General features: G+C 40.7%; 5 protein-coding genes across 7 annotated transcripts in view; 3 read left to right on the top strand and 2 right to left on the bottom strand.

Annotated features, from left to right (window-relative positions):
• Positions 1 to 6,279: 6,279 nt before the first annotated feature.
• On the bottom strand, positions 6,280 to 13,179 carry lrrc28 (leucine rich repeat containing 28). The gene is made up of 10 exons (XM_050051852.1): positions 13,037 to 13,179; positions 12,153 to 12,392; positions 11,933 to 11,973; positions 11,563 to 11,600; positions 11,030 to 11,167; positions 9,519 to 9,725; positions 9,331 to 9,433; positions 8,938 to 9,122; positions 7,552 to 7,711; positions 6,280 to 7,382 (listed from the first exon to the last, which is right to left on the bottom strand). The coding sequence occupies exons 2-10, from the start codon at positions 12,318 to 12,320 to the stop codon at positions 7,316 to 7,318; spliced, it is 1,107 nt and encodes a 368-aa protein (XP_049907809.1). The 5' UTR covers positions 12,321 to 12,392; positions 13,037 to 13,179; the 3' UTR covers positions 6,280 to 7,315.
• An 889-nt stretch (positions 13,180 to 14,068) lies between these two features.
• LOC126390202 (insulin-like growth factor 1 receptor) lies at positions 14,069 to 68,634 on the bottom strand. 2 transcript variants are annotated; one of them, XM_050044389.1, is made up of 21 exons: positions 67,669 to 68,634; positions 59,237 to 59,803; positions 35,790 to 36,093; positions 35,224 to 35,360; positions 34,392 to 34,536; positions 32,996 to 33,204; positions 32,651 to 32,777; positions 31,637 to 31,872; positions 30,753 to 30,920; positions 30,461 to 30,668; positions 28,456 to 28,772; positions 28,113 to 28,246; positions 26,377 to 26,536; positions 26,157 to 26,256; positions 25,258 to 25,328; positions 24,905 to 25,134; positions 24,650 to 24,757; positions 23,552 to 23,714; positions 22,858 to 22,987; positions 22,583 to 22,717; positions 14,069 to 19,615 (listed from the first exon to the last, which is right to left on the bottom strand). In XM_050044389.1, the coding sequence occupies exons 1-21, from the start codon at positions 67,757 to 67,759 to the stop codon at positions 19,111 to 19,113; spliced, it is 4,245 nt and encodes a 1,414-aa protein (XP_049900346.1). In that variant the 5' UTR covers positions 67,760 to 68,634; the 3' UTR covers positions 14,069 to 19,110. The 2 variants fall into 2 exon arrangements, with proteins under 2 accessions (XP_049900346.1, XP_049900355.1); XM_050044398.1 differs by having other exon boundaries at positions 25,258 to 25,322.
• Positions 68,635 to 73,440: 4,806 nt separating this feature from the next.
• On the top strand, positions 73,441 to 81,582 carry ap3s2 (adaptor related protein complex 3 subunit sigma 2). The gene is made up of 6 exons (XM_050049605.1): positions 73,441 to 73,649; positions 74,583 to 74,674; positions 75,325 to 75,436; positions 76,936 to 77,007; positions 78,921 to 79,028; positions 80,475 to 81,582. The coding sequence occupies exons 1-6, from the start codon at positions 73,581 to 73,583 to the stop codon at positions 80,598 to 80,600; spliced, it is 579 nt and encodes a 192-aa protein (XP_049905562.1). The 5' UTR covers positions 73,441 to 73,580; the 3' UTR covers positions 80,601 to 81,582.
• A 298-nt stretch (positions 81,583 to 81,880) lies between these two features.
• LOC126406178 (aminopeptidase N-like) lies at positions 81,881 to 101,726 on the top strand. Its single transcript, XM_050070369.1, has 21 exons — positions 81,881 to 82,035; positions 89,859 to 90,583; positions 90,737 to 90,879; positions 91,183 to 91,322; positions 91,546 to 91,672; positions 92,793 to 92,947; positions 93,443 to 93,556; positions 93,663 to 93,806; positions 94,729 to 94,794; positions 95,151 to 95,216; positions 95,337 to 95,512; positions 95,724 to 95,800; positions 95,954 to 96,087; positions 96,951 to 97,006; positions 97,094 to 97,241; positions 97,342 to 97,433; positions 97,602 to 97,712; positions 97,932 to 98,099; positions 99,962 to 100,102; positions 100,624 to 100,705; positions 100,808 to 101,726. Exons 2-21 carry the CDS (start codon positions 89,979 to 89,981, stop codon positions 100,958 to 100,960), a joined length of 2,898 nt encoding a protein of 965 aa, XP_049926326.1. The 5' UTR covers positions 81,881 to 82,035; positions 89,859 to 89,978; the 3' UTR covers positions 100,961 to 101,726.
• Positions 101,727 to 103,850: 2,124 nt separating this feature from the next.
• Positions 103,851 to 123,095, top strand: part of LOC126406278 (aminopeptidase Ey-like) — a 73,190-nt gene continuing 53,945 nt past the window's right edge. Inside the window, exons 1-21 of one of the 2 annotated variants that reach the window (XM_050070483.1) lie at positions 103,851 to 103,998; positions 106,408 to 107,011; positions 109,392 to 109,534; positions 109,774 to 109,907; positions 110,497 to 110,623; positions 110,732 to 110,886; positions 110,998 to 111,111; positions 111,248 to 111,391; positions 111,617 to 111,682; positions 111,821 to 111,886; positions 114,050 to 114,222; positions 114,368 to 114,444; positions 114,534 to 114,667; positions 114,747 to 114,802; positions 114,904 to 115,051; positions 115,904 to 115,995; positions 116,891 to 117,001; positions 117,693 to 117,860; positions 118,179 to 118,319; positions 118,929 to 119,010; positions 119,238 to 119,551. In XM_050070483.1, coding sequence (XP_049926440.1) covers positions 106,410 to 107,011; positions 109,392 to 109,534; positions 109,774 to 109,907; positions 110,497 to 110,623; positions 110,732 to 110,886; positions 110,998 to 111,111; positions 111,248 to 111,391; positions 111,617 to 111,682; positions 111,821 to 111,886; positions 114,050 to 114,222; positions 114,368 to 114,444; positions 114,534 to 114,667; positions 114,747 to 114,802; positions 114,904 to 115,051; positions 115,904 to 115,995; positions 116,891 to 117,001; positions 117,693 to 117,860; positions 118,179 to 118,319; positions 118,929 to 119,010; positions 119,238 to 119,396 — 2,892 coding nt within the window. In that variant the 5' untranslated portion in view covers positions 103,851 to 103,998; positions 106,408 to 106,409 and the 3' untranslated portion in view covers positions 119,397 to 119,551. Of the gene's footprint in view, positions 103,999 to 106,407; positions 107,012 to 109,391; positions 109,535 to 109,773; positions 109,908 to 110,496; positions 110,624 to 110,731; positions 110,887 to 110,997; positions 111,112 to 111,247; positions 111,392 to 111,616; positions 111,683 to 111,820; positions 111,887 to 114,049; positions 114,223 to 114,367; positions 114,445 to 114,533; positions 114,668 to 114,746; positions 114,803 to 114,903; positions 115,052 to 115,903; positions 115,996 to 116,890; positions 117,002 to 117,692; positions 117,861 to 118,178; positions 118,320 to 118,928; positions 119,011 to 119,237; positions 119,552 to 123,095 lie in introns of those variants that run through there. The other variant, XM_050070560.1, reaches the window with a different exon arrangement.

Genomic DNA, 123,095 nt, shown 5'->3' with positions numbered 1-123,095 from the left:
TACTTAATTACCAAATAAAGAACATTAAACTATTAAAAAAAGAAACTTCATTCATTTATTATTGTGAATCCAGTTTTTGTCCAGATTGTAAAATGACAGAGTCAACCACAATTGGTTTCCTGAGGGCCCTGGTCCTTTATTAAAGTACTGCAACATAATTGAGGATGTGTGAGTGTAAATGGCCAAAAATGGGTATGTTACCCAGAGGCACCACTGTACCATAGAGGCTTAAATGTCAGTCAACCAGCCTTAACTGGAAGTTAACTCGACTTAACAACCCTCCTCGAATACATTTTCAATAAGCTTGCTAACACTTAGAAATAAAAACTAAATGAAAACACCCCAACAGCTCTCAAACACCTGGGGATGCTCACACCACTGTCCCTCAACAACAACAGTTCCTACTACTCAGTTAGTTATGATTAATAGATGATACCAAATGAGTTTATTTTATAATCTATTCAAAACTTAATTAAATTATGAATATTATTATCATTATTATTTAATTAAATCATTTTTTGTAGCTTAAGAAAAATTGTGTCGCTTTTACTTTGACGGTTGAACCATCTAACTTCCTGTCTCACTGTGTTATATTGATGCTGCTCACAAAATGGCCGCGCCCTCTGATGTCACAGGGAGTGGATAAAAGGTTGTTTCATAAAGTGTCTTACAAAAGTGAGTGAGCGGGGATTACGTCTAATACAATTTCAAAACTTTATACAAAGGAAGTTAAGTACATTTTATGTTGTTTATGTTTTATAGTTGGCCACAAGATATTCAGCCTTTCTGTCCCATATGAAATTTTTTTTTTTTTTTTTTTTGGTCACAACCATAAATGGAGATTGTTCTTAAGGCAGATGGAAATCTTCAGGTGTTAAAAAGTGGCACTTTTAATCAAAAATATTAAATACAAAAATGTAAATAAGGCTGCTTTAGGACAGAGATTATTAAAGAGATAAAACAAATCTGGGGTTCCACATTAAAACTCAGTGTGAGATGCAGAGACAGAGGGTCAGACTGTGCGCAGTGCTCCTTCATTTTATGCAGTCCTTCCTCTTTACATCTTTGACCTTTTTCCATTTGTGCACAAAATAACCTGTTGGTTCCCTTCAAAGGGCATAAGATAAGCAGGTAATATCTGACCTGCGCTGATGTCTTCTCACTCACACAACCACCCATGCACATGCACAAACCACCATCACTTAATAGTTCTCACTTCCAGCACAGGCACTGACCCACTGATGGCGTTTGGCATTTTAAAAAGATGTGTGGTGAGAGTGTGCTATCATCTTTGTCTTTTCTCTCCTTGTTTTAATTCAGTTCAATCCAATAAATTCTCCACTAGTACAAGGGCTGCATAAATACTCAACCATTAACACCTCAAGAAAAGAAAACAGGGGTAAACAGGGTTTCTAATAGAGACATAATAATCTCAGACCCTAAATGCATCGCATGCTCAGCTCACAGCACTACACATACTGCGTGGCAATACAAAGCATGTTAACATATTTACTTGTATCCATCCTAGTGTATGCAGGCATATGTGCACATACTGTACATGTACAAGTGTGTGCACAGTTCCTTGACAGAAAGGCTCTTTGAGATTCTCTTCAGTGAATAAAACATTTGGCCCTGGAGTCCCTCACTTTACATATTCAAATATATTATAATGTTCTTTGCAACGCCACAAGGCATACGTGAACACTGACTGCTTCCAAAGAAGAAAGCTAAAACAGAATGACATGCCATGCGCTGCTCACTTGTCACATCAACTGTTAGGCTGTCTTCACTTAAAGCATATCAACTTTAAAGGGACAGTTCACCCCAGAATTGAACATTCGTATTTGTCCTCTTACCTGTAGTGCTATTTATCAATCTAGATCGTTTTGGTGTCAGTTGCTGAGTGTTGGAGATATTGACTGTAGAAATGTCTGTCTCTTCTCCAATATAATGGAACAAGATGGCACTCAGCTTGTGGTGCTCAAAGCGCCAAAAAACAAAAGAAATTTGAAAAACTCCTCAGTAATGTCTCATTACAGAAATCATGACCTGGTTACTCAAGATAATCACAGACCTTGTTGTGAGCAATTTCATGGAGGAACTTTTTTTTTTCTACCAAATGAAACCCGACAGAAGGAAACTGGAAATTCAAACCCACACCTTCAAAGTCATAACCCTGCCTTTACTTTTAAAGCCAGAGGGTTCTGTAATGTAATGCTTGCTGAAGTTTATTCAGTGCAGATGTGTCCAGGGTCACTCAAGTCCTCATGTTAGCTGCTGTGGTCAGCAGCCTCTGTGCAGCATGAGCATTGGAAAAACATTGATTTTTTTTAAACATGAAACTGCTTTTTTAAAAATGTTTTACTGGTTTAAATCAGTGGATCTGTTTGTTTCGGAGAAGATGGCACCTCTATGGATAATTCAGCTCCTGATAAAAACCTCCGAAGTGTCTGGATCTTATGTTATCAGAGAAAAAAGGTGAGCACTGATTAGCAGGTTCTGGGCTAGCAGTCTGTTTGGCATATTGGAAAAACACTGATTTGTACCCTAAACTGCTTTATTCAGTGTTTTTAACAGTTTAAATCACTGGGTCCATTTGTTTTGGAGAGTAGGAGACTTCTGAGGATTATTCGGCTCCTGGTAAAAACCTTGTGGATCGGAAATAAGGCGAGGACACATTAGCAGGTGCTGGGCAAGCAGCCTGCCTGAGACATGCCAAACAGCATTAGAGAAACACTGATTTGTAACATGAAACTGCTTTAGTCTTTGTTTTTACTGTTTTTTTTTTATCACCCAGTCTGTTTGTTTTTGGAGAGAAGGAGACCTCTGTGGATAAGTCAGCTTGCAGTAAAAACCTCCTGAATAATGAACACTGAAGGAATCCTAACCAGGACAAGTTTCAGGTGGTTGCAATCTGCAATCCTCACCACTAGATGCCACTAAATCCCCCTAAATCTCACACACTGGACCTTTAAAGCATTGCTGAAAATCACTTCAACAACAACCTTTTGGACTTTAAGTAGCAGAATAATTTTATAAAATCAGTTCATTGTATCTTCTTGGACGGTTAGCCAGAAACATTGACATTTTAAGCTGTTGTCTTTACCACATGATGATTTGTACCTTCAGTTAAATGTGCTGATACCAAAAGTCCACATCTTACAGAAGGGAACAGTAACAGCCAGTTAAAAAAAAAAAAGATGATCCTTGGACAAAAGGTCAAAGGTCAGAGACACAGTGCCTTAATTATTTCTGTTACTCTGGAAAGATAATGTCAGAGAGGTCATGTAAGACCTAGATATAGTGATGGAGAGCTATAGGGTAGATGAACAGCTGATATCCTCTCATCCCCCCTCCACTCTGTCTCTGCTGCCCTACAAAACCAACATTACACAGACATTTGTTTCTAACAGCAGAACATCCAGTCAGACTCTCAGGTCTGATAAGAAATGTCAGATCTGATCTTCACAGGTGATGGATGAGCCTTTTCCACGTGTGGCTCAGATCATTACCAGCCCATCGGAGAAACCATTAAAGACCTCCCTCCCCAAATTGATGATCCGATGTGCTTCAGTCCGAGCACAATGAATCTCTCTGTATTGCCATTGATTAAAGCACAACTGATTTCTCTCCTCGGGTGTTGTGCTTTCAAACATGCAAATTTATTCGCAACACAGTACATCCAGTAAAAAAGACATTCATCTGAGAGCAGTTTCTTTTATGTGTCACAGATGGTAAGGCTGTACAATTCTACTTTTATGTAGACCTTGAATATCATGATTTTAGACCAGTGTTCTTAGTGAATACGACACACATGTATTGTAAGAGATGAACAAGGGAACACAGCTCACAAATGGCAGACTTTTTCACAGAAGACCTCAGGCTAGGCCATTGAGACAGGTGATTAAAAGTACACACACAGGCGCTACCCCCGGACTAATCGTTTTGTATTCATGACGTGACATTTCGCAGTCCGTGTTATCTACAGTAGGCTGAACAGCACTCGAGTCAGCTGTTGCTCAGTCTATTAATCCCCCCGCCCAATCCCCTTCACACTCTGCCCTGCCTGACTCACCACAGGAAATTACTGTGGTGTTGCATGATGTATCTAAATGCCACGGAGTATCTCATAATATGGGCTCCACTCAGAGTTACATACAGTTTAACACAGCGGTTTGTTACGTGTATCGACTTGAGTGCCTATAACCCTGTGCAGTGACACTGAGATGATAAATTATCAGGCACATGATAATATATCACTACATAATATGTTGTCTATGTATCTGTAGAGAAATACATCCACATACTGAGTCCACTGTAACACCTGAACACCACTTGTTGCGACTGAGAATGGGTGAAAATTAGCAAGCAGAGATGTAACTGTAAGCTTTATGGCTGAAACTGATGCTAATGTAATGCATTAAATCAAATAGTCACATGTAAGTGTATCATATAATAAACCTGTGTCTTATATTTTAAAATTAACTTGAATTTAAGAGCTGTAGATTACAAAAAAGCCTCTGAAAACGTCTGTCATCCATTAAAGTCTTGAAAAATATTCTTTATATAGACTTAGATCATGTTTTGTGTGTGTATACCCTGTGCCTATGTTTTCATATGAACATGTAGCATGACCGTCCGTGTTATTTCATATGTGCAGTCAGCAGAGATGTGATACTCCCACAGGGAGGGCAGAGAGCAGAAGCATCAGGCGGAGAAAGGATCATAGTCTCATACTCATCTGAACACTCTCATCGATCCTGGTAATGGAGCCGCACTGCTTTCTGCTCAACCACAACCCTCTTCACATACAGACATACACATGCCTGCCACGTGTACATACATACATACACACATACACACACACACACACACACACACACACACACACACACACACACACACACACACACACACAACCTATATATAGGCTTCATGTGGCCTTTCCTTTTTTAATGCACCCTCATTGTTCAACAAGAATGTGGTCTTAGTTGCATTGCCTCACTGCAAGATGTGTTGATACACATTCAACATGCATTTCCTGATACTGCTTGACCTCAGAAGCCTGTGTGTATCACCATACCTGAAGTAAAACCCTTTTTGTTTATAGCTTTACCATTTAGCATGGCCGCTGTTTTCATAATGAATGTGCAACTTGAATTAAGGCTTAAAATGTCTCTGCAAGAGAGCCTCATTGTCTTTGGACTTTACATCCTTTACAATACAGGAAGAGGATACAGGTGAGACTTAACAGTGTTTTTGAAGAAGATAGCTGGTACGACAGAGGAACACACTGAATCAGGAGTTATGCAAAGCTTCCTTGGAAAGCTTGACTCAGGGCCATTTGACGCAACAGTTCCTGTTGCCAGGTTGTGTGTTAGGTGTGTATCCCACTTGCAGGGAAGCCAAAGAGCTTGACCTACTGACATTGACAACTACATGTCACTGACTGCTACAGTGACATGTAGTTCACGGTAAAGACAGCTGGTGATGTTAGCTAAGGAGCTGTCATTACTCCAAATGTATACATACATTCATTGCTGTGAACCAGACAGAGGGCACACAGACAGACAGCAGGAGAAATGGAGGTGTTTAGGATGGAAAACTTTTGCTGTCATGATCTATGATTTGTATTTGTATTAATATTTAAAATCTTGTAACAGTTAAGTGTTTTTTTTACAGCGACAACTGCAATGGTGAAATGTAACTAAGTACTCAATAACTGCACTTAAGTACTGTTACATTTGAGGTACTTGTACTTGAGTTTTTTTCATTTTATGCTACCTTATACTTTTACTTCACTACATTTTGGAGGCAATGTTGTATGGTTTACTCCACAGTTATTTAAAAACAAGCTTCCTTTGCAGGTTTAAATATAAATAAATCAATCATCTAATAAATTATGTATTATTATGGCTAGCTACCCTGCAGTATTTAAAGTAGCAACATTAGAGTTGCTTACACATTAATGCAACTATAATTATAATCCAATAAAATAATATATATTATTCAGAAATGGGCCATTCTGCCTGAAGAGTACTTTTATTTTTGGTACTTCAGGTATATCTTTATGCTATTACTTCTGTACTTTTACTCAAGATTTTGAATGCAGGCCTTTTAAACACTGCAGTATTACATTTAGTTGAGCAAAAGATCTGAATACTTCTTTCACCACTGTCCAACTGTCACATTAACACCTTTCCATGCATCCACTATGACAAACTCTTTGGTGTCAGAAAAAAAAAAAAAAAAAAAAAAAAGATACAAATTCACAGAAAGTTTTTGAGATCAGTCAACATTTACTGCCAAATGCTGCACAATCAAATGATAAATAATAAGTGCACAACATAGTAATGAACATCAAGCACAGCATCAGTTTAACATGAGAATCACACAGTGCCTCTGATGTGTTCAAACCTTGATGATGACAGAAACCTCTGACCTAAACTGAACGGTCCTGCAGACGTTAAAACTGTTGCAAAAGATTTACTCATTTTTGGGTGTTTGCAAATTTCACACATAGTGCATTAACACTCATTTAAAGATAAAAATATTAGTTTTAAACATGTTACATAATAAATTCTGCTCCAAAATCAGTCAAATTTCCAAAATGGATACCTGTGTCCAATATGATAGTACAAACTCTGACAAAACTCTGTTACCTTTTTGACAAATACGTGAGACAAATCCTTGGCTCGTTTTACTGACTGGTATGGAGATGGTATAAATAGCTTCATAATAATTATCTAACAGGTGCCTGTGCCTGCTGCTGAAAATGTATACACAAAATAGATACACATTCTTTTAATCCTTCAATTTTTCTTCAGTAATCAGTTTAACAAACTGCACTAGAAAATGTTAATACCTCAAATATGACTACACAGTCAATGGGATGTCTGCTGCGATATACCTCTGTGTGAGAAATTGCTGATTTCACAAAAATCAAACAGTGCTTGTTTTAAAAGTGCCCATTAGTGAGTACTTCAGGTCTAATACTGTTAGTTCGCTGTTCACACACTGTAGTTATTATTTAAACCCACCATACACAGAGGAATACAATCCACCCAGTTGGTTGGATTCAGGGACATCATGCAGGTTTGAGGTTTTGACTTAAGTGTGTTGAAACGTTGCTGAACGAGCCATGTGTCCGTCATCTGACCTTCATACATCCACACAGGCTGCTTCTCTGTGCTTCTCAGAATAGTCAGTCAAGCACAGAGCTCAGAGACGCTCAGGGTCCACACGAATTACAAGCCGTTATCTGCCACCTTCTGGAAACCACTCAGTAGCTCCTGAGCGAATGAAAGCAACGTCATCACTGGAGGTCAAAGGTCCGGAGGCAGCGGCTGGAGCAGCAATAGGCCACAAAACTCACAGTCGTCCTTCAGAGGAAAGAGAAGTGTGAGTAAGATGAGCATGCATGTTTAGCTGCGACTTGCAGTCATCTTTCAACACTGGAATGAAATAGAGCAAATTTGCTAAATCCAGTAGGACCAGTCAGCAATCTGTCGCACTCATTTTGCAAAGGATTGGAGGTGTGTTTGTTCTGACCTGCGGTGCACTCCGGCCAGTGCAGTATCACGGAGGGGGAAGAGTTTGGGGTAGATGATGGTGAACATGGCTTGGCTACATCGGTGGCAGTGTCCCAGGGGGAACTGCAGCAGGTCCAGCAGGCTCTTTGGGAGGCTGATGGGAGGCAGCAAGTTGAGGTCTGAAAACACAACAGTACAGGAAGCGTTCATTACTATATGCAGTCAAACAAAGAACATATTCAGAAACTTGATTGTAACCAACTTGCTTACCACACTTTTTTCTATGGCTGGGTAATATGGAACACTGTATCTGTATGATCACAATATCATTTTCCATATTGAAAAATATAAATATCTATTAAAATATTCAGTTTGATAATGCTGACCAACAGCATATTTTGCAGACCGTCTGCACCTCATCGCTTTTGAGAAATTCAAATCACTTCCATATAATCGATGTGTTGTCTTTTTATGTCAACTATTTTCTTAGTTTTGGAGGATAAGAAAAGTTCTTTAGCACTTTAGCATAACGAGCTCCGTGTGTAAAGCAAACTGGATGCGGATTAAGGGGATGCAGCAAGTTACAGCGGGCAGAGATGAAGAAGAAGAAAAAGACATTTTGCAAGTTTGTGTTCCGCTTGTTTAAGTGTTTGATAAATTGACCTTTTTGTCGCACTTATGGATAATGAGCATGGTCATCATTAACTACATTAAAATACAACATTAGCTGCTCGGTTTCAACAATGTTAGGGTAAAAAACGTGCAGGCAGGCTGAAATGAAACCGTGATATTCTGTCCGGTGATGCAGTGATTTTAACCAATGGTGAGTAAGAAAAAGTTTAAGTAATACATGTCATTGAGTAGAGAAAAACTCTGCTAGCTGCTGGGCTAATTTATGCAATGCCAATCTGCTGACTAGCAAAAAACAGTTGTTTTGTCTTTGTCTTTTTATTTGTTAAATGACGTTGCTGTTCATCTATCTTTTACGACTGTTGAGAGAAGTTTGCCTTCAGGGACAGATAACCCTCAAGTTTCTGGAAAAGGATCAAGGATTTGAGTTAAAATAAAAGCATCTCTTCCATAAAGGGCTTTCTGGCAGAAAGAAAACCTTATCCCATGTGCCCTTTAATGTGTGTTGGTGGAGTCCATTTAAAATAAACTTTACTGCACTTAACCGGTTACAATTATTTACATTATTTATGCGTTGTTTTTATCTTTTATGGCCAAAAGCAAAAGGCAGCTTCTTCTGTGACAGACTGTGTTAAATATATAATCATATAATGTCGTCTGATACTGATCGCAGGCCCCTGAATCAAATCAAAATATAAGTTAGGTGTAGGTTCTACGTTAATGAGACACAGCTGACCACATGTGTACATTCAGTAGGGGGTGTATAACTCCTCACCGGATGGGCGGTGGTGGTACATGCGGTGCAGGGTCCTCAAGGCGATCTCCTCCAGGGGGATCACGTTATCCGTCTCTGAGCCCACCACCTTCACTTCAGCCGGAAGCCCGACCAGGGCCTCACTCAGTGCTTCACCCAGTGCCTCACCAATGTCACCCTCCAACACCTGGGCTGACACACCGCACCTAAACAGCAGCAACACACACACATATGCTCGCTGAATATTTTTTTTAAGTCTCATGTGAAACATTGTGTGACTGCAATTTTTCTATATTGTTACCATCACATTTTTTTTTCATTTTAATAATTTAATTCCACTATTTGAACAACGCATAGCTAAACTAACTCATACTGCTCTGTATCAAATTGAATTGTCTGAATAGGCTGTATTACCCGCTGCAGCCGATGACCTTGTTGTACAGGTACGAGGGGAGGCCTTTCAGATCCCCATTGTTGTCCACAAACACAAACTGCAGCTCTCGTGATCTGCCCAGATCTGAAACACACAAAGATGTTAACAATGCCTCCCTCATGATAGCTACATCACTATGGAAACACAGAGATAAGGGGGTATTACAGACCGAGCGGTAGAAAGGTCAGCCTGTTAGCAGCCATGGAGAGTTGGTTGAGGCGGTGGAGCCAGCAGAGCTGCCGGGGAACGTGGCTCAACGAGTTGTGATCGGCCGTCAGATTCTGCAGAGAGACACAGCGGCGCAGCCGGTCAGGTAGCGACATCAGCTGATTCATTGACACGTCCAGAGTCTCCAGGTCCTGCAGATCACCGATCTCTGAAGGTATCAGACAGACATGATGAGAGAGAGTCTGAAACAGTCTTTCAAAATGAGATCTCTACCTTGTAAAAAACCCAAATCAACAACAAATCTCGGAATAAAACAGCACAAAATGTGACAAAGTGTTTTTAATGGGATGATTTGGAACTTGACAGTTTTAGCTGACTAAATCTGTTGTAACTTTAAATGCTGACTAACAGCAGCATTATGTCCTCTAACATTTCCAAACAGTCTGAAACCAAGACAGAACACTCTGATATTTGGGCTGTAACCTATGTGTTTCTCAATATCACATTACCCTTTCCTGCTGTAGTCTGCAGACAGACTGACAGTGAGACAGAGGATTCAGTAACATGAGGATAGGTCAAAAGGAATTAAGTCAGTCAGACTGTTGCTGTGATCATATCTGTGACCTTTTGGTATCAAACTGTATTTTTAGCAAAACAATTGCACTTTGCATTAAATGGCTGTAAATGGCAGTGAAACTTGACAAAAACAAGAGAATGGAAAATATCTTTAGATGGCAAACAGATCGCTGTCTGACTGAGCGTGTTAAGAGGCTAGTATAGACAGATTCATTTGTGGTATGTTCTTGTTGTCAGTTACTAATAATAGGCTGCTGAAATGTCACAGATGTTCCTGAATTGTTTGAAAAAAAAAAAAGTACTGATGCTGAAATGTAATATAACATTAAAATGTCAAGTTAAACCATAATTGTAAAAATATGAAAACAAATTCATCTGGATTTTAGATTCAGTTATGACGCCTGGTCTCTGCATCTGTAGTAAAGACACAATGTCCATATTCTCACTGTGTTACGGGCACACAGTACAGTAATGCCGTTTCTCATTTTTGAAGCTCTGTTGCCCTCTGCTGGCAATTTCAATACTTACAACTCAATTCTGTTGCTGTGTGAGGGGTACTTGGTCTACAACATTGTTACATTGTGTAGGTGGGTGGTGCATAACAATCTCGTATCAAGATGATCAAAATTATTTACTCCACCTGTCAGTGGTTTTATGTTTAGGCTGGTCAGTGTATGTGTATAACTATGTTTATATGTGCACATATATTTGACATACACACAATTAAGATGTGTATGTGTACATCTTTTTTTCTTCTTACCGTATGTATGGTCTGACGTTTATCAGTTACAGCGGGCATGGAAAACCATTGTTAAATTTCAACTGTGCTTTTAACATAATTAAAGTGATTAAACATGATTAACATGATTAAAGTGACTGACCTTGCGCTTGGAGAGGACTGTGAGAAATTAATGACAGACAGTCGCTGTGTGTTACCTGGAGGAAGGCATTTCAGCTGGTTATTGGACAGTCTCAGGTGCCGCAGAGACCTCAGTCGCCCAATCTCTGGACAAAGGAACTGGAGGGCGTTATTGCTCAGGTCCAATGACTGCAGTCTGGCCAGGTTTCCAATAGCTGGGGATTAAACCACAGTTGCTCTCTTTATTGTAAAAAGTCAAATTTAACCAGCACAGATAAAGGCTTTGCAGTCAAATACAACTGTCAGGCTGGCCTCATCTCAGAATTTCTCTAGTTTAAATTTCTCTGCTCTCCATTTTATTAAAGGTCTTACTAATATAACATTCTGTATCATCTTATGCCATGTCATTGTTAAGAAATTAATGTGTGTCAGAGAGGATTTCTACAGCCTGAGCGCCCAGTCTTTTTTCTGGTTGTGGTTGTTGGTTGTGCTTCATTTAATCTTTTTCTTAAACTTTTAACAGTTTTCAGTAGTCCCTTATTTTATATTGTTAAATTGCTTTGAATCATTGTATACACAGGCATATATTATGTCATAACAGAGGACTTACCTTCAGGAATAATGACTATGTTGTTTGAATGCAAATACCTTCAATGACAAAAAAGAAAAAAAGTTACAGTTTGAACAGGCCGAACAATTTCACATCTCCTGGTTATTGTTAAAAAAACAGTGTAAGGCCTATTATTGTCATTTTGAACTGCTGGGCAACCATCCAAGTGTAATAGTCTGTCAGAACTGCAATTCAGGAATACATCAGATAGTCACAACATAAATTCATCAGCCACCTTCCAATTATACCAGGGAAACCAGGCAATATACAGTAATGCAGTTTCATGCAACTTTTCACAGCAGCTCTTTTCTATCAAATAAAAATTGCTGCTATCATTTGTACAAAAAACACAGCTTTGCTGAATACTCACAGTTCAATGAGATTTGGGAGCTTCTGAGCAAGATTGTCAGGCTGATAGAAAGAGGAAGCAGAAACAGTCTGTAAGCTTCACATTAAAATAAACATGTGAAAATGCCCTGCTCACTGCTGCCTCTTTTGTTGAACTAGCAGACTTTCAAACAGCTGTAAATTGTTTGTAACAATTAACTGCATCAGTGATATACTTCGTGTAGCATGCACTCCATTAATACCAGTGTTGTGAGTGAGTTCCTCTTCATGTACAGTCTCTCCAGAAACTGCAGGCCTTCATCCTTCAGCAGTTCTACAGGGAAAATATTCAGGTTTCTGTAGTTAAGAAAGAGATTTTTGTGGCGCTCCTGCTTGGCCATGCAAATAGTCTCATGGAGTTCAGTTGCCATCTCTGAGAAAACCTCTCCTCCCCAGTGGAGGAGACTTGACAGTGAGTCTTTTCACTATGACATAACTGCTTCCTGAAAGAAAAGCAGTTGAACAGAGGCACAAAGAGACATCAGTGTTAGCTTATTTGACCAGTGGGGCTGAACAGACCAGGATAACACAGCAGTTAGCAGGCTCATTAGGACCAAATATTGTTACACCAAGTACAAAGTAAATAACTGCACTGTGAATTACTCTAGTTAATAACAGGCATACTCAGCGAGGACATACTAGTTTTAAACTTTTAAAGTTTTACAAACACACACACACACACACACACACACACACACACACACACACACACACACACATGAGCGTGATGTGCAAAATAAAAAAAATGACCTCTAACTACTGTATGTATGACAAACTATGTTGCTGTGGGAGGCAATGGCTGCCTAACAGGCCACTTCTAGCTAAATTACCGCCAGTTTTCCGGTGGCTTTGACAACACAACGCAGGAGAGCTGCTGTTACAGACGCCACATACTACAAAAAGACACTACAGCCTGTATCTGTTGTTATGTTAGTGAAAGCTGACTTCAGCTCGCTGACATGATGCTCGCCTTTCCCCGTTTAACGTTGCATCTGTCATACCTAGCACCATTAGCATGCTAGCTAAGTGGCTGCTATTAGCACATTACTGTCGATAACAATAAGCCGCGAAGAAAACAATTATTTACCTTAATTGTGCAGAAACTTTCTATTCTACTCTTTTTTTCCAGCAAATGCACACTAATGCTCAATATATGTTTGCAAAAGCACAACAGCTAATAATGGGCTGTAATGGGCTGTTGAACACCAGCAGTCGTAAACAACGTAAGACGTCACTGTTGCGTCAAACGTCACGCTCGTTCTTCTTCTTCTTCTTCTTCTTAATTCACTGCAGGCAGGACACTGTTGGCGCACTGATGCTGCCACCTGCTGTTACATTATTAAACTGCATCGTAAATGAAATGACTAAATTTTAATTTATTTGAGAGCTACAGGTTATTTTGCAGATTAAGATTTAAATACAGTAGCCTATATATGGTAATCTGATAAAATATTATGTATTTTTAAATAATAACTACCCAGTAAAGCAGTTGAAATGACCTCAGTCCATAAAATGCTGCTTAACTGTTAATGCATGTTTTTTTTTAAACTTATTTTATTAATTATTAAAACATTTTGTCCTTCCCAACTCCGCAGAAGGGACTTTATACTATTTTTTTTGTCTAATTTTGTCTTAAGAATGAGGGAGACCAACAGTCTATGATGCAGAGTTTAAATCACTGCACATTTAAAGCCCCACCATCTGACCTCCCTTTAACTGAAATGAATTAAACCTGGTGTGTATGTTGAGGACTGAGTGCAGGATGTCTCCACTTTATATTTTGTATGTACAGGCATTACCTAATTTGGCAGTGGTAACTTGTTACTGTAGTTATAGTGGAGTAAAGGGTATTTATCCTTTCTGACTCCAGATATACCCACATTATTTCCTCATTTGCTGGGACCAGTCCTTGTCATAACACACTTCTATTGTGGATCCAGTTATATGTTTAGCTTTATGGCTACTGTACTGTGTAGGCAATGATGTTTGAGGCAATCCTTGTGTCACAGAGCTGGACAAAATGTGAAGTGTGGAAATGTGTCCCCTCTGTTGCATTGTTTCAAATATGGCAGTAGAAGCATAAATAATACACACTTCCCCACAGACACAAGCAGTGAAACAGTTTGCATACATTTTTATTCATCTTAAATCTTGTGTATAAAAAAAAAAAAAGAATCAGAGAAACAGACATTCTCTTTTCCTTCAGCCAATCATTTTTCCCAGTACTCAGAATATATCGATAACAGGAAAAATTCTTTTAACAGCATGTACAAAAGAAAACCAAAATGAAACCTCAATCTAACAGATCATTTCAATAGAAACGCAAGAGTTGGAAGGCTATGAATAACTTACACACATCAAAATCTTGGTAACAAATTGGCCATCAATGTAACACAAAAGGGGAAAAAGAAAAAATTGTTCGATTTCATGTCCACTCTGTGGTGTTCCAGTGGTAACAGTGAGGCCAAAATCAGACCACAAACACTGAAGTACGCATCCTGGTCTCATATGGTCGGCTGTGGTCGGACTGGGTGAAAGGAGCTAAAATCACTCCCAGCCTGACGCTACAAACCGACCGTGTAAGGGGAGGGAGAGGGATGCTTTCTTTACTGGTATTATGATCACCATGGCAACAAGTCTAGGCACAAGGAACAGCGTCAAAAGTCTTGTAATGGCAGTAAAGACATGAGGAGGAAGTAATATAGAGAACAAATAGCTTCCAGTGAACACTGACGCCCAGCTGAGTATGTGGGAATACAGATTACCTGTCAGTAAATTCATCTAACAGAGGGTGGGAAACTGGAACACTTAGCATGTCTTTGGATAAATTTCACTGTAGCAAAAACAAGAAGCGGTAAGAACTGAGGAACATGTTGAGAGGTAACCAGTGTAAACTGTCTCAAACTGGACATGCAGACCCCGCCAAAAGGAGGTATTGCTTAATGTCCTTTTATGTGTAGTGAAAATCGTCGCACCAAAACAATATGCCTCCAATTCCATTCTTAATGTCGCAAAGAATCCAGTTACAGCATTCCTGTCAAGACACTGGCTTCAACCAGAGTTTAGACTCAATGTCTGAAATCGTCCAGTTAGAAACTTGCTTGCTGCTTAAAGACAGCATGGACCTTCTGACATGTCGTGGATTCTTCTTTCACAACTGACACCTTCCAGTAGTCCCAGTTTGTGCTTCTGATGTATAACCATTACATTCGAATCACAGGGCTAAGCATCCAACAACATTTACCGCTGTTTCTAAAATTTTCCAGAATCCTCAAAGACTCTTCTGAACATCCTGACTAAAAAATATTGTCTGCAGCATACGAAAAAAGGACTTTAAACCCCATGTGTCAACTTGTGGCTCTATTTTCTAATCCAAAGTTTTACTATCAGTTATACTTGTGTTTTCCAGAGCAAGCAAGTAGATGTGTGATTTCCAAAGGAAAATACAATCCCAATTTGGAAAACGTCTTTGAGCATTCTGGAAATACCTTCAGAACAGCAGGAAGTGTTGTAAAATGACCAGTTGGGTTTTCCAAGAATCAAAAAGCAGATGCAGAGCAATGTGACTCAAATGTCATTACCATACATGAGAGGCACAGTGTGGGGGTTGACTTCAGACTGTAGGTTTGAAAAAGGAGCAGTACCTGGGGGACAGGAGGAGGAGGTGAGGCAGAAGGGAAAGGTCAGGAGGTCAGGAGGTTTTAATAACAGGGGGAGAACACTGCACTTCCTTCCTTCTACCATGTTTCTAACAGCTCGTCTAACAACAGCGCATCTAGTCTGCCAGACACCAAGAAAACCAGCAGCTATTAAAACCTTAAGATTTGCTGATTATCTGCACATAAAGAGAAATATCTATCAGCATGAACCTATTTTTCCACTTTAACTACCATGTTTTGTGCCCTCTCCCCTCCAGGATGGTTCGGTTTGTGGTTTGAGTTTGACCATATTAACAGCACTCAGTATGATCGTCATTACAGCCGGGAACACAGAGGTGAGATGTTTTGTTTTTCTGTACATGTAAATAGAAAAAAAAGAGAAAAAAGTGAGGTAGATGGATGGTTGAAGGAATAAAAAAACAAAACCTTCCCCCAAAATAGCAAAAGAACATCAAAATATTAGAGGGAGAAAAAAATGTGTGGGGAATTTGTACAGTGATTTACACTTCACAAAAAACAACAACATAAATAACCTAGAAACATCTGGGCTGGGAATCCAAACCTTTCTTTCCACGCGGTCCTCTCGGATCGTCTTCATATTTTAGTGCCATGGGTTTCTTCAGTAAACCTTAATAAAACAGTCTGTCTGATGCTCAGATGTTCAGCACGGGGATCTCCAGTTACAGTTAGCTCTCTCATCAATTGTGTCGTGCTGAATTTAGATGTAATAAAAAGAACACATTCAGAAGAAGAGCCTCATGAGCATTTGTTACTGTCGAGTCCTTTAACCCTCAACTGTGAAATCTTATTTTTCTTAAAGCTGTAGGATAATTCCACTCTGCCCGTTTCTCAAGCCAATTCAACATCAGCAATCGTCTACAAACATGTTAATATGTTGAGAAAAGATAAATAATGTGGATTAACTCCAGCAGCATACAGAAAACCACCCCTGATCCAAGAGAGAAGCTGATTGCAGAAAGTGAAATTATCCCACACACAGGTTGTTGCACTGAGAAAAATAAGATATTCTGACTGCTACATTAAATCAATTATATTTTGCATTCATTTGTACTTTGAACTCAAAGTTCTTACATTGCACAAACATTTGGAGCCCCGAAACTGACAAAACGTTGTCAAAGTATTGAGATACATCAAAAATATTACTGTATACCACAATATATAAAATGTTATTTTCTTCTATCACCAATCAGTTCTATTCATCTAAAGACAAAAAGCCTTTTGTCTTTATATACCAACTGACTGAAAGTAAAAGTTCCATCTTAGTTAACTAACAATATTTCTTATTGATGTATTCAGTTATATTTTGACAAGTCTGATGACCTTTGACTACATTTTGTCATTAGTGGGGCTTTAGTGTCATTGGTGCAAGGACCCATCCAAAACTGGAACCACCCTCTTCTGGTTTCAGACCATTGTAAGAAACACTGCTCTTTCTACTGATCAAAGAAAATGAAATAACAGAGTCAGAGGGATACAGAACCAGACAGAGGTTAACACACAAACACCAGGCTGGATGTCTCTGGGTATGACAGCACACAAAAAAAAAAAAAAAAACTAGAGAAGGATTTCACTTTTCTCTTTGACCTGAGATTTAGTTGGGACTCAGCAGTGATGCCTGACCTCTAGCCTCTGGGTGTGAGTTTAGAGCGGGACTCCTTCTTTCACCTGGGTGGCAGTGCAGTACATCCTGTGTGCCTGACGCACCTTCTCGTTGGCTTGCATTGGGCTTTCTCCTCACGTTTTGAATAAGCTAGCAAACCGTAACCTATAAAATGTGTATTAACCTGACCAAGATTAAACGCACAGAAGACCGCACTTTAACAAATATTAGGAAAATATGAATCATATATTCTGTAAGTATACTTAATATACATGGAGTAAACTGAACTCATAAATTACGGGTGTATTATTCAGTCTATTTTGCCTAATTTACCAGCTATCTGAAGCTTGTTCTGCTGTGTCCTGCAGCACCACACCCACGAGAGTACCAAATTTAAAGGAGTCCCAGTACAGACCCCAGAGGACAGAGGCCAAGGCGTCCTGAGAGAACAGAACATCGATCATTGGTACCATCACTGTCCTAGAGTCAGATGGGAGGGGAAGTTACCGGTGTTTCAGAACACAAGGCAAACTGTCGTACCTTTACGCAAACACAGAAACAAAAACCAGCTCAGATACACTTTACACAATTACGAGCATTTTTTTTAAAAAAAAGGACTGTAGTGGAAACGTTCATAGATCCAACCTGAAGGAGTTTTTTTCTCTTTTTATATATATATAGATATCAACTATATTACAACCACAAGAGAAATAAGGAATAGCAGCTTCTTTCTGTACATGATGAATGTCTCCAACTGTATAAAAGTTAGAAAAGTGACACAAACAACTGGTGCGTACATAAATGATCTGCCCACGTAGAGATGTTGGAGACTAATGACTAGTCTAAAAAAGTACCTGTTTGTATGCAACAACAACGACGCCGTTGTAGATCTAGTGTTCATATTTGATTTTCTCCTTAATGCGCTTCCCTCCGCAGTCCTTGCTTTAAGGTTATTTGTTTTTGCTTCTTTATTGACTGGATTTGGTGTTTAGACCGTAGCGGAACGGCACTTTGTGAGAGGATGTGGCTCGATTTCAGATAAACTGATGTAACCAAGGTTACACACAATGTCATCTGAGTACAATAGCTGTGGATAGTGTAGGACTGTAGAGGGAAGTTAATATCCCATTGATCACACATTTTAAGAATGTGGGAGCAGATCAAAATTCTTTTTTTGCTTCCATTTTCAATCCGGGTTGCAGAGGAGAGAATTTGACAAGAAGTACGATTTTGGCAACAAATTTGGCAGATTTGACCTCTCTCCCTCTGGTTGTTTGTTTCAGCGGGTTGGCTGTTGACCCGGCATTACGCTGACACCCAGCCTGCAGAACAACAACACTACTGGACGACCACTTAGATGCTGACCTCTCTGAAGTGCTTCTTTGTTAGATATGCTTGACAGTTTCACCATAATGCCCGCCCAAAAGCGACCACGACGCCGATCATTTATAAAGGCCTACACATTTTGTTTTCCCATTTTGAAAATACGTATAAAAAAGTAACAAACAACAATTTATAAAATAAGTTCAGCCATAAAGAGAGAGAGCGGTCTCCCTCAAATCAACTTTTTCTTTCTGTTTTCTTTTTGGTCTTCCCACTCAGCAGCGAGGGCAGTGTCACGTCTGACAGCCAGCTGGTAGAAACCAAAACTAGATCAATATGAAAAAGGTGTGTGGAGGTACAGCAGAACATGGACTTAGTGACAGTTTTCTTTACCTTCCTGTGAGTCTTTGCTCCTCACTGAGTAGCCACACCCAGCTGGTGGACATGGTTTTGCTGTTAGTGTTTTTTTTATTTTAAAGAGATCCCACCCACTGAGACATCAGGTTCTGTAGAGACGTAGGTGGCAGGGTTTGCAGTCCGGTGGGTGTCTCTGTCCCATCAGCAGGCAGAGGACTGTGGGAGGGGCATGGCACGTTCATTTTTGCGTCCTCCGTTCATGTGTGCGTATGGCGGCAGTTCGTCCAGAGACGGCCGCACCGCCCCTGACCCCGCTGCTAGGCCCGCCCCCGACAGCCCATTGGCTGCCTGCTGGCCAGAGGGCTGCTTGTCCATGGCAGCGGTCGACGTACAGGGAGAGGAGGGGGAGCTGGGGGCTAACGAGGGGGCGGGTGGAGCCTCTGAGTTCGGGGAGGGTGGGGTCTGTTGGGGGACTGGGGTTTGCTGTGGCTGCGTGGAAGAGGGGGGCTCCAGAGGAACATCATCCATGTTGTCCATCTTGTCCAGGTGGAGCTGCGGAGCATCAGGCGGCTTGTTGTCCGCGCTGTAGAAGAAACTAACCTCTCTGAAAGCTGGTTCCAGCTCATCCTTTAGGCTGCTGATGATCTCCACGAAGGATGGACGCATCTTAGGATTGTACTGCCAACACATTCGCATCAGCTCGAACCTGCACACACACACACACACACACACACACACACACACACACACACACACACACAGAGTTTAGCTCAGTCTACATCAACAACATGGTCTCCTGTAGTAATTACTCTATCCAGAGGAACTGTGCCTTCCTACCGACAAGCCAATATTTACTTTTGCCAAATGTTTGCTTTCTGTTGCTAAAACGGCCGTATGTGACCCCCCTGCTTCTTGTTTATGAAGCACAGAGCTGATGCTGCTTTCACCAGGGTCCAGCAGCTGGCACGGCGAGCTCTACATCAACCCTGGATCTGACAAGCCTGACACACCAAGATGGCAACCTTTACTGAATGATACATCAAGTGTAGCAAACGCTTTCTCTGACGGAAGCTCTTTCATTTTAAATCAAAGAAGCTGCAGCATTTTTGGCTGAGATGCTGATATGCTTTGCTTTTGATTGCTACCACAAAGATCACAATATGTGATGTAAACCAAACGCTGTTTTAGCCAGTCTTCTATGACAGTTCATCTGTCATTTAGTTTTTCTTTCAATGCACTTGTATAATGGCATGTATCGATTAGCTAAATGATTCTTGTTTGTGGCACAGAATTACCATTAAAAGATCATTTTTATCTTTGGAGTACAGTGACAGCAAGCAAGATAAGAGAATTAGTTCAAAATTTTGGAGGATATGCCTATACTTGTTGAGAGTTAGATAGGAAGGTCGATATCACTCGCACATTTAACTGTGTAGCTACTGCAAGCAGCCATTTAGCTTAGTTTAGCACAAAGACAAAAGCTAGCTCAGCTCTGTCCAGACGTACAGGCCTTCCCTAAAATGTTTTACATTTTTACATTTCAGTCTTTGTGTGGTTCAAAAGGATATGACATGCTACATTTGTAAGCTTTGAAGGTGCTGATGGGGAGATCATGTTACCTTTGGACAGAGGCTCTAACCTGTGGCACAAAAGCGAGTAAGCATATTTCCCAAAATGTTGCACTATTACTTTAAGGAGGAATAAATGGTTGCAATGGTTACTGTCTATGCTATTAAGAGTTGCAGTGACAGATAGGCCTGGGCGGTATCACAATATTTCGGTATACCACGGTATTTAAAAGTCCCAACGATATGATTTCCAGCACCATCAAAAGTACAGGTGCTTCTCTTTCTATTAAACTCACTGAGGTCAGTCTCTGATCTATAATGTTGGAACAGGCAGCTGTTGGTATTAGGGATAACGTCATTGGACTATTAACAACCAGCTAGCAACAGCAAAGAGACAGACAGCAGGGAAAACAGCATTGTTTCACATCTACCTCTGTGAATTAAGAGTTTATTTTGACTAAATCAGAGTCTGTGATCGTTGGAACATTGCATTAACTAACTAAATGACAAACAAGACTAACCAGGATGGTTTGGGTGAATTTTACTCTGTTTCTGTCAAGCTTGAATTTAATGTGTTTCACTGTGAGTTGATGAAGCAATTAAGCGTCATTAACGTTAGTCGTAGTTCGATGAAAAGAGAAACTTGAATTCAAAAGGTGTACCATTCTATTTTTCTGTTTAATACGAAAAAATTGTGTAAAAATATAACTATTGTGTATTAATTATGCTATAAAAGCTGGGAGAGCTTGAGGAAAGTAGCGAACTTGCCGGTTGCAGGCGGGGGGAGATAGCACCGCACATTTATACCATAATTTACCGTATACCCCTGTGAAATTTCAGGAAGGTATTAAAATTAGATACCATCCAAGCACAATGGCAGACCTATCAAAATCTAATGCAAAGCTACAAATTAAGAGGGCTGTCCCAAATACTTTTTGGGCATCGAAGCTTCATTGAGAAATATTCATGATTACTTAAATCTTTGAGGGTGGAGGGGGCTAAATGAGAGATGACGACATCAGTCGATGCACCTTATCACGTGATAAGCCACTTAGCCACTTTATTTGCATGCAGATCACACATTAACCATAACAGCTAGAAAAAAATACTTTGCAAGATGACTTAGCTATTACTTTAAGTTTTTGGGTGACTGCCAAGCTAGCTGCAGATTTGTGATATGCCAACTTCTTTTGGGGTATCTGGCACTCGACTTTTGGGGGTCAGCTTCACAACTTTTGGAACTATCCCAGACACTTGACATTTTTGACATCTTGCTGGCCTATCTGTAAAACTTTCATGTGTGGTCAAACTGTCCCAGTTTAAGTAGTGCTGGACTGCTAGTGACTGACGTTACTAGTAGACGTTAGATGAGATCGAAGTCACAAAACTATCATGAGGTTTAAATGTCTTTGTCTGAGAATAACTAAAAATAATGTTGATGCATAAGAAATAATTGTTGGACTGCATGTTGGATTTTTGTATATATATGTCCATGTCAATAACCATGGCAACAATCAAATCAAACATCAAAGCATTTGCCTCAACTCTAATATTAAGCTGTACAAGACTTAGAAATATTGTACAATCACACTGCAATTATTATGAAAGTGCTTGTATCTATATGTTTAACACTAGTTTATGCACTGCATTTAAAAATGATTGCTGTTAGAGAACTGTCTCATCAATAAAAATTTGCTTTTGGAAGGCATCGTCATTATTCCCACAGCAAACCCTGAGCCATCACATTTGTTCTCCTCATGACTTCACCATCTGATTCTTCCTCAGTGTTGTGTGGTTGGTGGCCAAATTTGTCTGCCACGCTCACAACTCTTTTGATGTGGATTTATACTTGGGCTGTTTCATATTAAGAACAAACACATCGTGAAGCACACAATGCCAAACAGACGGGCCTTGAATGCAATCAGCACCGTGGTATGGAAATCCCAATGACTGCAGGCTGACGGGCAGAAGTGCTGCTTCACTTTGTTGTTTGTGTGAATAAACTGCAGTCAGCAAAGCAGAGGAAAACATGGCAGACAGGAAGACATTGGCTTGTCAATAGAAATGTGAGAAATCTGCTGATTGTATGTGTGTTGGTGTCTTACAGCATGTCAGGACAATTCTGTGGTTTCTCCAGCAGCCCTCCCTCCATGACAAAGCGGAGCACCTGCTCATTGGACAGACCTTGGTAGGGCTGTTCTGCCAGAGTGGCGATTTCCCACAGTACAACTCCAAATGACCTGCACAGAAGGAAGGAGTGGAGTGAGGGGGTTAAATCACTGCGTCTCTATTATCATACTCTGAACATATTCTTTGGCAGAGGTAAACAAAGACAATAAAGCCACCATGTGAATGTGTTCGTTTACGTGCGCCTGCTTACCAGACGTCAGAGGTGGTGGTGAAGACTCCGTCCTTCAGAGACTCGGGTGACATCCATCGGACAGGAAGCAAACCCTTACCACCTTTGCGGTAGTAATCTGTCTCATAGATGTCTCTGGTCATGCCAAAGTCTACCCACACACACACAGAGGGAGTGAAGCATTGACATCTATTAAAAAAACATCCACAGCATCTGGTAAAGATGGTTCTAACTCCTACAGCTGGTTATCGTCGTGTCATGTGGGTCCATATTCCACTGGAGGGCGCTCTTTAATGAGATTATAGGACTAGACATATTACTGTAACCCCTGTACATCACTCTATACTGACATTACTGACTTTTAAATTTCCTAGCACATCAGTGGAATGATAATGGTCCTGATGATGACCTTTTCACACTCAAAATGTTTACACATTCATATGGGTCTCATCCTGTTCTCTGATAGGAAATACATCTGGAAACATGTTTACTTGCATCACATTTCCACCAAGGAGGTCAGCTCTGGGGATGAAAACATGTTGACAGAGCTACACTACTGCCCCTACAGGGTTCCCTTTACTGGAATTAAAGTTACCCTGACAATTTGGCCATCCGGTAACTTGATAATTAAAACATTTCCACTTCATCGGCATGTTCCCAACCCCCTCCCACCTCTGGTCCATAGCTGACCGCTGACAGCCTTGCACTTCTTTACCTCCTATCTTAACAGTGAAGTCCTCGGCCACCATGCAGTTCCTGGCTGCCAGGTCTCTGTGGACAAACTTGTTGGCGTTGAGGTAAGCCATGCCGTCAGCGATCTGCCCGGCCATCTGAAGCATCTTCTTTAGAGGAGGGAGAGACAGGCTCGACCACTGTTGCTGGAGACAGACAGACAGACAGACAAACGGACAGACAGATCGGAGTGAGTAGATTTTCAGAAGAAGAGCAAGGTCCTGTAGCTGAGCCAAAGGTTTTGAGTTCCCTAAGTGTTTACTGTATACAGTGCACCTACTCCACAATAGAGAGTTCTATAAAGAAAACAAAAGTCTAAGATGATTTTGTATTTATACTAAAACTGACCCACATTCTACCGCAGCTTTGGCTAATAAATGCATCCTGATACTTCTTATGCTTTGTTACAGATGATAAAAAACTGCTTATTTTCCTTACATTTGTCACTCTTACCATTAAGGCACGACTGACTGTAGACGTTGTTTTTAAGGGGAAAATGAGCGTGCACTAACCCCTTTACACCTTGTCTCAAATCAAGATTGTATCTACATGTGATTTAACCTGATTACATTTACACCTGGTATTAATATATGTATCCTGTGTCCAAATGGAGATCCAATTATTCCAAACAGGAAGAGTCTGGCACGATTACAAAAATTGAAAATACATTTGTGTTTTATGTGGTCACAATGTGTCCCTGACCATCGGGGGAGGTGGTTTGGTTGTCCTCACAGTGATTTGGGCTGCATTTGCACCTGTACTTTCATGTTGTCAAGCACTGTATGACTGAAATCCGATCACCCAAAACACATTTTAATGCAAGGTGTAAAGGGGGGTCATAGATTCAGAGCCAGACACAAACTAGGACATCAGTGTATTTGACAAGACCCTGTACAAAGTCTTATGACCGGTGACTACATTCTCCCAAATCTTAACTATATATGTTTCCATTCAGCTATTAACAACTGAAAAAAAAAAAAAAAAAACCCCAGACATTTGTCAAATCAACAACAGTCAAATCAAGCTGACTCATTAATCAATGTACAAACAAACAACAACACATATTTCAGTCACTCAGTACCTCTTTAGGTCGGAGGGAGCGAAGGTAGCTCTTCAGGTCTCCTCTCGTCATCAGCTCCATGATGACCAGGGTCGGTTGTCCCTGAGAAACCACTCCCAGGAGACGAACCTGCACCAAACACAGCACGTCATATCTCCATGACACAAGAATTGACACCCTTGTCTTTGTTTTATGAAGCACGTGCACACCCCACCACTGCTCTGTATGATCTTAATGCATGTGTTTGTTTGTGTGTGTGTTTGTGTGTGTTCATACCACATGGTGACAGTTGAACTCCTTCATGACTGAGGCTTCATTGAGAAACTCTATCCTCTCCCTCATGCTGGCCGACTCGTTGACAGTCTTAATGGCCACACGCGTCTCTGGTTCGTCTTTGACCACACCCTTTGCCAAGCCCTCGTACACCATGCCAAAGGACCCCTGGCCAAGCTCACGACTCAGGGTGATCTTCTCCCGTGCCACCTCCCACTCATCAGGCACGTACACTGCACAAACAAAACACATGTTAAAGACGCAGCATAGATGTTTTCAGTTATTTTTACAACACCAATAAAACTGTGAACTATATTTCTCTTTCTCACACACACATACACACACACTTCACTCACTTTCTGCAGCGCTGAAGTACTCTGGGTTAACTGAGGCGTACAGGACTCCATTTCCAAGCCGGTCACTGTTTCTGACCAAAACAAAAACAGAAGTGTTTACAGACACACAAACACACTTGCACAAACCTTCTCACACACACACACCATGCGCATGCATACTTTTGGGATTTGCTCGGTGTATAATCGTGCATATCACAGTTTTACCTTCCAAAATTTACTGGCAACGCAACACTGAAACATTTCTGAAATCCTTCTGGGGTTGAAGCAATTCAAAACATTGATTAACTTAGAAAACAATAAATAACTCTTTCAGCGTGACTGTTGTTAATTTCTTGCATAAATGAAATTCTTTATATCACAAAAATGTCTCCCAGAGTTTAAATCACATAGATACACATGCTTTTGCTTCATGTATTTTTTAGGTCAATTTAAAGGGTAAGTTCAGTATTTTTCAACCCTGACCCTGTTTTCCCATGGTGCCAAAGTGACTAATGGGAACAACAATTTTTGACATTGGTCCACTTCTGAGCGAGAGGGCAGCAATCAGCCGTGGCGCAACAGGCTGCAATGTAACCACCGTCAGTGATTGTTGGTTTAAGTGACTGGCAACTTACTGCACTCACTGCAGCATATTTCCACATCTAACTGGATGAATTAAGAGACTATTTTAACCAGAATAGGTGATTGGTTTTTGTGAGTTTTATATTGTTTTTGTTGCCTTTGAATGAAGCGTGTTTTACAATGATAAAATTGCTGTTTATTTAAAAGGAGTCTGGTGGGTTTGACGATAGCAGTTTCAAGGCTGTTTCTGGTTAAACAAAAAAGATCTTACTCCTTACATCTATCCTCTATCTGTGCAGGGACCCTTTCCATTAGTTGCCACTGAAACACACACACACCTTTTCCTGCTGAGGACCACCAGCATTGAGACTAAAAGGCAGATGACGAGGATGATGACGATGGGAACGAAGATCATAGCGTAGAGGACGTTTTCATATCCTGCTGAGGCAAACACTTTGATTACTTTACTGATCACAGTCATCATCAATTCTGTGCTATTCAAAAACAGATGTACAGATACAAAGGAGTGATGCAGTCACGTGAAAGTGTGTGTCTTACGTTCGGCCACGTAGAGATCCAGAGCGTGTGTCCAGGAGCCGTTGCCAGCCAGTGACGTGGCTCTCACTCTGACTGAGTAGTTTCCTGGACTGAGGTTGGACAGCCGAACACCACGCTGTGTGTGATACATCTGACCAGAGACACATTCGTGCTTCTCGGTCTGACACACGCACACGCACACGCACACACACACACACAACCATACAATCATGAAACAAGGCTTATTAAAGACAGAATGTGACAAATGCAAAAACTAAAAGAGAATCCAAGACCTGCTGTTTTTCATCTTTATTGCGCAATAAAAGGAAGGACAGTTTTGGACTTATCCTCCCTCTTGATTAATAATTAATATGGTTCACCATGTCTGGTCACTGGGTCAGTTGATTGGTCAATATATACGTAAGAAAAATTGGAGCCACTTAAAGGTTCAGTGTGCAGGATTTAGGAGCATCTATCGGCAGAAATCCCACATAATATTCATAACTATGTTTTCACTAGTTTATAATCACCTAAAAATAAGAAACGCTTTGTTTTCACTGTCTTAGAATTAGCTTTTCATATCTGCATGCAGAGTAAGTCCTCTGCCACAGAGTCCGCCATGTTGTTCTACAGTAGCCCAGAACGAACAAAACAAACACTGGCTCTAGATAGGACCATTCACACTTTCTGGTCGGCCACCGTACACGCTTGGCACACCGAAGAAGTTTCAATTCTGCAAGCTCACAGCTAGATGCCACTAAATTCTACACACTGGACCTTTAAATTGTGGTTTCTTTGTTTTCTGGGTTGTTTTTTTGATACTTCACTACTGTTTACAGGGTCAGTGTATACTGAATGTAATGTCTTTCTCTTTGAGTTCATGACCAAAAGCTGTTGGAATTTTCAAATCTCCCAATGGTCCTTCAACATATCAGGTGCAACAAACACCTTAGTCAGAAAACATAACTAATTCTAAGCTTAAAATAGTTTCCAGTATACTTGAAAATGTTGTAGTAGATATTGATTTCACTTTTTTTCAGAGAAATTCAACTTGTACTTTTTTTTTTTTATGATTTATGGCATTAGAACTGTGTCATACTGCACAAAGACATTTTGAGTTCTCTCTGCTTCTAGTCATGAATGGAGCTGTTTCCATAGATGTGCAAGACTTGTATATTGCAGAGAAAAATGAGGCCACAGTGAGTAAAATGTGACAGGGGCAAAAAGCACACTGAGACTGCTTGGTGTTAAGAAAATTAAAATGCCCATGTACTATCTTTACATTATATTTTGTGTTTCCAGATCTACCTCGCTTGCACTACTGTCAGACATTAGGTTATGCTTGAATGTTGCATCCATTTATTAGTGGAATGCTTGACACTCCAGTTGCGAGAGGTCATTCATCTGTCAGATCAGTATAATGTACTTAATAATAAGTATGGCCTCAACAACAAAACATTCTCATCACATAGTATGGAGTGCCCACAGTATTAGATGGACATAATGAAATATCCCAGGGGCAACAGACTAACTTAGCCTATGAAGCAAGAGTAATATACAATATGCATGAAGGGGATACTGACAGCTGGCCAGACAGAGGGGTCAGCCAACACTGAGCTCAGTTGTGGACAGTGCTGATGAATAAACTCTTAGAATTCTGAATAATCATGACTTTTGAATTCATTTTCTGGCTTTCTAGTTCTTGTCAAAAACAGCAGGCCTTTAGTCATGTGGAAGGTAGATGCTTGTTGTTTTACCTCAGCAGCCAGTTTAAACTTGATCTCATACATGAGGATGAGTCCGTTGGGGTGAGGAGGCTCTGGCCAGCGCAGAAACACCCAGTCCTCATGGCCCTCCCAGGTCACTGGGCCAGGTATGTCATCTGCCTTTTCTGGAGACACACAGGGAGAATAGGCTACCATGGTGAACACAGAGGTCGGAGGTTTGATTACTGCAACAGCCTTGTGTATATCCAGCGAATTTTTCTACATATTTAGCAGCTAGTAAATCCTAACAGCCGCTAGCTACCGTTAGCATTTCAGCAGAAATAATACCTGAAAGCCACTATACTACAGATCAACAAATCATTCCTCCTCTAACCTGCAGGCTTGGTTCTGGAGAAGACAAACTCTGCAGCGCTGCAGCGTTGGACCTGACGATTGCAGGCATGAATGTCGATGCGGTAAACTGTGAACGGCTGCAGGCCAAAGATCTGCAGCTCTCGCTCTGTCACCGCTTGCTCTATGAACTCAAACTCTCTGTCAGCTGGCTCCACGTCTGAGGTGCTGCTGTTACCAGCAGCTAGGAGAGGAGGGATGGTGCTGCTGCTGCTGCTGCTGTTGGTGTGCAGCCGGTTCCAGCGGGGGTGAGTGGCGTTGGCTATGCCAAAGAGATCTCTACGGCGACGATCCGGTGGCCTGGAGGTAAGAAGAGCATGGTAAAGTGGAGACAGAGGGTTACATGGGATAGATGGATGGAGGAGAAAGTTAGGAGAGAGAGGATGGAGGACAATTTTAAGATTAAGAGAGAAATTTTAAAGAAAATGATAAAGGTAAAGTTAAAATGTCAAAATTTCCAAGAGTAAATGTTAACAGAGTACAAAAGTTTTGTATACAGAAGTGGATAAAGCACAAGACAGGACTGTCAAAGACTGTTAGGAATCCTTCCGCGCTCAACCTTCAGTCTGTGATTGTTTTCATTTCTATTCAGTATGAAAATGGTAGGCGAGCTGGTAGGCACATTCTTAACAGAATTACTTAAAGGGATCATTTGGATCTTTTGAACTGTGGTTATGTAAGGTACTTATCCATGGTCAGTGAATTACATACAGTAGATGTCAGTTGGCACGCAACCAGTTTGGAGAGGCAGGCGAGAGTACTGTCATGGAATATAAGCAATGCACTGCTGTGGACAGGGGCAGGAGCAAAAGGAATTTTAGCCACCTATGAGAGTTGCTGGTCTACTGCTGCCTTGATCAGTTAGTTAGGTTGTGTTATTGTGTGACTTTCGTGAATCTGAACTAACCATTCAAAACACCAAAGTCACACAATAATACAAAGACACTAACTGAACGAGGCAGCGGTAAAGCAGCAGCTCCAGTGTTCAGTGATGTTAAATTTCTGTTTTTCTTAATAGAGTCTGGCTTTGAAGAGAACTATATAACTGCTTCAGTTCCCCGTCAGAAATCACTGCCTGACTGAAAGGACAGTTAAATTATTCTAAATATAGCGTACACTTAAGCTGATAGTGAATTTTTTAGGTGGGACTATTTATAGGTGGCTAAAATAAATTTTGCTGCTGCCCCCGTCCACAGCAGTAAATTGCTTAGCTTCCATGATGGCACACTTGCCTGTCTCTCCAAACTGGGAGTGTGCCAACTGCCATCTTCTGTATGCAATACACTCACTATGGATAAGTACCTCATACAACCCCACTTGAAAAGACCTAAACTATCCTTTAAGGGCTTTATGTATTCACCTTAAACTATATTTCTCTTTTCAGGACAAACATGTTTTTCTTTTCTCACAGTTTGAGACATTTCAGAGTTCAAGGTGACACGAATGTCTGTTCTCACACAGTCAGGGTCTGGGGTCAGCTGAGGGGAAAAATATGATGACACCTGCTGTTTATCTTTAGAAGAAAATATATCCATCCCTTTCTTTTACAAAACATACTGAGAACTAAATAACATCAACTGGGCCAAGCTCTGCATATGTTTGTGTGCGAATGTTTGTGCATGTGCAAAGACAAAAAGAGATAATGTGATCCAGATGTCTCAAGTGAAAGGCAGCAGGCGGACTCCCTAAATCAGTCAGAAGCCAAAACATTATTTAGAAAAGCGGCGAAAAGAGCTTTTCATGTGTACATAAATGGGCCATGTTTCTTTTTACTACTAAGCATAACTACATGATCACCAACAACTGAAGACAGTTACTGATCTAAGTTAGCTTGAATGTTGCCCTCAGATGTTACAGAAGAAATTAACATTAACAGCAGCTCTTCATCACCCTGGTTTAGAAAAGAAAATCAATAAATATGAAGTTGCTCTGCCATGACCAATCCACCCCAGTGCCACAAAAAAAAGCAATGACAGTGAGTCGCTTACCTTGGTGTAAAAATGGAGTTGTGCAGGAAGTTTTCAAAGACTTTTCTGTAGGAGGCATCAGCAGCTTCAGCTTCCAGAACCTCCACTGATTTGGGGCAGGGGCAACAGGGGCCTTTGTCTGGTCCGTCGGGATCTGGCTTAGTAGGCTTGGTGTCCTCTTCCTGGTCTCCCACACCTATGGCCGCAATCCTTATGGGGATCTTCAGCTCTGGAGGAGGTGGAAAAGACATCTTTCATGACAGGTGTAACTCAACAACTACCTATAAAGAGTGTATTTAAGTTGTGTGTGTACCTTTAGAGCAGTAATTGTGCTGATACAGCTCTCGATCTTCTGCTTGTTGCTGCCATCTGACCAGGTAGTAAGTTTGGTTTCCATTTGGTGAGACAGGGGGCGACCAACGCACCACCAACTGTGTGGATGAGTTAGAGTACGCTCGCACATCCTGAGGCATGGAGGGCGCTGAAAGAGAGACAAAAAACCTGAATTATTCTGATCTTGGTGTCACTGCCTGCTTGATACAGTAAACCTAGTTTCATTGCCTTTTTCCTTCAGGCTGTGATAAACAGTCTGCCAGCGCAGATGTGATTCTCATCACATCACAGGGCTGCTATGTCTTTACAGTGCAGCTGGATTTACTTGAAGCAATCTTCCATTTCATCTAATTATATCGTAGATTTTGTAAATCAGATTTTTCTCCATCTCTCAGAGTTGCAGCTGTGTTTACTAAAACAGTGTTCCTCTCCATCCTCTTACACTATGTTCTGGATCGCATCCAGAAATGCTCGCACACTGTCATCATAAAACAATCCAGCCGCTATTTGACAAACAAGCAGCAATGTGGACAGAATGTTTGGATGTCAGTGAGTGCTCTGAAGAAATGAGAACTTAAATATCATAATGAAACAAATGAATTGCAGCATTAATGGTTTTCCAATTTTCCAGGACCACAACAACCACTATCGCCTGCTCTTCCTTTACTGTCCACCCACATTAAGAAATGACTTCTGACCAACGTATCAGCCACTTACTGTATGTGAATGTATCACTTCAAGACACCCTCCTTCATTGCTGACTCCTTAAAGCTTAGCTGAGGCTTTGTTAAACATCAGCTACTTTGACCTCCAACTTAACAACTTGTTGCTTGAACCCTTGGTTACCTATAACATTATATTTACCGGAAGGGCTGGTGCGGATGTAGACCACTTTGCTCTTGGCACCCGGCAAATGTTTGCCCTCCACCATGAGTGTGATGGCCTTAACGAATATAGCGTACTGCGTCCAGGGCTTCAGGCCGGACAGCAGAACTCCGGGGTCTGTCTCTTTGTCCGGCCTCAGCTCCACATCCACCATATTCCAGCTGTTGTAGCCACAGCCGTCCTGCCCCTCGAACTCTGTTATGTTCTGGTACGGCCTAGAAGGAAAAGGTTCATGATTAATTCTTAACATAACAGTGGTATTCATATATTACTGAAGAGACTGACCTTCAAAAATTTGTGTTTGTCATGTATTTATAATTGATATACACCTGCTTTATTCATGAGTTTACATATATCATTGATGTAAACAAACCCTAAACAGCATTAGAAAATACTAAGTGTGTTTCTGTTTCTTTTTTTAATGCACCTTTTGCAATTTGCTTATAAAAAAAATGTCTTGAAGTGCAATGACAACAGACTGGAGCTGCCACTCCACTGAAGAGATTTAAAAAAAATAATCAAATAAAAAATTGCAGCTGCAGAAAATATCAGATCTGACTCAATCACATTTCTACATCTTTTTTGTTTGCTTGAGGTTTGACTGGTGTCCTTTCAGTGACATTGTCTCATTGTGCCCTCTTCTTCTGCAATGGTTTAACAGCACCTGACCCCAGGATTAACAACATAAACTGTTTCTCTCCTTAAGATCAAGAGTAACAATAGTGGATGGAACATCGCATTAATATGTTATTTTTCTTATCTTTTGTTTGTGCCAAATCTGGATGGAAACTTGGCTATTAATAAATTAGATTTATTTGTTGTTCGGTGTATTTTAAGTCCTGTTAATCAATCTGATAGCGAGGTTCCAGATCCCTGATTACCGCCTTAAAACAAGTCGATTAATAAGGGGGAATCATGTTGCAGCTCTCATCACTGCTACAATCAATAGAAGGAAGGAACCAGCAACAACTGTGGTGATACTGAAGAACTTACGCCTCCTTGTAGTAGACAATAAAGCTGATGAGGTCTCTGTAGTCGGGGGGCCGGTAGCGCTGCCAGGTCAGTTTGATCCTTGTACTGCTGGTGCTGTTGGACTTAAACTTCAGGACTGTACTTTCACCTGTGTAGACAGGAACACGGGGGTGAGCTAAAATCAAAGACCTTAAATATGTTTCTGTTTAACACTGCAGCATTAAGTCATGTTGAGAGAGTAGTGCAGTAAACACTGTCATGTGGCACAGAACAACATCAGGCTCATGTGCTGGACATGTGCTGGACATGTGCTGGACGTAGCAGTTTCAAACTTGTGGTTGTCAGACTGAAACTCGTGACCCTTACAGCTGGCTCTGTCGCCGTTGTTTCGGAAATCACTCTCATCAAAGTGGCCCTGGATGCCTGTCTTCTCCCACATCTTACGGATCTCGGACATGCACAGTTTTGGGTTGGCTCTGAAGAACAGCTTTCCTGCCTTGATGGTGAGGTTGTGCTGCTTCCAGTCCCAAAGATACTGGAGCTGCTGGTTGTCAACTGCCAAGAAGGCGTACATGCTAGAGGGCAGAGAGAAGAGAGGATGAATGAATGATAGTTAACAATGTGCCTCGTGAATCTCCCTTCATTGTATAATGTTTCTGTGTTGGTTTATTGTGTGTATTGTGAATTGTGCAGAGCTGAAGGCCAACTCTCCTATTAAAGACAATGCCTTATTTGGTGCACGATGAAAAACTGCACAATGAGATGTCAAACAAAGACTGCATGTAAAAGTCCTATATATATATATGTTAGTACTTTTCTATAAGGGGCTAAAAGGTAGCTGTGAAGTGCTTTACTCTAAATTTTCAGCTGGTGGTTTAATAACCCAGTTAGACAGTAGGGGGACTGGTTCACACTGAGGGATAAAATCAACCTGGGAAATCAGATTAACCAGGGACTGCTTTTTTACGTTGGAAAGGAGAGGAGAGGTGCAGTTTTTATGAGTCACTGGGTAACACCCAGACATTCAGGAATGAGAGTAATGTGGACCTTGGGACAGTAAGATTCCTGTAAACTCAAGGAGAAACAGACTGTGGAGGGAGTGAAGGCCTCTCTGTGACCCTGAGAAAACCTTTCCTTGGACTGTTGGAAGTTATGCTGCATTCAAGGTCTTATAAAAAAAGGGGGACATCTGCCATTAGCTTTAGCCAGTATATTTACTTTTCCAGCTACAAAGACAGACTCAAGTGGGTTTTTTTGTTCATTTCAGTGATGATATTACAGTTACCAACCCAAAACAAGTAAGTCTGTCCTACATAAAACACTTTCCAGTCTGCACCCTCACAGTCAAAACATCCTTTCAGTTTCTCTCCATCCTGCAAACCTTTCAGCAATGACCTCGGCGAGCCATATTAGAACACCAATACTGCACAAATATGCTGCTCAACTCTCACAGCAACAGGCACATTGAGAATAAGAAGGGACAAGTGTCGTCCTCACATTAGAGTGTGGCAACAAAACACTTTTCTTCGTGTCAATATTTTGTTTGTATATTTGTCTATGGACTCTGGAGCTGAGTAGTATTCACTACAGTACACTATTCAGGAGAATCCTTTATAGATGAAAGATGTTTCAAGAAAACACAAGAGAAGAACTCATAGTGTGACCAGTGTGTGCGCCAACATCAGTCTCAATGGTGAGCTGTTGGGGATTTTGTGTGTTTGTGCTTGTACTTAAATTTATGTGTGTTTGTGTGTGGTCCTACTCGTCCAAAAGCTCTTCTCCGTCGATGTATCTGAGGCTGCGGAGGAAGGCCAGGGAGCTCAGAGTGTGGGAATGTCTGATCCACACGTTACCGGTCACCCTCTGGATCAAACCTGTGAAACTCTCCAGCTCTGCCACGATGTTGTCTAAACACACACACACAAAGACATACAACTGTTACAACCTCGTTTTTCCACCTGTTTAATCTATTAATACCTTCTGTTTTTACTACATTCATGTTCCTGAACTCCTGGAATTATAACTCTTGCTTTTATATTTCATACTATCTATAACATCTGGAACTTCCAAGGTTTTAACATCTTTTTTTGTATGAGATTTACTGGAAATCACCTCATACCATAAATCATATAATAAACAGCTATACACCTGGAATGCCTTTATTTTCCTAATTTCTTTCCCTTGCATTTCTTCTTTCTTCCTCTCTCCTATCCTTTCTCATCCCCTTTCCCTTGGGCTTTCTTCATCATCCTAACATGTGTATTTAAGGTCTTTCACCTGGAAATTATAGACTTCCCAGACTTTTTTTTAGAACTTTATCAAAGCCCTGGTCTAGCCTAAACTTTGTAGAATAATTTATGTTCACAGAGCTTTTCAGTGAAACAAACCCTATTTGGTCTCAAGTGTTTTAAAACCCAAGTCCAGAGGTGTTGTAAAGTAACAGCTGACTTTATGAGAATCCGGGACCAATGCCTTCAGGAGCTACTGGTGTCACCTATTATGGTTTAACAATATGTAACTAACAATATGTAACAAGGCAGTGTAGAGATGTTAGTATTAACTGTAGTGTTGTTTTGGTACACTGCAGTACTTACGGCCTCTGCGGATGTTGATATGCAGGTTTCCTTTGATAACAGTGCAGCCTTTGAGAGACTGAGCAGCATCCATGGAGTCGATGACCTTCTCCTCACATACTTTATCACACAGGCCATCACAGGCTGTACAGAACATACTGGAGACAGACAGGGACAGGCAGAGGGGGACAGGAGACGGCAAATGTCCGGTTACTGACGTACATTCATTCTCTAAACTCTTGCTCTCCCCTGACCTTTAACTTTTTTTTTATTTTCGTCCCTGAAAAGTTTTGCGTCAATGTTTGATAGTACCAGCTGAAGGATGTCTAGGAGAGATTCTGAGATTTAACCAGAAACCTTCATTATTTTATTTTACTACAGTTTAATAATGCTACTAAGGATGGATGGTTGCCTCTTCACTTACTGCAGTTCATCGCAGCTGTTCTGTTACATTCACTTTTTCCCTGATGAGATTTAAGAATGTAAACTAATAGCGGGGTGTGGAATCGGTACCAGTGTCAGGCCAACAATAAGAGTACCTCCACCCAGTGTCTCCATTTCAGCCAGCTGGGTGGATGGCAGCTCACCTGTTGGGTGCGGTCTGCATGTACCCATGTGGACATTCAGACATGCACTCGCCGCCGTGGATGATGAAGCTGTTGAAGTCGGGGAGGTGGACTTTGGAGCAAAGCTCGGCGCTGATGCACCGCCAGCCCTCGAACTTGTAGGTGCCGGGAGGGCAGTCGGCCACGCAGCGTCCTTGGTGGTAGTAATGCACACATGCTGCACATGCTGTGTCACTACCAGGGACTGTGCAGCTGCCCAGACACTGAGGGTGGCAGCACTCGCCGTCCGCTGTGCATGCTCGCCGCACACACTTCTCCGGGCACTCTGGTGGGCAGACAGAGACACAGGGGACATGTTTTACTGATGCAGATGAATAAATAATGTTACTTTTTTCATGACATTTTAGAACGTCCATCCAAAATTATATAGTATAACTCATGATAGAGATGTCAGTTATTTTTGCCCCTAATCCTGGTTCAATTCTGAAATATATTACAGCTACACAGAGTAAAAATAGCAAAGCCATTTGAGAGCTGAAAAGCTCTCCATTAAGGAAATATATTCTACACCTACAGCTACTCCTTAAAGAAATCGTTTGACCTTTTTGGGAGATTCACTTACTCCTGTTTTTAGATTAGATGGGACGCCCTCTCATTCACACAATGTACATAATAGTTTCATTTTCAACATTTTGTGGTTACACCTGCAAAATGTGAAATGCCACCATTAAGTATTAGGATACAGTTCTAGTGTGATAACACAGGTGTTTTAACTAACTGGTGCACTTAAAGAATTGCGAGTTACATTGCAAAGAAATTTGAGCCACATGAGGTATTAAAAACATCCTGAGTAGACAACTTGTTTTTGCACATCAGCTCAATGTATCACTAATAACACTTCCCTGAATCACCCTGTTCTTGTGACTCTTAATCCACATCCAGCAACCAGGAAACACAATAACAATAAAGGGGCATTTCCCTACTTTACGATACGTCAGCATGTAACAAATAAACCAGCCAGTACTCAGCCTGAATTAGTCCGTGGCATGACGCTTTTGGCTACAGTCCTGAACAAATGATTTGCATTAAGTGGAGAGTGCCTGACAACACACATGCTGACACACACATAATAACACACACATCATCTCTCCAAAACCAGCTTGTAAAAGACTAAAAAACCACGAGGAAGTCATGCAGGCTGCTTCAAATCCAACCGACAACTTTGTTTCTCTTCTCTAAAAATGCAAATACAGCTACAAAACTGTAGATAAAGCCTCTGACAGGTTGTTTTTATTAGATAACACAGTTGTTTGCTGGGTGGGCTGGTGCTGAGCCCAGTAGTTCATCCCAGATCCACAGTGACAAAAGCCTCTCCGCTCCGGGTTTTCCACTGAGCACTGCTACAAATAACTCCTCCAGTTGCTGTGGTGTCCCTCTAAATAAGAGGATATTGTAACTGATGACAGGGAAAACTGATTGAAGAGCTCCAAGAAGGAAAACACTGAACTGACCTACGTACAGTAAAGAAAGGAGCCACACCTCGCGGTGGCCTTTGTCTCTACGGCAGGGAAACTTTAAACAAACATGATGGAGGGAGAGAGCAACCAGACACTACAGCAGATCATTTCAACAAGTTGACGCACACCTTCATCATCACCATTAAACTTTTCACCTGGCTTTGCTGGCAGTTGCTCATTGGTTCAACAGAACAGTACACACAGAGACAAAAGCTGATTGGTTCAAACTCAGGTTACATAGAGAAATGAGATGTTCAAAGCCCTTTAACCGTCTGTCACAGAAACAAACACTAATTGCTATGGAAACGCTTTGAATTGCTGCTTGAAATTATTTGTGTGTCCTGTAAGGCATAAACAAAAGGAGAGGCATATCTGAACCAGAAACAAAAAAAACTGTATATTTGGATTATGTCATCCACTTAGGTTAGCCAGGGCTGTGTTTAAACAGAGACCAAACAAAGTTATGGGAAATGATGTGCTGTTTATAGGATGCTGAGTGATAAAACACTGAAACACGCTTCGACATGTTGCCTCTAGCCTTTCTGTCAAACAAAGTGAAGACTCCAGGCCGGAGGAGATGCCTACTGCTACTCCTCTTATTTATGTTTTATTATTATTATTATTGTGTTTTAGTGATGTATCCGTCATGACGTTTTGGTCAATATATCAGCATTTTTTACTTGTTTTATTACTATTTTCAAAATGGGTAAACTGATGCTAAGAGAGCTGGATGCTGACTGTAAGGTTCTTTGAAAAAAAGCCCCCCAAAAACCAGATGTCAAATTGGAATAGGAAGTCATTCCCTGGGTCTGTAACCCAGCAGAGAGGTTCTAACCATCTGCTTGATCTTTTACCTCTCAAATTTGGAGCCACGGGCTTAAAGAAGTGTGCTTTGGGGTAAAGTGGCTGCCACTAAAAGCATAGTTGAATTATCAACCAGTGGATTGATTCAAAGCAAATAATTTGAGACCATATGATTCACGACCAGCCCCTGCACACTGCAAATTGCGAGATATGATAATATCTTACAAGACCAGCCAATTCACATTTCCATTCACACATCTGCAACCAGTACATTTCTGGCATTTTTGTTTATAAAATACCTTTAGGTGCTCTTTCATTTTTTGTCAATCAACTTATCATTGCAGCTCAATCACAAATTGATAAAGGATTTGTATATACTGTAGCATTTCAGACACAAAAGTGAAACTATTAGCATTTCTATGCTAAGAACACTGCACATTTACACTTTTGGGTTGACTATTGTTTGAAAAACGGAAAGGAATGTTCCAAAAATGGAGGGAAAAGTGGCCATTTTGAGCTGCAACCCCACAAAAGCTTCCAATGACCATTTAATCTCATACTATTTTATCATAACACTGATTGACTGAGTTTGTACATGCTAAACAGGCTGTCAGTCCACATGTTTTTCTGATCAAATAGGATACTGATATTAACCAAATACTGGATGATCTGTGAAACCAAAAGCGGCCCACCTGCTCAGGAAATCCTCTTTTGCATTGTCAAATGCATACAAAAAATTAGATACAATATCCATGCCCCTGCCAGGCATCTTAAGCACTCTGGTCCATTCATTATTTTTTTCAGTTGCTAATGAGTGACAGCTGTATTCAGGATGTTGGAGAAATCTACTGTCCCTCTGATATGACAAACATTCATCATCAGACAGTGCCCATGAGATGACCTTCCAGCCCGCCTCCTAACTGACTCAGAAGCCAATCAGAACCTTCAGACTGTGTGGTCCCACCAACCATTCAGCAGGCTGTTTGTGCTCAGCGGGAGGGAACCAGTGCTGCGTTTCTCTGGCACAGAATGTTCTTTCTCTGCTCCGAGCCCCCGCCACCCCCCGACTCCATCTCGCCCTCTGACCTCTGCGATGGGGTGATGGGAGCTGTGTTGGAAAGGTGTAATTTTGCAATGTGATAATGTACAGCCTCGGGCCTGTAGGCAGAGGAAGCTGAGGGAGAGGAAGGAGATAATCTGTGCCTGAAGTTTTGGCTCAGGCTGGAGCTGTCTGTGGCATCCTCAACACAACCCACTGACTGACCAGTGTAGGGTGGCGGAGGGGTTGATGGGAACATACAGTGTACACCAGCATTCCACTGGACATCTGCAACATAATGGGTCCCAGCTTTTACGCTCCTGACTGCACTTTCAGAGACAAGTTGATGCAGAGCTGCAGCACAAGGAGAGTGTGTGGAGAAGTAGGAGGAAGGCGAAGTGGTAGAGGAGGACATTGAGAAGGAGGAAGTGTAAAGGATAGATGAGGAAGAGAATGAACTACAGGAGAGGGATGTGTGGAAGAGAACATGGAGGATATATATAGGCCATTGTTATCAAAGCATTTGCACATTTGCATAGGGAAAACTGTGATAACTTTTTATGTTCCACTATTTTTTTTATCATTTAAATGACACATTAATTTACATGGGTTATTCCTTCCTGTGTCCTTGTGTCAGCCTGGAAGGAGCATTAAAAAATTAAGTGTTGGGTTGTAGAAAGTTACCGTAAGTAGTTACAGAGTTGTTGGAGTCCACACAGTAAAACCGTTCACCTTTTGTCATCACGCAGCACTCTGGCTGTGCAATAAAGATCGCTGCTGTGGGTCAAAAAGCCAATACAGGGTTTCCAGGCAAACAGAAATACCAGCCCGGCAGGCAGGTAGGCTGGGAAACTCACGCCAGTCACCAGCCAAACGGCAGGAAAGAATCAAACAGGATTTCGGAGTCATGTATTATTCTAAATATCTTGCTGGCTGGTTAAACAATGAAAATGGCAGGTGGAGTGATTCTCTCTCTCTCTCTCTCTCTCTCTCTCCTGCTTGATCAGCTGATCAACTAAGAATTAAAAGCCTTTCTAACTGTTAATCCTTGTTTTCAGCCCCCATCCTCGGGGTGATAGAAACAGGATGTCCCACATAGACACATAGTTGCTGTGATGACGCTCCAGGCTTTAGCAGTGTGTACTACTCAGCAGCACAGCACAACAATAACAGGCAAAGGCAGATGTCTAGACTGATGACAGCAGAGCTGATTCAAAAACACAGATAGAGCTCTGTATTGGCTACAGTTCCAATGGCCCTGACTGGAAATCCATCAGCTAATATTTCAGAAGTGTAAATTTAACCCACATGATATGTTGGTAGGACAAGTGACATTTGTCTTTTTTAAAAAAAATCAGATTAATAATCCAATTCTTTGCTAGGGCTGCATGATATTAGGGAATTGTGCTATAATGTTGCTGAATATCGCAATAACAATGTTACTTTTTATTATAATGAAACCCCACTCTATCTCTACTTTAAGTGGCAAACATGACATCATAAGTTTTTGCTTAAGAGTAGAGAGGAGGTAGGTACATATATAGAAAAATATATAGAAAAAGAACTGTTTCTATTCTGTTGTTGTGGTTTTACAAGGTCAAAAATCTTCGAGTTCCGATGTGTGGCTTGGGGCTTCATAAGCAACTTGATTTGATCAGGATGTTAGATGGAAATGATGGAAATGGCTGTAGTCAATATTTGGATTGAGATGGGAGGGGTTGCTATTAATTGTGTTGCCCCAGTGACAAAGACTGCCAGGAACAAGCCCCTGGGGCTCCCACAACTTCCTGTATGATTTGGTTTTGTAATTACCCATCCCAATATGACAGGGCAGTACCATTATGCCTGAAATGACAAGCTGTTACAGGCATAATCATTGATAAATGACTGATCCGGCTTATGTATTTTTAAAACTATATTTAAAATTGTCCTTTTCCTTATATCAATATAAAAAAATATCTGAACTCTAATTACAGGATTTGTTCTAATGTTTACCTGACGTTGGACTGGCAATCTTGTATGATTTGTAAATTCAAAATCTCTAAATACAACCTTACATACATGGAAATTAATTCTTATAGACAATGATGTGTCACGCTGTGCTTTCATTGCAGAAACTGGGCAAGATGAATGAGACAGGCAGTGACTACCAAAACCAGAAGGCCCTGAGATCCAATAGCCAGTCAGAAGTACTTTGCAGCAGTCAGATATCCTGGAGTAGTCTCTGTTGATTCTCCCTGTCACTGCCCAGAAGTAATATCAAAGAATAATCCAGAGTTTTATTTTAAACAGAACTGAAAATGAATAAACTCACCACTACCAAAAAAAGTACACACAACACATCACTGTTACTACTGACCAGCAGACAATGGAATATTGATCTGCACCATTTCATTCATCAACATTCAGCCTCAGTCACTGTATGTGCACTACAGCTTTGATTCTCAGCCTGAACTCAAATGGCTCTGAAACCAAGTGGTTTTGGGCCCAGCAAGCTGTAATTTCTCTGTAATTCCCTCAGGATTATTCAGGAGGGATATCAGGAGTTTTTTCTTTTCTTTCTTTGACTCAAATCACAAACTGCAGATGCAAACTTGTAGGGCTTTTCCATTGGCACTTTGGAGTATGCCGAGCCAAACTATCCCTCGCCAATTTGCGTTTCCATTGTCAGTTTAAACATGCCAAGCTGCGCCTGAGATGGGCCATCTCCTGAGTCCTGAGTAGGGCCAAAAGCCCACCCGGCCATCTCCAAGCAGCGGTAGAGGTGATGTCTCACCGACCACAGCCAACTCTTGACAACCCTTCTTCTACCCCTATGTCCTCATCAAAAAACACTCAGATGTTTTTAAAGTCCCTGTGTGTTCAGTTCTCAGTACTTGTGTAGCTTCTAACTGAATCTATGTTTTGGAGTTTAATTTTTGTCTTGTATATTTAAGATATCTGCTTTATTTTACTGTTTTGTGTTCACTTTCAGCTATATAGGAGTTGTGTTAAGTTACTGCTGATGAAAACTCAACATCACCGTATTTTGCTGCTTCACAATAAAAGCTTCTACATAACAAAATACAGGGGGACTTTTATTGTAAGGAATGTATAGGAAATGAACTGTGTTAATCATCAAAATAATGGGACTTTGTTAGCAGCTATTAATAGATGTTTTAATAAAAATAAGCCTACTAATACCACAGGGAGGATGAGTTAAAGCAGAAACAGTCACAGTGAGATGTTAGATGAAGAGCTGCAGACAACAGGCTCTTACTGCATCTCTGCAAACACCTCACCTCCAACAGGTAAACCTCTTTTACCTGCTTTGCTGTGTGATGGAAAAACACAAAATAAAGGGGGGCTTAAGCCGTGGATCAGCCTGCTGTGTTTAAATGCCATCACTCAGCTCATCCATAGTAAAGACACACCTGACACAGGTAGCCAAGCCAAGCCTAGCCAGCATTTGTATGGAAAAATGGTACTGTATTACGAAGTTTGCATCTGCTGCCTTTCCCAACCAACATTGTCTTTTACATTTACTCAACGTGTCAATTAGGCCCAAATATATGCATATTAATAATTTTTCTGAAAATACAGAAATCAGCAAAACATACTTGACACAAAACCAGCCTACAAGGCCCACTACAAACTGCACACTCACTTTGTTTTTGTCTTTTTTTCATGCTCTCCCTGTGCCTGCATGGGTTTCCTCTAGGTGCTTGGGATTCCTATTTATGTATCAGTCCTGTGATTGATGGGCGACCTGTCCCTGCCTCTCACCCAGTGTCAGCTGGGTCCGGCTACCAGCCACCACCTGCATCAAAATCCCCAAACTCCATACTCTTCCAGTGTGTTGCACCATGCAGGCTGAATCAGGTAATAAACAGCAACAGAACAGGCTCCTCAGACTGAACCAGAAGTTGATGATGGACAGAAAACACAACTATATTGCTGTGTTTCCAGTCTCCTACAAAGATACAAAGCGCGTTCTGTTGCTGCTGGGAAGTCTGTTAGTGTGTAGGTTCAGTCAGTGAATCAGTCATTCAGAAAAACAGTCAGTCAGTGGTGTCTGTGTTGTCTACAGGCTGATTCGCGTCAGTAGAACAAAGATCTCCATTTATTCAGTCCACTCTGCACTCTTGATGGCTGACCATTGGACGGAAACAATGATTGGAAACAGGACAGAGGAGGTATAGTTTTCATTGGCTGGTGCTAAGTACTTTTTTTGGATTCCAATTACATGACTCATAGAGACAGCCTGACTTGGTCCTGTCCCAATTTCATTAATAAATTAATCATGCACAAAAGGGTTTTCCAAAAAGGCTTTACTACACTTGAAGCGGAATCAGATATCTGGTTTATTTTAACACAAAGACAAACACTTGAGTAAGTACTAACAATGTAACCATTAACCAGGTAAAGAGATGTAGTTTGCACAGTGTTGCTGACAAAAATATCTAAACTAACGCTGGATTTCCTTCTCACCCTCCGCTCCTCCCAGTGTGAGAAGACATCCCACAGGAGATGTGTGGTCTGAAGCTTCCTGTTGATAATTACAGTCTGTTCAAAGGGAAAAACACTAAGAGAGGTGCTCTGAGAACATCTTTCCTGTAAGTGATGAAAAGCAGGACATGCTTCTCTTTCTGGCTCACCCTCTTGATGAGAGCAGACCCTACTGCCTGTCACCTCATGACATTATACCAAGATGGACTGCAGTTTCTGAGACTTAGTCATGTGACAGTATAATTACAGGTGAATACCTGTAATGTACACCAAGGGTTTTTTTTCCCCGTTGTTTGGATATGAATTGAAATAATGTAGAGTAGGTCAACTAATTTGATAAAATCAGAAATTAAAATTTGAATTAAAAATATATCCATATATTTATATTTACACATGGTGGTCTATAGGTTAATTTTGCCACTCTTCAAGTTACTGCACTACGCACCATCCATGACTGTCGGGAGCAAACTTTAGCTAGTGGTACCGCTTGTTTGGCCATTACCGCTTCTATCACCATCCTGACCCAACAGTGTTGCTGTGGTAACACGATGCCCACCCTCTGGTTTCTTCCCAGATTGCCCTAATTAGTAAGTGGCTCAATTATTAACAGGAAACCACCTTTAGCATTGTTAACCACTGTAAGCTCTGTAAGTGCCGTTAGCAAGGTCAACACAGCTAGTGTTGCTAGCATAGGTAACGGTGCTAAAGGGGTTTTGAAGCTACTTGCTAACAGGGGGTACCTAAAGGGAGGCCAGAGGTTGGTCACCATCTGTAGCAAAGATAACAGATTACTAGTGGTAATCACTGAATGAGCGGCGCTGCTAGCTAGATCCCACAGTGGCCAAAGCTAACGTTAGCTAACCAGTGGAGACCACAGGGTTGGCAATGGGCGCTATGTTTCTGTATGTTAACACGACTAGCCGGCTGTCTGTCAGCAAAGCAAACAGAAAATAAAATGAAAGGCAAGGCATTTACATCATGAACATTAGATGTATAGCCGGTTTGGTGTTGACATGGCGAAGCACCTGCAAGAGTCTCTGTTGGTGTGGGCAAGTTGCCACAAGGCACTGGTGAAAAGATAAAGTGCAAACAGGAAGCCCAGTTTGAAGGCTTATCACAAAGACAGATGACAGTTGTTTATTCTCCTTTAGGCAGGACTGTACAACAGTTACAGCAGCACTCATTTTCTCTACCATAACAGTTTACTTTTTCTTGTTTTTTTTAAACTTAGTTTGGAGTATTCAATAAATTTTACAACAGTCCTTATCGTAGGTACACAGCTCTTCATTACCTCAGTATCTCTATCCCACTTGATCAGTTCAAGGTATCCTAACCGGATCCCAGTCCCCTCTATGCAGGCCCCAACAAGTATGAGTTACTATTGCAGGAGAAAAAAGCAAAAAATCCTTTACAGGCTTTCCATCTGCAAACACTACCAATTCATATCATCGCCCATTTGTAATCCTACCCAATGAGACTATGTTTTGGAGTTTTAGACAGGAAGAGAGACAGCTTGACATGTGCAGTAAGTGCAGACTATGTAACAAAATACTTCATTCAGTGCAAAACACTAATCCAGTTTGGCGACCATACACAGCTTATAAAATGATAACAACCAGCAGCATTTACAACTTTCATACCTACTTTTTTCCATTTTTTCCTTCAAGCCCCATCATCCACTACACTTCAGGAATTTAAAAACAATGCTTATCAACAACACCATTAAACAGTGTTAAACAACACAATGTGGTGTCAGAAGGGCCGGGCTAATCAGATACCTTGTAATATCCTAATAGTCAAAGCACATGAAACAACATCAGAAAAATATCCTGATTAAGCTAGTCTAAACAGAGCCAACAGTTAGCCTTGTGGAACTTGTTAGGACCAAACATCTGTCAGATCAGCTGACTTTACAGGATAACTACAGACAAAGGGAATTCCTGGCATCCCCCTCCTGTCTGACCTGGAAAAGACAAGACAAATCAAATACTCTGGTCCCCAGAGTCTCCACAGAGGCCAGACAATAACAGGGTGGACGGGGTTTACAAGGAGCTATCACATCAGCTGTTTCCTAAAACCTACATCTCAAAGATAAGTTAAGATGAGGAGAGATATCACATATGGCTACAGCTCCAGAGGGACAGAGAGTTGCAGAAATAACAAAAGCCACAATAAGACAGCTTTTGAGGGTGATGTCTCGGTCAAAAAAGACTCTTAAAGTCTTGTCCAGTGAGGAAGGTTTGACCTTTTACTGTATGTGATGGGATAAAGATGAGGGCTCAAACACGATATGACAAGAAATCACACAAAACCTGATTTTATCATTCAAAAGACAGTTCACTAAACTGCTAAACTTTTCCTGTAAATCCAATGTGGCATACAGACAACCCTAAATTTGGGTGTCTCTGCATGTGTTTTTGAGTATGTGTTATGTAATATCATAAGAATGATTGGGAGCATCTTGCTAGGAAAACAGGAATAAAGTATTAGCTAATGCAAACACATGATTCAAACTGTACACAAAGCAAAAGATGAACATAAGCTGCTGCAATGACACATGCAAGCAACACATGTTGAGCTCAGTTTTGAGCCATGGCAGCACTGAAGGGTAAGGAGGAAGAGGACTGAGCTCAAAATCCAGTAACTAATTAGACAGTTTCAACCACTGACAGATCTCTTGGATCATTACTATTGTCTTCAGTAAATACAGATGATGCTGTTTGTCATCACATGTGATTTCAACATCTTTGACATTCATACAAAAAGCAGCTCTTCCGTAGGGTACAACTACAGTTGGACAATAATCCTCAAAGCCAAAACAATTTTCTAAAACTAAAGAGTGGTTAAAACCAGCCTGTATTTGTAATGTAATGATGTAAATAACTCAACTTCAGAGTGAAACACGGCAATAATATAGTAAATCTGATGAAACATCACGTTGTTTCTGCTCAGGTGAAAAGGACATGACATTGAACCCAGGCTTTCCATATTAACAAACTCAATAAAGCCCATCCTCAGCCTGACCATCACTAAGTGTATTTTCACTTGGACTGGTTTCCTCTTCACTGTATCATGTTCTTGTTCAATTTCAACTCTTTAACGGCTCTGCCCTCGACAAACTACTGAAGCTGTTGTTATAGTTGCTGTTATCCACATGACTTGCCACATCCTTTTCTAGTTTTTAGTTTTGGTTCAGCAGATTAATTTCCAAAACCTACAAAGTGAATCAACAGAGTCAGTGTCAAACACAGATTGAGTTCACCTACATCGGTCCGCTTGAGTCTAAAATTGTCATTTCAATCAATGGGTATATGAAGCTGTTTGAAGAGATTCAAAATGTGCTACATGTAAGTCTTGATAATCAAGCCAGCAACTTAGACACTCACAGGCTGAATCCAAAGGAGTTGTTTTCATTCCTGAGTCTTTGTATTTGTGTTTTTACTTGGCACAGGAAGTGTCAATATCTCTGGAATTTTGATGTAAAGGATTAAGGAGGCAGAGGATACGATTCCCTTACACCTTAAGGGCAGCTTGCCTGGCCTGGTTGGCTTTATTAATGACCTACCACATGTTGGGTATCTCATCACAACCAGAATTCTAAGCCTGGATGTTATTCACATCAACAAAGATTCTCAAAGCGACCCTGTTCTGATAGATTACCTTGTATGAAGAGGGTGACATATCAGAACTTCTAACCAATGCCAACCACACCCCAACTGTGATGCACGGGTTGATCCAAGGTGCAACAGACTGAAACTACAACAGGTCAGTGAACGATTCCATGTTATCACTGATAAGACAGAACCTGGTCACCAGGTACTGAATGCCCATGTCATCTACTATCAAACCTGTCTGAAGATTATTAGTAATGAGCGCACCAATTGGATCTGAAACTGCGACAGGAAAGCTCAATATATTAGGGTCCTATGATTTCTGCGATGTAGAAACATGCAACCTGCCACCCTTATAAATTAGGAAATCCCACTGAATTGTGAGAGAAATTGCTTTATTCTTTAATGATGGTTTGCTGAAAAAACAAATCCTGACAGGAAGTGTTATTGTCGGAGACTGCAGTAACGTGTAAAGGCCCAGACACACCAAATCGACTTCAGAGAACTAGCAGCAATGAAAGCTGACTGATGTGTTGCCTCATGATGCCTGTGGCTCGGCCAGAAAGTTGCACATGAACACACTACAAAGACTACAGCCGACAGCCAACCAGAATGTATGTTCTGCGCCTGTGTGAGAAGAAATAAGTCTCCACACCAGCAGATGGCGGTAGTCTGTATTTGTCATTCAAAAAGGGAAACTAAAAACCATCTCGATGCTAGTTAGCATATTACCGACAGTATCCAGTGTTCAGAGAACAAACCATATTTACCATGCACCAGGGAACAATAACACAAACCATCAGGAAATGTTTCAACTAAAGAGTTCAATGGCTAAAGAAAAATAATATTACCTTATATAACAAGATTGTTTTGATCTCACCCCCTCTTGACTCCCCACTTCCATTTCCCTTCTCGTGCGCTGAGCTGAACTACCAATGACAGTGATGTAATTCACTGACAGGCTCTGCCGCTGCCAATTCAACACGCTGAATCGGCAAAAGAAAGCCGACAGGGCCTACACGGGGCAACAGTGAAATGTCCCACACCTACAGACGCTCAATGACAGCCCAACAATAACTAATGGGCAAACTTCGGCTTGGTGTGTCACGGCCTTTAAAGTCCCCCTGAGAAGGCTTTAATCATCCAAACAAACTGAGGAATTAACTAACAGCTACATTTAGAGCAGAGAGATATGAAGCTAAGATACAAAGCACTTAATTTTACAACAGAATGAAATGTTATTTTTATAATGGTATTGACGCACTTTTTTTTAAATAAAAAGTAATGCAATATTTTTACATCAAATTTATTTATATTCATTCAATTTGTAATATTTTCTATTGAACTGTTGAAATTGTATTTATCCACAATGTGACGATGTGCTTAAATTGTAAAAACCAGACAGGAGATCCGTACACTGTATTAAAAGCTCACAGTAATTTCGATTGTGCAACATTTCAATCTAACACAGATCTTTGTCAGGCATTTTGAAATCACCCTTTAATTGTAAAACATAAAGTTCAGAAAAAATGAAATGGAAAACAGATTTTGGAAAAAAATGAAATGGAATCTGGGAAAAATTAAAACACATTTCATTGAGCTCTAGATAGCCTAAATGTATCAACAGTTTGTTTTTATTCTTGTTACATCCTGACAATTACAGACAATTGGTCAGACAATGCAAAACTACAGTCATAAACAAGAGGACACAAAACTTCCAACAATGCCAAAGTATTTTGCCTTTTTTTTTCTCTTTCTTTCATTCTAATTTTACTGTGATCATAGCGGAGTGAAGTGATGGAAAATGAGCCCTTATAACAAAACATAAACTATTCCATCCAGCCTCAAATCCACAAACAAGAGACTCATCTTAGTCCCTGGTCACAGCTCATCCGAATCTGACGGTGTTAACAGAGCACAATTAAAGGCCACATAATTACAGTAGGCACTTCAACACAGCCAAACCAGTAATGTTCTCTTCCAGGAATTCCAGGGATGGGTGTGACTGTTCACTAAAAGTAGTCATGGATGTGCCTGGTTTACAAAGTAGTCCCTATAATTACGAGCCCTGACAGCCTCCGGGTTCTGGGTCAGGGTACGGGGTGCATGGCTAGTTGTGGATCATCATGTTGATGTGATTTTTTTGTGATGACCAATAACTGATTTTAAAATGTCTGCTGTAGGAGAAGACAATAAAACTGTTGATAAAATTCCCAAAGGACAAAAACATCATATCAAAGTATCTTGAAAGGTTTTATCTAGTGTAATTATGGCATTTATTGAGAGCATACAAGAAGAGTGGATCTGAACTCAGTTCTCTCACAGATCATTAACCAAATATGACTTATATCTGAAGATGTGACTGGCTTTTTCAAAGCCTGGATTCAAACCAAAGGGCTGGATATACCAACTACGAGTGCTCTTAGTATAGCCAACATAGTGACTTGTATATGTTCTCACTAAAATATCTAAATATAAGACTAGACACAGCCATGTCATGCATGTGCAATGCGTGTTTTTATTGATAAACTTAGAAAAAAGTTTTGTTTGTTGCAGGCAGACATATTTAATTAATATCAAAATAGAATAATAAATATTTAAGGCTGGAGAGGGGAAAATTCACCAAAATTACCACCATTGTTTTCTTCTACTTTCAATTCATCATGTCTTTGTTGTATTATGTTACAACTGGCTACTCCTTTTTACCTAATAAACTCTGGCAGGTGTCACTCCCCTACTTCACTTAAAAACAAAAGTACAGAAAAAACTATTTCTGAACTCACTATAACACTTATCATCTGGACTGAACTGTGTCTAAAGGCTTCAACATTGTGAAACAACAGCTGTAGCTGCAATGTATCCATCAACACTCACTGCTTCAGTACATCACATTATCATACATTCCCTTCCTCACTCACTCCTTTCCCACATCACCCTTTAAGTTTTCGAGGGGATACCTGAAATTGCCTCAAGCGTCTGAGATAAAACAGTCTCTACCTTGCCTTTCTCACCACTGAGTCAGTATGCAGCGTCCAGGTCAAGCCCTCTGTGATATGGACACCAAAGGACTTGAAGCTGTCCACCCTCTCCACCTTGATCTCGGCTCCTTAGGCTTTGTGACAAGTTTGGAGGGAACTATGGTGTTAAATACTGAACTGTAGTCAATACACAGCAATATCACATAGTTCCCTTACTTGTCCAAGAAAGAGAGGTCAGTGTGGAGGATGCGTGCTATGGCGTCATCTGTTGATTGGCTCGGACAGCAGGCAAACTGAAGTGGGTCCAATGCGCTTGGAAGTGAGGAGCAGATGTAATCCTTAACCAGCCCTTCAAAGCACTCAGGGTTTCCCACACACAAGTTAAGTTTGTGGCGGCTCACCACAATATCAACACTACCGCCACATATAGATTTTCTATTTTTGGAGCTGCACCCCGTGCAATTTGTGCTAGAGTGCACTCTGGCACAAACAGAACTGTTTGTTAATGTGGAGCGCTGTTGGAGTATATATACACCGTTCAGTTATTCAGAGCACCACTCTCTCAGAGCGCCAGAATGTAGTCTGAGTACTCTGTCTGGGGAGACGGAGCAGATGCATTTTGATGAAACCAGCTGCATTCTCATTCAAGGACCAACGCTGCGTCTGACCTGTGTAACGGCAGCAACAGAATGTTTACTGCTGGGTGGCAGTCATTTAGGCAGGCTGTCTGTATTTTCTTTGGCACAGGAATGATGATGAACTTTGCTGAGTGTGTGGGTATGACAGACTGAGCCAAGGAAATATAATTTTGAACACTGACGCTACTTGGTCAACACATAATTTTAAATTTTAAGTGGTGTGGGTATTACAAAAGTACAAGATAAAGAACAGATATTGCGGGAGGTTATCAACACTATTTAATACCAGGTTTCAGCGCCTGGTTGTATTCAAAAGGCGCAAGGAGGAAGTGTTATTACAAAGTTCATCAATGGAACTATTTCTCAGTCCCAAAGTCTTAACACAACCCAACACTTTCAGGGCTCGACAGTGCGAGCGTTTCAATCGCATTTGCGACTAAAAATAGGTGTGTGCGAACTGTAAAAAATATTTAGGGGAACATGTGCGCATAAAAAAATCAGCCGAAGCCGCCTATATTTTTGTCAATAAAAAAATATGATAATCTAACCGCAAATGTTGGAGGAACTCCAGCCGCCTTTCCTCTTCCCTCTTCCCCGTGTGACACGGTTATGGGCGGTTTTCCAAGCCACTGTTGGCACAATGAATATAAGTCCAGTGTTTCCACTACATTCATTTAGCAGCGGCATGTCACCGCTGCTAAATTATTGCCGCCGCTGCTGCTCCTTCAAAACATTTTTGCAAATGCACCACCACTCTGAGACATCTGTGCACTTGCACAGCGCAGCAGCCAGTATAGTGAGGAGAGCAGCGGTGAGGGGAGTGGGGAGTGGGGGAAGGCTCCTATTTAGGGATGCACCGAATATATTCGGCCGAATATTGCAAAAAAACACACATTCGGTATTCGGTGGAATAAGTGAAAAGCAAGGCCGAATAACAGCGGCGTGTTTTGATAACGCAATCAAACAGCGTGCGGTGACGGACAGAGTAAAATGTCGGCAGTGTGGCGATAAACAGTAACGGCGAATCCCGCCGGTTGTGGGTTGAACGGGGGTCACAGACACTGGCAGGAATACGTATTCCTGTCAAATACGGCAGCGCAAGATAACGGCTTACCGGCGAAGAAGTCCGGCTCCAGGTGAATAACTTGTTGTCATGACTGCCCAAAAGTACCTGAACAGCTGAGCCATGGGGGCACACAGTATGTGGCGTATCAGAGGAGAAACTTTAGGGACTGTTCTTTACTTATGAAGGGGAGGAGGGTGGCTGGTTGATTTTTTATTTCATTTATTTATTTTATTTTGACCCCCCTATGTTTAATCACTTATTGATGCTGTTTTTGAAGTATGAATAAGTCAATAAGTAATTTATTCCATTGAAATATCATTGATGTATTATAGAAAAGTGATTTATCTTTTTATAAATGACAAAAGGCACATCTGCCTCATTTTCGCTGTGGTATCGTGATACTACTCAGAACTATGATACTTTCACTGGTATCGTACCGTGGGTCCCAATTGAGGGATGTCTCTAACCCCCCTCAATTTACTTTGTGCCCCTAAAGTTCTTTGTGCACTCCTTACTTTTTCAACTTAGGAGCACATGTGCTCCTTGGGAAAAAAGTTAGTGTCAAGCCCTGACTTTATAGTCCACATCAATGCCTCAACACAATCCATATTCATCCCAGCTACCTCATCTTAAAGATGCGGGGAGAGAACAGAAACTTCCGAGATGAAGTACAGCAGGGGTGGTTCACTACTGAAAACCCCCAAAACATTAGTGAGGTAGAATCTGAAAAACAGCTAGTTCACATTAAGAAAATATAAGTTTAAAAATGGCCTCACATTTAGCACTAGAGAAGCACTGGGTAAATAAACACTGGATCTACCACATCCAAAACCAACCAGAAAACAGGAGAGGGAGGGGGGCTGCTGGGACTGAATCCACAACTCACTCACCCTCTGTGGTGAGTGACTCTCTTAAGCTCTCTTTCACACACACACACAGTGTGCGTTTTCCTGCTAGACAGCTGATAGCGTGTCGCCTGCATGTCAGCTAACACGCACAATTTCACTGATGCCACAGCAATGTGTTCAGGATTTCCATTAAAAAAATAACAGCACTACTTGTTTCTGCATAATGCATAAACAGACAATCTGACATGCTGAGAATTGGTGGAAGACTTTATTCCCCATTTATCAACACTAATAAAAGGAGGAGGCATATAACATGAAATGAAGGTCCTCACCTGGAACTGATCCTGGTATGTTGTAGTTATATGGGATGTGCCTCAAATACCAAAAAGCCCCCAACTCATAATGTATTTTCAAGGCAGACAGTGATATTAATGTTTGATTGTGAAACAAAAAAAAAAACATCAGACAGCAATACAGGCCAATGTTTTTTTTGCCAGTACAGCATAAAAACACACCTTAAAACAAACTTTCTGACAATGACCCCTTAATCTTGGTTGATAAAAACTGTGACCAAAATAAGCACTGAGTGGGATATTTAACAGTTAAAAAATTCTTTTGTCAGTGCTCACTGCTGGATAAACTATGTATTAGTGGCAGTTACTCAAACTGGCTCAAACTTATCTTGGTACATGAGCACTGCAATTTCTTGTTACTTATCAGTCAGCATATACACCATACAAATACATCTGCTGTGGGTCAAAAAGACATATATTTCTAGGAAAAATGAAGTTGATCATTTTCTTGTGTGCTAAATAAAAGCAATTAAGCACTAAGCTTATCAATGTTGTAATTAACAGTGAATCAGAGTACCTTAAGGGACTTTCTATTAGAAATTTCTATATATTTAGGCTTGGGAAGTATCCGGTTTTTTTTTAACCTTCCTGACATTTCACTGGGGTATGTCTTACATGACGGCATTTGTGCAGAAAAAAAAAAGGCGTAAATCTGAGCTGCTCGTGATAGAAGTCATTATAGCATGTATGGCATTGTTTAGCCTACAATGCTGTGTGTATGCAATAAGCAAACTTTGACAAGTCTTGCTGGGTTTGAATACTTACAGCCCATAGAATAATGCAAATAAGGAAATAAGTGCCTTTCTTCCATGGATTCTTACTTTAAGATCCAATGACACTTGTTGCTGCAGTGGATACCGAAACAGCAGTGGGCTAAACAGGAGCAGAGGCATTTTTCAATTTTACTGTATACGGTATTGTTAACCCCACCACTCCAAGTCGCTATCTTTCTCAGCTTCCTGTTCCACATCTAGAGATGGACCTCTAGTGACATGTGCTGTGCACTACAATACATCGCCTCACTACAGCATCTCTGTATCAGTTTAATGGAAAGAGGATAGCCTGTATTTCTGACAGTATTTCTAAATACCATGATATAATGTAATAACTCGATACCGTCCAAGTCTTGTACCATTTACTGAGATCAAAAACTTTGAGTCAGCACAGATCACTGTTTTTACATCACAGTTAAACTGTAAAGGCATGCTTTTTTTTGTGAGCAAATAAAACGATCTACTAATTCCTGCCAAAAGTTTTCTATTTTCAAAACAAAATCATGTGGCAGCCCTAAACAGGCCCAGTGTGTGTCTGCCAGTGTCTTTTTTGATACCACCATTAGAGATTGCGAAGCAGCTTATCTGGTAGAGTGTGCACCCCATATGGGCCAAGTCTTGCAGGGGCCAAAACTTTCAAATCCTACACATAATATTTGTTTCCATACTTGATTTCTATCCTGACTAGCAACACTACTGTTGCTAACTACATACTTTAAATACAAATATAAATGAGCAAACACTGACATGTCAAGTGCAGTAAATTAAACTAGCAACAACCCTGAAGGCAATCCCTCTAGTTTAATGTGTAATCCCTTCAGCCAGGGGTTGACAAAAGACAAAAATTCCTTCCAGTAAATCCCTGAAGACCTACTTTGTACTTTAATGATGTGCTTTCATCTCCTCAGACCATACAAAGCACCAGAAAAACATCCCCCATGCTGTTCAATGAGAACGCGTGTGTGCGGGTTTGTGTGTTTGAGAGAGTGTGTGTTTGTTTCCCAGCATGCACGGACATGGCTCTTCTTTAGAAGAAGCCTATGAGTTATGAACGAGACAAAACACCCAAACCAGATTCCAAAAAAACAAACGGGGGAAGTAAACATGGGAGAATGTAGCCCCCACCACCACGACTGAAAAACACTCCACTTTCCCAGAGAGGGAAACAGCCTTTGAACCCTCTTTTCCTTGTAACAGTTTTATGAATGAGTTCTGGCTGAAAGAATGTCCTTTATATTATTAACTCCATAAAACCAGGGCTTGCACTTTTCCCTTCCCTCATTTATTGATCTGATGAATGACCGGGTCTGGAAATAAAATGCCTCTGAATACAAAGTTGACTCCCATGCCAGCACAGCAGAAGGCCTGTGAGCAAGGCACACATTTAAACAATAGATCCCAGATAAGATTACTGAAGCTTGATACAGGGCGTTATCTGCAGAGACAAATGAAAACCATCATAATTTAATCCTCTATTGTCAAAGTGTTTGCTGATACTGGTCCAAAACCAAGTAAAAAAACACGATTCCAAGTATAGCAGCATCAGGCTTTATTATTTTTACTGCTCCAAACTAACACACAAGACTGAATAGCATACATATAAACAGCCTCTGATCTGCAGGTACTGGAGCCGCCAGACAACAACTTGAGGGAATGAGCACTGTTTGGTCAGCCTGCTAAAACTACTCCAGCTATCGGCCTTCCTCTTTTTAATGAAGCCTGCTTTTACTACCACCAGACTTCTCCAATAAACCGCCTAATAAATAGCACAACAATGCAGTCTCTGCAGTGAGAGCAGTAGTGCTCATGTTGTTTGAGATCAATGCTGTTTTAAGGCAGCGGCAGCAGCAAATGATGGCCCATTTGCCCTGGCTGGCACACTCCCTCAGGAGCCTGGTTGACTGCTTATGCATCTTCACGGGCTCATTCTCCACTTCTTCTATATTTAGTCTACTTAAACTTAACAATACATACCAACCTCTTGGATAGGGAGATGCCAACTGAACACATCAGTTATTCCTAAAAGTGTCTCACCTTTCCAGATTGACAGGTTGAGAGTCCCTCCTGTTTCTTTGTACTCTTTTCTGTTTAATAGTACAGTTTCTTAAGTTAAGAGAAGAGGATGTTTTTCACTTCGCCTAAACTGTGCTGGCACCAGTAAGTCACCAGTACAGTAGAGCAGAGGTCTGTGTGTACATGTGTCTATTTGGGCTCTGACATCATACAGCTGCATACAAAAAGAATGTGACCTGAGAACTATTACTTGTTAACAATGGTTTTAGTAGCAAAGTGGTACACAAAGCAGCATCCACAAACAACTGTTGTAATCTTAGTGGGAGAAGTAGTACTAATAGTAGTTAGTAGGAGCAGCAGATGGCTTTGTAGTTGAGGCAATAGTAAGAGAAACTGTAGTAGCAGCAGCACTAGCTAGCACTGGTAACAGAAGTACTACTAGTCAAGGCATTTTGTGTTAGTTGTTGGCTATTCAGTAGTAGCTGTAGTAGTAGTAATATATTTTGGCTGTTGTTAACAATTTTCCAAGAGCAATGCACATAATTAAGAATAAATAACATCACAGCATTAAATCAAAAGGAAAACCAAAAATATAGACCAAAAAGGTGGAGGCAGAAGCTTACGCTTATAATACCTACCCTTTTTACTTAGCATATTCTCATGAGTAACTCATTTACTATTAAATTAAAGATAAAAGTTAAAATAATATCCAAATCTCTTTCCTGTCCTTCACAGCCCCCACCCTCTGAACAACATGTTTAAGTCTAGTCTCAACAGAGTGGAGACAGAAAGATGGCCCTGTGCCGTCTTTGTGCAGTGCTGCTACACTTGACCTCCTTACCACATACTAGTATATGCAGTGTTTTCACTAGGTTGCCTGCTTTGACCTGGTCAGTATTCAACCGACTTAAGCAATTTAGATATCAGACTGTCCTGCTCTGATATCAGACATGTCAACTAACCACAGACACTTGCCTCATTCACAGACTCATGGCGATACACCACTCATTTCATAGCACGTGGTGCTCTGCTGCAGAATAACTATAAGGCAAACACTGGAATGGATATTTGGCGTTGTTTTTGACATTTAAAGAAATTTTTGTTTGGCCTAACAGGTGTCCTGTTGGCCTGTACAATTATAGGAGAAACACTGCATATATATGTATAGACAAAGTGCCTGGATGTCAATTTCATAATTTTCATCAATATTATCATCATAATAGTCAGACAAAATCCCGAACAATACTTAGACACACCATATAAATATCACACTGATGAACTTTATCTCCAAGTTTCTAGTTGCTGGTAATGCTAACAATGTAGCAATTGATCATTTGCTAGGTCCCACCCCTTGAATGCATTAAATCATTGTGAAGCATTGGCCAGCTCCGACAAGGGTCCATCAACTACACAGCTGTGCTCCACACAATCTCTTGCTCTCCCTGAGCTCCCCACTCATCCACTGGTGAAGGTCCAGGCGCTAGCGGCAAGGGAGAAGCCAAACATCATTTACCTGCGCACACTTTGATGACATATAGCTGGTTGAATATCAGCAAAGGTTCCCTTTATTTTCCTTGTCTTTTCTCTCGATCACTCGGTGATGTGGTGGTTCACTGTAATACTGTTTTCTGTAGGCTTTAGCTCTTAACTATCTTGATCTTTTTCACCTGTTTTGCTGCTGAGTGACCCTGACATCCTGGATATATCCTTCAAGCAGTTATCGTTGGCTGTTCTATCAGCTTCTGAAATAACTTTCTTGTTTTTCCAAAATTTTGATAATATTTCTTCAGGGAGAGCAGTTAGTGACAGTGTGGGCTTCATGCTAGCTCCAACAGCTTGAAGGACCATCACAAAGGGTGTATTCACATGGGTGAATTGCAGCTTATTTGATTTATGATACAAACAGACCCTTAGAGATAATAGTCACATAAATATCCAAAATTAATTTAAATTGTGGAGTGCTTATTCAGAGCAACACAGCTGTCGGTTGTTATTGAGTTGATGCCACTGCAGGAGGGAAGACAGGTGGTGTTCTCACATGTGAAGACACAACTGAAGATAGGACTTCCAGTTTACTATAGGTCACCATCCTTGTAAAGACTGGTTATATCATCTGTGACATTGTGTCTTACTGAATGAGACCCTTTTCATATGAGTTTAATGCCCATTGGTACAAACACAGACAAATAGGAGAGGAGAAGTCTTGATTTTTATTGTGGACCCTCTTTAATATTTTCTTCCTGACAAGAGAAATGATAAACAGCACAGAGTTCTGCTCCTCCACCTGACACCCCCTCCATCCATCCAACATGTCTTCCTCCAACATATTCCACCTCCTGGCTTCTTTTCCATCATGCCCACACTCTGCCACTCCAACAACCCACAAAGAGGGCCGGCGTATGTGCATATGTCAGACAGTCAGACATATTTGCATCTCTGTGATTTGTCTGCGCTTCAAGTGTGTTTAATGATGGTGACAGGGTGTGTGTGTGTGTCTATGTGTGTATGTACATGCGTGCAATCCAGGCCAGTCCTGCGACAGTTCCATGTCACAAGACTGAAAACATCAACATGCTGAGTCTGCAGCAAGGCGCCAGTCACCAGGGAAACAATTCAGCCAGACACACACACTCAGTCAGCCAAAACACATTGTCTGAAACGCACCAGCAAAACAAGTCATCTAAAACGCTGCAGTCGTAAACACAAAATTAAAGGGCGAGTTCACACTCATCGTGCCTGGAGTAGTTTAATTAAACTCTGGAGCATTTACTCCTTTAGTTCAGTTTGTTTAGGCAGATGAGAACATTTGTATTGAACTTGCATGGCATCAAACGAGCGCCACAAGACACCCAAATATGTGAGCTACTGTCTCTGTTGAGAAAACTGCAATTACTATGGGTAGCCACCCTAAAATACAAGTTTTTTGCATTTAAGTAAACAGAGGTTGATACTTTACAGCCAGTAGTCGCTTACATTTAGAAAATCTTTCTCAACAACAACATGGGCTGAGGCAAAATTGCAGTCTCAACAATGCCCCTGTTTAGCTCTTTCTTCATCTTTCCTTAACTCGGATAAACACCTGAGATATATTACAGCAAAGATCTGCAGACAAGCCAATCATGCATAACAACATCCCCCCGCTTTCCTCCTTCCCCGCAGCCAAAACACAACAGCTAAAGCAGTTAAAGTGACAGGTAGCAGGCCACAGCTGTAGGCACAGAGCCATTCATTACACTCCCAAATTCACATCTACACAAATCAGGCCAAAGGCTAGACTGTCTGCATGATCTATTTGCAATTCAAATCCCTGAGGAGCTATCATGTGTGACAGTCAGCTTACCTTTCTGGCAGTGATTGGAATTCCAGCAGCGGTAGTTATAGTTGTTGTTGAACATGGTCTTTCTGCACTGAGGGTTGTTCTCCATGATGCCTGGACAAACATCGCTGCACTCCTTGGACTGCTTGTTCCCGGCAATGTAGTTGTTGAACTCTGCGTCCAGGATGAGGGACCAGTCTATGGAGTCCAGGTAGCAGAGCTCGGGGTTCTTCTCAATGCGGATGGCGCCACGGGTGATGTTCCTCAAGTTGTACAGGCCAATGTCCTTCAAGCTGGTCATCTCAAAGATCACGAGGGCATAGTTGTAGAAGAGGTTCCGTCCTCGTATGACGGTGAGGTTGGGAAAGAGTGTGCTCAGACTGTCCAGGCCGGACACCCGGAATAGCAGCAGGTAGTCTGTGATCATGGTCAGCTTTGGGAAACTGAGGGAGCGGAAGACTTCCTGGTTGATGTTGTTGTTATTTTTGTCACCAATAAGGAGGATCTGTAGGTAGCCCTCCACCACTGTGCAGTTCTCTAGACGCCTGAATTCACTGATGTCATTCCCGATGTCGATGCTGGGGCCACAGACTGCAGGAGACAAACAAAAGTAGAGATTGAGGGGCCACGATGCATTAAACTCAACAGTAGGGCTGCCACTAACGATTATTTTCATTGTCGACTAATCTGTCGATTATTTCTTCGATTAGTCAACTAATCATTTCATCAAAAAATGTGTTAAAATGTTGAAAAATGTCGGTCTGTCACTCCCAAACCCCAAAATTACGTCATCTAATGTCTTGTTTCTTACTCACGCCAAAGGGTTTTAGTTCACTGTCACAGGAGAGTGTGTAAAGCTGCCAATATCTGAACGTAAGAAGCTGCAGTAAGAGTATTTTGGGGTACGTTTATAGTACTTTTCTATGAAAGATAACTCAAACCGATTAGTCGACTACTAAAATAGTCATCGATTATTTTAATAGTCGATTAGTCATTGATTAGTTGACTAATCGTGGCAGTCCTACTCAACAGCAACATAAATATCTAAAACATTATTTGCGCCATTCTTATTTATTTCTTTGCTGTATCCGTTTATGTGATGCCCTCTGCAGGGATCATAACAGCTTCATCATCACAACAGCCTTGCCTATTCTTGTTAAAAGTCAGCACATTCTTACAAATGACCTTGACATATTACACTTTATTTACACTCTATTTGTAATGTTAAATGTTACAATTAACAAAACACTGTTCATTTCTGAAACAGTTACATTTATAAAGAGATGCTTCTTTGTACGTATTTTAAATATTGACAGTGCACTTGAATTGTGCAGTTGTTGACAAAACATGTTTGCCCTGCAGTTCTCATCATCAATGTCATCTTGACATGGCGTGACAGAGTAAATACTTGGGTCAGATTCTATTCAAGCTCAGGTTAACAGTGCAATAAAGTTTACATTACTCTGCCTTCAGGCTATTGTTGCTCTTGTGTCCACCTGATATGACCCCAGCCTTTTGTTTCACTGTCTGCTTTAGTCAGGCTTTTACAACACATGAAAGCAATAGAAACAATCAACTATAAAATACATCATCCATAAAAAACTGTGCGCACTCGGTTGATCAAATACAGTATATGTGACAAAGCAACTTGTTAAATGAAAGGACAAAATGAATCATGAGGGAGTTTCACAAGTGCTCAGTCATCATCATTCTTCATGAAACAAGAGTCTACAGCCAAGGCAACAGCTCCGTGAGGCACAGCGGTGTTTTGTGCTAACATGCCCATGTCAACACGCTACAATGCTCACAATAAAAATGCGTACATGCTAGCGTTTAGCAGGTATAATGTGTACCCTGTTCATTATCTTATTTTAGCATTTTAGCATACTAGCATTTGCTAATTGGCCCTAAAACCAAAGTACAGCTGAGGCTGATGCAGGTTTTTGTAAAGAAAGTACTGGCTCAAGTCAAGTCTTCATTTGTTACAACTTACATCAATCTCTGTACTAAATTTCATGACAATCTATTCAGTAGTTGAGAAGACGTTTCATTCAAAATCACCGGTTCAAATCACAGATGTCAATCAATGTCACCATGCCGAGAGACGCCCGAGAGGAAAAGTAGGATTTAACCTCTGGGGAGCATGAATGTGTAAAGTGACAATCTAGCCAATAGACTAGATATTTCCGTTTCAATATGGATTCATCTGCTGATTATTTTTTACGAGTGATTAATCATTAAATCTATAAAATGTCATTTAAAAAAAGCGGAAAATGTTCATCACAATTTCCCAGAGCCAAATGCGACGTCTTTAAATCAGTCTAAAACTTTAAGACAGTTCATTTACCTTTGTAAAAGACAAAGAAAAGCAGCAAATTCTCACATTTAAGAAGCTGGAACCAGAATTTTTTTTTTGATTGAAAAATGACTGAAATGATTAATTCTAATTATCAAAATAGTTGGCAAATAATTTTCTTTCGATCAACTAATTAATCAATCGATTAATTGTTTCAGCTCTACTGCTAATATGGATAAAAGTAGCTGTTGTAGATGCAGTGTAGCATGCCCTCCTGGAAAAGTCTGAGCATGTAGCACCTTTGTATTCACTACGATCTAATGACTTGAAGAATGATGTACAGCAGAGGTGAACATTTCTGGGCTTCAGATCAAAGAACAGACAACAAAGGACAGCTGCAATTTAATGCATTCTGTAAAATACATTTGTTTAGATTGGTTTTTAACTTCATGAGCCGTACTTTATTTACTGAGACTGTAGTGTTTGACTCTATTTAGATTAAGAAATACTTTGAACCAAATCAACCGCAGAACAGAGTGTATGAAAGGCACAGCTCTAAATCCAAACCCGCATTAGGAAAAGTTTGGTACGGCATGATGGTGATGATCGGTGGAGTGTTTGCCTTTCCAACTTTTACTCCCACCTGTGTGCTATGCTCTAAACAATACTTCGCCTGAAGCCCCAGCAGCACCCACAGAAACATGGAGGCCATTATCGCACATCACTGTGAGGAGGATTTAGACTTCAAAAGCTGGAGGGCAGTGAGTCATGGAAAACTCACACCAACCAGCTAACAGGTTGTCACACTACTGCTTTAATGCTCGTCTATAAAGTTTTACTGTATGACTGCAACGCAGAGAGGTCTGGAAAAGACGATACATAACCAGCAAACATTCAATGGTTGTCTTAATTAACAAAATACAATTTATAATTAAAGATCTGATCTGGTGTTGCAGGTGTAAATTCGTGTCATTTTGTTTAATCAGGGGATTGCCCTAAAAGCAAAACCTGGAGCTTGTGCAATTTGCCAGCAGCTACACATATTCTCACACTAGATGTCGCACCCCAAGGCTGTACACATCACTGTATAATCTAGGGAAATAAGTTATAGTGTAATATGTAATAAACCTGTCACAAGATTTTAATCTTCCAATCATTCTCTAACAAATTATAATAAGGCAAATGAGTATACTTTATGCATCATTGTCCAAGTTTAAAGAGTAGAAAAACAAGTCAGACAGTACTTTACAAACTGTTAAATGTGAATAAGTAAGACCAATAAATGCACACAATAAGACAGTATTACTGATACCAAAATCTGTAGTTCCGCAAACCATATGTCTTGTTTCTCCAGAAACCCACACTGCTTCTGAGGTGGAACAATGTTTAATTTCCAAAAGAACACCCTGAACTTTTTCTACTGGCAATGGAAATTTTTCACAAACCTCCCAATGCGGTTTGACGGCATAGCACAAAATGACACATCACAATATTGGAAAAGCCTATCACTATTTTATATTCTCAATACAGTGCTGTAATTTTAGCTTTAATAATCAGTAATAGTTTACTGTGGATTACAAAATGAAAACACAATTAAATGCTTTGCTATAGTCAAAGATTATGTTTCATTCTCAAATAAACAAGACTGTTAACCACTACTGAAGTTCATGACCAACATGATATTTAACAAATTGAAATCTTTTAGTTGTGCAGCTCACATGCTCTGAACGTGTTCACTAAACAGCAGCTCTGGGGTCAGTCACACACAGAAGGAAAGGCTATTCCCCGGGGATCAATAAAGTATTCTGAATCTGAATACTATGACTGTGTGACATTGCCCTACTGCACACTGAGGGTAAGTAATAAAACAACTAAACTCACGAGTGTGTGCGACTAGTAACCCTCCTATAGTGATCACTCACTTATTCGTGAGGGAGGTAATATGTTCCTGCTAACTTTCAGAAACTTGAAATGTACTTTTCCATTTGAGAAACTAAAGAAAAATGTCTGCTGTTTTTCAGAAATATATTGTACTAACTGTGCTTACTGTTTGAAAAAAATCAAACACGTTTCTGTAACTGAACAACACAATGTTACAGCTTAACTCAGCAGTGGCAAAGTTCACAAAAGATGGTAACTTTCCTATACCCAGTTCACATTAACACAGTGACGCAGGTCCGACCAGCATCTCCTGTATGAAACAGGTATTAAAAATTCCTGATGTCACAGCAGTCCTAAAATGCAGCCCAGAGAACGGGAAGCATGACGCCTTTTTTCATCTTTCAGATAGTAATCTTGGCTCAGGGAAAATTTCTCCTATTAAGCATCCTGGTTTTGAAAACTGCACACAGAACGTGAAGCAACAAGTGACGGTGGCTGCACCTGACAGGTCGTTAGTTACCAGGGAAGACACAAAGTGTCTGCTGGTGTCTAAGAACTTTGTCTATGACTGCAACTGACAACCAAATATTAACTATGCAAGTTTCATTTGAGTTTTCTAATTCTAATGAAAGATATCTCCAATTCACTTCTCACTATTCAAAATGTTAATTCTTGATATCAACAATTTATTCTTACTAGTGGAACTGTTCACTGTAGATATCTGTAACTTAAATACAACTAGCCAACTTTTACCATTGATCTCTATCCAAACTCAGTTACAGATATCTATAATTCCATTTTGACGTGTTATAATTACAATGTTGGACATATCGGGAATACAGTTGTTGTTATCTGAAATGGATAATTACATTTCCACTAGTCACAATCCTTTTTCAACATGTGGGAATTTAATTGTAGATACCTGTAAATGTTATTCTTACTGGTGAAAAAGAAATTCCTGATATCTATAATTAAATCAAAGATAATTATAAATCAGAAATGTAATTTCTACATAGGAAAATATATTTGTGACAAGTCAAAATTGAAAACTAAATCACTACTAGTCAGCCCAGTTGATTGAATGTTAAAAATAAGTATAGAAAGTAGCAACAAACACCAATAAAAAAGGGCAGACAGACCCACAGCTCCTCTCTGAAAAATGCAAAAGAAAGTTGGGCCCATTTGTGCAAATTAGGTGAGTAAACTGGCGAAAACAAGTTAAAGATTGTCCTTTAATTCATTCCCCAAAAAGCATGCTTTACAATAGTAAGTCTACAGACAACAAATATACCGAATGTAAAACTGCCCTAAGATTGACCTCTTTCAACCCCACTTGTGACATAAGCTTCAAAGTACACTGGAGCTGTAGCTTGTAATGTACCAGTGCCCAGCTAAAATGTGACAAAGTTGTATCGCCTTTCTTTGCATTTGGCTTTTTAATTGGGGATAATTTGTCTCTCACATAAAATAGCGGGTTAAGAACTGTAGTCTTTTTGACCAAAACTGCTGAGAGTTTAAATCTCCTCTAGAGAGGACGTGAGAGCCTCTGGTGAGCCATTATGAAATGCCTTTGGTGTGATTTAAGGCAGGCAGTGTGCTGGTATGGCTGTTATGTCTTTCTCTATAATCTACTTGTCAGTGCACACTGTCAGCAGCCTTGAGCGAGCTGCATACCTGTTAATACAATCTCAACACCCGGGCCTGTAAAAAGACACACTGCCTAGTGACGTTACATCACAGCAGCCTTAATGCTTCACCCTCTGTGGCCTCACTGCAACGCCAGCATGGCCATCTTTCATGGGAACTGCTCCTTACCACGCTCATGAAGACATGAAAACAAGTTTCTGATCAAAATTTACATCTTGTGCTCAGCTAAGTGAAAATTTGGATAGCAGGTGTAGCAGCTTAATAACTCCCCCTCCCTCTCCTCTCATACTGACACATTTTAAACAGCTGAGTACACAAGCCTATCTCTGCAGCTTTGATGAGCCTCCAGATCACATATTTACTTTTGATAACCTTTCCCCAGCTGGTTGCAGCACCCAGACTATCCGCAGACAATCAGAGGAAATCCACTAGAAGTCCCATAAGACAAGAAATAGGAAGCAATACGCCCTCTAATCTGGTGCTTCATAAACTGCCACTAGACTGCAGCAAGTCTGTTTACTCCTCATTTCCATCCCGTTAGTGACAGATTGCCCGAGGGGGGGAACGTATTCATAAATACTTTTCCACATGAGAGGCAAGGTGAGAAGAAATGCGCTGGGAAGCTTTAGCAAAAGATCATTCTTGACAGATAAAGCTTGTTTGATTCATCTGAGAAGCTTTGTTTGCAGCACCACAGCTGAACCTGGTTAACCCAAACCTACTAACCCTTTAGTTCCAACTGATACAGCAAACCAGCAGGAATGCTCAGAGTTTAGCCACACAAGGAACCTTTAGACAGCTCCACACCGGAGCGAGAATAAACGTAGGATTTCGATGGGAGAACCTCTCTGCTTCTCCCAGGTTTGTCCTGTAACCACTGGGGCTAACAGTAAACCCCATGACACACAGTTCACAAGCTCCTCACTCTTTCCAATCAACAGAACTTAGTCTGTTTTGCTTGCGAATGTACTTTGGCTTGTTCTATTTTAAAACCCAGACCCTGGTTCAATCCCCCAACCCACCCCTCCCCAACATGTCATGATGAATGGGATGAATCAGGAAGCCTAGTTTACAGTTTAGCTGGAAACATGGGAGAAAATCAGATGGCGACACATAAAAAGAAAATTTGAATATATAAAGAAGCTTTAAATTCATTAAATTTGAAGCTTTATATGCTGACAGAATATGTATATATGCTGCCATACAGAAAGTCTATAGAAAGTCCCATTTCTTACACTAGGACATCTGTGCAGTGCCAATTGGTGCTTCTCAAAGTTACGTCAAACTTTAAAAGATGTATGGATTACTTCAATGAACTAACATCCAACTAAACTCCATAACCTCAGAGCTGTGGTAACTAGTTTGTCGGATGGGTGGATGCTGCAGCATGCCGGTATTCATGAAAATATTTCCAAGGTCAAGGTATCCCCAGGTTTGTTTAGTAAAGGAGAATAAATGACTGGGAATATCAAAATGGAAAGGATGCCCAGGCACAAGAGAATGCCCAAAACAGATCAATGTTGTGTTGCATTCACCCAGTTTAGGTCTACTTTGTCTCATCAGAAACCTTGGGAAGTTAATAAAATGACTGAAAATGGCTAAGCTTTTATATTATACAAAATTAACCAAAAGCTCAATTGCTCTCTTTATGTGGCATATATATGTTTTGATGCTAAACCTTGTGCGCCAAATGTACTGGACCAGGCTGTACAACCATCACACCTTCACCTCACTGACAATCATTTCCCGTGACCTGCGCTGTTTAAAAAAATAAATTGAAATGTCTAATCTTTAATAGCATATACAGAGCTGAATTTGTCAAGGCTCTCACTACATGCAGCAACAAATTATTTATGTTGGCACCCAGTTTGCATTGCTTTATCTCACTTGGGTATGACAATAATAAATCAAATTTTGAATGCAGAGAAAGACAAGCTTCGGCTGAACCCAATCACCTACACTTTTAATGCTCAAATCCTGTTTACTGTTTTCTGTTGAGATCACAGATACCTTCCACTTTTGCCTGATTCTAATCCACCTCATTGTGACTCAGAGTTGACAATGTGCTGTGTATATATAGCTTGACTGACTTTCTCTGTTGGCTGAGTCATGGCAATGTATTTACCAACACACTTGGACTGACTCATTTTCTGTGGTGTGCTTTAAAATCAAGTTACAATATTACAACTTGTCTTTTTACAGTCTGTATCACAGTATTGACCAAAACCAAGTCATCTTCAGTTATTTGCACACAAAGACATTACATTTTTAATTATTTTCCCATTGATATAAAAGTAATTTCTAGAGATGCACATTGTATAATGGTTTAACACATGATCTCCATGCATTAAGATAAAAGCAAATCTTTTATTAACCTTTAGCCACATAGCTACAATGACAGCATGTTTCTTCTCTGTTTACAAACACTTATTTTTCTATGTTCGCCATAAATGCGACCCATTGTTCTCTATTTACAGTGTTGTACTATGTATACACAGCGTATATAACGTTAGTAAAGCATTGTGTTTCCACTGCGACGGACGCTAACTTTATTTCCCCTTTTGAAGCAGCCACGGAGGATGTAAAAAAACAATGTTCCCCATGTGTAGTAATGTGGAGTAGTATTACTTACTCTCTGCGGTGGCGGGCCGGAGGCAGGACGACAGACCCAGCATCAGACCCCAAAACAAGGTCAAGCGGCTCCTTTCCGTACGAGACCTCATTCCTGGATGAGTAAATCCTCCCAAATCCTGTAAATAAATATGTTGAGGGGGGAAACGTGGACAAAACCTGCTCAGAATTATTAAAAAGCTTTTTTAATCTCCAGCCAGCACCTTTTAGCAGTTAGCCGGCTAATGGAGCTAATAGCTACTACAAACGGGCTAGCTGGGGTAGCTTTCTCACGTTTCCTAATGGGAGTCCAGTCGTGCTCCAAAAAAATCACCGATTTATCCCTCTGGTGTGAAAATGTGAATTCATAGTTCGGGTCTATTCCTGCCAAAAACAACGCCGCATTGGTGTGTGTGATGAAACCAATGCGGTTAAACTAGCGGCGGGGATTCCTCTGTAATCCGCATCTTCACACTCCATATCTGGAGGAAAAACGTTCAACGTCCCGCTGCTGGAGGACCCTCTGAAGGCAGAATACGGGTCAAACCCCCTCAAAAATGTGATGGAAAGAGGCTGTCTAGGCGATTCAGTAACATATTAAATCAATACGCAGCTCCCCTGCGTGAAAGACACGACGTTTGTTTCGAAATATCCTGGATAAAATCTAGTTTCAGACCGCAGCCTCCTTCTTCTCCTCCTCCTCCTCCTCCTCCTCAGCCGCTCATCATGCACACACACACCGCGTTGTTGTGGTAGGAGTAAATCACCTTCATATCAACGGAAAATGGAGTATTTGACCTTATTGCTCCAGGTTAGGTCAAGTCGGTTGGTTATCTAATGCCCTCCGTCGATAGATAGCTGAACGGGCAGCGCAGTTGGACAGATTAATGTACAGGTACATACACGGTCTCCTTCGGCCAGTCTGCAGTCTGCCGTATTCGCTGTAAACACGGCGCCCTGCGCAGAGATCGTCTCTGTTTCAAAAGATGAATCACTCCGGCTTCTGCCCCGCCTTCTGTTAAAGTGGGCGTCACTCTGACTGCATTTCAGCAAACTACACAAGAGCAGTTACCATAGTGACTAGTCTGGCACTCACAAGGTCAGTTTTATCCCTGTGTTTTAACAGGATAAACTGTAAACAACATCAACAAGAGGACACCACATGTCTCTACTTTGTCAGTATCATCTGCACCGGAGGAACGCTAGGCTATTTCACTGCGCCAACTTTTGTCGTGCGTCAACACCCGACACCGAGGCAGGGCTTACAAAGTAGTACCGTCATTTATCTACCTGCAGTCTATAAACAAACAAACTTTGCAATTTGACGAATACATTATTTTGTGCACTTCTTCATAGACATCCACATCACCATAACATGAAAAAAAAATGTAGACAGAGTGAGACCTCTGACTTTTCCTTCTCCTCTCTGGTCACCGCCGTAGCGACTCCGTTTACGACGCGGTGTGAAGGAAAGCCGGGATGCTGATCCAGGATCAGGGTTGTTTTGCTGCTCACAAACACACAGCAGAGGGCTGCTGATACAAAGATCGTGTCTGTCTGCACCACCTGTAATTACACTCTTGAATCCACGCAGTCACAGCTGTGTTTTCATATGTATATTGACTTCATTTATAAGCCTGTCCATCAGACATGTACACACATAGCTTTCATCTTCATATTCATATATTGCTCTTAGGGATTAACCTGCAAGTGCCTGTGTTCCATCTGTCTTATTGGTATCTTGGCATAAAATAACATGTGGGCATGGTTGTTTTTACATTATGATGTGATTATAAGCTATTTAGTTTTGTCCATTGTACTTGAATATCATTCATATTATACTTAAAGTAACTATAAAATCACAAAATCGCTTTGTTCTGAATCCCCATGCTGTGTAATGTTAGGCCTGTATCACAAAAATCATCACGTAGTCATGTGTTTTGGAGCTTGGTACTGGAGCAACTCATGCAAAAACACTTGGCTCTGGGTTTCCCTTTGAAAAGACACCGAAATGCTGCCATCTTGAGGGGAGTGGACCCAACTGCAGGCTCACAATCCACAGCCTGTTCAAGTAAAATATAGCCTAATACAGGAGGGGTGAAATTTAAAACCTTTGTTGCGAAAAACTATGAAAATATGAATGTATTCCCCCTGCAGAGATTCTTTAAAATGTGATTTTCTTCAGCCTTTGCATGTGTCGCTATTATGGGAGGTTGCAGTGAGTATAAATCCAGTAACCATGACAGTGTTAACGCTTTGTCAGAGGGGTTTCATGTGTTTACCATGGCCTTGCATGGTCTATTAGCTCCAAAAAAGCTACAAAAGTGTCAGTAAAACAATGTCATGCTGTAGCTTTATGAGCTAAATATATATAGGGAGACAGGACAGTTAAAGTTGCACCCTTTGTATGTGGGGATTTTAAAACAACTCATCTCATCACACTGACTTCCCCTTTGTTTGAGACACAGACAGGTACAGTTGCAGTGATCTTTTGAGGTCTGAGGTCCAGGCTGAGGAAGTGGAGGGCCAGCGGCTTGTGATGCTGTGAGAGAAGCAGACAGTAAACAAAACCGTCCATAGAAGAGCCCCTGACAGTTTTGATTATCCCTGTAATTACAGGCCGCTTTCATCACTTTACAGAGCACAGCACAGAGGCATTATTTGAACGCCACACATTACCTCAGCTCTGGCAGACACCACTCGGCATCCGTCACAATCCAACAATTAGCACAGGGAGAGAGAAAAAAAATGCACATTAAAAATGAAGTGAATATCAGTGGCCACCCAAGAGTCCAAATACAGTGAGTCACCCTCTAACAAGTGCTCACTGTACCAACATGACCTCCCTGTGCCAGAGAATGTTGTGCCTGTCCACTTGCATTTGTTAAGTCCCTATTAAAGTCCCCATGAAGGCAGCCGGTGGGCCCACCTACCTTGACTGTCCCGGTGGAATCCATTCTCGCACTGCACTCATGTGGAAATAAGCCTGTTTACCACCAACGGGTCACACATGCTAATGAGCGTCTGTTTGTTTTCCACTGTGCTCATGCAGGAGGAAGGGAATTTAGAGGGGAAATAATAGATGATATGCAGACAACAGCCCGGGTGGCTTTGCTGCACTAATGATGAAAAACGTTGAACAGAGAATTAATGGATATGAAATCAGAACAGGAAATGTGGTCTGACACTCTGATGTTGCTGGGTCTGATCACGCAGATATACAGGATGTCGGCTGGCCTGGTTTGGAAGCAGTGGTCCAGTTGTGGCTCAAGAATCCCCAGATAGACTGACATTAGACCACAAAACCAGTAAGCTTTGTCTGACTGATGAGCCCCCATCTGACAGGTAAGGGATGATACTGTGCAGATACCTGTCTAACCCATACACTGTAGATCCAGTACAGTTTAAGGCAAAAGCCTGCCAATAAACAGCATACACATCAAGGCCGTAGCCATGGAGTTGACACTAGGAAGGGACCAAATCTGCGGGAGGGTCAGGGGGCCCAGAAAAACATGTAAAAATGTAAAACTAATTTCCTATTATATTATATTATATTATATTATATTAATAATCATAAGCAATACAGCTATACAGCACACTATAGGGATACGTAATATATGAAAGCTTGCTCTGTCCATAAATTAATGACACATGCAGTGCAGCATAAATGACTGAGACTTTATTCAGACTTCACCCGGGTCATATGACAAATATAACGTAACCTAGACATCAACGTTAGTCAAAGACGCCCATGAGCACTGTTAGTTGGCCAGTGGGTAAATGTGTGGCCAATTAACTGCAGGTAACTTAGCTGTGAAATAACAACTTCAGTGCAAAAAATATATATATATTAATGTCAAGCAATGGCTTCTACTGGGGTATGGCAACACCACTTTGACAAACTACATACAGTACTGTAGTACACTCTACTATAATCACTAATATCAGTAGGCAATTTGTGTAGTTCATTTATGATTATTATTATATTTGCTAATTATTATTTACCACAGCAATGTCTGTCTTAACGTAACATTTTTTAGTTATTATTTTGACTATATTCAAATAAACACACACGTGAACAACACAATGTGGTCCACTAAATATTAATATTTCCTGTTATGATCTCAATTAGACATTTAACTTGTTGTATAGGGTGTTACTAATAACATTAATGTGTCTCTGTTCTATTCAAGTGTCCCAGTGAGCAATGACACACTGTCACAATGAGGCAGAAACACTAAATGCAGCCATTATTAATTTGATCATTTACACCTGTGCTTTTCCTACTGTGGCCTGTCATTGAACAAAGGCCTATTGCCTTTAGACGCATGTCAGCATTTATATTCATTCATTCATTTTCCATAACCGCTCAGCCTCATCCAGCTGACGTTGGGTAAGAAGCAGGGTACACCCTAGACAGGTCGCCAGATTATCACAGGGCTGACACATAGAGACAGACAACCATTCATGCACACATTCACACCTACAGGCAATTTAGAGTCACCAATTAACCTGCATGTCTTTGGACTGTGGGAGGAAGCGGGACAAAATGGAAAACATACAAACTCCGCACAGAAGAGCTTCCTCACCTGAAGGTTTCAAACCCCCCCACCCTGAGTTTGAACCAGGAACCCTGTTGCTGTGAGGTAGCAATGCTAACCACTGCATCACTGTGCCCATTTATATGATATTTTTATTTAACAGGGCAGATGGTTAGCATTGTTGCCTCACACCAAGATTCAACAGTTACATGCTGACCCCGGGGCTCACTGTGTGGGATTTGTGTAAAGGTCTCATCCAGCTGTCCAAAGACATACAGGTGAGGCAGATGGAGAATCTAAAGAGTCGATGGAAAGAATAGATAAAATGCATTACTGTTTTCTTGCCCATGTTGTTTCTGTGCTCAGCTCCCTAATGACCCCCATGACCCTGATTAAATATTAAATATCCCCTGTGTGCATGCAGCGGATGGGAAAATAATGCTTCACGATAAATTTACTGTAAATAAATGAGTCTGTCTTTGGCCAGTATGTATCATATTGATATTTGACATATGTTATTGCTGCATTACATAATTTAGCTGTCGATCAGATTCTCCAACTGTTACAGATCACAACAAAGAAAGGTGCAGCTGGTGTGACATCACTGCTTTGAGATTTCAAGGCAGTGTAAAGCAGCTGACAAAGGTACAAAGGGTCCAGTGATTACGTGGTGCCTCAGTTGCTGGTGCATTAGCCACAAAGACTGCAAAATTATGTAATGTGGCGGGGAAAAGTCTCAGAACTCTTTGATGACTCATGGGGTTATAGGGTTACACACAGAAGAAGAGAAACAGTGTAAACTCTCACTGATGCTGACACGTAATGGGATATTGACTAGTTTACAACACTGCGCATAACCTAAAAAAGTCTCAAAAAAAAATATGAGCATCACCAAACTGCTATACTATATGGCTTTAGTAGGCCTTTTATATTTTATGTAGTCTAAAGTCTGAAGATGTGTCATTTTAATGTGTGTGCCCAATGTTTTTAGCCTTAACCCGGGATATGATGTTTACATGGAAGATGAGAAACGTGCATAATTATACATGCTGCTACAGTGTCCAACTTTCTGATCACCTGTGTTGAGTCCTGTCTTATCAGAAACTTGGCTTAAGTTTTCTATATACAACACATAACCGAGATACTCCAAAAATCATGCCCGGGATTCAAGTGCGCACGTATATAAACTCATTGACCTTCCCGGAACTAAGTTTTGCGGAGCACTTGTTTGAGGTCGGCTGCTGAATGTGTATACCCAACCGGATGTAACCAGTTAACTCGTCCGGCAGCAGATAGGCCGTTTAGCCTTACAGCTAACGTCGTCTGTACAGTCAAAACCTTACCATTTTAATTATTACTTGATATTACTATTTGGCAACACCAAAGAGCAGACATGATTAAAGCCATCCTGATATTTAACAACCACGGGAAGCCGCGGCTGATCCGATTCTATCAGTATTTTGTAAGTATTTTGGGGGTTGCTGTTCAAAACATTAGCATTTTTCTATTGCTGTCATCACTCTCATTTGGTTTGGAGTCAGTGTGGGATCAGCTCCGTCACAAATGCTGACCAAAAGTCGATCGTTGTGTGTTTAAAATGCCTGCTGCCACTAACCAACTTACAACCTACAAATAGCGTTAGCTGATGTTAGCTTGCCATGGTGAAGGGGAGCAAACCTCACAGCTCATCCAGCCACTTTTTAGTTTCAGTTCCCTCCTGATAAAGGACATATTTCTCTTTGTAACTGGGTTTAACAATGCATACTTCCCTAAGCAGTATTGAACCGATGCTTTTTAATCGTAGATACAATTTCACCAAGCCTTTATGCTTTGTACAAATACATTATAACTACCTACTTATTGGCCTAGTTAGCAGGCAAATGACTTTGGTGTATCATCTGCCTTTTGATGTTGTTGCTCATAACTGCAGGTAAAGGGTGATCAGTGAATTGAATATGAATAGCAGGACTTATAATAACTCCCCTCCACTGTTTTTCCGTAAGTACTTAAATGTAGCACCACTTTGGATAATTGCTATGGTTATGTAAGATTTCAGTGGCCACAGTTAAACTTGACTTATTCTTGTTTTCAAAGCTTCAATTTAAAGGAAGTGTCTGGATTTAAAAAAAAGAAAAGAAAACTATTATTATTATCAAGTATACAAAAATGTCCACCTGATTCACAAGTAATCAGGTATCGGTGGGCATCACTGCTCTCATTTTCATCACCCATTCTTCAATGGTGTAACAATATGTATCTGCTATCTGTGAATGGTGCCATGAGAGCCTTGTGTAAGTTTTACTACTATGTCAGACAACTAAATGTTAAAAATACAATATGATGCAAAATAATAGGTGTCGACAATTTGCTGACTGTGTAACATGTTTTCTTGCAGGCGGAGGACATGCAGCAGCAGATAATTCGGGAGACTTTCCATTTGGTATCTAAGAGAGACGACAATGTCTGCAACTTCTTGGAGGGTGGAAGGCAAGTCTTGCTTTTTGCTATAGTTGTATACGTATGTCACATTTTGAATAACTAAGCATGTATACTACACGGACATATGAAAAGACAGATGTGTTTGTTAGTGGTGAGCGATGTACTACTATCAGAAAATTGCTGCAACTCAACTTGTTTTGTTTATGTTGGGATTTTCCAATGCAAAGACTGTTAGTGTGACAGCTAAATGTGAGGTCATTTACATTTGGAGATTTTTAAATTTGTGCTGCCAGAGACTGAAGCGCAGAGCTGTAATCTGAGTTATTATGTCTTGTGATATTTTGTAAAAAAAAAAAATATATATCTCTGGGCCACTTTTGTGGGTTTTCTCTATTTGGTTTGATGTCACTACAGAAGCTGACATCACATGACAGCAGAGAGCAGCTGATCAGCAGCTGACTGCGGATGCAGTAGCATGGTTTAACCAACAGATGGAGGCAAATCCACAAAAATAGACTTGGTCTCAGTCACTTCTTTTCATTTCTCTTCTCAGGTCATTTACACACCAAACCCCAGCTGTGAATTTTATAGCATACATTTATTTGTTTGACCAAGTTTCATTCCTGCTGTCACATTGACACACAGCACAAAGCTACACATGAATTTTCCGGTGAGGTCACATTTCTCTCCTCTTGCAGCCTCATTGGTGGCTCTGACTACAAGCTGATTTATCGGCACTACGCAACCCTTTACTTTGTCTTCTGTGTGGACTCGTCTGAGAGTGAGCTCGGCATTCTGGACCTGATCCAGGTCAGCTTCTACTTTATTTAATTGCTTTAACAACATATGTGAAGTGTGTTTTTGAAGTAAAATCGCACATCACCTTTTGTTTTCACATATAATGTTCCAAGCATCAAAAGAAGACTCCCAGTCTCTTGATTGAGCAACTTAACAAGCTTCTTTCCATTACCTCATGGTGTATCTGATTCATTTTATGAAACAACCCTGTTGCCTCTGTACTGGTTGTTTGAACGCTGGTGATCCAAGAAATGAAACTTACTCTACTGTTGACCTCAGCGGAAAACTTTCTGGATAAGACAGTAAAGATAAAAAATAAGGGACACAAGTCATTCACACCTACAACATTAGTGTCCTAAAAAGTTAAGCAACATCATATTCAGATTGAGTTGACCTGCTCAGTACTCCCACTGACACATCTAAAGGAACACTGACATTAGATATTTACCAGCGCAATCTGCAGTCATCAATCAAGGAGAATTATGGTATGTGGAACAAAAGACTCACCAGCACCCACTGGGGTGTAAAGATTGAAATTCTCAAAGTAGTGGGTGACGACCACCAGCAACTAACCACAGCCACACAGAGTATCTGTCCTAGAAATGTTCCTTACTTTCACACTGAGTGAACCAACACATGATAAAAAGCAAAAATACTTTCACTAAATAACCTGTAAACATATCAGGATTGTGGGATCCCTTAAGGTGCTCTGCTTAGTTTTTAATGACTGATCCAAGGTTCCCAAGGTCATGAAATTCCTGGAAAAGTTATGAAATTAGAAAAACTGTTTTCCAGGCCTTGAAATGATTTGGAATGAACAGAATCATTTGGAAAAGTTTTGAATACACATTATTCCAGCTATGGTTTAAAATATGAGCATTAAAATCCCCAAAACATTTCTAATGTTGAGCCAACGGTGTTCCTTGTATTACTAATTTAAAATCTAGTGCTGCACTGTGTGACCATTGAAACATCACTAGTATCACTCGCAGTTTGCTTAATCGCAAGTGCTGTTTAATAACGTATTAGCTTTCGAACAAACATAATACATGGCTCATGCTCAGTGCCGAGCAGAATAGTGGCCAAATTTTGTTGTGGGAAAACCAAGCTTATGTACTTCTCCACATTCGGAATTGTGCCATACTTGAGATCACTTGTTGTCAGAGAGGTGTCCAGGCAGGCTTATTTTACTATGTAAATAAAGTCGTGAAAATGGGGTTAAATATTATGGAAAAGTTTTGTGAATTCATCGCTCTGTATTGATAATGTCATCGGTATTAGTCAATAAATTAGTCACCGTTTCTGTGTTCTTAAAAATATATAGTATGAGTCAGAAGTCATTGCATCGACCACAGACTTCCTGCAGGTTTGGATCATAACCATCGTTACTTTGTTATTCATTCAGCAGACTTTTAATCAGAATCTCAAATAATAATCTTCAAAATGTTTCTCTGTCTGATAACATTTGAAGGCTCTGGGATGTTAACCTTTCAAAATCCATGTTGTTGCAGGTGTTTGTGGAAACGTTGGATAAATGTTTCGAAAACGTCTGTGAACTGGACCTCATATTTCACATGGACAAGGTGAGTGGGGAACAGGGGAGCATTTTCTACAACATACATGCTACTATTGGTGCCACGTTGTTGTGCGCAGAGCTTTGACTTAGACATGGATTAGCAGCACGTGATGACTGGCTAGGTTATGTCCCTTTTCAGTGTCAGAACAAGCTGCACTGTTAATTTTTAACCTGTGGAACAACAACCCTTGCACGTGACGTTAAGTAACTTTCAGTGTAGCCTTTACAATAAAAGATTTACAAGACAGCTGAAGGAAGCAATGACTCAATGACCAGAGGTTAGTTGAAGCCAGTCGGTAAACTTCTACATTTGAACATTTTCTGTGCTACTATTTTCTAGTTGTGTTTTATGCAAGTAAATTGGTAAGGCAAAAATCAATTGAAAGCACATTTTCCCAGTGTTGTACCTTGAAACATGAAGCCTCTGGTAACCAGGCTCTGTAACACTATGGGAACGTCAAGGCCTTTGCACACACAAGTCTGTTATTTTCATCTCAAAATGTCAAAAACCACCTCATGTTTATTCCATTATGTTTACTGCTCATGTGCCAACTCCAAAACAGTTTGTTATAAATGGTTATGTTTTTCATATTCAATAATGGGTTCATATGTGGGGGAACTTTGGATTTATGAGTGAGCTGTTGAGAGATATGACCCCTAGCTAATGTGCAGCGCAGTCGTGTGTGTTTGTCTTTTCCGTTCAGCCAGCTGCTTTTTCAGGAACAGCTGTGTTGCCGTGATTGATCCATTTCCTTTTGGTGTGTGGGCCCAGCCTTTTTTACTAATACTGTATATCAAAGTAAGCTCCTGAGGTCATACAGTAGATCTCTCACGAGTGATTCTGCAGCTCCGAAATTCCTCCCCCTCTTGACATTTCCCCCTCAGAAAAATGAGAGCCGTCAGTGCCTGAGGGCTGCATTTTTGTTTTGAAATGGGAATTATCATGAGGAATGATGACAAAAACACATCAGTTTCTTCTTGTAAAAACTTTATCAGGTGATGGATTTTAAAAAATTGCATTCTAACTGTGTCCTTAAGAGGGAGGCTCTGCTACAACAAAGCCTCCTTTCCTCTGCCTGGAGCTGAGCTACAAGTGTTGCTGGAGACTAATCACACGCATCTACTGCCATCTTGATTGAATTTTCTCAGCAGGAAATCAGTGTCATGTGGTGCAGTGGGGTTTGGCCTTAGGAATGTGCCCAAGATGAAACTTGGAAATATTTCTACTAAACCTTTTGCTCTCGGAGGGTTCTGCTAGCTGGACAACACCGCCCTGCATAGCATCGTAAAAGTCTAATATATGCACGCATGCAGGGTTAAGTAGATTTAATATCACTTCTCTGTCATGGACATATGCAGATTAATAAATTACACCAGTTTTAATTTCTTCTCCATTTGTTATTTCATCCAGCTATTACTCATATAGTCCAACATTTAGGATTATAGCTTTATGGAATACTTTACCTTACTGATTTTACAGCTGTCCCAGGCATGATTGTTTCCAGGTTCTCATTCTAAACCTCAAAGTAGTCTTGCAACAGAAGACAATCTCATGTTCCCCCGAAATATTTTCTGCCCACAGGAATCCACAAATCTCAATTTCAGAGCAAAATTGAAACTGTCTCCTAGTGAGCTATGAGTGAGAGCTACATTCTAAAGAGGACTGACCTCTCCAGCATTAGATTTTTATACCTCTTGCATCCCCTCTGTATCACTGGGTAGAAAGAAACAAAAATTAGCTGAGTTGCAGGATTGTGAAGCTCACAGATTCAGCCTCTTGAAACACTTAGATCTGGCTGCCATTTGAAGCAGCCAGATGTTGTGTAATCTTGTTTACTGGATTTTATGTCTGACATCATTTAAAATGTTCGGTCACTTCTTATGTTCAGTGTGTTCTGAATGTACAACGTGTGTCTGCAGGTCCATTACATCTTGCAGGAGGTGGTGATGGGAGGCATGGTGCTGGAGACCAACATGAATGAGATCGTAGCCCAGGTCGAGGTGCAGAACCGCATGGAGAAGTCAGAGGTCAGTATGTTAGCCACATTAAAAGACCGAGCCCATGTTTCTGCATATTTTAGTTCTACAACATATGGAACCATCCCATGAGTGTGGATCATGGGATTTGTAGATACGTGAATGTGCTTCATTTGCTTCCCAGGCAGCCATATCAGTTACCATTGACTCGACTATTAAAATCAGACTTGAAACTTTAAAGCTTGCTTGAATCATTGTCATTATTAGCCTGGTTCCTGACCTCTGGATTGCCACCAACATCTCAGATTTGTTTTGTGAGGTCTGATGTTGTGCCCACTGATGCGGGTTTTCTGTGGTTAAAGAAACTGCTGCCCAATCAAAACGTAGTAGGCGTAGTGGCTATTAATGGGGACGTCAGCTTCCTACATAGCTAGCTAGCCACATGCATGAAAAATAAGAGCGCGACAATGAGACCGACACAGCTTAGGCCTCATAAGGGCCAAAAAAATGCAGCAGAACCAGAGATGTCATCTTTTAATTCCATGCATTGTTCCTCATTGTTGTAACTCAGTGCCTGTATTACCCACAATGCAACTCACCCACCTACAGTTCCCTTGGAGATTTGGATGTGTTTTGCTAGTAGTGGTTAAAGTAACCTTGAGTTGCTGGCTACACAGGTCTGGTAAGCTCACTTCTTTTAACGCTACACCACCGGATGTTTTTTTTTTAATTTTCCAACCTGTAGTCTTCAAACCCAACCAACGCTGACTCAAGTGACATCTTTTGAGGCAGTTTATCACACCATATGTAGGTCCCTTTGGAGCCACAAAAGACTCAAGACAACTTTTTCCACACATTCAGCAGTCCCTCCCAAGACCTGGAAACAGACTTTGGTGCGCAAACTCAACATTTTTCTTTAACCACTGTGAAAACTGCTAAGCTAACAGCTCTTAGTGACTGCCTCTGGAGCTTCTGAGTCAACTGAAAATGTGCAATGCAGGACAGATGTGTTATTCACGACTGATTGGTTGGGGCAAAACAAATGAACCCTCCTCCACATGAACACATCAGACTAAATGAAATTAAATGGCAGTTCAGGCCAACTTACTGTTGCCTTAATGCCAAGCCTTTTATGTTCCGTCATCGTGTTGCACTTGTGGGGCTGTTTTTCCTTTTTGATGCATTCAGGGGCCTGTGGGAGACTCCTACAGCGTACCTAAAATTTGAGAGTAGATTGCCAAAAAGGCATCACGTTTATGAGTTACTGTACGTTGATGGAAAATGAGGTCTGGACTTCATTATTTCCTGGCAAGAAAGCAAATGAGACTAGTTTCCAATATGTTGAACTATTAACTACTACTAAGTTTCAGTAGTGACAAAAAGACATTTTGTGAACAGCTCCTCACAACATTGTCAAAAGTGTAGGCAGCAGGATCTATAATATATCCCACTCACAGTGGCTGTAAAGGTGTTTTCCATGTCGTTTTGTGTTGGCAGGGAGGTCTATCAGCGGCCCCTGCTCGCGCCGTCTCTGCCGTGAAGAACATGAACCTGCCCGAGATTCCCCGCAACATCAACATCGGAGACATCAATATCAAAGTGCCGAGCCTCTCCCCGTTTTGAGCAGCACTCCCGCTGAGCTCCGCGGGGTCGATGTACTACTGATGCAGTTCTCCTCCACCCAGTTCTGTTGTTAATACAGAGCAAACCGTTTTATATGTGTATCATGGAACCACGGCTGCTTATTCTCCCACTCATTCCTATCTTCTTACATCAACGGGAGATAAGCGGTGAATTACTTTTGAGTACTACTGTATACATGTTACAGATTGCTCCAGTTGAAGGATTTGCACAATAATGTAAAGTCTATCAAGTATCCAGAGGAATATTAATATCTGTGTATTTTCTGCTGTTCAGTCTTTTTTTTCCTCTAGCGTTTTCCTTCTCTCTCCAAAAGAAAACTGAACTATGTTGGCTCACTGTGTATTTTCCTGCACAACTCTTCCAAATCTCTGACATTCATCAGTGGTCGTCCCGCTCAAGGCTTGAAAACTTTCCCTGACTGGAGTGAGCTTTTGGACTCGGCACAGCTCACTGTAATAAGATCTTTCGGCTTCTATATTTGGTTATAATTACTCAAACACATCTTTATCTCCTGTTCAAAGTGTGTCTTCATACACATTGGGATTAGACTGCACTGCTTGTCACAATTTATTTTTCCGTCTCTGTAATATACTGTGTCTCTGGCATCTTTGTGATTTGTGAATAATATTATTGTTCTCCTGGGTGCAGAATGTGCTCACTACGGCAAATGTAAATTCTGTTAAGTTCTAGCCAAGTTTTAATGTGCTGTGTTAAGATCTTGCCTACGTCTGCTCAGAGGCAGGAGATTAACTTTGACCTTTTTTTGTATGTTAAAGTGTTTGTATAAAGTGTGTTTGTGTCTCGTTGACTGTATTTGGTGGTCACATAGATTCAAAGTCATTTCAGCCATACTCTGGTAGAGTTTTACCATTAAGTTCTGTTGAGCCTCTCAAGAAAGGCAAATGTCTCCGTGTCAAAGACATTCCTTGCCAAGGTAAATTAAATAAACGAAAACCAAAAATCCATGTGGCTGTGCTTTGTTGTGTGTCTTCTTATTCAACCTGGAGTTTTTACTTTGTCAGCAGGTAAACTGAGTCACCAGGCTGTGGTCAACCAGCATCACGTGAAGCTTGCACCATACCGGTCAGAACACTCTGTACCTCTGAGAATCAATCGCACCGAGTTCTTTCAGCTCAACCACAATGAGTTTACAGTCTTGTTGATACAGCCGCATTCTTTCAGCCCCCCTTCCCACTAATTTAGGGATTTTTTTTGTGGGGTGGAATTGAGGGAGTCGTTCCCTCCCTACATCCCCAGGAAAACTTGTGGTAGCTCTCTCAACCTCCCACCTCCGCCCTCACAGATGCAGACTGTTGAGTGTTTCACATCAGCCGGGTTCATTCCAGCTCAACTTCTGTGTCTCATGCAGACTTAAATCAGAGCTCGTGGTGGACTTCCAGCTACACGAGGTTTGGTATGTGCCGTTTTTCACCATGTTTGACATGTTAATTTATCCAACATGCTGCATGCCAAGTTACCTCTTTTGTTTGCAAGTTGTGTTTTCCTTCACAGCAAAGGTTCAGTGATAGCCTGTCTGTGTATTAGCTTTACAGCCTTTGGCATCTGGTGCAATGTTGTGCGGCTTCTTTAACACTGAAGAAGGTTTCTTAGAATTGGCCTGCAGCAGAGAGAGTGCTCCCTGATTATTTGTAAATGGTGTGTGAATGCAGCATGGATAGAATATATTTACCACGAAATGCTGTGTATGGACATCAGTGATAAAAAGAAAAAAAGATGATTGACTTCTGATGTCACTACAAAGCAGCCAGTTGAGCCTTTGTTGCTTCTCTTTCTCCCTTATTCCTCTATGGATTCACTACTTCCACGTCAAACAAAAGATCAAGGCTAGTAACCACTATTTTAGTGGCATGCAAACCATTAGTAGCGCTTGTGCAACGCAGTTCTGAGAAAAGACTGTATATTTAAGGTCCCAGTTGGACTTCTTGGCTCTGCTTTGGATTAAACGGTTGTCAACATCCACTGTGGACTGTACTGGAGGTAAACTCTGCAACTCCCACAGCTGGCTGAAACTTAACTGCACAGTGGGGAACTGAGGCAACACAGAGCTGATGTAAGTCACAGGTTCACGTGCAGGTAGAATGATGATGCAAAAGTGTCTATAGGTAGTAAAAGGTATTTTACCTTCACATTCTTGAGATAAGATGAACTATTGATCCCTAACACGATATCTGTTTGAAGTGTCAAAGGGCAAAGTGTGAGAGAAGTGAGTGTGTCACGCTGGTGATGTAATTCCCCATTTTAGCCAAATGAAGATTTACAGGAAGAAGGCAGGGCCCCAGTTTTAGTTCTTCCCAGATATCACCTGTGATTCACAGTCCTGTGCAAACCGCAGAATACTTCTACCAATACTAACTACTCCTATTTTGATGTACGGGTGTCATGCATGAGCACAGGGCTTATCGTGAGGAGCACACGATTTCTACTCATATCCTCGCACAGGTTTTGACCAATAAGAATACAGAGTACTTGCAGGGAGCCGAAGAGCAGAGTGTGTTTAAAATCACACCACAAAGCAGATGTGGTCACATGGTTCTTTTGTTGTCATTTTTTACTCCATGAAAAAATGTGATTTTACGCGCCCAAGATAAACATTCCCACTCACAAGATTATCCTACTCTCTACTGGCAGATGGAACGTGCTTGTGATTTGTTTGGCTTATATTGCTTATTAACTTGGCCTAAAGGGATATTTGTGACATTAGAAGCATTTATCTAACAGACATGTGATTCATTTACTCTACTTCTTTCTTGACCCTTGTTTACCATCTATCTAATAACATCATTTTTTACTTACAGCACCGACCGCACCTGCATCAAAATCCTTCTGGTCTGTTACATTGAGATTTAATATTGTGTATCCATATATATATATATATATATATATATATATATATATATGTATATATATACATACAATATATTATCAGTACACATAGAGTCAGACATGTCATGACAAGCCCAACCTTACCTGTTATTAGGAAATGTTTTTTAAATGTTGAACTTTCCTATTATTTATCAGAACAGACAAGGTGACTGTGACTACAAATTGCAGTAATTATCTACACCTTTGGCCAAAATTGAGGGAGAAGGTCTTAATCTAACTTTTTGACACCTGTTGTTTACTGTATAAAAAAATATGTCACAGAAATGTGTCATTTCTGTGCAAACTGCTTTTGCAGCAACTGCAAAAGAGAGCTGAAAACAAAGCCAAAACACATAAACTAGTTCATTTCCGTGAAACTCAAACACTGCATGCAGCAGTGAGATGGCATACCCCTCATAGAGTGTGGGCGCTGGAATGACCTATTTCACATTTTGTCCAACTTTCTGTGTTCACTATGTGGCACTGGAGAACACACAAATTATATGTCATGTTGCTGTAAGTCAGTTGTAGACCACACCATGTAAATTTCATGTAAATCAAATAATAACTGTCTAACAAGGTATTACTTCCTGTTGTCAGTAGTGGCGCACTCACTATGACACGTCATCAGCATGTTGACGTCTTCAGGCCCCGGAGCCTTACAAAACAAGTGATATTTGGGGAAGACTGGAAAAGTACACTTAAGTAACCACAACTTCCTGTTTTGTGGTGCATTAGGCATCGCCAGGGCAACGTTGTTCGATGTTAACTCACAATCTTCACAACTGAGCATCATCAAGGTCTTGCAACTATGCTGACCAAATCTTTGGTGGATCTGGTCACTCCTGTGGGAGGAGTATGTCATAGTAGAAAACATTTCCTGTAGCCAGAAGGTGTTGCTAAGTCTACAACTTCATTTTGGCACGCAGATAGCAAGAACCTGGGACTCTTATCATACATGAGAAATTTTCGGCAGATTGGACAATGTATGCTCAAGTTACAACTTCATGTTATTTGGTGAAATGTTCAAAATGGCCGCTACGGCTGGAAAACGCCTTTCAACAAAAACTCACAACTTTGTGAGTGAAAGCATCATTAAGGTCGTGAGGTGGATCTGGTCAACCTGCTAGGAGAAGTAAATCAAAGCATAAAACGTGTAATTTTCTGTTTCAATTAGGTAGCACTATAACTATCACAACATTTTGGCATATAGATGTGTTCAGGGTGGGACTCTTATCAAACATGTGAAGTTTGAGGCAGATTGTACCATCTGAAGGCAGGTTACAAACCACTTGCTGTTCCCAGGCAAAACATGGACACCTCGTCATAGTCACTGGGTTTAACAATAACTCAGGCCTTTAATAACTATTCATGTCAAAGGTCTTTAGATTGTACAGAAAAAAATATTCAATTGGATTAAATCTCTAGGAAATATGTATTTTTGATTTTTGGGTGAACTGTCTCTTTGAACCCCTTTTCCTTAACTTCACTGCTTCTGTAGTAACAGCTCTCTACCTTTGTACTGTAGGTCTTATATCTTTTTAGACACTGCATGGTAGGAACATAGGTGGCTAAGGGCATGTTTCATATTATAGTGAGATCCTAGAATGTCTACATTTGTGTAGTTTTGGTCTGTAGAGAGTTTCCAGATGCTCTGTACCTGTTGGGTGTTGAGATCTTTATTTTCTCTTTTGATGTCTGAAGGACTCGTTGATCTTTTCAGCCTTCTTATCTTTGTTAATAAAATGGCAGATAACCCTGATAAAGTGTTGCCAGATTTTGTAATATGATTATCTCATTTATTGCTGCCTGATATACAGAGGGTAATAGGAGGAAATATTAAGACAGAGATTCAAATTTCCATAATCAAAATCTTTAATTCATGAAAAGCTTTGTACCTTTATCACAAGGAATGTCTTTTACCAACATAATAATCCAATGGAATATTATCTGTATGCAAATAAAGCCTAATAAACAGATGCCTACATATGAGATTCTTGGGGAGTGTAGCTAGTAGTAGTAGTCAGCTAACTTGTTTCCAAATATAGGCTCCTGTAACAAAGGAAATCTTATCTTTAGCTGTAGCCTCTCACTATCAAACGCTAACTGTTATAGATTACTATTACAACACAACATGGGTTGTACATTAACCATTAGTTGGGGTATAATTAATCTCAAGAATGTATGTGATGGAAAGACCTGTGTAATAATTAAAATACTGGTGGGGTTACTGACATTTCTGTGTGTTTGTCATGTGCTTCCACATGTGCGGTACGATGATTACATGATGACGTTGTACAGGAAACACCTGCACATGCTGTCAGATAGGAAAGAAAGCAGGGATGTTAAACTAGGACAAAAACTGCGCAGTCAGGATTTTGTCCTTCACATGATAAAAGGAACAAAGTTTGATTTGAGTCTGTTTTCTTCTATCAAGTACTGTATGTCACACTCTGTACAGACAGATATTACCACACTACTCCCTGTGCTGTTACTGATAATGTCAAGTGATTCTGATACACAGAGGAGCTTAAGGAAACTGCTGTTACCTCACTGGTAAACTTTGGTACATCTGAGAAAGGTTTTGCTAAGTTTAAATACTTTGGTGGTTAAAATTTTATTTGTAAGTGTCAGCTGCTCTGAAGCCATAATATTACCATGACATTTTTATTGCCTGTTTTTTTCTTGACAGAGTTATCACAATGAGCTTTTCTGATCTGTAGCATATGAGGAATGAGTGCATAAAAACATCAGACTGTTGAGAATATCAAAGAGCATCAGGGACAGATAGCAGTTGTAAATGTTAAATGATAAGACAATTAACCAGAGTCACAGCACGCTGTGATCTTTGTCCTAATCAAATTGTACTAGGCTGCACAGAAGTGAGTTAATATGGTCTGTTTTCTCCTGGATAGTCTTTGTTCTTAAATAATCCTGATATTGTCATGACTCTTGTCCACCCTGTTGGTTTTTGTTTTATTAAAAATAAATGTCACACACAGAAGAGTTGACAACAAAATCTATCCATTCATTTTCTGTAACCGCTTGTTGGGTGGCTTGAGCCAATCCCAGCGTACACTGGGTGAGAGTTTGGGCACACCCTGGGCAGGTTGCCACACTGTTGCCGACACATAGAGACAAACCCCTAACCTAACCATTTTAACCCTAACCCTAACCATTCACATCAATAGGCAATTTAAAGTAACCAGATAACCCAACTTGCATGTCTTTGGACTGCCAGAGAACCCAGGTAAAACCCAGGTTAACATGCAGAAGATGCAAACTCCACACAGAAGGGCTCAAGCTGGCCAGTGGGTTCAAACCTGGAGCCGTGTTGCTGTGAGGCAACAATGCTAACATCTGCAGCCCAGACAACAAAATGAAATGGAAAATACTAGGAAATATAGTACTAGATATACATGTAGTACAGACTGACCAATAATAAAAAGGAGAAGAAATCAATAAATGGTTTCCCATTTACAGATTACAAGGATATGCACACATCATGGCCGTAAGCAAAAAGTTGCATTGGATTGGATTGCCATTGGATTTTGGATTATTGCAAAAAAAACAGTCTCTGTGGCAATACTTTATGATGCTTACATGTTTTTTTCAGCAAGGAAATCCTCACAAATAAACACCACTTTTATGATTTTTGAAGCATAAAAGCAATCCTCAGTAACAAGCTAATGTTAGGCAGTAATAAATTAACTACACCACCGCAGCATGACTTATTATTCATATAGCAATGAGGCTGTAAAGCCAGGTTCGATGTCATGATGCTTCGTATCCTCATTTAGCCACTTGTTAGCAATCGTCTGTTTTATGACACCTAAAAGCTTAAAAATTTACAAGTGGGGTATTGATTGACATATTTTCAATGTCATTGAACAAAACATTGAAATCTCTATCTCTATGAAATCTCTATGTCATAATACTTAATGCCACCTTTGATCAACATCTGTCAGCTCCGGCTAGCTGCACATGCTCCAGTGATTAAGGGCAGCTAGAAGCAATGATAGTTAAGAGCACAAGTTAAGAGCACTGACGCACTCATTCTGGTTATTATATTCATAGCATTAGCACGTATGAAAATCCTACTCTTTCTTCCAAATAAACCAGCCACTGGGTACATGTCTGATGTATAACTTTAATGCAAAAACTCATATTAGAGATGAGTGCAGTGGCGGAAATCCCGGGGGGGACAGGGGGGACATGACTCCCCCTTCAGTAAAGCTGTCCCCCCCTAGAATAATTTGAGACACAATTAATTAATTAATTTTTGAACAATGCAGTAGTATTTATTGAAAGCACAATGTAAGCGGTGCTCATTATAATCGCGCAATAATGTGCTATTTAAATCTTAAAACATTTAGTCCCCCCCTCCCATTCCTAGAAGTGGTATATCCCACACTCTTTCCAACTGGCGGGGCTGTTTGGCAGCATGTGGCTGGAACCGCTGCTCACCGCTGCTCGCATCGCAGGGTAAGATGTACACTCACACAGATACAGTTTAATTTACATAAGTTACAACACATCCCATTTACTGTTACAACAAGCCCCAGGCCCAGGCTGATAATATAAACTGCAACATTTCTCCTGCATTGTTCAAAAGCCAGAGTTTAGTGATAGTCAGAGAGGACAGGAGAGAAAGAAGAGGGAGAGGACAGGACAAGAGCAGTCAGGGGCGGAGGGGCTTGTAGCTAATGGGTACCTGTCTGTAGGCTCTCCACCTGTCAGTGAGACAAACATGAAAGACGTGCAGTTTAACCGACGTGGAGTGATCATTATGCGCGACTATTACGCACGGTTGTGACGGAGCGTAGCTAATGGGTACCTGTCTGTAGGCTCCACCTGTCAGTCAGACAAACATGAAAGACGTGCAGTCTAACCGACTAGGAGCGGTCATTACGAGCGACTATTATGCGCGGTTGTGAAGTGCGCAGCGGCAGATTTAACAGCACACTGTTTATAAACCAGTTTACCAGTTTAATTGCAGGAAATGTTTAGTTGTTAAGCCATTTCTCATAAGTATAGACATTCACTCTGCCTGTTGGAGAGATAGAGAGAAGATTAAAGTGTCAAATTGCGGTAAAAGATGCTGTATAAAAGACAGGCTACAACTTTTTTTCCTTGTCCCCCCCCTGGAATTATTCTCTAAAATTTTACTGTTTATAGAGTGTGCCAGGGCTGACGTCAAAACCTGGAAGTTTAGCATCGCGCTGGTTCCCGGAAGAGAAAGTGAATGTGATTTTTGCATTGCCTTTTGGATTATGTCAGAAAATAAGCTCTGTGGCTAACACAAGTTTATGATACTTACAGGTTTTGTTCAATGAGATAATCTTGACATATGAACACCTTTCATACCACATTTGAAGCTTAAATGCGATCGCCAGAAGTAAAAAGCTAACGTTAGGCTTTAATGGACTACATAACTCCACGGTTGCATGACTCTTTACGTCACCGCCACTAAGCTTTCAACTGATTTCGGCCGCCTTTTTTACGACACGTAAAAGCTTCAAAATTCACAAGTAGGGTATTTACTGACGTGTTTTATGTTGTAGAACAAAACCTGAAACTCGCTTAAGCTTTTGTTAACCACAGAACTTATTTGAGGCATTTTACCAAAATCCCATTCAAAAAACGTATTGACTTTTAGACGAGAGAACCGGAAGTGCTAAAAGTGCTAACAGAGTTCTGGGTTTACTGGCACACTCTATTGTCCCCCCCCCAACTATGAAATGGGATTTCCGCCCCACTGAAGCTTGACGGGATGACATGCAGCAAATCGCTGCAGGCTGGCATTGAACCCACAGCGGCAAAGACAGTGTCTCTGTGCATGGAAGGTGTGCTCTAACCACTTGGGCACCTGACAATATAATAAGTATTATTCATCAGCCACATACAATTTTGAAGAAGAGACTGTTTAATTTGTTTGTCTGCAAAATTAAAAGCATAACAATGTGGTAATTTTCCATCCAAAGCAGTCAGTGTATTCCTCCATCAGCCATCAGCGCTTCCCATACTGAAACAAGTGGTAACAACTGGTAACTTGCTTTCCAACGCTGATCAGAGGAAACCTTTCCATATGCTTCCTTGCATGAAAGACTGCAATGCATGATATCATATCAGTTCTGCATGTAGATATTCTGGTGGCACACTATGTGAAACATCTTGGAAGACCAGTGGAGGATGCTTGTGATGTGTATTGATGATAACTACTGAAAGTGAATGACTGAAATGTAATTTGTGACATTAATTGACACTGTGCACTATTACTTCACATCTGCAAATCTAGGAACCAAGTTGCAGACTAGATGACCAAGGTCTTCGCATTTTTCCATTTCTTCTTAGGTGTTCTGAAAATGTCTTTTTTGCCATGTTAATATCTCAACCATTAACTGAGGAGGGAAGAGACCGGCTGTGCTGGACAAACACAGACTGAGAGTTCATCTCTGAACTCCTGATTCGGACATGGGGAAAGTCTACTATGTCAGTAAAAACGTGGGCCTCGGATTGCTTGTGTTGGCGGCCTGTGCTCTGGCTACGATTATAGCTCTGTCCATCGCCTATGACAAGGAAAGGGCCAAGAATCGAGGCAAGCCTGGAGATGGAGCAACAGAGAGCACCAGCTTGCCAACACCCTTCACCACTCCCTTTACTCCTAAGGAGCCCTGGGACCACTACAGACTTCCAGACTCTCTTGTTCCTGTCTCCTATAATGTCACCCTGTGGCCCCGGCTGAAGCCCAACACAGACGGCCTCTACATCTTCACTGGACAGTCAACTGTGATCTTCAGATGTGTGAAGGAAACAGACCTCATCATCATCCACTCCAACAAGCTGAACCTCACCACCTTCCAGGGGCACCATGCTAAGCTGAGTGGCCTGGGTGAAGCCACTGCGCCCACAATACAAAGGTCTTGGCTTGTTGTGCGGACGGAGTATCTGGTTCTTCAGCTAAGCAGCAGACTGACTGTTGGAACATCATATGTACTTAACACTAAATTTCGGGGGTTGCTGGCAGATGATCTGGAGGGCTTCTACAGGAGTGAATACACTGAGGATGGTGTAAAGAAGTAAGCAATGATGCAGCACTGCAAAATGGTGCACCATCACTGTGCTCTTGACTGTATTTTTTATAGTTCCAGTGTTCCTCTCGGTGGGACTTTGGAGTATTTGGCTTGATTGATGTCTACTTTGTGTCAATGTTTAATTGGAACATTTTGCAGAGTCGTCGCTACCTCGCAGATGCAAGCAACATATGCCAGGAAATCCTTTCCTTGCTTTGACGAGCCAGCAATGAAAGCCGTCTTCAACGTCACCATCATCCACGACCGAGACACTGTGGCTCTGTCCAACGGCAGGGAAACCGGTTCGTTTTAGAAACACAAGTTCATATTTTTACATTCTAATTCTCTGTGCAAACTGGGTCAGTACAAAAGCAAATGGTAAAATCAAATAGGAACACAAAACATATTGGAAGTGAAAAATTTTAAGTAATTGCAATATAACACAAATGGTGGTTAGTACAAGATATCTGACTTGTTATTTAAAAGGGATTATCATGTGTCATGTGTAAGACAGTATGATTGTCAATAATTAACAACTTGGGCAAGTAATGGGAAAATCAGCAACTACATGCTGTGTCAGTCTAACTTGTTCTCTCCCTGAACAGGCATTGAGGATTCTGTCATTGACAACGTGCCTGTCAGAGTGACTACATTTGAGCCCACAGAGAGAATGTCCACATATCTGCTGGCGTTTATTGTCAGTGACTTTGTGGACATTCAATCAACCCTCAACAACAATTTGTTGGTAAGACTTTTAGTTCCCTGTTTACATTACCAGTGTAGTCAGCATACACATTAATTTTGATCATAGACCAAAAGCAGTACAAACAACCAGTGTTAATGATGACAAGGGTCAGAGGTCACACCATCTGGATATTCATGTGACCCCAGGATGAAAAAATTGTAGGACAATTTTTAAAATTATCATTGGTATTTTGTTTTAAATAAAGCTACTGAATTCTTTGCAGATTCGAATCTGGGCTCGAAGAAAAGCCATAGACAACAAGCAGGGTGACTATGCTCTCAACGTTACAGGGCCAATCCTTCAGTTCTATGAGCATTACTACAATGCCACATATCCGCTCTCCAAGTCAGGTGGGTCAACATTTTCCTGTGATGATAGAAATATTAATCTAATTTCCTTTATCTCACATAGCTCGGCATTCAGTCTTCAATTCAATTGGAAAAAGGAACATTTTGTGCATTATGTGTTAGCTTTGCTGTTGGATGTTTTATCCTGTATCGAAAATGACTTCCAGTAATACATTTCACTTTTAAGATCAACTACATTACAAAGAACCAATCGTGATGAATCATTGAGACTGAAGTGTAGAGACATGCTAGCAGCTCTGTGAGGCTTTAGGCTATGTATGCATAGCAGTGCTTTGAGATAAATTTTAATAACATGCTCACAATGACATAATATTTCATGTTCACCATCTTAGTTTAGCGTGCTCGCATGCTAACATTTGCTGATTACCAGTAAACACAAAGTACAGCTGAGTCTGATCAGACTATCATTAGGTTTTATAGGTATATATATAGGTCATAACCCAAAGTAAAAATTTAACCTGATAAAGACAATCCATCCAATAGTTGAGACATTTCACTCACAGTAACAAATGTAGGCCTCATGGTGGCAGTAAAGAAAAGTCTGGGGATCACCAAAGTTATTCAGATTCATCCTCTGTAGACCATGAATGTCTGTACAAAATTCCATGACAATCCCTTGAATAGTTGTTAAGATATTTCACTCTGGACCAAAGTGGTGGACCGACCGATCAACCAACTGACTGACAGACAGATATTCAGATATTGCAGATCCCTACAGCCATGAGGCTAGCATGACTAAAAAAGCAAAAACCAGACATCACAACACAAATGTTTTCCCCAAATCTGCTCCATTGTCCCTGCTGTGCCAAGCTTCATTTAGAAACTTTGGTCATCAGCAAACATTCAATGATGACTCAATGGTTTCAATAGATCCAAAGGGTAAATTTATCAGTTCAAGAGTATGTTAACTTCCCTTTTTCCATTTTAAACTTCTTGTGTCACATACAACATGTGGATGGTAAACAATTAAACACATATATTATTAAAACCTTATCAGTGAATCACATACATGCTAAATACACCAGTTTTTTTCAAATGTCTTGTTGTGGGCCCTTTCTAGTTCTGATTTCTGATCATTTTCTGATGTCTTTGTCCTCCCCAGATCAGATAGCTCTGCCTGACTTCCATGCCGGAGCAATGGAGAACTGGGGTCTGGTCACATACAGAGAGACTGCCCTGCTCTATGACCCCATCATGTCTTCCACTGGAAACAAAGAGAGAATTACAACTATCATCTCCCATGAATTGGCACACATGGTAGACCATAACATTTCTCTTAAATTGCTATCATCATATCTGTTCCAGCTGTGGTAATAAGGAGGAAAGATCATGTAATAAGTTAATGGGAGTTAATAATCAGGACATGAATTTGGTACAATCTCAGTTCTTCTCTTGTGCAGAACACAGTAATGTTGTAAACATACATTTAGCCAAAGTACTCAACCTCCCTTTGCAAAGGCGGATGACGGATCATCTCCTGGGTACAAATTAACCCTGCTCCCTTTCAGAAGTATTCATAGTTAGACATCTTATGTGATGTCAAATTCTGTGGTTGGTAAGCCCCTGCTTACTGAGCTTTTTATATTTCTTGTAGTGGAACTTTAGTGGTAATGTTGGCCAGCATCTTAACACACTGTCAGATAGCATCAGTTTTCGTGGGAATTTTCCTTCCTTGAGAATGTGCTGAGAATAACTGAGGTGTAACTGTGGCAATCTCTTTATCTCTTTACTCTTTATGTTGTGTTTTCTTAGTGGTTTGGCAACCTGGTGACTCTGAAATGGTGGAATGACCTGTGGTTGAACGAGGGCTTTGCGTCATATGTTGAGTACCTTGGAGCTGACCATGCTGAGCCCACCTGGAGCATGGTAAGAGCCATGCTTGAAAAGACAGAGGGCCCAATTACATTTCACAGATCAATGGTGTCTATGGGTCAGAAAGCCTGTCCTAACTCATCTCTCTGCTTGGCTGCAGAAAGACGAGATCGTACTGTCTGATGTGCACAAAGTGTTTGCTGTGGATGCCCTGGCCTCCTCTCACCCGCTGTCCCGTCAAGAAGAGGAGGTCAACACTCCTGCTCAGATCAGTGAGATGTTCAACACCATCTCCTACAGCAAGGTCTGCTTCTCTGCCAATGTTTTACACAGTAATCTGATAGAGTGGTGAAGGAATGAGTCCTACAACTGGGAAATTAATTTGCATTTTTCGCATTCTCAGTTCCCTCGTCGAGAAGTTAATGGGTTTTTTTTAATGCGTTTTTGGTCAGATGCCTAGGAAAATAGGTCTGTTATAATCAAGCTTAAGAGATTAACATTTTGTGTCACAATACAAAATTTATCAGTAAATACCCACCCAACATCAGCTTTGTACTTTTTGGCAATTACATTTATGCATCAAAAAGTCATAAAAGCGATGTTTGGTGAAGATTGTGTTGCTGGATAAAATGTGTAAGTATCATAAACTTTTGTTTGCCACAGAGCTTATTTTCTGTAATAATCCAAAATCCAGTGGAAAAATCCCATGGACTTTTTTGACAAGGGAACCAGGGCGATGTTAACTTCTGGGTTGGCCTACAAAAAAAATTAAAAATAAAAAAAATTAAAAATAAAACATCAGCCCTGCATCACTTTGTACAGTTGTATTTATTTGAATTTTTCCCTCTCACACACTTAATTTTTATTAACTACTTGATTTAAAAAATACTCAAAAATATCTTATTACATTGGTATCATTTCATGCTGATTTTCTATTTTTTATTATCAAATTTTTATTATTTTTTTATCATTAAGTTTTAGTTTTATCTTATTCCCCTTTTCTAAGTCCCTGGAAAATGCATGTAGCACAAATACCCCAAATAATTATAGCATATTCAGAATGACTCTCACTTTTCTTTTTCAGTCTATTTCACATTCATCCAGTCCTGAATCTTGTCATTTCCTGAATCAGGAGCCATGTTGCCCTGTCAGAGAACCACCTTGCTCAAATATATTAAATTGAACACAAACTCTTTTGCTGTGGTTTCTGTGTTTGTTCTTGTCAGGGAGCCGCAGTGCTCAGGATGCTGTCAGAGTTTCTCACTGAGCCTGTGTTTGCCAAAGGACTCAGTGTGAGTATTCACTGTCAGCCCCATTACTTAATTACTACTGTCAATGTGTGTGTGTGTGTGTGTGTGTGTGTGTGTGTGTGTGTGTGTGCGTGCGTGCGTGTGTGCGTGCGTGCGTGCATGCGTGTGTGTGCGCACTAGTGACAGAGTCTGTGGGTATGATGAATCACACTGTATTCATGTTATTGTTACTCTGACTAAGGATTACTTGCTTGAAATTGATGATTTATCGCTTCCTGTGTACTGTGGTTGGACTCTTACAACACAATGTATTTTTAAACGTGCAGCCTAACGCAGCTTTTTAACAGTAATCTTGCTGATGCCTGATCTTGCTGTTCATAACTGGTTTCTCTTTTCAGTCTTACCTGAATACTTTCGCCTTTGGCAACACAGTGTATACAGACTTGTGGGACCATCTCCAGCAGGTTGGTACAGTTAAAAGGCTTAACAGTTGCAAACGTGTTGTGCATGATGTTACCTGGCAATGGTCTTTGTATGTGTGTGTGTTTCTTCTTAATTTTCTGTGACTTTCTCTTTGTTGTTAGGCAGTTGAAAACACACCAGGTATTCATATTCCTTATACCGTCCACAACATCATGAACCGCTGGACTCTTCAGATGGGCTTCCCAGTGGTCACTATTGACACCCGTACAGGAAGTATCACCCAGAAACACTTCCTGTTGGATCCAGAATCTGTAGTGGACAGGCCCTCTGAGTTCAAGTAGGAATCAGTTAGATCCATTCAGACAATAAATCAGATTCCTTGATGGCAAATGTTATGGACTAAATTTAATGGCAGTACATCCAAAAGGACGACAGAAAGCTTGACCAACAGCCTCACATTGCTATCCTTAAAGCCATGCAGCTAACATGGCTGAAAAGCAGAATTTTCCACATTTTGACTCATTGTCGTTATCCATGTTTCTGTCCAGTTACACATGGTTTGTCCCAATTAAATGGATGAAGACAGGTTTGGAGCAGGAACAGTACTGGCTCCTTCAAAGGACAGGTATGGTCATACTGAGTAACACCCACTTCTCCTCTAGATCAGACCTGCATACTAGAGAAGGAAAGATTTTCTACCAGATGAGTGGAGTCAACCAAAGCTGGTCATGGCATTAACTGAATAGTCTGCATATCTTTCTTTCATATTTTTCACCAGACACTCACAGTCTGATGAGAGTTTCAGGACAGGACTGGGTGCTGGCCAACATCGATGTATCTGGGTACTTTAGGGTGAACTATGATCTCGGCAACTGGGATCGTCTCCTCTCCCTGCTCAACACCAACCATCAGGTGAGTCACATCCCCATTCACCAACATCTCTCATTCCATTCTGTGACAGTTTTGTTTGTGCTGTACGTCTACTTTTAGATGAATACAGAAAATGGCAAGATAAAGAGGGTTGCAGACTTGATTAAGTCCAAGAGTAAAGGGGACCTGTTGTAGCCTGGCAGCTCATTTTTGATTTCCAGGGGGTGTTATGAACAGGCGCAGACCAGAAAGCTTCTGGATGCAACTTGAGAGACTTACAACCAATCAGAGCAGCGAAAGGTGTGATGTGGCACTGAGCAAAACATGCAAGTTGCGGTGGTGCTTTGTCCATTGGCGGCCTGGTCACAAACTTCCTCAAATCACAGCTAGACAGTACAAGAAAATGTGTTTCTGAAAACGTTTTAGGTGGGAAATAGGCCATCACAGTTTGGTGAGCCTGGCGTCTTAGGGTGGACAGAGCAGAGACTGGTGACACTCCTCTGTCAGTTATCAAACCTGCCCCATATTACATAAACAGTTGCTATTGGCTTGCCCAGGATCTGGTGGAAATAAAGTGTTGTTTAAACATTAAAGCATGTAAACATGTCCTGGTAGAAACCCAACATGCAAGTATAAACCTGTAATTGTGCATAATTAATCCCCTTTGATTTTATTTCTCATTCTAACTTGGCCAATCACAAAGCTGATACTGGATGGGGCTAGTGTGAACATCGTAATACGCCAGACAAGTCTAAATACATTTTGATGCAGGAATGTGCTGGTTTTGGCAAATTTCATTCTTGATATTGCATTTTCAGTTGGTCTTAAATTTTAATTCCAGGATCCCAGTATTAAATGATGTTTCTGAAACTGTTTGAACATGTACGTGATGTTGTTTCTTTCAGGCCTTATCAATTATCAACAGAGCACAGATCATAGATGATGCATTCAACCTAGCAAGGTAAAGAAAACTAAGTATTCAAAGTACTGAATCTTTCACACATTGTATGTCTGCAAAAAATGTGAAGGATCTGTTCCCCTTGTACAGAGCCAAAATAATCAATACTACATTGGCCCTGAGAACAACCAAATACCTGTCCAAGGAAAGAAAGTACATCCCCTGGGAGTCAGCTCTGAGAAACCTCAACTACTACATCCTCATGTTTGACCGCACTGAGGTTTATGGAGCTTTACAGGTTAATAATGCTTTACTATAGATACTGCTCATTTTGATGCTAACAGGAAAGTGTAAAATGGCCTCACATAACAACTATTGCTGATATGTTTTCATTTTAGTCATACCTCAAGAAACAAGTCCAACCACTTTTTGAGCACTTCAAGACAATTACAGCTAACTGGACCAAAGTACCATCAGGACACACTGACCAGTAAGAATTCATATAACAGAAGATGTATTTTTAAAACAAAAAGTTGACTTACCATTTGGTGACGTAATTCAATGCAGTACTTAATTTCTACTGTTACCTTTTCCACAAGTCTCACGCATATTGGGCATTGTCATCCGATGTTGCTGTGTTTCCCATCTCTCTTCTCAGGTATAATCAGATCAATGCCATTGGAACAGCCTGCAGTGCGGGTGTGGAGGGTTGCAGGGAGCTGATCAAAAGCTGGTACAGACAGTGGATGGAAAACCCACATCGCAACCTGTGAGTATCCAGCAGTCAGGGTCAGTTCTTTTGTGGTTTAAAATTTCATGTTCACACAAATTTGACTGTGTGTGCAGTGTGTTAATTCGCCCAAGAGAGCCACTGAAACATCTGTACAACATCTGTGTGTGTGTGTGTGTGTGTGTGTGTGTGTGAGGAGAGAGACTTATGTGGTATTCATTTTACAATCTCCTGCGTGTTTGCCTTGATGTTGACCAGGATCCATCCCAACTTGAAAAGCACAGTTTACTGCTATGCCATAGCCTATGGTGGTGTGGAGGAGTGGGACTTTGCCTGGAGAATGTTCAAGAATGCCACTTTGGCATCTGAAGCTTCCAGGCTCAGGGCAGCGTTGGCCTGCGCCAAAGCACCTTGGCTTTTGAACAGGTATGCAAGACAGCCAGATTTGTAGGAGTATTTTCATTCAAGTTTTTTTGAATGAGACATCCGTACACCACCAGTGTACAAGGTCTCTCCCTTCGACTGCTTGTTTCCTGTACTTTCAAAGACATGAAATGTACACATGATGTATAGAGTCAAAGGCTACATTCAGACTGCAGGCCAATCTTCAATTTCTTAAATCAGACCTTTAGTCTTTAGTCCGATGATCAGATCGGATTTATGTGTCCAGATATCAGGCAGTCTGAACAAGGCGTTAAAGTCAGCAAACTGACTTAACCCCCTTTCCGCTGCACAAAAAACCCACTAATACCTGCAATCATCTGAGGTTTTTTTTATAATATTAAAGGTTACAATCAGCATTCACACCTGGGTCAAATGACTGCAGTAAGTCACCAGAATTTATCAGCTCCAGCTCCGATCAGCAGTGATGGAAATACAACAACACCCAGGTGGGTACGGCAATTACAGCCTCTTTGCTGGTGCCACACAATGACAGGCTGTGAGAAAATACCATCCGTCTCCAACAGAGCAGCATTCAAAAATCTTTTGAAATTCAGTCAGCACTGACTTCCAAAGAAAGGCCAAATAAGTAAGAGATAAATAAAATGTGTAACCACTTTCCACTGGGCTCCATTCTGCTTTCTACTGTATAACTTCCTGTTTCACAGCCTGTCCGTGACGTTGTACCTGACTCACTAGAAAAGACAAAGACACACACACTTGTCTGCTGCAGAACCGTGCACACAGCTCCAGTCTACTGGCAATGGGAAAGGAGTTTAGTGTCTATTTTTAACAGGTTTTCCCACGTTTCAAAAACCCTCACGCATGCGCTAATGTTGGTTGAAAAAAGGGTAGCAGAAATGTCAGTTTAAGAGGAGGCTAATATTCACCTGCTAGCACTGGATAACGTTAGCCACCATAAGCTAACGGTCATACCAGAACAAGAAAGACTGTCACAGCACAATATTTATAAGATGTGCCATTAGGTTGTTGAAAAGTTACATAGTCTCAATAGTTCGGTTTTAGCACATTTTTGCCTTACGCTAGTCACACTAATTTGACTGTTTGACTGTTAGTGCAGTGTATTTATTTGCCGTGAATTTTCAGTAACTACAGATGTTAGCTCTAGCTATAGCTAGAAACATACCAGCACATTCTCATCCCAAGTCATCACACGCGCTAGGTATTCTTCTGCATCTGCTGATGGTTTCCAGGACACGCTACCAACAAAAAACGTCATGGTTTGGCTCTACATTCATACAGTAAGTGAATCCCAGGCTCTCAGGGGAGAGTCTGGGTTTTGTTGGACCAATCTACTACCCCTCCCACCCACACTATAAGGACTTTCCAGCTCCTTCTGTCGTAACCAGCAGTGTTTCAACCTGACTCCATCCAGCGGCATATCATAACAATGAGACTGGTTACGTCCGGCTGCATTTCACACTGATGCCGCCCGGCCACGTATCAGATATGTCAGCTACTCTCAGAACAGTTAAAATACTTTCTAGTGGGAAGGACCAATCTTAAATTCGTGCCACTGAGAGCAAACCTCCATCATTTCACAGCCACCGGTGTCTCTCTGTTGACTTTCACAATGCTGTGCTAAAACAGTGTCAAAAATCTGCCTTGCATTCTGCCTGAACACGCCTTTACAACTCAGTTAACTGTACTATTTCAGGAAAGAAGTCAACCATAACACTAAATAAGGTAACAACCGTGCCACCCTTTTTACATGCTCCAGATGTTTAAAATATTCACTGATCTTATGGTAATTATTCTTCTAAAGTAAGTGTATTAATGTGTATTGGATTTGATTGCTCTGAAAGAATATTTTTATGTTGAGCCAGGTATCTGGAGTACACCCTAGACGTAAGTAAAGTCCGCAGGCAAGACACCCTCTCTACCATCCAGTACATCGCCGGAAATGTTGTGGGGATGCCGTTGGCCTGGAACTTCGTCAGAGCAAGATGGAGCCAGATTTTCCAGCTGTAAGAGATCACTCCTCAGGGAGGGTTTGATGGAAAAACAGTCAGCAGTCTGAAGGAATGAATTAAGGTTGGAGGAATATTGGATACACAGAATCCACAGCAGGTGCCAGCTGAGTGTAAAAGTTAAAAATGCTGAGGATTTCTAGGTAGAAATGTAACTTCTCCAGCTGCACATATGGTGCTTTTTATCCTTAACTTACTCACCCAGTTTGCTGAGTGTGCAAGCATTTCTTCAAGCCTTCCCCTTTTTTGAGTTAGCTTGGAAAATAGTCAAGTCTTTGACAATGAAGCATGAATAACTATATTAAGTGCTAAAAATGTTGAACTGTTTTGAGCCTTCACACCAACAGCACCAGCCTTTATTTGCAGGCTTCTCCGTTTATAGTTTTTTTCATCTGTTGTTTTCCCAGAAAGATGTTCAGTGGGGTCAACAGCAGGATATACACAATTTCCCTCTGCTAATCACCATTATTATATCACTACACTTTTAAAGTAAGCAGCATATTTCTTTTCTTTATTAGGTATGGGGGTGGATCATTTTCCTTCTCTAACCTCATCAGCGGGATCACAAAGAGATTCTCTACAGAGTTTGAGTTGCAGGAGGTATGCAGCCCGCACAGCCGCAACCACACTGAAATACACACTTCCCTGAGGGTTTTCAGAGGTTTCAGTTTTTCTGTCTTTGTTTTTTGCGTCTCCCTTCAGCTGAGGAAATTCAAAGAAGACAACCTCCACATTGGTTTTGGCTCCGCCACCTTGGCCCTGGAGCAGGCTATAGAGAAGACAACAGCCAACATTAAATGGGTGACGGAGAACAAAGCCCATGTGCTGAGGTGGTTTACTGAAGAGTCCACATGAGAACACTGAGAAAGTCAAAGTCAGACACTCTCTTTTTCTTTTTTTTCCTTTGTACCGTCAGGGATACATAATGAATGACAATCACTATAATCATCATGATCAGCAAATGGTGTGGTAAAGACAAGTGACACAAACAATACCTCACTGGTCATTCAGCACAAAGAAACGACATATTATAATCAGTGAACCACTTATATAACCATATATCAGTGATGTAGCTGTAATAAAGAAGTTGAACCTTCACCCCTAGTCTGTGATTGTCAGAGAGAAAACCATTTATTTTTAATCTCAGAGAGGCATTCATTTTATGTCTTTTTCTTTTCTCCATACTTCACATTACGTATTGCTGCTTACTATGATGTATGTGAGCCATGTGCAGAGCACCAGAGCAGCTTCAGAGTTCATAGGCATTCATTTTACAAGTGGCTGAAACCTGTGAGTGTATTTAGTGACCCTAATCATGACGGGATGTTAACTTAATGCCATATTTAAAAATGACTGTGTTATATGTTATTAACAACTATGATAAATTAACATTGCCTGCAGCTTATTTGATATACGTCATTCTCAACACTGGTTGAAATATTTGTAAAAAGTGATCTTACTGGATAAATTAATCTGATTAGATTTGTATTAGGCTTATTGTTATTTGTCCTTTTTTAAAAACTTGATAACATCATAAATCATTGCACTATAGGGTGTACTAATTTTTTCCAGTCCTATGCAAAGACTCAATGGTGAAATAAATAAGAAAGGCTCAGACAGACCTGATGTCTGTGTCTGTTTTTCTCTGTTTTCTCTTTTTTTCCCCTGACAAAACCAGAAACTGATGACCGCTGTTCAGTCTGCGCATAACACTTAAATTTGAAGGTGGTTTTTGAAAGTGATAAAATCAAAGGCTCCACACGGAATTTTTTTCCCTGTCCATACTTCTGTGTGGGTGTATGTGACTTCACTCCTTTGGAAATCAGTCTGATCACGCTGTCATAATTACAGCACTTACTGGAACGGAATCTTACGGGAAATCTTCCACCTCAGTACAGAGGAGAAAGTCTGTTTGAAACATTTGTTTTGGCCGTTTAAAGTGACACCATGAGCTAAAAAGCAGCTTACAGACTCTTTATGACCTGTACAAAGGTGAAAACAATGAAATGGTTAAAGAAACTGACAAAGTCAGTCTACCAGTGACGGGAAATACTGCACAGCGTGTGAAAACTGTTGTGTAATGTCTTCTGTAGAGAAAACAGCCTAAGGGACTTCACACGGGTATTTAGGCTCGGGCTTGAGGAGCACAATTTTTAAACAGGAAACAGTCAATGAGTATGAAACAGACTTAAATGGACTTGCACTTTTATAGCATCTTCTAGTCTTCCAACCTCTCAAAGTGCTTTAACACTACTCGTTGCATTCACCCATTTGGGTACACATTCATACAGTGGTGGCAGAGGCAACCATTCACACAACAGTGGAACAGCCCCATTATCTTGCCCAAGGATACTAAGACGTGGACCGTGGGAGCTGGGGACTGAGTCACTACCACACATAAAAAATGGCTGCTCAGCACAATTTCACTTAAAGATCCAGTTTGTAAGATTTATGGACATTTAATGGTGTCCAGCGGCAAGGATTGTAAATTGCAACCAGCTGAAACTTCTCCCGATTTAAATTCCCTCTGTCTTCAGTTCAAGAGGTTTTTCCTGGAGCCGCATTATCCACAGAGGTTCTCGTTCTCTCCAAAACAAATGGACCAGGTGATTAAAACCAGTAAAAACACTGACTAAAGTAGTTTCAAATTACAAATCAGTGTTTTTTCTGCGCTGTTTGGCACGTTGCAGACGGGCTGCTTGCCCAACACCTGCGATGTGTGTTCACCTTTTTTCTCCGATAACTGAATGTGTGCTCACCTTATTTCTGTACCAGATGTTCAAGAGAATTTTACGAGGAGCCACATTATCCGCAGAGGTCTCTTCCTCGCTAAAACAGACCAACCCAATGATTTTAACCAACGAAAACACATAATAAAGCAGCTTCACATCACAAATCAGTGTTTTTTCAATGCTGTTTGGCATGTTGGAGACAGGCTGTTCCAGACATTCAGCAGGTTTTTATCGAGATTAATTATCCGCAGAGGTCTGTTCCTCTTCAAAACAAACAGACCTGGTGATTTAAACCAATAATAAAAAAAAAAAAACCTGAATAAAGCAAAAAAGAAGAAAGAAATCTGTGTTTTTCTGATGAGGAGCTTCTCATTATGGTGGCCAACACAAAAAAGCAAAAATGCAATTAGCCCTACCTAGAGCCAGTGTTTGGTTTGGCTAATGTAGAAATATGGTGGTGCAACATGATGATCTCCATAGATGAGGACCTGCTACATATGTAGATATGAATATTTTCAGGTGATGAAACTAAAGAAAACATACTTATTAAGTATACTTAGTATTTTAGTACTTAATATTCAATTTCTGCCAATATATCCCCCCAAATTTTACACACTGAACCTTTAACCTTCCCAAAGCTACTGAGCTTTACAAGCAGAAGTGAAACAATTTTAAACATCAGTCAGAAAAGAAGATCCGGTTGTTCCCAAAAAATTTTTTTACCAACAATTCTTGATGCTGCATCAGCAAGCATGGAACATGGTGTGTGCTAAAAACAAATGTGACAAAATATTCCACATTGGATTTATATTCAAGACAAGACGCAACAAGTTCAAGACTGGTGCAATGATTGTATTTTGTGGTTGAGGATTGTGCAATATGCTGCTGGATTATTTGGAAAGACTTAATTTTGATCTAAAGGGGGAGTTACAGACTTTGCCTGACCTGGTATAAATAGCACTCCCCTTTGGCAACAAACTCAAACTCTTCAAGGCACATTTTCAAATTAGAGATCTGCCGCAATTCTTGGCGCAAGCAGACGGGTAGCTTAAGTGCTAAAAGTGAGTACAGCTTAGCAGACAACACTGCTTTAAAATCTGACTCCACAATCAACAGGTGAAAAGGCCACAGAATCCAGAGTCCATACTACCTACATACAAGGTAAGAAGATTACCAAGCTGTCATTGCATCAAACTGTAATTTGGTGTTAAATGCTGTGTCTGAATGTGATGAGGCTCTTTAGAGTGGTTTGGCTTTTTTGTTTTATTTTTCTTAGGCATTTAGATCGAAAACACAACAGAGAGATGATTACATATGATCCAGAAAAGCCAGTGTGAGGGTTAGATCAACGAGTCTGAAAGTTTAATGGACATCAAATGTTCTCTTTTTTGAGACAGACTTTACAACTACACCGTGACGATAATTTCATCCTCTCTATTATCTGAGACTGTACGAACTTTGGTTCAATACTTTTGTAGGAAAACGTACGAACAGTACATGAGAACAGCCTGAGTATAACACACATGTCTCTGAACAACCACTATATGTTATGTTTGCCTATGTGCATTGGGGATGTAAATCACTAGTTTCACCCTGATATGATATTATATTGATTCTTTAGAGAATGATACGGTATTTACTGATATTACAAGGTCTGCCATGATACGGTTTTGATTCGATGCGATTTAGGGGCCTGCAATCGATATGAGATGATATTGTACGCCCATTTAACACATTTGGTTACAGAAGACGCTGCCATTCCTTTTTTTTTTGCTTTTAGCCATAAAAGGTAAAAACAACACATAAATAATATAAGTAATTGTAAATGCTTAAGTGCAGTAAAGTTTACTTTAAATTAAAATTTCATTTTAACCTTAATGCTAATCTTTTTCCTTAAACTCCAGGGTTAACTGGCTTAAAGTCCTGAGGGCAAACTTCTCCCAACAGCCATAAAACATGGATTAACATCAACATAATTCAACATACGTATCAAATTCAGCCCAGTAATAACTGTCAAGGTTCACAGACACAATTGTTTTTTGCTAGTCACCCGCTGTTAGCTTAAGCATGTTTACATTGCACAAAATTAGCTTAGCGGCTAGTGGATTTTTTTTCCTTTACTCATAGCTTAAAAAATTACATATAGCCTTATTATTTTTCTGCTCACCACTGGTTTAAGTCACTGCACTCGACAGAACAATACTGCTGAATTTCAGCCTTCATGTACGTTTTTTCAGCCTAACATCGTTAATACAGAGCGGCTAATGTTGCTGCAGTGAGAAATTAGCGGAAAGAGATACCCAACCAGGCAGGTAATGTTACGTCATATCTTATCTCATGACATCATTGTTTACATACGCCATGTTCTCTGTCTTTTGACCTTCATTTTCTCTGAAATCCAACATATTTCCACACTGCTGATGTACTGTCACGGGAGAGTGTGTAAAGCTGCCAATATTTGAACGTAAGAAGCTGCAGTAAGAGTATTTTGGGGTACTTTTATAGTACTTTTCTATGAAAAATGACTCAAACCGATTAGTCGACTACTAAAATAGTCACAGATTATTTTAATAGTCGATTAGTCCACTAATTGTGGCAGCCCTAGTCACCACACAGCATTATGGTGCCTGAACGCATCCTCTCTAGACCCTGACGGAGGACTGAAGCTTGCCCCTCGTCTGTTTAAATACAGTGTTGGTATCTGACTCATGTGACTCACCTCTTTTTGAAGATATGAAAATCAAAATTCTCAAAAACTTGTGTGACTCACCAAAGATGTCATTTCCTATCCATCCTTGGGACAGAATTCCACATTTGTGGTTTCTTGGTAATAAGAGGTGTCTGACTGTCACATTCATCATCCCTCACTCAGCTCAGTTAAATGCTGATGCGTCTGTTTAACTTCCTCTCACTGGGCAAGAGCTGATAAACTGTATGTTCTCACGTATTTCTGCTTCTGGTTGCAGACCAAAATCCAGACTTCACAGAAAGACTTTTTTGTGCCAGTTGTTTCGACATAGGCGACTGTGCACAAAATGTGTTTTCAGTTTAACTGTTGGAATGTCTCCATTTCTTCAAGCCACAACTGTTTTGGTCAACCAAAGCAAACTCAGAGTTTGCACAACAAACTAAATAAGAGTGTATGCAGTTTTATAAATCCATCTTTGTCCCATTTCATTATGCAACATCTGGCTTCTTCAATATCAGATATGCCAGTTATGTATACAGTTGACATTTGCAAATTGTATATATACACACACACACACGCACGCACGCAAGCACGCACTCACACACACACACTCTACCACAAAATTTACAGTACTGAATAAACAGAGACAACACAGTCCAGCTTCTAACGACAGCCTATATTCAAGCTATTATGCAGGTATAAAGTTCACAGATTAGGCAGGACACTTTCTTATCTCAAGGACTTTTTACAACTCAATGTTTTGGACTTTCAGCTGTTTTCCCCACCCAGGAAATCAGCCATTAACTTTGGGCTGGATCTAAAAAGGCAGGGCATAAATAGTAATCACTCTCTTCCTTCTGTCTTCTTTTTCTCTGGTTGAGACATGGGGAAGGGCTTCTTCATCAGCAAAGCAGTAGCTTTAACCTGTTTGGTTGCAGCCATCGCTGCTGTGGCCACCATTATAGCCCTGTCGGTGGTTTACGCTCAGGAGAAGGCAAAGAATGAAGTGACACCTACATCCACCGCCAGCCCCAGTACCAGCCCCCCCTCGCCCACCACACCATCCAGCCCGAAGGAGCCCTGGCAGAAATACAGACTTCCAGATTCCCTGTCTCCTGTCTCCTACAATATCACCCTGTGGCCCCGGCTAGAGCCCAACGCAGACGGCCTGTACATCTTCACTGGAAACTCCACAGTGATCTTCAGATGTGTGAAGGAGACTGATCTCATCCTCATCCACTCCAACAAGCTGAACCTCACCAGCTTCGGGGGATACTTGGCCCAGCTGAGGGGCCTAGATGGAACCACTGCGCCCAGCCTGAAAAGCACCTGGCTGGAGATTCCTACCCAGTACCTGGTGATCCAACTCAACAGCCCACTGCAGGCCAACAGCAAATACGAGCTTTTCACTGAGTTTGTTGGAGAGCTGGCCGATGACCTGGGAGGATTTTACAGGAGTGAATACATGGAAGATGGGGTGAAAAAGTATGATTTTTTTTCCATCGTTTTTACTGTAATTCATTTTAAAAATTTCTTTTAAGTTTTGAGAATGATGCCACACTGAGGATTTAAATAACATGTAAATATTAATATGGACAAATGTAGGATTTTAACACCTTGACAGCTTTACAGGCAGGCACTTAAACCAGATCCTCACTTAAAGGGATAGTTTGGATTTTTTTTAAAATGGGGTTGTATCCCCAGTCGGTGTATCAAATATGGTCGATGTCGGTGTGCCTCCCAGTTTGGTGAAGCAGGAGTGCAGACATGGAAGCTGTGGATGGGGGGCAGCAGCAAAACTTATTTTAGCTGTTTAAAAGAACATCTACAACTGTTTAAATATGCACTATATTGACGGTATTTTCACAGCTTTACCTCTCTGTCAGATTGTCCTTTCTGACACGGAAGCTGTTCACGGCTTTAGCTCCCCATCTAAGCTCTTGTCAAAGTCTCCAAACTCCATTGACAAAAACAGTAATTTTATGTCACTGAACACAGGAGCTGCTGGTCTACCGCTGCCTTGATCAGATAATTTGTGTTATTGTGTGTCTTTCTTGAACTAATTGTTTGAACACCAAAGTCACAAAATAACACAAACAAAATAACTGATTAAGGCAGGGGTAGACGAGCAGCTCCTGTGTTCAGCGACCTAAAATTGCTGTTTTTGTCTATGGAGTCTGGCTTTAAAGAGAGCAATGTTATGGCTTTATTTTCCCGTCAGAAGTTGCTGTCTGACGGTAGGGATAAAGCAGTGAAAATATTTCAAATATAGTGCACACAAAAAAAGTACCAACTCAAAATGATAGTGATTTTTTTTTTTTTTTTTAAATGTGACTTTTTTAAGTGGCTAAAATCTGTTTTGCTGCTGACCCCGTCCATAGCAATGCATCGCTTAGCTTCCATGTCGCACTCCAGCCTGCTTCTCCAATCTGGGAGAGTGCCAACCAACATCTAGTGTATGTAATACACTGGCTATGGGTAAGTTTCTCACACAACTCCACTTCAAACTATCCCTTTCAAGACAAAGTCTGGCATTTTGGGAAGTGCGCTTATTCGATTTCTTTGCTGAGAGTCAGATGAGAAGACTGATAACCATCTGAGCATGGTGTCAATCTCCTCATTTAAGTCTCAGCAAGAAAGGAATATGTGTATTTCCCAAGATATTACACAATTCCTTTAAATAAGAATAAAGATGAATCAATTATCTATTTGAATTTAAAGTTAATCTCTTCTCATCTGCATATTATAATATAATGGTGGCTATTAATGAAAAGGAATCTGTAGCTCTATATCCTCAGCAACTTAGAACTTAAAATTATTGTTTAGCAGAATAAGTTCAATGTTGCAATGTCTGTAATTTATTGATTTAAATTAACTTCGGCCCAGGATGCAAAAGCATGCTTTACAAGATAAAAAAACAACTAAAATGAAATTCTAAAACTATCTTTAAAAAACACTTAAACAGAATTTAAAATCCCAATCCAAAGTTTAGAGTGTTAAATGTACAGCCACTATGGGCAGGATTTGGAAAAGTGTCACTTTGCTTACCCCTAGTGGTTGTACAAAAAAGGACACTGTGGCAGACAGCAGTGCATATAAGCTACAGCCACTGCCAGTGGTGATATTTCTTGAACCTTTGGGTACATAATCATTTCTCTAATCCTCTATTGGGTTTTATCTATAATCCCTGTTCCAGTGCCTCTGTCCAGCTCTGGGTCCCCTGGACCCCTCAGGATTCCCTGCTCTTCAGCACCCCTGTAATTAACTGCTACACAGCTCATTAACAGCCTAGAAATATTTCAGTTAATAAAATGAGATGTATTCTTACAATTCCTGAGAGGGAGAAGTGAAAAAGACAAGCTTAGGGAAAGTGGGTACACCACAAAACTAACAACCACCTTATTACAGAATAATAAGGTGGCAGTAGCTCAGTCCATAGGGACTTGGGTTGGGAACCGGAGGGTTGCCGGTTCAAGTCCCTGTCCGGACCAAATATGGAGCGTGGACTGGTGTCAGTTCACCTCCTGGGCACTGCCGCGCTGCCCTTGAGCAAGGCAAAGGTGAAAGGTGAAAGTGACGCCTGTCCAAGGCAGCCCCCTCACTCTGACATCTCTCTACTTTGTGCATGTATAGGTCCTGTTTGTGCATGTGTGTGTATTTTGGACCTGTGTGTTTATGACAACAGAGTGAAAAAATTGAATTTCCCCTCAGGGGGATTAATAAAGTATATTAAGTAAAAAATTTAAAAATTAAAAAAAAAAAAAAACTCAGAAGAGATTGAACAGGGACTACAGTGTGAGAGTATCTAAGGATTGAGGGTTAACTTTTGATGTGGGTGTTAATTATGAGTATCTGCTGTTGTCAGAGTTGTGGCCACGACTCAAATGCAGCCAACAGATGCCAGGAAAGCCTTCCCCTGCTTCGATGAGCCCGCTATGAAAGCTGTCTTTCACATGACTCTCATTCACCCCCATGACACTGTGGCTCTGTCCAACGGCATGAACTACGGCAAGTATCAGTGTGTATCAGTGCCCAGTGCAGCATTTTACATGTGAACTGTCTATGTGCAACGTTTCTCAGTGACACAAAACTTAAAGTGCAACATACCTGTCCTCAACTACATTTTTGTATGTCCAAATTTAATTTACAACAACAGCAAACCTAAAATTTTCTGCTTCATACAGTAGCTTATTTGTCCTTATTTTTTCATTTGTAATTAACCTGTTGCTGTCTCTTTCCCCACACAGAGCCTGTCAACGCTCCTGTGGACGGACACATTCAGACAAGCTTTGAACCCACCCCGATTATGTCAACCTACTTGCTGGCTTTTGTTGTGTCAGATTTTGCATTCAATACATCGACTCCTGATGCAGAAGTTTTGGTAATTATTTATAACATCTTACAGTTGAAACCCTGCAGATGGATATGGGTACACAACATCTACAATATTCACATTCATAGGTCTTTAATGAACATGTGCCCAACTTATCTGATCTGTACGCTGATGCCCAGTTTGAGAGGGAACATAAGGAGAATTGCTGCATTAATTTCAGGAAGTAATGCATGAAACGTAATATAATTGATTTCCATGGCATTCAAGGTGTTTGGTGGAATAGGTCCACTGTGAACCTGGTCCCCTCATACCATGGATTAGTCCACTAAACAGGTGCTTTGAAAGTATTGACTGGACCATACAGTGGTCTAATTTTAATTGTGTATCTATGCATCTATTTCAGATTTAACAGTTTCTGTTTGTATAATTGATTGGGTTAGGGTTAGCAGTTTTATTAACCACTGCCACAATGACGACTACCAATACAAATACAAGATGTTGGCTTGTCTGTCGTTTGCCTTCCTGGTGGTCACAGTGTTTCTGTGCTGCCCTCTGCTGGAGTTAAAGCTCAGCTCAGGTCTCTGGTTTACCTTACCTTTTTATTCTTTCAAATTAATAAGGGACCGTTTGTGTTTAGATCAGGATCTGGGCTCGCAGGAAGGCTATAGAGGAGGGCCAGGGAAACTATGCCCTAGAGAAGACTGGGCCCATACTGGCATTTTTTGAGAAGTACTACAACTCTTCTTACCCTCTGAGCAAGTCAGGTAGGAACCACACACACACACACACAAACACATACACAAAACGGGAAAACAAGAATAATCTGTCTACAGAAACTGCATTTTTACATTAAATACTGTAACTGTTTATAGACCAGATCGCACTTCCTGACTTCAGTGCTGGAGCCATGGAGAACTGGGGCCTGATCACCTACAGAGAAACTGCCCTCCTATATAATCAAGGCGTGTCATCCAATGGAGACAAGGAGTGGGTGGCAACAGTCATCTCGCATGAGCTCGCTCATATGGTATGAGGACATTCAGTGGTGTACTGCCAGTCATATCTTTGATACTAACTGTGTCTAGCTTTGAAATGGGTTTTAAAAACCTGGAATTAAAATGAAGCTCTGTCCTCTCAGTGGTTTGGAAACTTGGTGACCACGAGGTGGTGGAATGACCTGTGGCTCAATGAGGGCTTTGCCACATACGTCTCTTATCTTGGAGCCAACTATGCTGAACCACTGTGGAATATGGTGAGTTGTGTTCTCTTGTGGAAACACTTCCAGGTTGAGACCTGCTGGATATACTGAACATACATGTTGATCGGAAATTGTGTCCGCTCATGCCATAATGCAAAACATAACAAATATTTCTCTGTGTATTTTCCAGACAGATTTAATAGTTCTGAATGAGATCATTGGTGTGATGGGTGTGGATGCCTTGGCCTCCTCCCACCCCCTCTCCTCCCAAGAGGAGGACGTCCTGACGCCAGCGGACATCGGTCAACTGTTTGACTCCATCACATACAGCAAGGTGCGGTATAATTGAGGACAACACATCACAACTTCCTCACCCGAATGTATTGTGACTGAATGAATTAAGTGAGTGACCCTAATCAAGGACTCCTGACACTCTTTGGGAGCTACAGAATTAAAGTCCGAATGAATCACTGATCCTCATTAACAGAATGCTGTAATTCTGTCCCATCTTATATATCACCCACTGACACTGCTAATATCCTCATGTGTTTCATTACAGGGAGCTTCAGTCCTCAGGATGCTCTCAGAGTTTATCACTGAGACTGTCTTTTCCAAAGGACTTAGTGTGAGTACAACAGATTAAAATTTGTTAAGTATTTTGTTAATGTTCTTGGAACACAATTTTGTGAACATCAACTGATTCTTTTGTTCACCACAAAACACACAACTCGAGCATAACCAGTAGGTCATTATCTGTCTGCAGACATACTTAGAGGAGTTCAAGTACAAGAACGCAGTCTACACAGACCTCTGGAAGCACCTGCAAATGGTAAGATAGCATCATCATAATGACTACTTATGCTCCACAAAACAGCTACTTCAAATGAAAATGCCTTTAAAATCATTGTGAGGTACCTATTCATTTATGTTAAAGGTCCAATGTGTAGGATTTAAGGGGAAATATTGGCAGCAGAGGAATATAATATAACAAGTATGTTTTCTTTTGTGTATATTCACCTGAAATTAAGAATCGTCGTGTTTTTGTTACCTTAGAATGAGCCGTTTATTTCTACATAGGGAGCAGGTCCTCATCCACAAATATGGCCATGTTGTACTGCCATGTTTCTACAGCAGCCCAGAACAAACAAACCAAACACTGGCTCTAGATAGGACTATTTGCATTTTCGTGTTGGCTACAGAGTGCACAGTCCCTCTGCGACAAGAGCGTCGGACACACTGAATTTTTACATTAACTGCTTTATTCAGTGCTTTTACCAGTTTAAATCAGTGGGCCCATTGTTTTGGAGAGGAGGAGACCTCTATGGATAATTTGGCTCCCGGTAAAAACCTCCTGAACTGGATCTTAAGTTATCACAGAAAAAAGATGAGCACACTGTCTCTGACATGCCAAATAGCACCAGAGAAACACTGATTTGTAACATGAAATTCCTGTATTCATTATTTTTACTGGTTTAAATCACTGGGTGCATTTGTTTCTGAGAGGGGGAGATCTCTGCTGAATAATGAACACTGAAGGAAATCTTAGTAGGATCATTTTTAGCTGGTTGCGATTTACAATCCTCACTGCTACATTAAGTTAATTGGTGACTCTAAATTGTCCGTAGGTGTGAATGTGAGTGTGAATGGTTGTCTGTCTCTATGTGTTAGCCCTGCGATAGTCTGGGGACCTGTCCAGGGTGTACCCTGCCTCTTACCCGATAGGCTCCAGCCTCCCCACGACCCCTAACAGGATGAGAAGTTATGTAAAATTAATGACTGCTAGATGCTGTTAAATCCCCCTTAATGTTAAACAGTGCTCCTTAAAGCAGGAATAATCTTTTTTTTTTTCTAACTTCAGGGTAGTCCAACAAGCTGTTAACACAAAACTGATGTATTATCACCTCGCTGGCTAATGTGTTAGCAAACAGCTGCTTTTTACAACATCCAGCAGCAGACAAGCATTAATATTCATTTGGAGTCATGTTTCTGGGTACCAGAAAAATCAAGGTTCAATATTCACTCTCCTATTAGCTTGATTTTGGTCTTCACCAACTCCTGAAGGAAATATCTGGCTCTTTAGCTGCTAAATTCTCCACTACATTCACCATGCTAGTGGCTAACTTGTTTTCTCTCGTTTTTCTGTTGTTTGGCAAATGGCAGGCAACATAAGTCTACAATGACTTCATATTATCATATTCATATCTTGATATAAAATATTGATCAGTGCAGCTGTGAAGTGTTATTATGTAACTTTTGAAAGAAAAAGTGAGCATGTGCTTCTTCGAATTTATTAGACACAGAACGCCTTTGCATAGTTCAGTCTGCCGGGTGCTACAGCCTGTTCTGGTATGACTTATAGGAATACTTTACCCCCAAACAACCATCTGTGTATCAGTTAATCATCCTGTGTTATGTTCAATTTGTGAAGAAAAGTTTGTTTATTCTTGCATGCCTCTGGTGGATGAAGAATCCAAAACAAAGAAATTCTTGATGAGTTGAAGTCATTGGCAACCACATTTACCAGCATCACAACTATAGCAAAGCATCCTTTTATAGACTCTCACACAACTCTTGCAATCCAAGTCTCATCAATCCAGTTTTATGCTCAGTACTTCCCAAACAGGCAGTTCTTTCTAGCGGGCAACTGAACTATGCTTTCTTCAGAGCCAGACTCCATTAACAAAAACGATAACTTTATCTTGCCGAACACGGGAGCTGCTGGTGTATTGCTGTCTCAATTGGTAGTTTTTGGTGTTATTGTGTGACTTTGGTGAATTCAAACTAACTTTTTAAAGCACCAAATCACACAATAACACAATCAAACCATCAGTATAGACTCTAGTAGACCAGCTGCTCCCATGTTCAGTGAGGAAAAAGGTCATGACACCTTGAAGAAATATTAAAATATCTAAAAAAGTAAAAGAATTCCTCTGCAGGGAGCAGCAAAGAGTCATAATACTATATAGTAATATTTTAATGTTCCTTTTATCAGGCAGTGGATGAAGCAGGTATAGATCTGCCCCACTCTTTGGAGGATATCATGAACCGCTGGATACTACAGATGGGTTTCCCAGTGGTCACCATTGACACCCAGACCGGAAAAATTACCCAGCAACACTTCCTGTTGGACCCAGACTCTGAAGTTGACAGACCCTCACCATACAAGTAGGAAACATTCTTAATGTTTCATGTGAATGTGCTGAATATACTGTATGTGCTCATATTTAACCCTGTCATAAGAAACTCACCTGCTCTCTCCATATACTCTGTGTTTATGTACACATGTATGGCTGGATGGATGTGGCTCTAGTTATGAGTGGATTGTCCCCATTACATGGATTAAGTCTGGCGGAGCTGAAGAGATGTTCTGGCTTCTTGACAAAGAAGGTAAGATTTATTTCAGGTGTACGTTCAGAGCATTGCAAGGCTGAAGACCACAGTAAAAAGAGATGCTTTATTTGTCTCCATCCAAACAGCAACAAACACAAATATGACTCTTGGTGCTAATGAGTGGTTGGTGGCCAACATAAATATGAGGGGCTTCTACAGAGTCAACTATGACTCTGAAAACTGGGAGCGTCTCCTCGCCAAGCTGAGCTCCGAACATCAGGTACAACACCTCCCACTGGAAAGAATGCTTTAAAAGAATCATCCAAGCCTCCAAGCTCAATTCCTTGTTTACTTTTCAGGATATTCCATTGATCAACCGAGTTCAAATTATCGATGATGCCTTTAACTTTGCAAGGTGAGGGTTTTTTTTTGTTTTTGTTCTTTTTTTTTTTCTTTCAAAGCATTGTTGTCAAACATTGAAATAGAGAGCTGAACAATTGTATGTGCCATATTCAGGGCAAAGATGGTGAACACAACTCTGGCTCTGACAACTACCAAGTTCCTAAATAAAGAGGTCGAATACATGCCCTGGGAGACAGCCCGCCGCAACTTGAACTACTTCTTCCTAATGTTCGACCGCAGTGAAGTGTATGGACCCATGCAGGTTTGTGATAAATGGTCATAATTTCTCATGTTTCTTCAATAAATTAATTCCAATGCTGACCCCCAAAAGCTGTTTATGAAGGAATGCAGATTGGTTAACATGGGGAAAAAAACAACCCAAATGAAATAAATGTTTGCCTTGTAAGTTTTGGCAAACCACGAATATGTTACATTGGCATGCTATTAAGTCGCTGATTCGTTAAAAATGTACATTTCAACAGCGATGTGGTTAATGCATAGTTCAGTTTAGGCATAGAAACCACTTGGTTATGGTTAGAGAAAGATAATGTTTTGGCTCAAAATACCAGGATTTGGGGGAAACAGTTCCAGCAGGTAAACCAGTGATTGTTTTTAGTAAAAAACACCTGCTTTTTGTGCCCAGAAAGCCGCTAAAAGCACAGCAACTGGTTGGTACAAAACACCTACATTTGGTGCCAACAAAGTTGCTGGAAAAACAGGAACAGGTCTCTACACAACACCCATGTTTGGTGCTAAATCACAACTGGTGCTGTTGTTTGTTGGTCTCCAATGGTTTGCTGCAGTGGTCCGCAGCCTGGCACACATCTTACCTAGGTGTCATGCCATCCACCATCCCCTCCATCTCCAGATGACAAAGTCAGATCATACTACATCACTTTGAAAATCCTTGAAATGATACGTATGGAACATGCAAATATAATGTTTGCAGAAATGTACAATACCCACTTTTTCTTCTGACAGATGGGCTGGGAAAGATATAACTTGACATATGCAACACAATTTGAATGCATGTCTTTGAGTAATCATTTCTGGATGCCATACATCTCTATGTTTGACAGTAATTTAACAAAATGTGTGTATCTTCATCCCTCAGGCTTACCTAAAGAAACAGGTCACCCCTCTGTTTAACTACTTCAAAGAGCTCACTCTCAACTGGACAGACATCCCAAAAAAGCACACTGACCAGTAAGAATGTTAACATGTGTAAACATCTGTTTCAAACCATGTCTGTTTCACTCTTTTGAACATCTGTAGTAACCTTTGAGACAATCACTGCAGCAGGATTTGGTGGATACACGATCCTCCTGTCACAATGTTACAATGATCACCTGAAGATCAGACTCCAATTTGTGTGTTTGGTTGTTATAATTAATCATCATGGTATCAAGACTAGACTGATGTTTGACCTGCAAACCCCCGAGAGCAGTATTTACAGGATGATACCTTCATCTGGGGGTTTCCTGAAGGCAAACTCTGACAAGCACAAGATTCACAAAAAACTCAAATAAAATCTTTTCTTTTTTTTCAATATTGACAATTTACATTGCAATAGTAAGCCAGATCCCCGAGGATTAATGCAATGTAGATTAGATGAAACTTTAATTATCCCCACAAGAAAACTAGATAATTCCCAAAGACTCTACCCATCCTCTCTTATAAAACTCTTCCCAAGCTGTACCTCAAGTAACCTTCTCCACGCTGTGTCTCTTTAAGGTGTTTACTCTAATTTACATTAATCCTCAATGACATATATTTGACCTTTTGAGTCTTTATTTTCTTTTTCACCTACATTCTCTCTCTAGGAAAACTTCTGTGTAGATCCACTGAAAAGCTGCACTGTTTATAAAAATAATAAACAGTGCAGAAATAAATAAATTATGTTACACATAACACACAATACTGGTAAAAGAAGGTACACCACTGGTAAAAATAAACCTGAAAAAAGAGACTACAAGGATGGAAGTGCAGCATCTCACACATGGGAATCTTACTCTCTTGCCACTAACTTGCAGACTTCTGAGGTCCTTAGGTTTGACCCTTCTCAAACATTCTTTTGACCGTTGTATTATCTCATGTCCAGGTACAACCAGATAAATGCTATCTCCTTGGCCTGCAACACTGGTGTGGAAGGTTGTAAGGAGCTGACCACTGGCTGGTTCAGAGAGTGGATGAAAGACCCAGCTATCAACAAGTATGTTCACATCCCACACTTTCCTTTCTTTCTTTCTTTCTTTTCCATACTCTCTCAAAGTGGACATAGACAAGTTCTTTTGCTTTAACGTATCAATTTGAAGTGAATGTTGATAGTACAGTGTAATCACTATAGAATAGTGACACCATCTGTGTTGAGGTTGGTTTCCTTTAGCCTTGCCTTCACTATACAGTTCTGTCTGCCGCAATCACTTGGGAAAATGATTGATTTACAGCACAAAGGAAGTGCATCAACCATTGTGTAACCAAAACAGGAAGAGGACGGCACTATCGTTTTCCCCGGTAGCCATTGGTAGCTATCCTCAGTTAACAGGGAGTATCAATATTAGCCCCAGCAGTGGAAATGACAGACAGTAGAACAATTGAAGTAACAATGAAAAACAGAATGCAGTGTGTTGTTGGTAGTTTCAGGCTCTGAGGAAAGAGGAAAGCGATCTGATTTTCTTTGCAACAGTGGCACCAACAATAAACCACTTGGAAATGTTGGGGTGTGGGGATGGGTTCTGTTGAAAAGTTGCCACTCTGAAATTTTCCTAAACATGTTAGTGCAGCAGTTGTTTACATTTTAATTCTCAAATTGTCATTGCTTTATACTCAACCTACCTGATTTCTTCCCTAGCCACTGCTGTCATTGCCTTTGACTCTCTATCATCTTTATCAATTTTTTTTAGCATTAATCCCAACTTGAAGTACACAGTGTACTGCAGTGCGATTGCAGCAGGAGGAGTGGATGAGTGGGACTTTGCTTGGTCCATGTACAAGAACGCCACCATCGCTTCAGAGGCTGATAAACTCATGTCCGCTCTGTCCTGCACCAAACAGCCCTGGCTGCTGAACAGGTCAGTATGATAAACTCATGTCCGCTCTGTCCTGCACCAAACAGCCCTGGCTGCTGAACAGGTCAGTAGTGTTACCATCATGCTGGATAATGTTTGTTTTCCATCATTGGTCTCCTTCAGGTCATTTTGTACTCTGCAGCATGTTCTGAGTGCACAATGAATAAACAAAGACCCTTTGTATTTAATCTTTAGAATCAAATTTTTTAATCATTTTAACTCACCTGTGCAGACGGAGAATGGTTACTGCAGGGTTTTGATGGTCCTGCGTTAAACATTGCTGCACAGTAGGCTTTTGTCCTCACTCTGTGTGTGTTTCAGGTATCTTGAGTATTGTCTGGACCCAAAGATGATCCGTAAGCAAGATGCCACCTCCACCATCATTTCCATTGCTAGTAACCCCATTGGTCAACCTCTGGCATGGGACTTTCTCAGAGCCAAATGGGACTATATATACAATGAGTGAGTTTTCCCTGATGCACTTATGTTTATAATGTTACAGTAAACTCAGCTGGTAGAGGTCAGGGTTAAACATGATGCCACAGAGGCAAAAGGATGATTTTTAGGTGGTGTTTGTCCAGACTACATTATCTGTCTAAAAACTTTTGGATGGTTTGCCGTGAAACTTGGCACAGATGTCCACAGTGTCCAAAGGATGAATCTTGGATGGTTTGGTAATCCTCTGATTTTTATCTAACAACATTTTACTTTGTCCAATACTTTGGTTTACGACCAAATCCTAGCAACTAATGCCATTCCCATCAAGATGTAATCCTCTGCTAGTTAGCATTAACATGCTAACATGCTAAATGGTGAACATGGTAAACATTATACCTGTTAAACATCTGCATGTTAGCACTGCCACTGTGAGTAGATTAGCATGCCAGCTGTAGCATTTAGTTCAAAGTTTCACTTTGCCTGAATACAGCCTCACTGAGCCGTTAGCATGGCTGTAGACTTTCAGTTTTGTCTATTTAGTCATGATATCAAAATGTCCAACAGTTCTGGTTACGCAGCCTGTAGATGTTTGCAAAATGACCAAAGCCTGTCTTGTTTTTGCCTTTTCTTCAGGTATGGTGGTGGAGCATTTTCCTTTGGAGGGCTAATTAATGGAGTGACCCAACGATTCTCCTCTGAGTTTGAATACAATCAGGTACAGTTTTTGTAATATTTGTGGATGCTTACTGTAGGACCTAATGACCTAGCGTGTCATTTCATAAAGTTAAAAAAGTGTTGTAATATTGGCAACAAGACTAATGCTTGCAAGGTGCTGTGCATCAGGTACGGTACAAGCATGAACTCCATGCATTGTTATGTAGATACAAATGTAGAAAACGCGTTCTTATATCCCAGTAACGCCCTCCCCTCGTTCCTCTCCAGTTGCTGCAGTTCAAAGAAGACAACGCAGAGCAGTTGGGCACAATTGCCACGTCTCTTGATCACGCACTGGAGAGAACCAAGGCCAACATGAACTGGGTGGCCATGAACAAGGAACAGGTGCTCAACTGGTTTACCGATGAAACTTCTTCTGCGGTTTAACACTCTCCACAGTTTTCAAATGTATGATTGTTTCACTGACTTTTACTCCAGCTGGAACCAAATGTATTACTATAAATGTTCTGAATGTGATGGAGCTTTTTTAAAATATAAAGTTTATTTGATTATTTTTATGAATAAAGACTATTTGATACCAAAATCTGGTTTTATATGTGGAAAATATTTTTAAACACTGTACATACTGTCAACATTTGAAAGGTTTTGTAGGAATAAATGTCACAACACAGAAGTGTGATATTCTGTGCTCACCCATATATTTTTGCATCTTGTGTCATTCTATGAAATAAAAGCCATAATAAGATTTTTTTTTTATCTGCACATTTAAATAGTATTTTGAATCAGCTTGGATGTTTATCTCCTCTGAAAGAAACAGCGAGAAGACAGAAACTTTCTTTGAGGCCATCCTGGAGATTTTACAAAGGTTGTGACCCCAGTTTGTGTTCTGTAAGAAAATATGCAACTCAGGGAAAATAAAGTCCATTTAAATGTGAAATGCACAACTAAAAAATAAAAGTCCACACAGTTTTAGTTATTAAGCCTATATATTGTTGCTCCAGGCATCTCAGGAACATCATAGATCACAGTGTTGACATAGCAACAGTGTAAAAAATCAATCCACAAAGTCTATCTTCAAAGACTAAGACACAATTTGCCCATATTAAGTTATAAATTATACATGGACACTACAGAGAAACAACTTTGGACAGGAAGTGACAATCTGAACTGGAAGTGAAATAAAACCAGTTCAGCAGCATGTTGGCCAAGTTTCTGATCTTAAAGGGATAGTTCGGATCTTTTAAAGTGGGGCTGTGTGAGTAACTTATCCATAGTCAGTGTATTACATAGATGGTGGTCAGCACACTCCCAGATTGGAGAAGCAGGCTGGAGTCCAACACAGAAATTCAGCAATCTATTGCTGTTTATTTTAATAATGTTTAATAACATTTAATAATGTTAATGTTTACTTTTGATACAAGTCAGAGGATCACCAAAGTCATCACAGTCCACAAGGGGGACATAAATGTATGTACCAAATGTTATGGCCATCCAGTGGTTGTTGAAACATTTCATTCAAACCCAAAAATGTGAACCTTGTGGTCAGTGTTGTTACTCAAAAAAGTTATGTATTACACATTACACATTACTTAGGAAGAAAGTAATCCCTTACTTTACTTGATTACTCCCTGGAGAAACTAATTACTTACAATACTCGTTACATTACTAGTTACTCTGTAACTAACTAACTAACTCTGTCTCCCATCAGTGTAATTGTAGCAATGACTGAAATCCATTATGCTATTAGGCTGTTGCATGAGGTGTCAGGCCAGAGCTTCTTGTTCATTGCACAGCTTGTTCACAAGGTAGGCCCCTAAGCAGACTTCCCTCTTTCTCTCCTTAAAGGGATAGTGCACCCAAAAATGAAAATTCAGCCATTATTTACTCACCCATATGCTGACGGAGGCCCTGGTGAAGTTTTAGAGTCCTCACATCCCTTGCGGAGATTGGCGGGGGGAGCGGCTAGCACACCTAATGGCTGACGGCGCCCCAGACTAACGTCCAAGAACACAAAATTGAATCCACAAAGTATCTCCAACATGCTCATCCGAAAAACGTCATATGAACTCTGTTTTTAGCCTCGCTGTAGCCTGTAGCTCTGACTGCTTCTCTGTGCTCCGCGCTCATGTGTGCGCTCTTGCGCGAGACCAGCGAAAGCATGAGCTTTGCTTACCCGTGTTTACATCACGTGACACATGCACCACAGGGGGAGACAGCAGTAACCACAGTAGCTAAAAGATAATGTGCACTACGGTCTTTTAGCAAAGGACAGCCCAACATGTCTGAAGACTTTGAAATTGAGGAGGAACAGCATTTCTTTGTTGAGCCGTATTTGTTTGAGCCCGAGTATACGGACGGAACTCAGGCTACTGGACGAAGCAGCCGCCGCAGCTCATGAGCCTAACCCTCAGCCAGCCGCAGAATACCGGAGTCGAGCACTGGAAACCTGGTGGTGTAGTTGTTTCAAATGCAAAGCAATGCCAACGGATGAGGAAAGTCTTTGCTGCTCAGACTGGGAATTGGCGATGCCTGCACTTGAGAATCTGGACATCAGTACTGACGAGACTGCTGCTCTTCAGAGACCGTGCATCACCGATCACCCTGAGCGCGCACATGTGAGCGCGGAGCACAGAGAAGCAGTCAGAGCTACAGGCTACAGTGAGGCTAAAAACATATGACGTTTTTCGAAACAACTTTTTACGTCGGGGCTTCAGGACATTTGGATCACTACGGATGAGCATGTCGGAGATAATTTGTGGTTTCAATTTTGTGTTCTTGGACGTTTGTCTGGGGCGCCGTATGCCATTAGGTGTGCTAGCCGCTCCCCCCGTCGATCTCCGCAAGGGATGTGAGGATTCTAAAACTTCACCAGGGCCTCCGTCGGCATATGGGTGAGTAGATAATGGCTGAATTTTCATTTTTGGGTGCACTATCCCTTTAAGTATTTGCAGGGTTTCCGCCAGAGAAGTTGTTATGCCAGGCGGGGGGTGGTTACCGTGTGTAAAGGTGTTATGATTATATTACTTGCCCACTGCCTCACAGTCATTTAGTTCATTTTTGCATATCAGCGCCACATTCATCAAATAATGAGATAATAGGTATGAGACAATATGAGTCCATAGAGAATCTGTATAATCAGTCGGTCATGAAACAAGCAACAAAAATCTCTTCAGGCTCTACTCACCCACTGTCCTCTGAATACGAACTTCTCCCATCAGGAAGAAGATTTCGTATACCAAAGTGCAAAACAAACCGCCTCAAATTATCATTTGTTCCAGCCAGCGTTGCCAGGTGGGAAATGTAGGATTATCGTACCAGAGACTCAAAATTATCGTATTTTGAGGGAAATTATCGTAAATCCGTCATAACCAAAATAACAATCCTACTGATGCGCTATAGGCAATTATACAACAGTTAGTTTCGACCGAGTAATTTGATTGGATGAGAGGCATTCCGTCCGTGAGTGCTGATAACATCACTGGGACATGTAACAGTAAAATCACATGTAACAGTAAAATCACTCCGCTCACATAATATAATATTATAATATAATATAAATTAAACCTTTAATTAACCAACTGTCACACTCGCTACATTGATGCAAACTGACACTATAGCGTTACACCAAGAAGATGGATATTTTCCTCAAAATTACATTTAATTTAATAATTATGAGTGGTCGTCAGGAGAGGACGAGGAAAAGGAAAGCCAGGACTCTTCTGTGCAGACCTCCAGGTATGTTTGTGTAACATCAGCCGAGCTTGACACACTGGAGAGGAGCAAAAATTAAGCGAACACGGTCAGGAGTTATCAATGATCATCTAGTCTCGCCACCAGACAATCAGAGATCTCCGCCTTCTGATAGTCTGGGGACACTCCTTTCTAAAGTGTGTTTAACACACCGGCGAAAACGGCCGGCAACAAAGCAATGCCTCTTGCATTTTTGAAAAGGACACACCCTCCCGGAAATGTGCACTCCTCCTTTTCTCGTCCGCAAGGAAACAAACACACAGAGAGCTTGAAAATGGATGCCGAGAGATTAAACTCCGTTTTATCAAACATGTGCTCATCCGTGAAATTTTTTTTTTTTCCAGCGGATGTCTTAGTTACAACATGATTGAGCTA

The sequence above is a fragment of the Epinephelus moara genome, chromosome 1, assembly GCF_006386435.1.
Source record: "Epinephelus moara isolate mb chromosome 1, YSFRI_EMoa_1.0, whole genome shotgun sequence".
NCBI classification, from domain to species: Eukaryota; Metazoa; Chordata; class Actinopteri; order Perciformes; family Serranidae; genus Epinephelus; species Epinephelus moara.
The sequence above is the reverse complement of the archived record's forward strand: the minus strand, read 5'-3'. Positions and strand labels throughout refer to the sequence as shown.

Bases quoted from the DNA above. Each gene is read 5' to 3' on its own strand.
- lrrc28 (XM_050051852.1), bottom strand. From the start codon at position 12,320: ATGGCAACTGAACTCCATGAGACTATTTGCATGGCCAAGCAGGAGCGC. The intron at 11,601-11,932 runs GTGAGTATTCAG...TTGTCATTGAAG, and splicing joins CTCCCAAATCTCATTGAACT to GTATTTGCATTCAAACAACA. The intron at 9,726-11,029 runs GTAACACACAGC...TGATACCTTCAG, and splicing joins GCTGAAATGCCTTCCTCCAG to AGATCGGTGATCTGCAGGAC.
- LOC126390202 (XM_050044389.1), bottom strand. From the start codon at position 67,759: ATGAGGTCTCGTACGGAAAGGAGCCGCTTGACCTTGTTTTGGGGTCTG. The intron at 25,329-26,156 runs GTGTGTGTGTGT...TGTTTTGGTCAG, and splicing joins GTGGTCCTCAGCAGGAAAAG to AAACAGTGACCGGCTTGGAA. The intron at 22,718-22,857 runs GTAAGCAGGCGC...CCTTCTGTGCAG, and splicing joins ACCACCACCTCTGACGTCTG to GTCATTTGGAGTTGTACTGT.
- ap3s2 (XM_050049605.1), top strand. From the start codon at position 73,581: ATGATTAAAGCCATCCTGATATTTAACAACCACGGGAAGCCGCGGCTG. The intron at 73,650-74,582 runs GTAAGTATTTTG...GTTTTCTTGCAG, and splicing joins TCCGATTCTATCAGTATTTT to GCGGAGGACATGCAGCAGCA. The intron at 77,008-78,920 runs GTGAGTGGGGAA...GTGTGTCTGCAG, and splicing joins TCATATTTCACATGGACAAG to GTCCATTACATCTTGCAGGA.
- LOC126406178 (XM_050070369.1), top strand. From the start codon at position 89,979: ATGGGGAAAGTCTACTATGTCAGTAAAAACGTGGGCCTCGGATTGCTT. The intron at 90,880-91,182 runs GTTCGTTTTAGA...CTCCCTGAACAG, and splicing joins GTCCAACGGCAGGGAAACCG to GCATTGAGGATTCTGTCATT. The intron at 95,513-95,723 runs GTAGGAATCAGT...GTTTCTGTCCAG, and splicing joins GACAGGCCCTCTGAGTTCAA to TTACACATGGTTTGTCCCAA.